This window comes from Hyperolius riggenbachi, chromosome 8 (assembly GCF_040937935.1).
Source record: "Hyperolius riggenbachi isolate aHypRig1 chromosome 8, aHypRig1.pri, whole genome shotgun sequence".
Taxonomy (NCBI): domain Eukaryota; kingdom Metazoa; phylum Chordata; class Amphibia; order Anura; family Hyperoliidae; genus Hyperolius; species Hyperolius riggenbachi.
The window spans coordinates 292943060-293087238 of NC_090653.1; the positions used below are offsets into that span (position 1 = coordinate 292943060).

A 144179-nucleotide genomic window follows, 5' to 3' on the forward strand; every position below is an offset into this window, starting at 1 on the left:
ATGACCCTCCCCCCACCTCCAATATTGTTAGTCAGATGACCCTTCCCCCTCACCTCCAGTATAGGTTTCCAGATAACCCTCCCCCCTCCTCCAGTTTAGATAGCCTGATGACCCCTTCCAGCTAGTATAAGAAGCCAGATGACCCTCCCCCCCTTCGTTATACATAGCCTGATGGCCCTCCTCTCTCCAGTGTAGGTAGCCAGGTGACCCTCCCCCCCAATATAGCTTGCTGCCCACCCGCCCTTGATTCTGTGGTGCCCTAGGCCATGGCCTATGTGGCCTTACCTTAAATCCGGCCCTGTGTGCCATGCAGACATGTGTTAACTTGCCCATTGTCAAACACCACTTTTCCGATGTCCAGTTGGTGCGGGTCAGCCACTGATCGACCTGCGAGTTCAGAGCTGACAGAAGTACTTGTCCAGTACGACTCTTGGTTTTCAGGCAAGTCATCCCCAAGACAGCGTGACAGCATCGTACCTGTGATGTGGAATAGACTCTGAGGAGCTGGGGGTGTACTTATAGTAGTAGAGGACACCTTTTTTGACATGATTGACTTGGCTTCACGATCTTCAGAAAACTGCTGGATTTCATGTATGCTTGCACTAACTCACTGGCTCCAGGCTGCTGATCACCTGACACCTAACGGATAAACAGTAACCAGCACAACTGCCATCTTCGTGTTTACTATTTACCTGCATCGGTGTTTTACTTCAGCTTACATCTGAAAATATGCCTGAAGAAGGGATCTAGATCCCAGAAAGCTTGCATCCTTTAACTCTATCAGTTAAAGTATCAGTTAAAAGGTATTCCTTTTACAAGACTTTGTTTTTTCGGTACTTACGTATTATTGCATCTGGAAAGTTTGGCAGCTTTTTGTTACATTTCTGTTTGCTCACCCAGGAAGATCTGACCACCGAAAGTTACGACTTTCTGTTGCACTGGATCCCGAGTCGGAATGATGCTCAGTTCCCAAGTTATGGGGCTTTGAAGGAGGGGTGAAGGAGCTTTGAAGGAGGGGTGTCCCCTGAACTTGGCTGCAGAAAGTACAATTAAAGAAGTTCGGGACAAACCCAACATGATAATAAGCAGCACACCCGGTAGGTCTTCTTCCCAGCATAAATCTGTGTCTTCAATACTTATGTCAAGTGCCCTAGGCCTCTCATTACAGATGAAGGAGCAGCGCAGCTATGCACCCTCGTCTCCTCTGTGAGGGTTACACTATAGTCCAATCCTGTCCCAGAAGCGGTCACTTGCATACCTGATTTTTAACTATTTTAGACAGAAAGGAACACCGCATAGTTATTTGTGTGCTAGGCACTGTACATACCCATGTCTATCTCATCATGTCACATGCCACCTCTGGTGTCCTTTAAACTGGCACACTCGCCTTGGATTAAACAAGTTAGAACAGCACAATGGTGTCACCTTCCTGCAGTGTTACACAAATGGGTGGGTTTGGTGACTCCTCCACCCATTGTATAAATAGGATCCCTGCTTGCTATCTGCTATCAGTGATCTCTTCTCCTCACATCTTCCCAGGACTTCCTCCTACAATGATTCTCCTCCAGACCGGGGCTTGTGCTTTATTCCTGCTGATCATCCAATGCCAGTCAGCTGCGTGAGTAACTTTTATACTACATACTACAGAGTACCCAGATACCTCCACTAGGAGAGCCTGTAGCTTATAGGCAGGCTCACATCCAGAACCCCTGGTGTATAGCGAGCGTATAGCTTATACATATTACAGCAGGGGTGCCCACACTTTTTCGGCTCGCAAGCTACTTTAAAATTCGCCGAGGCCAGGAGATCTACCAGCGTTTCAAATGCTAAGCTTAGCGCCCCCCCCCGCGCACAGGTTAGCCAGGTATACTGTATGTGCCCGCAGCATAGGGTAGCCAGGTATAGGTGCCCACAGCATAGGGTAGCCAGGTATAGGTGCCCACAGCATAGGGTAGCCGGGTATAGGTGCCCACAGCATAGGGTAGCCAGGTATAGGTGCCCACAGCATAGGGTAGCCGGGTATAGGTGCCCACAGCATAGGGTAGCCAGGTATAGGTGCCCACAGCATGGGGTAGCCCGGGTAGCCGGGTATAGGTGCCCCTAGTATAGGATAGCTGGATATATGTGCCCACAGCATAGGGTACCCGGGTATAGGAGCCCCCAGTATAGGATAGCCGGGTAATTGTGCCCGCAGTATAGGGTAGCCAGGTATAGTTGCCTCCAGTATAGGATAGCTGGATATATGTGCCCACAGCATAGGGTAGCCGGGTATAGGTGCCCACAGCATAGGGTAGCCAGATATAGGTGCCCACAGCATAGGGTAGCCGGGTATAGGTGCCCACAGCATAGGGTAGCCGGGTATAGGTGCCCACAGCATAGGGTAGCCGGATATAGGTGCCCACAGCATAGGGTAGCCGGGTATAGGTGCCCACAGCATAGGGTAGCCGGGTATAGGTGCCCACAGCATAGGGTAGCCGGATATAGGTGCCCACAGCATAGGGTAGCCGGGTATAGGTGCCCACAGCATAGGGTAGCCGGGTATAGGTGCCCACAGCATAGGGTAGCCAGGTATAGGTGCCCACAGCATAGGGTAGCCCGGGTAGCCGGGTATAGGTGCCCCCAGTATAGGATAGCTGGATATATGTGCCCACAGCATAGGGTACCCGGGTATAGGTGCCCACAGCATAGGGTAGCCCGGGTAGCCGGGTATAGGTGCCCCCAGTATAGGATAGCTGGATATAGGTGCCCACAGCATAGGGTACCCGGGTATAGGAGCCCCCAGTATAGGATAGCCGGGTAATTGTGCCCGCAGTATAGGGTAGCCAGGTATAGTTGCCTCCAGTATAGGATAGCTGGATATATGTGCCCACAGCATAGGGTACCCGGGTATAGGAGCCCCCAGTATAGGATAGCCGGGTATATGTGCCCGCAGTATAGGGTAGCCAGGTATATGTGCCTGCAGTATAGGGTAGCCAGGGATAAGTGCCTGCAGTTTACGTGGTAGTACCTCAATCAGGTGGCTGAGGATCCAGGGCAGCGTGCCAGTAAAGTGCCCTCCGGCGACCGCGGGTCCAACAGCGCTCTGGTGGGCTAAGGGGCAGCATGCTAGTTACATGCCTTCCGGCGGCTGTGGTTCCAGGAGTGCTCTCTGTCTCTGCTCTGGCGGGCTAAGGGGCGGCGGGTAGCGCGTGACAAGCGTGAAACGTGCCCGGCGCCGCCCCCAGCCCTGACGTCATAGCTGCGCGGCCTCTCTCCTTCCTGGCTCCTTATTGGCCAGCGGCGGCAGCAAAATGTGATAAAACGCGGCCACATTCTATAGCTAGCTACCGGCCGCAACATTTAATGAGACGCGGCCATGAGGCCGCGATCTACCGAGAAGGCGGTCGCGATCTACCGGTAGATCGCGATCGACCTATTGGGCAGCCCTGTATTACAGGGTCACATCAACCCAACATGCAAACCAGCCTGTTCCGGACTGTTGGTTCTCATCAGTGCATGGCATGGATTGATATGGCTCTATGGGAAAGGGCTTGCACCAATACTTAGGAATACCCAGATAGCTCATCATGACTCAGAACCACTAGTACAGCCCTGTGGCGCAGCTGAGGAGCTGTGGGCCCCAATGCAAGTTTTACATTGCCCCCCAGCACTCTATACATAAAAATTGATACGGTGCAGCAAAACCTGCCAAAGAGAAGGTACAGGAAGGGGATGGGAACAGTTTGTTAATGATTACCACTATTCAAAGCATCTATAGAAGTGATTATTACTGGCACAGGACTAATAAAGAGCTAATACTGCAGTTGAGGGATGGTCACTCGGGCCCTTTTGGTCCAAGGGCCCTGATGCGGTCGTTATCTCTGCACCCCCTATTGCTACGCCACTGGGAGAGCATATAACTTATACATGTTACAGAGCCACATCAACCCAACATGCAGACAGCCTGTTTTGTACTTTTTGGTACTCATCAGTGCATGGCATGGATTTGATATATCACTATGGGATAGGGTTTGGAAAAATACTACAGAATACCCAGAGAACTCATGGTTACCCAGAACCACTAGGAGAGTATAGGGGGGGGGGGGGGGGGGCAAAAGATATTGAAAAGCCCTCCAAGGAAGTGATGTTAAATATAATTTTGCCTTCTGAAAACAGAAGGAATTTGCAATAAATCAGATGTTTATTACATCAAGAGGCCCTGTGGTGGCATATATTAGAATGTAGTAAATTAATCAGAATACCCATTTTTACATTCATTTTCCCGGTTTCAGCACCAGAAACACTTCCTATATCTACAGTGGCTTGCAAAAGTATTTGGCCCCCTTGACGTTTTCCACATTTTGTCACATTACTGCCACAAACATGCATCAATGTTATTGGAATGCCACGTGAAAGACCAATACAAAGTGGTGTACATGTGAGAAGTGGAACAGAAATCATACATGATTCCAAACATTTTTTACAAATCAATAACTGCAAAGTGGGGTGTGCGTAATTATTCAGCCCCCTGGGTCAATACTTTGTAGAACCACCTTTTGCTGCAATTACAGCTGCCAGTCTTTTAGGGTATGTCTCTACCAGCTTTGCACATCTAGAGACTGAAATCCTTGCCCATTCTTCTTTGCAAAACAGCTCCAGCTCAGTCAGATTAGATGGACAGCGTTTGTGAACAGCAGTTTTCAAATCTTGCCACAGATTCTCGATTGGATTTAGATCTGGACTTTGACTGGGCCGTTCTAACACATAGATATGTTTTGTTTTAAACCATTCCATTGTTGCCCTGGCTTTATGTTTATAATGTTTATGTCGTTATCCTGCTGGAAGATGAACCTCCGCCCCAGTCTCAAGCCTTTTGCAGACTCCAAGAGGTTTTCTTCCAAGATTGCCCTGTATATGGCTCCATCCATCTTCCTATCAACTCTGACTGGGGGGGGGGCGTGCGCGGCGAAAATCAGGGGGAATGTGGTGCGCGCAGCGGCGAAGACTGGGGGTGGGGTGTGCGGCGTGCGCAGCGGTGAAAAGTGGGCGTGACCATGACATTGTATGGGCGGAGCTATCGTAATGATGTAACAGCGAGGCATAAGAAAGCAGTGTTTACGCCATGATGTGGTCAAACGAGACTTCGCATCATGGGTGTGCAGAAACTGTGATGCTAATAATATACTGTAACCCCAAAGCAGCAAAGATAGCCAGCTATGACCATTAAATAATAAATGCAGCAACAGTTACCCCAGAATATAAACGCAATATGGGCAACATGTCGGCAGAAAATAAACGCAATGGGCAACATGTCAGCACAAAATAAACGCAATGTGGGCAACATGACAGCACAAAATAAACGCAATGCGGGCAACATGTCAGCACAAAATAAACGCAATGCGGGTAACATGTCAGTACAAAATAAACGCATTGTGAGCAACATGTTAGCACAAAATAAATGCAATGCGGGCAACATGTCAGTACAAAATAAACGCATTGTGAGCAACATGACAGCACAAAATAAATGCAATGCGGGCAACCCATCAGTACAAAATAAACGCATTGTGAGCAACATGACCGCACAAAATAAACGCAATGCGGGCAACATGTCAGTACAAAATAAACCGATTGTGAGCAACATGACAGCACAAAATAAACACAATGCGGGCAACATGTCAGCACAAAATAAATGCATTGTGAGCAACATGTTAGTACAAAATAAACGCAATGCGAGCAGCATGTCAGTACAAAATAAACGCATTGTGAGCAACATATCAGCACAAAATAAACGCATTGTGAGAAAACATGACAGCACAAAATAAACGTAATTTGGACAACTTGACAGCACAAAATAAACGCAATTTGGACAACTTGACAGTACAAAATAAACGCATTGTGAGCAACATGACAGTACAAAATAAACAAAATTTGGGCAGCATTTCACCTGGAAAAAAAACTCACCTGGCAGAAGTCTTCTCTGGCTCCCGGGCGGCCTCTGGCGCGCTGCTCCTCGGACGATCCTCCAGCCTGTCTCTCCCGCGCTGACAGGCAGAGCAGGGCTACGGCAAGATGGCGCCCGAAGCCCTGTACTGGAGACACAAATAGTCTCCAGTACAGGGCTTTGGCAGCCATCTTCCCGTAGCCCTGCTCACCTGCCGGAGACTATGCAGGCTGGAGCGAGGCTGCAGGCTATGAACTGGCGTGGCGTCTATTAGACGCTGCAGCCAATTCATGCGATCGTACGGTGGCCAGCGTCCCGAGGCCGGGACTTCCCGCAGCTAAAAGTGGGACGTTTCCCGGGACCTCATGCAGCCTGGGACAGCGCCCCCCGAAGGCGGGACATGTCCCGGGCAATGCGGGACGTATGGTCACCGCACCACCATATTTGACAGTGGGGATGGTGTGTTCAGAGTGATGTGCAGTGTTAGTTTTCCGCCACACATAGGGTTTTGCATCTTAGCCAAAAAGTTCCATTTTGGTCTCATCTGACCAGAGCACCTTCTTCCACATGGTTGCTTTGTCCCCCACATGGCTTATGGCAAACTGCAAACGGGACTTCTTATGCTTTCTGTTAACAATGCCTTTCTTCTTGCCACTCTTCCATAAAGGCCAACTTTGTGCAGTGCATGACTAATAGTTGTCCTATGGACAGATTCCCCCACCTGAGCTGTAGATCTCTGCAGCTCGTCCAGAGTCACCATGGGCCTCTTGACTGCATTTCTGATCAGCGCTCTCCTTGTTCGGCCTGTAAATTTAGGTGGACGGCCTTGTCTTGGTAGGTTTACAGTTGTGCCATACTCCTTCCATTTCTGAATGATCGCTTGAACAGTGCTCCTTGGGATGTTCAAGGCTTTGGAAATCTTTTTGTAGCCTAAGCCTGCTTTAAATTTCTCAATAACTTGATCCCTGACCTGTCTTGGACCTGTCTTGTGTGTTCTTTGGACTTCATGGTGTTGTTGCTCCCAATATTCTCTTAGACAACCTCTGAGGCCGTCACAGAGCAGCTGTATTTGTACTGACATTAGATTACACACAGGTGCACTCTATTTAGTCATTAGCACTTATCAGGCAATGTCTATGGACAACTGACTGCACTCAGACCAAAGAGGGGCTGAATAATTACGCACACACCACTTTGCAGTTATTAATTTGTAAACAATGTTTGGAATGATGTATGATTTTCGATCCACTTCTCACGTGTACACCACTTTGTATTGCTCTTTCATGTGGAATTCCAATAAAATTGATGCATGTTTGTGGCAGTAATATGACAAAATGTGGAAAAATTCAAGGGGGCCGAATACTTTTGCAAGCCACTGTATATATTGCTGTATATTGGTAGGTAGCTTCACCCTCTCAGTGAAGTCACAGCCTAGGCTGTTTAGCTATATGGAATTTTGCCCAAGGCCCCCCTTCCCATCAAGCATTCTGGGAGACCAGATATTATTTTCACTGGCTTCAAAACACAGAGAAAACAAACATTCCACAGAGCTGAAGCTGACAGGACTAAAGATGTCGCCATCTGAGATAAATGTCAGAATGTAAATCAGGGAGAGGAAAGATTTTACAATGGGCAAACACTGACTTAATTATTTATAAATGAATATTGTAAAAAGTAAGAAATTATTTTCAGTACAGTTCCTGTTTGAGTCCTCTTGTGTTTTGTTTTAATATATATAGTTTTTCTTTATTTGCAGTCTTCCTGTGATGGGGCCCGGACAGCAGGGGGAGCCGAAGGAGCCGGCCAGTGATGAAGGTTATCTGTTGTTTTGCACATACCCATTCACCATCACACATTTGCCAAATCACATTTCTATTTCAAACTGCAGCCGACTAAACAGAAAGTCATCGCAAAGATGCATTAATTTTGTAGCCGGGGATCCAGTTGCATGTCAAAAGCTGCCAAGGACAGCCACAGTGCCAGAGACATGTCTTGAGGGGAGAAGAACAGTCTGTTAATGATTACCACTATTCAATCAAAGCACATATAGAACAGATGATCATTACTAACATAACATCAATGAAGAGCTAATGCAGTGGCTGAAAGAGGGCACCTCTGATCCAGGGGCCCCGGTGCAATTGCAACCTCTGTGCCCCTATACACCACTGGTCCTCACAGGGCTCTTTCACATTAGCCAACGCGTGCAGGAGAATGGCTGGTGGCCTGCGGCGTGTCGGCGGTGCGACGCAATCAGCGGTGGTAGCTATTAATAGCTCAACGGGAAATGCCGGCTCCCGGCGGATTGACGCCATATATACAGTATATATACACCCCATCACCAGCGAAAGATCACCATGGCCAGTCAGAGGGGAAGCTTTGGGATGTGACCAATCAGGTGGGGATGCTGACACCAGACCAGCCAAGCTAGCCAATCACAGCCACCTGCTGCTCCTTTTGCTAACTGGTGTTGATGGTCTTGCGGGCGGGACCTATCAGATGTCACTGCTACTGATAGAGTGCAGTGATTGGCCCGACGATGGTGCCATGGTCCCGCCTGCGAGACCATCCATCAGCACCAGTTGGCAGAAGGAGCAGCGGGCGGCTGCGATTGGCCGTTCTGGTGCCAGGCTGCCAGCACCTCTGCCTCAGTGGTCATGGCAGGTGCCACCAGGATGGGAATTCGGGGATACGTTAATGAGGAGGGGAGTCTGTGTGTCAGGAAGGCGGGAGGGAGCGTGGAGGGGAGGCAGGCGCCAGGTATACTCCTCTCAAACTGTTTGTCTAAATGCCGCCCCCTAGATTTTGCCGCCTGAATTACGTGATTCAAGTGATTTCATGTTAGGTCTGCCCCCGACTATCAATGTAAGATAGCAGAGCATTAGGATTCAAATATACAAAGTATTGTATATACTCGAGTATAAGCCGACCACCCAACTTTTACCTTAAGAAGATAAAAATGGAAAAAATGTTTGAACCGAGTAGAAGCCGGGGATGGCAAAAGCCACAACACCACTAACAGCCATGGCCGGCTACAGCCATATATTAGAAAAGCAGCATAAATTCAGCAGATTGCAATAATAAGCCAGAACATAGGCCTACAATGGAGATGGACATGCAGAGAACTCCTGTTGCAAAGTGTAAGCGGGCATAATGATAAAGCAAGGAATGCAGAGCCACATTGTCATGTATCTAAAGCTTGATATAGGAATGCCAGGATTCTCACCACTCAGTAGACACTGTCCCTGTATGCCTTCCAAGGCTGTAACTGGAAATGAGGGTAGCTGGGACCTCCCATGGAAATGTCAAGGGTGTGGTCTCCCTCAGATGATTCATCACTGTGCATATAGTGGGGCACTGTGGGGGTTTCTCAGAGTAGTGACTCAAGTATATGCCGAGCCTTTTTTTTTTGGCCCAAAAATTAGGCTTATACTGGAGTATATACAGTAATCAATTTGTAATAGCTGCCATGAATCCTATATGTAAAGCTGACATCATAGCTCCCAACTGTCTTTCGGAGGGACAGTCCCTCTTTGAAAAACAAATCCCCTTGTCCCTCTTTCTTCCTCATTTGTCCCTCTTTCAGGACTGATGTACAGATATGTGCAATATATGTATTGTTCTCTTGAAAAATGTGTTTAGCTAACTCTAAATTTTAGTCCCATCCTTTAAATGGATTTTATTTCTCCTTTTCAAACATTAAAGTGAACCTCCGGACTAAAAATCTACTCAGCAGCACTGAAAAGGCTTGGTGTTTCTTTAACAGTTTCACAGCATCAGAACTTTGTTTTTCTTACCAAAGCATCACTTTTAGCTGCCTTTTTATCTAAGCTCCACCCATCAAAGAAAAAAAGCCCGGGCTTTTTTTCCCTGATGCTGTGCAGAGCATGATGAGATTTCCTATGTTGTTATTCACGTTGCCTAGCAACTGGGAGAGGTGCTCAGGACACAGGACAGTTGGAACTGTGTTTCATGCTCCCTGTCACCTCCTTTCAACCAAAAAGATGGCTGCCATCATGAAATCAAACATTTGCCTGTTCTTTTAAAACAGGGTGGGTAAGAGATTATATTACCTATCTATTTTAATTAACATAACTAACGTAACTTAATGACAGTATGTTTGTTTAGGCTGGAGTTCCTCTTTTTAAGGCTGCTTTCACAGTGGGACGTTACAGGCGCACGTTAGTGCAGCCTGTAATGCAGCCCAACTCACAGTAATGAAAAATCAATGGGCTGTTCACAGTGCCCACGTTGCGTTACATTGTAATGTTGGACGGTGAAAGAAAGTGCAGCATACTGTGCATTATAAGCAGTTTTAGCTGTGTTAGACTGCTTGCACATTCTCAGTAATGTTGGAGGAGGAGGGGGGAGTCCACTAGTGCCCCTAGCCACATGGCTAATTAATATTCACTGCACTGTGTGACGTGCAGTGTTTTCTTCCTGGAGTGGCCGCTCTGTGCGGTGATTGGCTGGCGGGACCACGTGATGCGGAGTGTTCCGCTCACGTGGTCTCCACCAGCGCATGCATCAAAAAGTACACATCACGGACGCATCAAGAGCCGCTTAACGCGGCTCTATGTAGCGTCCTCAAACACCACCACCATGCGTTGCGTTAGGGGCACGTTATGCGACCTTAACGTCGCATCTAACGCAACTTCTTAGTGGGAAAGATCCCTAAAATGAAGGGAAAGTACTGATGATGGAAATGACCAGTGTGGTCTGAATGACAAAACTAAAGCTTTGGCTTCTGAATTTTTTTTGTGATATGCATGATGAGGGGTGTGACGGGGGCGTGGTTAGGGTGTGGCAGGGGCATGTCTTAAATTGTCTGTCTTTCTATCTACAAAAGTTGCGAGGTATGCAGACATGAAGGGCTTGAATATTTCTCAGCTAAGGAAGAGCTCCGCACTAACTTTTTAAGATTTTCTGCCTCTTTCTTGATCAGTTGCCGAGCCATAGCAATCGGGGATGCAGAGGGTGTAACTGCACTAGGACGCCCTCCTCCAGTCGGTACTTTGGTTTTGCATTAGTGCTGTGCTGGCAATGATCACGTCTGTATGTGCTATGAATAGTGACAATCATTATTCTGCCCTGTTTACACCTCCGGCTGTGCTTGGCCAGCTGGTTCTGGTTGCCTTTATTATATGACTACCTGATAACCTGGCATTGCCCAGGTACCTGATTTGGCTGTGTCTCCACCCCCTTTTCTGAATTTGAACCCCAGTCACCCAATGACCAACTGTACCAGGTTTGAGGCTTGTGCCATTACCAGTGCAAGAAGGGCAGCAATGACATATTCCCCTTGAAAATCAATGTGAATTTTGATTGGCTGTTGTAGGCTCCACCCACTTTTCTGAATATTAATCCCAGTCACCCAGTGTCCAACTGTGCAAAGTTTGGGAACCCTGCCATTAACAAAGAATGGCTGCTGTTTATATTTGCCAATGAAATTTGTATTTGTCTCCACCCACATTTTGGTTATGGGGATAAAAAGTATCCTACATGTTATTCCAGGTAATGTACTATGTGTGCCAAATTTCATTCACATTGTTCAGCCATTGTTGTGTGATCGAGTAACATCCAAACGTTCACATTTATTAGTGAGATTAGATTATCACACTATGGGCATGATTCACTAAACTGTGATAACTCAAATATCACACCTTATCAAAGATATCACACCTTATCAAAGTCAACACGCCTTATCAGAGTAGTATAGCAAGCGCTACGAACCCGCAGGGGCTCAGGGCAGGACGACTCATGCCATTGCCAATTAGCAGGTATAAGTTCGTAGCGCTTGCTACTCTGATAAGGCATGTTAACTTTGATAAGGTGTGATATCTTTTCATAAGGTGTGATATCTTTGATAAGGTGTGATATCTTTGATAAGGTGTGATATCTTTGATAAGGTGTGATATCTTTGATAAGGTATGTTATCTTTGATAAGGTGCGATATCTTTGATAAGGTGTGATATCTTTGATAAGGTGTGATATCTTTTCATAAGTAGTAGCAGTAGGGTATTGTACCGTGTTAGCCATCAGTAAAAGCAAGAAGTTTTAAATCAGGATGATACCATTTATTGGCTAACTACAAATGAATAAGAATAAACAAGCTTTCGGCCTTGCAGCCTTCGTCAGGTTTACATCCTGTTAGTTTGCAAGCTGGTGGTACAGACAGCTTATATACATGCAACATCAAAAGGGAAAACAGATATTTTTTTCAAGCATAAATACGTCATTAAGATGCCTTAATACAAACAGACCATCTAAATGGGGTAAGATAAGGATCCTTGTTTACTCCATTGCTCACAGACCTTGTCTTTAGGACTGACCCAGAGGTATCGTAAATTCCTAGTTCACAAGCTCAGCTAGAGTGGCTGAGACAGTTCATATATCATCAATCTCATACCAATATAGAAAGTTGTTGTCCTTATTCAAACCCTTCTGCACAGCTTTGAACCAATTTATACATTTTGTTTCTGCTATTAATCGGTCGTTTGACGTTTTGAAGCCGCCCTTCAGGGCAGTGACACGCAGATCATCCATGCTGTGTCCGTTGGACCGTAAGTGTGTAGCAACTGGGAGTCCAGATTTGGTATCATTAATGGTGTGCCTGTGTCCATTCATACGTTTGCGCAGTGTTTGTCCAGTTTCTCCCACGTACATAACATTGGGGCATTTAGCACACATGATCAGATATACCAGATTGGTGGACCCACAGGAAAATTTACCTTGTATTCTGTACTCCTGTTGTGAACCTGGTATCGTTACCCTGTCAGTGGAGTAAATGTGTCTGCAGGTCCCACATATTTTTTGTCGGCAGGGTGATGTTCCGTTTTGTTGAGGCCTATTCAAAGAGCTCCTGACAATCATCTGTTTTAGATTGTGTGGTTGCCGATATGACAAGAGTGGAGGTTTAGGGAATATCGTTCTCAGTCTGTGATCCTTGTGTAAAATGGGATGAAGTTCCTTAGCAATCCTCCTTAAGATTTCCAGGTGTGGGTTGTAGGTGACAACCAAAGGGACACGTTCCTCTTTCTGGTTTTGCTTATATTTCAGGAGTTCAGTCCTGGGGATGTTGCTGGCTTTCCTGATTTGGGCCTCAGCCATGGGAGGACTGTAACCTTGTTTAATGAAAGTGTTCTTAAGGTGATCCAGGTGCTTGTCTCTGTCCATCCTGTCAGAACAAATCCGGTTGTACCTTATTGCTTGGCTGTAAATTATAGAGTTCTTAATGTGCTTGGGATGAAAACTGTCATATCTTAGGTATGTGGGACGGTCTGTAGGTTTGCGATACACAGAGGTTTGTATGTTGTTACCCCTGATGTATATGGTGGTGTCCAGAAAGTTGATCTCTGTGTGAGAGTAGGTAAGTTTCAATTTGATTGTAGGATGGAAGGCATTGAAGTTCCTGTGGAACTGGAGAAGATCATCCTCACTTGCGGACCAGATGATTAAAATATCATCAATGAAGCGGAAGTAGGCCAAGGGTTTTATGCCACATGCATTGAGGTATTCCTCTTCGAGTTTGGCCATGAATAGATTTGCATACTGTGGAGCGAATCGCGAACCCATTGCCACACCCATCTGCTGTAAATAGAGGTCCTGTCCAAAAGTGAAATAATTATGAGTGAGAATTAATTTGATCAGTCCAGTAATAGGCTTTACAGGTATGCCCTGACCCTGAAGATATTTACGGCAGGCCGCAATACCATCATCATGGGGAATGTTCGTGTACAGGGACTCCACGTCCATCGTGGCCAGTATGGTTCCCTCAGGTACTGGGCCGATGGCTGACAGTTTGTTCAGGAGGTGGGTGGTATCCTGTAAGTAGCTGGGTCTTTTACAGACAAGAGGTTTCAAGATGTTTTCCAGCCACCCTGAGATGTTCTCTGTAAGAGTTCCGCTCCCTGAGATTATGGGCCTGCCTGGGTTTCCCTCTTTGTGGATCTTGGGAAGCATGTAAAAGCAGGCTGTTCTAGGCTCTTCAGGGATAAGGGTCCTTACATGTAGTCTGATGTTTGCAGGCAATCTGTTAACCATCCTATTAAGTGCCATCCTGTAGCCTTTTGTGGGGTCCCCCTGTAATTTGGCATAGTGAGCGGTGTTGGATAATTGTCTTTGTGCCTCCTGGATGTAGTCACTGGTGTTCATTATGACTATGGCACCACCTTTATCCGCTGGTTTAATAATAATGTCCTTATTCTCCTTAAGGGATCTGGTGGCCTGTTGCTCCTGTGGTGTTACGTTCTGGGCCAGTGTCTTTCTTTTACTCAGGATCCTGTCAGAGATTCTGCATCTGAATTTGTTGATGTATTTATCCAGGGCCGGGTTTTCTCCTTCTTTGGGGGTCCATCTTTTTTTCTTCTTTTTAGATCTGCTGCGTTTTGGTCCATTATCCATTATATCACAGGCTTCCTTATCATGGTAGTGTTCCTTGTATCACAGGCTTCCTTATCATGGTAGTGTTCCTTGTATCACAGGCTTCCTTATCATGGTAGTGTTCCTTGTATCACAGGCTTCCTTATCATGGTAATGTTCCTTGAGTCGCAGCTTTCTGAAAAATTCCTCCATATCTCCACAGAGTGCAATCCTGTCTATGGGTCTCGCAGGGAAGAATGACAGGCCTTTGGAGAGTACTGACATTTCAGCTTCAGTAGCCAGATAAGAGGAAAGAGAAGAGAAAAGGGAGACCGAGAGCCCAATATAGTGTAGTATGTTGTATAAATAGAGAAAAATGTTAAAAGTAAGTATTATACTTACAAACCTGGGTTGCTCTAAGGCAACCACTGTATACGCAGGTGGGGAGATTAAGCCTGACCCCACTCAGGACTAAGATGTCGCTCTCTGTAGATAGGAAAAGAGGGTATATCACCCTTCCACCAAGGGTGGACAACTTAATATGCAAGGATACAGAGGCGCCAGTAGGATAAAACAAGATAAAAGGTTTAAAACGGTTTAGGTGGCGGTGGTGGACCGTCCACACACAAACAGACAAAAAATCGCTGTTGATTGTAGAAAAAAAATTCACAATTTATTCACATACTCCTACATAAAAGTGCAACGCGTTTCACGGGCAAACATCCCGCTTCATCAGGCAATAAACGAACGGAGTATCTCACAGCTCTGAGTATATTGATAGCTTGGCACCTGCCTGGAACTCATTGATCCGGGCAGCGCAGGGCTCTGGCGGGGGGGGGCCCTCTTCAGCCGCTGCGTGCGGCCGATCGCCGCAGAGCAGCGGCGATCAAGCTGTGCGCGCGGCTAGCAAAGTGCTGGCTGCGCGCACAGCAATTTATAGAATGAAAATCGCCCCACCAGGGGCTGAGATCTCCCCCTGCGCGGCATAGCCCGAGCTGAGCTGACCTCTGTTTACAGAGGTGCCAAGCTATCAATATACTCAGAGCTGTGAGATACTCCGTTCGTTTATTGCCTGATGAAGCGGGATGTTTGCCCGTGAAACGCGTTGCACTTTTATGTAGGAGTATGTGAATAAATTGTGAATTTTTTTTCTACAATCAACAGCGATTTTTTGTCTGTTTGTGTGTGGACGGTCCACCACCGCCACCTAAACCGTTTTAAACCTTTTATCTTGTTTTATCCTACTGGCGCCTCTGTATCCTTGCAGATAAGAGGAAAGATTCATTACACCTGTGGGTTGCTCTTTTTCTGCTGCTTGTGCATCCAGGCGTCCACTCTTAATTCTAAGTCTCTGAAGTTTTTTCTTTTTGTTGTTAATTAGGAATCTCTGTAGTTTCCCATAGAAGGTCTGTAGTTTATCCCATGTATATCCAGTGGGGTCATCATTCAGAGACAGTTTCAGGCTCTGTATCTCATCCTTTGTAATCCTCTTACGGTTATAGCAGACTCTTAACCTCCCTGGCGGTAAGCCCGAGCTGAGCTCGGGCTATGCCGCGCAGGGGGAGATCTCAGCCCCTGGTGGGGCGATTTTCATTCTATAAATTGCTGTGCGCGCAGCCAGCACTTTGCTAGCCGCGCGCACAGCTTGATCGCCGCTGCTCTGCGGCGATCGGCCGCACGCAGCGGCTGAAGAGGGCCCCCGCCAGAGCCCTGCGCTGCCCGGATCAATGAGTTCCAGGCAGCGCTATGGGCTGGATCGGGTGTGCCTGACGTCAGGACGTCGGCTGACGTCCATGACGTCATCCCGATCGTCGCCATGGCGACAGGAGAAGCCAAACAGGGGAACGCGTTATATACGCGTTCCCCTGTTTGCTATAGATGCCGGCGACGATCGGACTAGAGGGCCACATGCGCCCTCTAGTGGTGTTTCATGTAGTTACCACTCTGGTAGCTTTACATGAAACATTAAAAAAAAAATAAAAAAAAAATGGAATTCTGCAATTTTTGCAGAAAAAATTAACCACCAAGGAGGTTAAAAGGTTATTCCGTATTCTCTCCGAGCTCCTCCTGCAGATTTCTTCTGCAAACCTGCTATTGTATGTATGCAGGGTGGGATTCTGTATCCTTAGTCCTTGAGGTATAAGTTTTTCCTTTTTGCATGTAGTCAAGAAAAAGATGTTGCTGTCAAGTTGTGCAAGTTTCTTCAGGTCTTTCTTTAGTTCCAGGAAAGTTCGGTACATTGCGGTATCTTCAAGCATAGTAGTAGCAGTAGGGTATTGTACCGTGTTAGCCATCAGTAAAAGCAAGAAGTTTTAAATCAGGATGATACCATTTATTGGCTAACTACAAATGAATAAGAATAAACAAGCTTTCGGCCTTGCAGCCTTCGTCAGGTTTACATCCTGTTAGTTTGCAAGCTGGTGGTACAGACAGCTTATATACATGCAACATCAAAAGGGAAAACAGATATTTTTTTCAAGCATAAATACGTCATTAAGATGCCTTAATACAAACAGACCATCTAAATGGGGTAAGATAAGGATCCTTGTTTACTCCATTGCTCACAGACCTTGTCTTTAAGACTGACCCAGAGGTATCGTAAATTCCTAGTTCACAAGCTCAGCTAGAGTGGCTGAGACAGCTCATATATCATCAATCTCATACCAATATAGAAAGTTGTTGTCCTTATTCAAACCCTTCTGCACAGCTTTGAACCAATTTATAAATTTTGTTTCTGCTATTAATCGGTCATTTGACGTTTTGAAGCCGCCCTTCAGGGCAGTGACACGCAGATCATCCATGCTGTGTCCGTTGGACCGTAAGTGTGTAGCAACTGGGAGTCCAGATTTGGTATCATTAATAGTGTGCCTGTGTCCATTCATACGTTTGCGTAGAGTTTGTCCAGTTTCTCCCACGTACAGAACATTGGGGCATTTAGCACACATGATCAGATATACCAGATTGGTGGACCCACAAGAAAATGTACCTTGTATTCTGTACTCCTGTTGTGAACCTGGTATCGTTACCCTGTCAGTGGAGTAAATGTGTCTGCAGGTCCCACATATTTTTTGTCGGCAGGGTGATGTTCCGTTTTGTTGAGGTGTGATATCTTTGATAAGGTGTGATATCCTTTCATAAGGTGTGATATTTGAGTTATCATGGTTTAGTGAATCAAGCCCCATACAGTGCTAAGGGATCCAGTGTAAACTTTGCAATGGGGCCCATGGCCCTGTGTATACACCACTGATCAGTTTGGATAATCAGGGAGGTCAGCTGGTGGGCCCCTCAGCCAGCTCTGGGGCCCCAGGGGGACAACTTTACACAATCAGAGGAAGGGATAAAGGATTGGCCAGAGCCCCCTTGTTGCTGGAGCCAGCCTTCACTCTCTCTCTCTCTCTCCTTCATACCAGGTCTACAAAGCGGCCAGACAAGGAATGTGGAGAAGGAAGTAGAGAGTCTGGGTAAGTTATAAAGACAATATTAGCATAAAGCGATTCTTGTACGATATATGCTGTTTGTGTTTGTTTGTTTTTTTATTAAAGCCAGCTTGGGGAAAAATAAATAAATAAAATAAATATTTTTGTATGAAGTCCCAATTTTACCGTAATTTTGGTTGGTGTCACCCCATCTTCCCACACCAAATAAAAACAATAATGTTTTTGTAATTGTTATTTTAAAATTAGTAAATGTAAAGGTCGTAGTAGTGATAAAAAACTACAAACCACAAATAAATGACACCAAATCCATTATCATAAGCACAGGCTCTCATCACAACTACAGGTGCCCATACATCTCTCAACTTGGTGGCCGTTTGAAAGCGGTGCTGACAAGGGCAAAAATTGGTAGCATCTACTGATTGGACATGCTGCAAGATGTCGGCCATTGTGGTCGATCGGGGCTGCAGTGGTAACAGCGAGTGATATTGGGACGAGCAACGAACGTGAGGAAACCTCCAGTGTTTCAATGTGCTCCTTAGCATAATGTACCACCCAAAGAAAGCCGAATTGGTGGTGGGAAGAACAAGGTATAGATCATTTAATTGTGATGAGTAGTGATAAAGTTATTGGGGAATGAAAGGGAGAACCGCTGAAATGTGAAAATTCCTCTCATCCATAAGGTGAAAAATACCCGCAGGCTGAAATGGTTAAACTTTCACATTCAGTTGTAACTGACAGCTGCTGATATATAACTGACAGCATCTGGTATATTTCAGTTCTGACAAAATATTGTCAGAATTGGAAGGGATCACTGTAAGAAGAAAATGCTGAGCTTCTGAGAGGAACTGATGGTGAGGTTAGTATATAATATTCATTTGCAGAATTGCAGCTACGTCATGTGTTTATTTTAAATAATTTTCCTCACTTCAGGTTCCCTTTAACTTTAAGTGGTTAAAGGACCACTACCATGAAACATTTCATTTTTAAACACCTCCACAGTAGTTACACCAAGCATGCAGAACATTCCCTGTGTTATTTATTTCAATTTCTAGTATGGTCCATTAAACATTCATATGTCACTGTATTCTATATGTGTCAGTGTCTGCACTACGGGCCAGTGTAACTATAATCCCTTCATAGGGGAAGCCTCGGATCAGTGACTAATGGCGCACAGCACCTATGCATAAAAATGGCGCCGCATTAAAAAGATACGCTTATCGCTATTTATCGTTAGTACTGCATAATAATGGCGCACAGGGAAAAAAGAAGAAAAACGGCGCACACTAACGTTATTTATCAACAGTGCCGTTCATTTGCCAAACAGCAGACGTTATTGCCCACAGTAACGTTATTTATCAATAGCGCCCTACATAAGCCAAACTGCAGACGTTATTTAACTGCAAAACGGTGAATGGATTTAATGTAACACTGTCAAGGTTAGGGTTAGGCACCACTGGGGGTCTTAGGGTTAGGCACCATCAGGGGGGTCTTAGGGTTAGGCACCACTGGGGGGGGGTCTTAGGGTTAGGCTCCACCGGGGGGGGGGGTCTTACGGTTAGGCACCACCAGGGGGGTCTTAGGGTTAGGCACCATCAGGGGGGTCTTAGGGTTAGGCACCATTAGTGGGGTGGTTAGGGTTAGGCACCACCAGGGGCATCTTAGGGTTAGGCACTACCAGCGGGGGTGGTTAGGGTTAGGCACCACCAGGGGGGTGGTTAGGGTTAGGCACCATCAGGGGCATCTTAGGGTTAGGCACTACTAGCGGGGGTGGTAAGGGTTAGGCACCACCAGGGGGGTAGTTAGGGTTAGGCACCTCCAGGGGGGTCTTAGGGTTAGGCACCATCAGGGGGGTCTTAGGGTTAGGCACCACCAGGGAGGTCTTAGGGTTAGGCACTACCAGCGGGGGTGGTTAGGGTTAGGCACCACCAGGGGGGTGGTTAGGGTTAGGCACCCCCAGGGGGGTCTTAGGGTTAGGCACCATCAGGAGCGTCTTAGGGTTAGGCACTACCAGCGGGGGTGGTAAGGGTTAGGCACCACCAGGGGGGTAGTTAGGGTTAGGCACCTCCAGGGGGGTCTTAGGGTTAGGCACCATCAGGGGGGTCTTAGGGTTAGGCACCACCAGGGAGGTCTTAGGGTTAGGCACCACCAGGGGGTTAGGGTTAGGCACCACCCGGGGGGTCTTAGGATTAGGCACCACCAGGGGGTGGTTAGGGTTAGGCACCACCAGGAGGGGGTCTAGGGGTTAGGGATAGGTACAGAGAGGGTTCTGTGTGTTAACGCTAAATAACAATAAGGCTTTAATGTTAAATAGCCATAAGCGGCAGACAGATTAGTGGCAACACTGTGCGCCATTATTCGCAGATGCCATTTTCAGATGAATCCGGGAAGCCTCGTCAGGTGTTGTAAATAACAGATTGTATAGCCTTTTTTTCCCCCTTGTCCCCAACTGACATATTCCTGCGAAAACTCACACAGCGTATCTGTTATTCCTCTGGCGCCGATAATATAGAAAGGTCCCGGCACTCTCTCTGTGCCCTGCAGGCATTGAGGGAGGCAGCTCTCAGCGGACACTGCTGCACAATGACAAGCTGGAGCCGCTCTTGCCATACATTCAATCGCCGCTACTCTGCCTGCTTGCAATAACACGCAAGTGCAGAGCAGCTTTAGTAGAGCGGCAAAATATGCTCAGTAATAACGTAATGACGTGCTCAGTAATAAATGTGAAGCCTACACTTTTCAATTTGCTTATAATCCTATATAATAAAACCCCTGCGTCTCTGCATCCTGTCCCTGTGTGTGGGTGTCCGTGCTTCCAGACTTGACAGTTTGCTGTCTGAGAACCTCGTTGCATTGTGGGAAATAACAGCTTTTTCCAACTGCCGATCAAGCAACATCTCCTGTGTGCATAGACTTCGGACAGCGGTGGGGGACGGGTGAGCGGGAAGCATCAGTATGCGCTTTGCTGGGGTTTAGCAGCCGTGGCCTAGCGCCCATTTTTTAACGGGCGGGCCTTTTTACTAGTGAAAAATAAATAAATACAGAATTGTGTCTATATATACAGTATAACTACAGTATATGTGTGTGTGTGTGTAGGTACTCTGCATTTATTTTTTTCATTATGAGCAAATACATATTTCATAGCGTCTTAGGGGTTAGGCCACCACCAAGGGGGTCTTAGGGTTAGGCACCACTGTGGAGGTCTTAGGGTTAAGCACCACCAGGGGGGTCTTAGGGATAGGCACCACCAGGGTAGTCTTAAGGTCCGTACACACGCCGGACTTTAGGCAACGACGGGTCCGTCGTTGCCTCCCGCTGGGTGGGCGTGCCAGCGACAGTCCGGCGTGTGTACGCTCTGTCATCAGACTGATACGGCTGTTCCTGAGCGATCCGCCGGGCGGATCGCTCAGAAACAGCCGTATCAGTCTGACGACAGAGCGTACACACGCCGGACTGTCGCTGGCACGCCCACCCAGCGGGAGGCAACGACGGACCCGTCGTTGCCTAAAGTCCGGCGTGTGTACGGACCTTTAGGGTTAGGCACCACCAGGGGGGGTCTTAGGGTTAGGCACCACCTGGGGGGTCTTAGGGTTAGGCACCACCAGGGGGGTCTTAGGGTTAAGCACCACCAGGGGGGTCTTTGGGATAGGCACCACCAGGGGAGTTTCAGGGATAGCCATATCCGGCGCTGTTTTATAACCAAAAAAATTGAAACCTCGGCTATATCAGGTGTCCTTTATAGCCAAAAAAAATCTCAGCTATATCCAGTCCTTTTTTACAGCCCCAAAAAATGTTGGCTATATCCCGCACCTTTTTATAGCCGAAATCTTCGCTATATCAGGTGCCCTTTTTACCAGGCGCCCTTACCAAATGAATGCAGTCACAGACTCTTCCACGCTCAGGGCAGCAGATTACGGTGTCCGTAGTCTCCCTCCCGGGAACAACATACAGGAAGGGGGGTACCCAACCACCAATGGCGGGCTGTATAATACTGCACTGCTAACGGGTGCCAAATTCTAATAAAAAGGTTACAAACAGTTTAAAAGGAGGAAGGGCGGAGGACTTACCACCTTCATTGAAGACCACAGCACAGGTCATAACAAGAAATTAATTGGAGACAACAAACAACAATGCTTCTCAAAGGAAACCCAAAACTTCAAATGTCTGGTGAAAGCAAAGGGTCCCATAAAGTAGACAAGACAAATAATTATATTGCGCTTTTCTCCTGGCGGACTGATTGCGCCTGAGCTGCAGGCACTAGGGCGCCGTCAGTAAGCAGGGAGTCTTGCCCAAGGACTCTTGGCTGAATAGGTGCTGGCTTACTGAACAGGAAGAGCTGAACCCTGGTCTTCTATGTCGTAGGCAGAGCCCTTAACCATTACACTTTGCGGGGAATATTTTTTACCTACCTGGGACTTCTTCCAGCCCCTCGCAGGGTTCCAGGTCACTCTAGTCCTAGTCACATGCCTCCTCGATTGCTCTCCCAAAGTCTACAAGAACTGCGCTCAGAACGCTCCCGCCCGAGGATCGAGGAGGGGTTTGGTCATGCGCAGTAGGCCGCGACTGGCGATCTTTCAGAGGGGACTGTTGTACACTGGAGGGTACCGGGAGGAAACCTGAAGGACCTATAAAGCAATCAGGGGTTACATGGTACAATTTTTTCAATTAGATAATTTTGTTTGATTACACTGTTAGATCGAATATAAAGATTTTTCCAACATGTCCGATAGGATTTTTATCGAAAAAAAACGGGATAATTGTTTAAACCATAGCACAAGAATTGAACTTCATCCCAATCAGTAGCTGATACCCCCTTTCCCATGAGAAATCTATTCCTTTTCTCAAATGGATCATCAGGGGGCGCTGTGATGTCAGGACCATGGTCCTGACAGTTTCCTGTCTGTGAACCTCATTGCATCGTGGGAAATAACAGCTGTTTACAGCTGTTTCCATCTGCCAAAAAGCAAGTAGCATCTCCTTCCACTGACATCACCTGCCAGCAGTAAAAATGTCACCATGTGATAAATGTCAGAATGTAAATCAGGGAAGATCTTTCAATGGGCAGACACTGACTAAATCACTTACCGGTATACATAGGTATTGTAAAAATGAAGCACTTATATTACATTATTTTCACTGTAGTGCCTCTTTAAGTAGAAATTATGCAGCATATTAATACATAAATATATGTATATGTAAACATATAAAAGTATATGTAAATCCACACCTGTGCATGCAAAGCAATATCTGTATAATAAATGTATAAAATCATACATAGATTATCCGCCGATTGGCTTATCTGAGTATACAGGGTAAGAAAATGTAGTTTTTTTTTAACCATTCTAAATCGATTTTAATTTCAGTCATTGCCACAGATTGACGTTGTCTTGTTACTCTCCAATCTGTCCAGCTGGGCGTTTCAGCGAGGAGAAGGTGAAGCAGTGCTGCCGCGATTCTCTTCCCCACTATGAACAAACACAGAATTGCTATGAGAAACCGAGAGGAATGACTGAAGGCGAGAATTCGCCGTGTTTCAAAGCTTTCCAAAAATGCTGCCTCCATGTCAAAGCATATTCCCAAACACCGTCCAGACTCCACAGGTGAGCAAACCAGACACATTACCATCATAACAAACATAGCAATGACTATGGTAGGATTAGAGTGTGAGCTCCTCTGAGGACAGTCAGTGACCTGACTATGTACTCTGTAATGTGCTGCAGGAGATGTCAGTGCTATATAAATACATAATAATAATATGGTAGGACATTAGACTATGACTATGGTAGGATTAGAGTGTGAGCTCCTCTGAGGGACAGTTAGTGACATGACTATGTACTCTGTAATGTGCTGCAGAAGATGTCAGTGCTATATAAATACATACTAATAATATGGTAGGACATTAGACTGACTATGGTAGGATTAGAGTGTGAGCTCCTCTGAGGACAGTCAGTGACCTGACTATGTACTCTGTAAAGTGCTGCAGAAGATGTCAGTGCTATATAAATACATAATAATGATATGGTAGGACATTAGACTATGACTATGGTAGGATTAGAGTGTGAGCCCCTCCGAGGACAGTCAGTGACATGACTATGTACTCTGTAATGTGCTGCAGAAGGTGTCAGTGCTATATAAATACATAATAATAATATGGAAGGACATTAGACTATGACTATGGTAGGATTAGACTGTGAGCTCCCCTGAGGACAGTCAGTGACATGACTATGTACTCTGTACAGTGCTGCAGGAGATGTCAGTGCTATATAAATACATAATAAAAATATGGTAGGACATTAGACTATGACTATGGCAGGATTAGAGTGTGAGCTCCTCTGAGGACAGTCAGTGACATGACTATGTACTCTGTACAGCGCTGCGGAAGATTTTGGCGCTATATAAATACATAATAATTATATGGTAGGACATTAGACTATGACTATGGTAGGATTAGAGTGTGAGCTCCTCTGAGGACAGTCAGTGACATGACTATGTACTCTGTACAGCGCTGCGGAAGATGTTGGCGCTATATAAATACATAATAATAATATGGTAGGACATTAGACTATGACTATGGTAGGATTAGAGTGTGAGCTCCTCTGAGGACAGTCAGTGACATGACTATGTACTCTGTAATGTGCTGCAGGAGATGTCAGTGCTATATAAATACATAATAATAATATGGTAGGAAATTACACTATGACTATGGTAGGATTAGAGTGTGAGCTCCTCTGAGGACAGTCAGTGACATGACTATGTACTCTGTAATGTGCTGTAGAAGATGTCAGTGCTATATAAATACATAATAATAATATGGTAGTACATTACACTATGACTATGGTAGGATTAGATTGTGAGCTCCTCTGAGGACAGTCAGTGACATGACTATGTACTCTGTAATGTGCTGCAGGAGATGTCAGTGCTATATAAATACATAATAATAATATGGTAGTACATTACACTATGACTATGGTAGGATTAGATTGTGAGCTCCTCTGAGGACAGTCAGTGACATGACTATGTACTCTGTAATGTGCTGCAGGAGATGTCAGTGCTATATAAATACATAATAATAATATGGTAGGACATTAGACTATGACTATGGTAGGATTAGAGTGTGAGCTCCTCTGAGGACAGCCAGTGACATGACTATGTACTCTGTAATGTGCTGCAGGAGATGTCAGTGCTATATAAATACATAATAATATTATGGTAGGACATTAGACTATGACTATTGTAGGATTAGATAGTGAGCTCCTCTGAGGACAGTCAGTGACATGACTATGTACTCTGTAATGTGCTGCAGGAGATGTCAGTGCTATATAAATACATAATAATAATAATATGGTAGGACATTACACTATGACTATAGTAGGATTAGATAGTGAGTGTTATAATTTAAGTAGGCCTCAGTTACTTGGCCTGAGTTTTATGTAAAAGGCTTGTCCGCAGTGTATGCCTTTAAAATAGACAGAGGCATCTCAGGGTCTGCGTGTAGCAGAAGATACACGCAGATACTGAGAACATGTTCCTAAGAGAAGGCCATCGGTTTACTCTGACCTCCACTTACAGGACAGGAACAGTAAACATTGGCCATATTTACTAAACATTCACATTCCCGCATCTGGGTCAAGTGCCTCATCGATTATTAATCGAGTAGGTGTGTATGATGACACCACAAGTGAGTCCACCAATAGACTTATTTAGGGGGTGGCGAAGATGATGTCATATTTAACTCTTTCCTAGCCGGTATTAAATCTGGAGCGAGCAATGGAGAACTCACTTCTGCTTCTTCCTTCTGCACTAGCTCGCAAGGCCGACTGGGACCTAAGCATGTTCGTCCTTTCTGTAATCTGATATAATGTATGCTGTACATATGTAGTTTAGTGTAACGTAGTTAGGAAGAAGGTATCTGATTGACTTCAAGAGGGAGTCTAATCATGAGCTTATAACGCAACATGAAGATTGGCATGGCTAGGATATGATGAATGTATCTATCTGTATTCCTGTGACTTGAATAAATGACGGAAACATTGAAAGAAGCCTGAGCAAGTCTATATCCTGTTTGCTGTGTGGAGAGTCAAGTGATCTCACAGTCTGTGAGACGATGGTGTCGAAGCAAGGTGATAAGAACAGTTTATAACAGTGAGCTCCTCTGAGGACAGTCAGTGACATGACTATGTACTCTGTAATGTGCTGCAGGAGATGTCAGTGCTATATAAATACATAATAATAATATGGTAGGACATTAGACTATGACTATGGTAGGTATTAGATTGTGAGCTCCTCTGAGGACAGTCAGTGACATGGCTATGTACTCTGTAATGTGCTGCAGAAGATGTCAGTGCTATATAAATACATAATAATAATATGGTAGGACATTAGACTATGACTATGGTAGGTATTAGATTGTGAGCTCCTCTGAGGACAGTCAGTGACATGACTATGTACTCTGTAATGTGCTGCAGAAGATATCAGTGCTATATAAATACATAATAATAATATGGTAGGACATTAGACTATGACTATGGTAGGATTAGAGTGTGAGCCCCTCCGAGGACAGTCAGTGACATGACTATGTACTCTGTAATGTGCTGCAGGAGATGTCAGTGCTATATAAATACATAATAATAATATGGTAGGACATTAGAGTATGACTATGGTAGGATTAGAGTGTGAGCTCCTCTGAGGACAGTCAGTGACATGACTATGTACTCTGTACAGTGCTGCAGAAGATGTCAGTGCTATATAAATACATAATAATAATATGGTAGGACATTAGACTATGACTATGGTAGGTATTAGATTGTGAGCTCCTCTGAGGACAGTCAGTGACATGGCTATGTACTCTGTAATGTGCTGCAGAAGATGTCAGTGCTATATAAATACATAATAATAATATGGTAGGACATTAGACTATGACTATGGTAGGATTAGAGTGTGAGCCCCTCCGAGGACAGTCAGTGACATGACTATGTACTCTGTAATGTGCTGCAGGAGATGTCAGTGCTATATAAATACATAATAATAATATGGTAGGACATTAGACTATGACTATGGTAGGTATTAGATTGTGAGCTCCTCTGAGGACAGTCAGTGACATGGCTATGTACTCTGTAATGTGCTGCAGAAGATGTCAGTGCTATATAAATACATAATAATAATATGGTAGGACATTAGACTATGACTATGGTAGGTATTAGATTGTGAGCTCCTCTGAGGACAGTCAGTGACATGACTATGTACTCTGTAATGTGCTGCAGAAGATATCAGTGCTATATAAATACATAATAATAATATGGTAGGACATTAGACTATGACTATGGTAGGATTAGAGTGTGAGCCCCTCCGAGGACAGTCAGTGACATGACTATGTACTCTGTAATGTGCTGCAGGAGATGTCAGTGCTATATAAATACATAATAATAATATGGTAGGACATTAGAGTATGACTATGGTAGGATTAGAGTGTGAGCTCCTCTGAGGACAGTCAGTGACATGAATCTGTACTCTGTAATGTGCTGCAGAAGATGTCAGTGCTATATAAATACATAATAATATGGTAGGACATTAGACTATGACTATGGTAGGGATTAGACTGTGAGCTCCTCTGAGGACAGTCAGTGACATGGCTATGTACTCTGTAATGTGCTGCAGGAGATGTCAGTGCTATATAAATACATAATAATAATATGGTAGGACATTAGACTATGGCTATGGTAGGATTAGAGTGTGAGCTCCTCTGAGGACAGTCAGTGACATGAATCTGTACTCTGTAATGTGCTGCAGAAGATGTCAGTGCTATATAAATACATAATAATAATATGGTAGGACATTAGACTATGTAATCAAAAAGAAGGTTGCACACCTGATGCACAAATTTGCATAACTTAGCAATAGACTTATGTGAGGCTTAACATGGGTGCTGGATCGTGGATAAGACCACAACCATAACTTACTAGATCTATATAAAATGATCCGCACACCAATAATGATTTGCTCAAAAATTGTATTGTGTTAAGAAAAGAAGCACAACAGTATTACAAACATTGAGGCTCAGTAAAGCCTGTAAACATCAGCAGCTGTTAACACAATGATCATACAAATACATAGAGAAATTAACAGGTTAACACAAGCAAGGAATGCAGTAAATGTGCACTGAGTCCATGGATTGAAGCAATGATACAAGCTGTGAACATAGACGGACCAGTGATGACAACAATATACTAGTGTAACCTAGCTCATAATTCCAAGAGCCCTACATAATAATGATATGGTAGGACATTACACTATGACTGTGGTAGGATTAGAGTGTGAGCTCCTCTGAGGGACAGTTAGTGACATGGCTATGGAAGCAGGAAATTTGGGCGCATGAGGCAAGACAAGACAAGACAAGACAAATAACATTTATATTGCACTTTTCTCCTTGCGGACTCAAAGCGCCAGAGCAGAGCAGCAACCACTAGGGCACGCTCTATTGGCAGTAGCAGTGTAAGGGAGACTTGCCTAAGGTCTCCTACTGAATTAGTGCTGGCTTACTGAACAGGCAGAGCCGAGATTCGAACCCTGGTCTCCTGTGTCAGAGGCAGAGCCCTTAACCATTACACCATTAGCCAGCTGCCAGAGGCAGGTGGACAAAAAGGGCGCCGCCATTCACTCCCATAATAAATATCGTTTAAATCGGCGCCCAACAGGAAAAAAGGGCGCCGGAGAAAAATAACGTTTTAAAAGCGGCGCCCGGAGACTTTTAATGTTTTATAACTGTTTCTCATGATTACACATTATTTAATGATTTATAATTTTTAAAACATTATTTTTAAACGAAAAACAGTCCAATATTTTTAAAACATTACTTTTAAACGAAAAACCGTACAATTTTTTTTTTTTTTTTTTTTTTTTCATTTTTAAACAAAAAACCGCACCATATTTTTTTAAAACGTTATTAATGCTTATCACAGGGGGGTCTTAGGTTTAGGCACCAACAGGGGGGTCTTAGGTTTAGGCACCAACAGGGGGGTCTTAGGGTTAGGCACTAACAGGGGGGTCTTAGGGTTAGGCACCAACAGGGGGGTCTTAGGGTTAGGCACCAACAGGGGGGTCTTAGGGTTAGGCACCAACAGGGGGGTCTTAGGGTTAGGCACCACCAGGGGGGTCTTAGGGTTAGGCACCAACAGGGGGGTCTTAGGGTTAGGCACCAACAGGGGGGTCTAGGGGTTAGGGATAGGTACAGGGAGGGTTCTGTGTGAGAGTAGGGTTAGGTATAGCTTTAGTAAAATTCTTATTAATGTTTTATAAAACATTATAAATTTCAATTTTTAAACAGGGAAGATTAACGTTTTTAAAATTGCCGATTTTATACACATTATTTAATGATTTATAACTTTATAAAACATTATTTTTAAACGAAATATAACACAATTTTTTTTAAACGTTATTCATGATTATCTTTTAAAACCCTGCGCCCTTTTTTCCCGGCGCCCTTTTTTAACGTACGCTGACTATGTACTCTGTAATGTGCTGCAGGAAATGTCAGTGCTATATAAATACATAATAATAACATAGTAGGACATTAGACTATGACTATGGTAGGATTAGAGTGTGAGCTCCTCTGAGAACAGTCAGTGACAGGACTATGTACTCTGTAATGTGCTGCAGAAGGTGTCAGTGCTATATAAATACATAATGATAATATGGTAGGACATTAGAGTATGACTATGGTAGGATTAGAGTGTGAGCTCCTCTGAGGACAGTCAGTGACATGACTATGTACTCTGTAATGTGCTGCAGAAGATGTCAGTGCTATATAAATACATAATAATAATATGGTAGGACATTAGACTATGACTATGGTAGGATTAGACTGTGAGCTCCCCTGAGGACAGTCAGTGGCATGACTATGTACTCTGTACAGTGCTGCAGGAGATGTCAGTGCTATATAAATACACAATAATAATATGGTAGGACATTACACTATGACTATGGTAGGATTAGAGTGTAAGCTCCTCTGAGGACAGTCAGTGACATGACTATGTACTCTGTACAGTGCTGCAGGAGATGTCAGTGCTATATAAATACATAATAATAATATGGTAGGACATTAGAGTATGACTATGGTAGGATTAGAGTGTGAGCTTCTCTGAGGACAGTCAGTGACATGACTATGTACTCTGTAATGTGCTGCAGGAGATGTCAGTGCTATATAAACACATAATAATAATATGGTAGGACATTAGACTATGACTATGGTAGGATTAGACTGTGAGCTCCTCTGAGGACAGTCAGTGACATGACTATGTACTCTGTAATGTGCTGCAGAAGATGTCAGTGCTATATAAATACATAATAATATGGTAGGACATTAGACTATGACTATGGTAGGATTAGAGTGTGAGCTCCTCTGGGGACAGTCAGTGACATGACTATGCACTCTGTACACCGCTGTAGAAGATGGACCTGAACTTGCACAGGACTGAAGAGAGAAATGCACCCTGTATGTATTTAGAGAGTTTAGCCTGTCTAATGTCGCCTCATCGGTAACTAATCACCACTGTAATTTGATCTCTCAGCTGTGTCAGCTCAGGAATCTCCTCTGCCCCGGCAGAGCAGCTAATTTGTAAACGCAGAATGTTAACAATACGTCTGCCTCCATGAAAGCAGGAAGTAGACACACTGCAGATTTATTGCAGGATTTGTATCATCTGTAACAAAGAAATGTTTTTCTTTAAAGTTGATTATGCTGTTGCGTATTTTTTACAGTTCAGATCCGCTTTAATGGCAAGTCCAAAAAAATATCACAGAAAAATTGCCCTATGTGCAAAACTTTGCATGCGGTTTTCGAAGTCAATTAAGTTCATTTTTATGTAAATTAACATTAAAAAAAAAATCACATTTTGAAAATTCACATATTAAAGTCTTGTTTCCACTAGCCCTACGGGACTCAGATGACTGCTGTGGGAAACTGCAGCATGCCATCCATATTTTTAGCCACATCACAAACAAAAATTTGCATCAATGGAAACAGTTCCATTGACTAATAATAGTGGCAGTTTGGATGCAGAGCAGTGCAATGATTGCACCGTGTGTAGTGGATACGGGCCCTTGTGCACACAAAAATCACAAACACCAGAAAAATCGCAAAACTTACAACCTAATATCAGACAGTATTTATCAAATCTACCAGATCACAGGTGATTTTTAATTGACTTCGGTCTCTTTGTGTTTGGTTTTAAAATATTATTATTGTTTTTTTATTTACTTGCAGATGTTTTGTGATAGAGCTCAGACAGCATACAGAGAGGGAGCCAACAGGGGTGGAGTCAGAAGAGCAAACAGAGGTGGGGTCCGGACAGCAGAGAGAGGCAGAGCCAGAGGAGCAAACAGAGGTGGGGCTCGGACAGCAGAGAGAGACGGAGCCAGAGGAGCAAACAGAGGTGGGGCTCGGACAGCAGAGAGAGGCGGAGCCAAAGGAGAAAACAGAGGAGGGGCTTGGACAGCAAAGAGAGGCGGAGCCAGAGGCGCTGACAGAGGAGGAGCCGGAGGAACAGACAGAGGACAAACTGGAAGAGCAGAGAGAGGAGGAGCCGGAGGAGGAGTTGGAGGAGCAGACAGAGGAGGAGCCAGAGGAACAGTCAGAGGACGAGCTGGAGAAGCAGGTCAGTGCTGAAAGTTAAACATACATATATCCAGGCACATCGCCTCTAGTTAGGACATTAAATAAATTATTAGGGAAAGGGAGGTGCTGAAGGGGGTGTGGCTAGAAACAGCAAAAATCAATTAACCCTTCGCACACTCACATGCAAATGTTCAAACAAATGCATTCACAGATTTACTCATCCAGGCACAACTCTTATCCCTACAGCTAAATTAAAAGCCAGGGTTTTAGTTCACAGAAGAATGCATTCTTATGCTTAGTCACCTATACTGCGTAGAAGTACCCAGGTAAACATAGGTGTCCTAACTATACGCAGTATAGGTGACTAAGCATAAGAATGCATTCTTCTGTGAACTAAAACCCTGGCTTTTAATTCTAGTTACAGATTTACTCATCCAGTTGTGCCTGGATGAGTAAATCTGTGAATGCATTTGTTTGAACATTTGCATGTGAGTGTGCGAAGGGTTAATTGATTTTTGCTGTTTCTAGCCACACCCCCTTCAGCACCTCCCTTTCCCTAATAATTTATTTAATGTCCTAACTAGAGGCGATGTGCCTGGATATATGTATGTTTATTCTTATCATTGACCCCTGTGGCTAGGGTCCAATTCGGTGCACTCCCCCCTTCCCCTGTATGTTTGTCAGCATGCAGACAGCTTATGCTGGTGTATGCGCATGGTGCACATGGACACATAACATTAGCTCCCTTGTGCGATTGGTAAGATGCACTGTCTTTCCCAGGAGAGGAAGTTAGGATGTGTGCTCCTGATCCATTGATAGGTTTGATGCAATGAATGTGTTTACATGTCTGCACTATGCATGTTACAGGGCCAGAGTTAGGACACCTATGTTTACCTGGGTACTTCTACGCAGTATAGGTGACTAAGCATAAGAATGCATTCTTCTGTGAACTAAAACCCTGGCTTTTAATTTAGCTGTAGGGATAACAGTTGTGCCTGGATGAGTAAATCTGTGAATGCATTTGTTTGAACATTTGCATGTGAGTGTGCAAAGGGTTAATTGATTTTTTCAGTGCTGAAAGTTGTCTGTTATTGCACATATAACCATCCACCATCACACCGGGGAAGGGGGAGCTAGGAGCATTCGGGGGGGGGGGGGGGGGAGAGGGGAGCACTGATCGATAGGGTCAACAGATAGATCCAACTGCTCGATTGGGCCAACAGATAGATCCAACCGCTCGTATCCCTTCACACGCTATACAAAGATTTTCAATCAATTTCAGCATGAAATCTTTGAAAATGTGCACACCTGCTCGGTCTCCTAGTTAAACCCCCATCCCTATGGGGGAGGTTAGCGTTAGAAGATAGGTGGGATTTTAGGGTTAGGCACCTACAAGGGGGGTGGCACCAACCGGGGGGGGGGGGGGGGGGGGGAGGTTAGGCACGTCTAGAGAAAGTTAAGGTTAGGATACTTGCCGGGTAGCGCATAATAAAATATCAGTCATTTAAAATGACCAATATTTTACTATTTGTGACACCGCCCAGCGCCCATCTGATAGCAATACATACTCCAGAGATGGGCCTCAATTCACTAAACTTAACTCCTGTCTTTAATAACTCTTCTGAGCTGTTTTACTGTTATCACCATGGTGATATAATTGTGATAACTGTAAAACAGCTCAAAAGAGTTATTAAAGACAGGAGTTAAGCTTAGTGAATTGAGGCCATGGTGTCCTGCAGTGTGGGTCACCCCTTATTCTCCTACATGGGCACAATGATAGCTTACAGGCTTGGCCGGCCTTTGACCTGAGGGACCGGAGCGGTCGCATAGGGTGTCGGCTTCCAGAAGGGGGGCGCATGTGCAGTGGCGTAGCAAAAGAGCCGTGGGCCCCGGTGCAAGTTTTACATGGGGCCCCCCAAGCACTCTATGCATAACAATTGATTCGGCGCATCAAAACCTGCAAAGGACAACCCCAGTGTCAGAGTTGCAAGAAGGGGATGGGGGAACAGTATGTTAAGGATTACTACTATTCAAAGCATCTATAGAAGTGATTATTACCAGCACAGGACCAACAAAAAGCTAATACTGTGATAGCAGGTGGACCCTTCGGGGCCCCTCTGGCCCAAGGGCCCCGATGCGGTCGCTACCTCTGCACCCCCTATTGCTACGCCCCTGCGCATGTGATGTGCATTCAACTGGCCCTGGCCGCATTGCTGGCTGTGGGCTCCAGATCCATCTGTGGCTGCTGCAAGTGGTAGCTCCACCCCCTGAGGGATGATGGGGCGAAGACTCCAGGAACCTGCTGCTGCCTCTTGCTGAGTCTGTGTGAGCCGTGCGTGCCAGTAGCCCCGCCCCTCGCTCACAGGCGATGTCTGCGCTGCGCACTAATCAGAGAGAGACCTGCTTGTCACTCCTGGCCATCTTCTGTCCCCAGCTACAAGCAGAAAAGTAACATTCCCCAACTGCCTCCCGGTTGGGGAAGTGGGGTGGGAGGGGGTGTCTATATACGCTAAAGGGGATCTGCTTGTACACTATACACCAGCCTTTCTCAACCTTTCTACCATGGAGGAACCCTGCAAATAACTTTTGGATCTCAAGGAACCCCCACAAACTATGTTTTGGTCTCGAGGAACCCCTGCATTTATTTTTTAGGAGCCATGGTCTTTAAAAGTATGTGTGGCTGTTTATTTCACTACCCCCATTACACTGCCACTCATTATACCGTCTCCTGATGCCCCAATTTAGTGCTTCTTGTTACAGTACTACCTATTATAATAATACACTGTGGGAGGCGCCCTTATGTTATGTTATGCTCTTATGGTAAGAGTAGAAAATCTTACCTGGTATGAAGACTCATACACATAATGGTAGTAGTAATAAAATTCAGTTTATTAAGCACTAGGGACAACGCGTTTCGCGACCAAGTCGCTTCCTCAGGTCAAATATCGTGCTTTAGAAAAATAAAAAGCAAAGATGGCGCTCAGACTAAAACATCTTTTTCATAAAATAGTATTCAATCAACATAAAATGCTATACTCTTAAAAACTATACAATTATAGAAGGTTACATTTCCACTATATATACACATAAATAATACAGAGGGTGCAATTCTGATCTGTAACATATGAGATGATCAATCAACATAAGATACTATAATCATAAAAACTATATAGTATTAGACAATTACATTTCCAATATATATACATAATTGGTACATGGGGTGCCGTTCTGATCTTTATGATTATAGTATCTTATGTTGATTGATCATTGATGTGTATATATAGTGGAAATGTAACCTTCTATAATTGTATAGTTTTTAAGAGTATAGCATTTTATGTTGATTGAATACTATTTTATGAAAAAGATGTTTCAGTCTGAGCGCCATCTTTGCTTTTTATTTTTCTAAAGCACGATTTTTGACCTGAGGAAGCGACTTGGTCGCGAAACGCGTTGTCCCTAGTGCTTAATAAACTGAATTTTATTACTACTACCATTATGTGTATGAGTCTTCATACCAGGTAAGATTTTCTACTCTTACCTTTGATTGCTTGACGTGCATTGATATACTTTGAAACATAAGGGCGCCTCCCACAGTGTATTATGTTAAATAGCACCTCATAAAGTGAGGTTACACCACCATATTATTATAGTGGTGATTTTCTCCGAGAGCGGCGACGGACAAGGCCGAGTGGAGACGGCACTTCTCCACACGTTTTGATGGTGGTTGCCTTCAAAAGCAACCAAAAAATTGTGAGTATATTTTCACTACAATAGACCAAGTGTCGCATCGTTAATACACGATATCGGGCTCCCGGTGTCCTTGTGTTTTTCTACTCTTACTAGTACTACTACCTATTATATTGTGCTCTATTATCAGGGCCGGCCCTAGACTTTTTGCCGCCTGAGGCAAATTTAGGAGAAAATTGCCCCCCCCCCCCGTCCGTGGGTGCGGGGGGGCCGGCCGCCGAGCCGGAGGGGTAGCTGGCAGGTCAGGGGTATTGGGCCTAGCGGTGGGGAGGGGGGGGGGGGGGGTCGGACTCCCCCCCTCCTTTGCCTGGGTCCCCCGATCTGCGCTCCCCTCCAGCTGTAATTAGGAAGCAGCCGCTTGCAGATCGTAAGAGGCACGGGCGGGGAGGACTCACCTTATCCGCGTTCCATCATGCGCTCCACTGACGTCACTTCCTGCATCGCCGTCCACTTACAATACAGTGTGCGGCGATGCAGGGAGTGACGTCAGTGGAGCGCTCGCTGGAATGCGGAAAAGGCGAGTCCTCCCCGCCCGTTGCCTCTTACGATCTGCAAGCGGCTGCTTCCTAATTACAGCTGGAGGGGAGCGCAGATCGGGGGACCCAGGCGAGGGACCCCCTCCCCTAGGCCCAATACCCCCGACCTGCCCGCTACCCCTCCGGCTCGGCAGCCGGCCCCCCCGGGCGGGTGCCGCCCCTAGAAGTTTGCCGCCTGAGGCAAATGTTTCACCCCGCCTCATGAGCGGGCCGGCCCTGTCTATTATACTTCCCCCACGATGGGGGAAAATGCCAAGGAACCCCTGCAGAGTCCTCAGGGAACCCTGGTTGAGAAAGCCTGCTATACACTATTCATCTGCCTAGCTATATATACAGGATATTAAAAGGGGGGATCTATTTATATGTACTACAAGGGGATCTGCCCATATACACTAAAGGGGGGATCTGCATATATACACTAAAGGGGATCTTGCACATGCGCGTGTGTGCGTGCCTGCGGAGGATGAATGGGGGGGGGGGCACCAAAATCTGGTTACGCTCAGGGCACTGTGGAACCTAAGGCCGGCCCTGCTTACAGGCAGTGGCGTAGCTAAGGAGCTGTAGGCCCCGATGCAAATTTTACAATGGGGCCCCCCAAGCACCCTATACATAACAATTGATACGGTGCACCAAAACCTGCCAATGGCAGCTACAGTGTCAGAGGTGCAAGAAGGGGATGGGGAGCAGCTTGTTAGTGATTACCCCCAAGCACTCTATACATAGCAATCCCTGCCAATGGCAACTACAGTGTCAGAGGTGCAAGAAAGGGATGGGAAATAGCTTGTTACTGATTACCCCCAAGCACTCTATACATAGCAATCCCTGCCAATGGCAACTACAGTGTCAGAGGAGCAAGAAGGGGATGGGGAGCAGCTTGTTACTGATTACCCCCAAGCACTCTATACATAGCAATCCCTGCCAATGGCAACTACAGTGTCAGAGGAGCAAGAAGGGGATGGGGAGCAGCTTGTTACTGATTACCCCCAAGCACTCTATACATAGCAATCCCTGCCAATGGCAACTACAGTGTCAGAGGTGCAAGAAGGGGATGGGGAGGAGTTTGTTAATGATTATCACTATTCAAAGTATCTATAGAAGTCATTATTTTGAGCACAGGACCAATAGATGGGTAATACTGTAGTTGAGGGAGGGCCCTTCGGGGCCCCTTTGGCCCAAGGGCCCCGATGCGGTCACAACCTCTGCAACCCCTATTGCTACGCCCCTGCTTACAGGCCTGGGCGTATGTGGAGGTCAGGAAAGGAGACTGTAGGAAGAAAAGTTCCAAAAATGGCCCAAATCCTCTTAAATGCTAACAAGCTAATATGGTTGTGGTTGTTTTTGTTTTAGATTGAAGCAGAAGATTTCCCTGGAGGAGATAAACAGGGGCAGTCACTGCATCTGTCTCTGCAATTGAAGCTGCAATTGGATAATGGGAGGAATGTGGGTCTGGGGGGTAACCAGAAATCTCCTATAAATCCAGCAGACCAACCGGGTAAGTCCAGACACGAGCCCAAAATTACCCTCCCTCTTTTACTTTAACTATTTACATACCATCAGTCTCTGCTCCCTTAAAATCCCCGAAAATCTTAAAATTTAAAACACATACAAGTAAGAAGTACATTTCTTCCAGAGTAAAATGAGCCATATATTACTTCTCTCCTATGTTGCTGTCACTTACTGTAGGTAGTAGAAATCTGACATTACCGACAGGTTTTGGGCTAGTCCATCTCTTCAGGTGGGATTCTCAGCATGGCCTTTATTCTTTACAAAGACATTCCCTGAAAACTGTCATTCACTAAGTGCTTTTAAAAATAAAGAAAACCCTGAGAACCCCGAATGAGAAGATGGGCTAGTCCAAAATCTGTCGGTAATGTCAGATTTCTACTGCTTACTGTGAGCGCCAGCAACATAGGAGAAAAGTAATTTATGGCTCATTTTACTGTGGAAAAAATGTACTTCTTATTTGTATATGTTTACATGTATTTTAAATTTTAAGATTTTCAAAACAGAGGTCCTATAAAGGACCAGAGACGGCTGGTACTGTAAAGCGCCACTTACCAACGAATACCGATGAATCGCCGCAATAATCCGCTGCTCCAGCCGGTAACACCGCTCTGTCCCTACCGCAGGTCCCTCTCTCCACCGTCTCTATGACGGCAGAGTCATGTGAGCAGGTCAGGAGCCGCTTTCATTGGCTCCTGACGCTGTCATTCAATGTAAGCCAATGAAATCGGCTCCTGCCTGACTCACACAGCTCTGCCATCATGTAGATGGCAGGGCAAGTGATCTCCAGCGGGGAGACAGCGGCGCGATTGGCGGGAGTGATGGAACCGCGTGGTGACGATGTTTGAAATCTACATCCTGTCAGATCCACACAGCCACAAGCAGGATATAGATTTCAACTCCGTCAGTTCGGATCCGGTTAAGGAATAGAGATCTGACCTCTTACCCGTACTCCGCTTGATGCAATCACCCCCTGTGCAGTAGTAAAAAAATAAAGAATTGCGACAGATAATATACAGTACATATGCCTTCTATAAGTCTTCTATAGCTCATGTAGGAACTTTTGGATCAGGATTATACCATTTTTTTGGCTAACTTAAACAAAAATAACAATTACTCCATCTAATTATCTTTTCAGGTCACTTTAGTGTTGCTTTAAAGGATCACTACAGTATAATCTCATAATAATAAACTCTGGTATAGTAAACTACCTCTCCAAGTCCCGGCCAATCTCCATGATAAGCAGGGGAGGACTGGCCAGGGGGGAAGGGGCGAGATTTCCCCCCAGGCTGCCTCTCATTTAATGATTTAGTGCTGGCACTGTGCCTGGTGAATTCAGGTTTTTGTATAAGGCAATGTGAAACACTAGACTGAATGAGGGAAATAAACGCACAATTACAGAGCAATTGCAGGGCGGGCAAGCTAGTAAATATACACAGCATGATACAGAGCAGAGGCTTACCTGCAGGGTCCGTGGGAAAAAATCTGTCTGGTCTCTCACCATTGTTAACTGCATGTGCACAGCTACATAAGATATTGTCTAGGTTGAAAAGTTTTCGACAGTCCCTAGACTCCAGAAGGGCTGCTTGCAGACAGTCCCTAGACTCCAGAAGAGCTGCTTGCAGGACTTGTGTAAGAGATAGCAACCCTGACTGTTGTAACTCAAAATGTATTATGTGCCCCCCGGTGGCAGCACATTTATACTTTACCTGTCACACTGTCCCTCAAGTGTCCTTGCTGTATTTCTCACGTGAATACCGGCATATAGCACGTGGGGCACGTGTGTGATGTCATTTGGGCTGGGGCTGCCGTAAAAACGGGCCTCTACAACAACAACAACAACAAATAACATTTGTAAAGCGCTTTTCTCCCGTGGGACTCAAAGCGCATAAGCATGGCTCCGACCATCGTGGTACAGAGGAAGAATTTTATACATCTGGAAATGCCAGGCTAAACAGGTGGCTTTTCAGTCTGGATTTGAATAGCTCCAGGGATGGTGCTGTCTTTACTGGGTGTGGTAGGGAGTTCCAAAGAGTAGGGGCAGCATGACAGAAGGCTCTGTCTCCAGATTTTTTGAGGTGCACTCTGGGAGTGACCAAGTTTATAGAACTTGCTGATCTGAGGTTGTGAGAGGTGTGGTGCAGCTTCAGCAAGTCCTTCATGTATCCAGGGCCCAGATTGTGCAGGGATTTGAATGTCAGCAGTCCAATCTTGAAGAGTATTCTCCATTCTACTGGTAGCCAGTGCAGTGAGCGAAGGATCGGTGTAATGTGACAGTGGCGAGGCTGGTTGGTTAGCAATCTGGCAGCAGCATTCTGCACTAATTGCAGGCGACGCAGGTCTTTTTTGGGGAGGCCAGCATAAAGGGCATTGCAGTAGTCCAGCCTCTAGTTTGTGTTTTCCCCCCAGGCCAAAAGGTTCCAGTCCTCCCCTGATGATAAGTCTATGAGAGTAACGCCTTCCTCTGGATCAACAGGGATATAGGGAGCAGGCTGGTGTTGTACTTTATACTGGTTGAACTCGATGGACGTATGTCTTTTTTCAACCAAAATAACTATGTAACTATGTAACGCCTGGTATAGTAAACCTGGATATAATAAAACTTCTGTTATAGTAAACATGCTTTTTTGCCCCTACATGACTCTGACTCTTGATATAGTAAACAGTGGGTGGAGCATGCATCATATGTCAGTGGGTGGTGCATGTGTCAGATGTCAGTGGGCGGTGCATGTATCAAAGGGTTTGTAGCGCTCTATGCTATGCTACTCTGATAAGGCGTGTTAACTTTGATAAGGTGTGATATCTTTGATAAGGCATGCTATTTTTACATAAAACTTAAAAAAATGGGCTGGACAAAATTATTAGCACTCTTAACTTAACCACTTTGTGACAAGCTGACTTATAAAAACGTCCTGCTAGAGCCTCTTAATGGTCAGACAGTGTTGCTGCTGCTGTGCGCATGCGCGCTCCCGCACGTTCACATGCATCCCCACGCACGTGCGCGTGAAAATAGCTGGGGGAAAAAACACCAAGAAAAAATACACCTTTATTTCCAAATACTATATTGTCACCATACTTTGTACTAGGGACATAATTAAAATCTTGTGATAACCAGGACAAATAGGCAGATAAAATGTGTGGGTTTTATGTACAGTAGCAGTGTTTATATTAAAACTATGGGGGATGAAATTGGAGAAAGTGTATTTTTTCATTTTTTCCTTGTTTTCCCTTTAAAATGCATAGAAAATAAAGTAATTACTGAAAACAAATATTAACCCCAAAAAGCCCCATTGGTGGTGAGAAAAACAAGATATAGATCATTTCATTGTGATTAGTAGTGATTAACAGGGATGCTCGGATAGTGCTTTTTAAAATCCGAATTGATCCGGATCTGGATACCAAGATATCCCGATCCGATTCGGATATCCGTATCCGGCCTTTTAGATATCCGCGTGAACGCGGATATCCAGTCGCATTATCAGTGGATATCCGGGCTATTTGGATATCTGAATAGAAAAACCGGAAGTGCCCTTTAAATTGCTTTAAAAGGTGTTTTTAGGGTAAATGAGGCATGTATCATCATTATTTTGCAAAGGGGAACACTAATTGATGATGTGGGGACTTCAAATCCCCCCCCCCCCCCCCCCCCCCCAAAAAAAAATGGCTGTCAATTAACATTAGGCCTAGGTTCCAAACAGCGGTCGTGCAGTCCACTATGGCTATCATTCATAAACCTGTTGTCAGTAAAGAGAATCTGTGTGGGAAAAAAACGCTGTCGGTGTTTTAGACTTCTGGCTGCGCATTCATAAAAATGTGTCCAGTTGCGGTAGCAGTGCGGAAATTCCCTAAACTAGGCTATCGGTAGGCAGGCGGTAGGCTTGTGGAAGCACAGGAAGCTGCGGAGTTGATACATTTCTCCGTGTTCCGCTCTACTGCAGCTGCCTGGGAGGTCTGTGTGTCTCCATTCACTTAACATTGTTGTTGCCACATCAGAGGGAGCGGTACTTCCCGACCTCACACCGCTTGCGGTGATCTTTATGAATTAACATTTTGCTACATTTTTTACAGGGCCGGCCCTAGACTTTTTGCCGCCTGAGGCAAATTTTTAAAAAATTGCCACCGCCGCCGCCCCCCCCGCCGTGGCGTAGCTAAGGAGCTGTGGGCCCCGATGCAATTTTTACAATGGGGCCCAGGGCCGGCCCGCTCATGAGGCAGGGTGAAACTTTTGCCTCAGGCGGCAAATTTCCAGGGGCGGCACCCGCCCGTCCGTGGGTGCGGGGAGCCGGCCGCCGAGCTGGAGCGGTAGCTGGCAGGACGGGGGTATTGGGCCTAGCGGCGGGGAGGGGGGTCGGACCCCCCCCCTCCCTCGCCTGGGTCCCCCGTCCTCCGCTCCCCTCCAGCCTTAAATAGAAAGGCCGCTATGTGTTAGAGGAACGGGCGGGGAGGACACTCACCTCTTCCCAACGTGCGCTCCACTGACGTCACTTCCTGCAGGAAGTGACGTCAGTGGAGCGCACGTTGGAACGAGGAAGAGGTGAGTCCTCCCCGCCCGTTCCTCTTACACATAGCGGCTGCTTCTATTTAAGGCTGGAGGGGAGCGGAGGACGGGGGACCCAGGCGAGGGAGGGGGGGGGTCCGACCCCCCTCCCCGCCGCTGGCCCAATACCCCCGTCCTGCCAGCTACCCCTCCAGCTCGGCGGCCGGCTCCCCGCACCCACGGACGGGCGGGTGCCACCCCTGGAAATTTGCCGCCTGAGGCAAAAGTTTCACCCTGCCTCATGAGCGGGCCGGCCCTGATTTTTTACAATAATCACCGCACAAGGCGGGGATTTATCGCTGTGCTCGGTAATGTCAGTTTTTCATGCGGAAGGAGCCTTTATGAATGCAGATTTTGCTACGTGTGCGGTAAAGTCAGCTGTTTTAAGCATTTCCGCATGCGGAAATGCTTTATGAATGATAGCCATTGTGTCTAAAGTCCAACCGCACAACTGGGACATGGCAGTTTTCAGCCAAGACACCTCCCAAAAATTATGCAATTGTGTGTTTGGGTTAAATATAGGTTGTATCCGTGGCCTGTGGCCAGGGCCGGCCCGCCCATGAGGCGGGGTGAGGCGGGTTCCTCAGGCGGCAGGAAGTGGAGGGGCGGCACCAGATGACGTGGCTGTGATAGCGGGGGGAGCCAGAGCCGCGGTGAGGGCAGCCCGACTTTTCCCTCCCTCTCCCCGGGCCGCCCTCCATGCTCCCCCCTCGGACTGCAGGCAGCAGAGTTAGCGCGCAGGGAAGCGCTGCTGTACACAGCTGTTACTCACCTCCCTGGATCCGATCGCCGCTCCCACCCTGCTGGTCTCCTCTCTGCCTAGCCCCTGATACACACGCAGCTGCTTCCTGTGTAAACAGGACGCAGCGTGTGTAATGTATCAGCAGCGGCTACATTGCAGAGAGGAGACCAGCAGGGCGGGAGCGGCGATCGGATCCAGGGAGGTGAGTAACAGCTGTGTACAGCAGCTCTTCCCTGCGCGCTAACTCTGCTGCATGCAGTCCGAGGGGGGAGCATGGAGAGCGGCCCGGGGAGAGGGAGGGAGAGGTCGGGCTGCCCTCCCCGCGGCTCCGGCTCCCCCCTCCGCCATTATTAGGGGGCACCTACCTACTTAACCTATACTGGGCAAACTACCTATCTATCCTATACTGGGGGGCACCTACCTAATCTAACCTGTTTTGGGGGCAGCTACCTATCTATCCTATACTGGGGGGCACCTACCTAATCTAACCTGTACTGGGGGCAGCTACCTATCTATCCTATACTGGGGAGCACCTACCTAATCTAACCTATACTAGGGGCCAGCTACCTATCTATCCTATACTGGGGGGCAGCTACCTATCTAACCTATACTGGGGGGCAGCTACCTATCTAACCTATACTGGGGGGCAGCTACCTATCTAACCTATACTGGGGGGCAGCTACCTATCTAACCTATGCTGGGGGGCAGCTACCTATCTATCCTATACTGGGGGGCAGCTACCTATCTAACCTATACTGGGGGCAGCTACCTATATAACCTACACTGGGGGGCAGCTACCTATCTAACCTATACTGGGGGCAGCTACCTATCTATCCTATACTGGGGGGCACCTACCTAATCTAACCTGTACTGGGGGCAGCTACCTATCTATCCTATACTGGGGGGCACCTACCTAATCTAACCTGTACTGGGGGGCAGCTACCTATCTTACCTATACTGGGGGCAGCTACCTATCTAACCTATACTGGGGGGCAGCTACCTATCTAACCTATGCTGGGGGGCAGCTACCTGTCTAACCTATGCTGGGGGCAGCTACCTATCTAATCTATACTGGGGGCACCTACCTAATCTAACCTGTACTGGGGGCACCTACCTAATCTAACCTATACTGAAGGGCAGCGACCTAATCTAACCTATACTGGGGGGAAGCTACCTATCTAACCTATACTGGGGGCACTTATCTAACCTGTATTGGGGGCACCTACCTACCTAGCTAGCCTATACAGGTGGCAACTATACTGGCTACCTATACTGGGGGCACCTACCTAACTAACCTATACTGGGGGTACCTACCTATCTAACCTATGCTGGGGCAACTATGCTGGCTACTTATATTGGAGGCACCTACCTAGCTAACCTGTACTGGGGGCACCTACTTATCTAACTTATACCGGGGGGGGGGTGCCTGCCTATCTAACGTACTGGGGCAACTATACCGGCTACCTATACTGGAGGCAACTACCCGGCTAACCTATACTGGGGGCAACTTTACTGGCTCACCCATGCCTGGCCACCTATACTCGGGGGGGACCTATAGCTGGCTACCTATACCGGGGGGGGGGGGGGGCGCAATTTTTACACCCTCGCCCTGGGTGCATTTTAGCCTAGAAACTGCACTGTTGCCGCCGGCCTCCGAGTCCGACGACTCCGAGCTCTGCAGCCTCTCCTGTCTCCTCCAAGGCTGCACGCTGGTGACGCTGCCTAGTGCCTAAGCCTGCTGATTTAATGGTGGCGGCTGCCGCCCGCTCTGCTGCCCTGGCTGCGGCTGACTGTCACGGTCAGTCACTGAGCAGCGAGCGCCGCCGACGTGACCGTGACGATGATGATGATGAGGCTGGCTGGCTGCCGCCGGCCGCCGCTCACTGGCCCAGCGCGAGATCCCTCAGATCCGAGATGGAGCATGCCCGCCGCAGACCGCAGCCGTCTGTCCCCTGCCAGTGCAGGATGCATGCTGGATGCGGATGCCCGCCCTTCGCCGCCGCCAGACTCGGAGGGAGACCCAATCCCTGGTGAGTCAGTCACTCACTTTGCTGCGTCACTCAGGCTTTCCTTCACGGACACGGTCGGTTGTGTGGGGGATGTAATGTTATGTAGAAATATTGGGGGGGGGGGCGCCTTTACGATCTTTGCCTCAGGCAGCAGAAAGTCCAGGACCGGCCCTGCCTGTGGCACCCTGGTGGTGGGAGCTGCACAGGCAGCAGGAGCAGGGCAATGCAGCAGCAGCAGGTGTAACATGTGCCAGGAGTAGTGTTGGGCGAACATCTAGATGTTCGGGTTCGAGCCGAACATGGCTGCGATGTTCGGGTGTTCGACCCGAACTCCGAACATAACGGAAGTCAATGGGGACCCGAACTTTTGTGCTTTGTAAAGCCTCCTTACATGCTACATACCCCAAATTTACAGGGTATGTGTACCTTGGGAGTGGGTACAAGAGGAAAAAAATTTAGCAAAAAGAGCTTATAGTTTTTGAGAAAATCGATTTTAATCGACATGTGCCACGTCAGGCATGCTCCTGGCTAGTGTTGGGCGAACAGTGTTCGCCACTGTTCGGGTTCTGCAGAACATCACCCTGTTCGGGTGATGTTCGGGTTCGGCCGAACACCTGATGGTGTTCGGCCAAACTGTTCGGCCATATGGCCGAACTAAGAGCGCATGGCCGAACGTTACCCGAACGCTCAGCTAGCGCTGTGATTGGCCGAACGGGTCACGTGTAGTGTTGGGCGAACATCTAGATGTTCGGGTTCGGGCCGAACATGGCCGAACTCCGAACATAATGGAAGTCAATGGGGACCCGAACTTTTGTGCTTTGTAAAGCCTCCTTACATGCTACATACCCCAAATTTGCAGGGTATGTGCACCTTGGGAGTGGGTACAAGAGGAAAAAAAAAATTAGCTAAAAGAGCTTATAGTTTTTGAGAAAATCGATTTTAAAGTTTCAAAGGGAAAACTGTCTTTTAAATGCGGGAAATGTCTGTTTTCTTTGCACAGGTAACATGCTTTTTGTCGGCATGCAGTCATAAATGTAATACATATAAGAGGTTCCAGGAAAAGGGACCGGTAACGCTAACCCAGCAGCAGCACACGTGATGGAACAGGAGGAGGGTGGCGCAGGAGGAGAAGGCCACGCTTTGAGACACAACAACCCAGGCCTTGCATGAGGACAAGAAGCGTGCGGATAGCAATTTGCATTTTGTCGCCATGCAGTCATAAATGTAATACAGATGAGAGGTTCAATAAACAGGGACCGGAAACGCTAACCCATCACAGATGTTCATTGTTCATGTTACTTGGTTGGGGTCCAGGAGTGTTGCGTAGTCGTTTCCAATCCAGGATTGATTCATTTTAATTTGAGTCAGACGGTCTGCATTTTCTGTGGAGAGGCGGATACGCCGCCGATCTGTGACGATGCCTCCGGCAGCACTGAAACAGCGTTCCGACATAACGCTGGCTGCCGGGTAAGCCAGCACCTCTATTGCGTACATTGCCAGTTTGTGCCAGGTGTCTAGCTTCGATACCCAATAGTTGAAGGGTGCAGATGGATTGTTCAACACAGCTACGCCATCTGACATGTAGTCCTTGACCATCTTCTCCAGGCGATCGGTGTTGGAGGTGGATCTGCACGCTTGCTGTTCTGTGTGCTGCTGCATGGGTGTCAGAAAATGTTCCCACTCCAAGGACACTGCCGATACCATTCCCTTTTGGGCACTAGCTGCGGCTTGTGTTGTTTGCTGCCTTCCTGGTCGTCCTGGGTTTGCGGAAGTCAGTCTGTCGGCGTACAACTGGCTAGAGGAGGGGGAGGATGTCAATCTCCTCTCTAAAGTCTCCACAAGGGCCTGCTGGTATTCTTCCATTTTGACCTGTCTGGCTCTTTCTTCAAGCAGTTTTGGAACATTGTGTTTGTACCGTGGATCCAGAAGGGTATAAACCCAGTAATTGGTGTTGTCCAGAATGCGCACAATGCGTGGGTCGCGTTCAATGCAGTCCTAGGCCGAAGAGGTCATAGCCTAGGGTCACAAAACCTGTTTATTTGGGCAATTTCAATGGTGGCGAGTCTGACGTACATAAATCGCAGCAATGGCCGTTAGCAACGTCTGAATCTCACGAAATGTCTCATGCAGGTAGAAGACATATTGTTAGACTTGGGCTCCAAAGATGGGTTCCCTACATCTCTGCAAACCAGAGTTACAGGGCTCCAAATTTGGTAAAATCACCCATAGGCTTTCATTGGGCCTCCTATTTACAGTTCCAAAATCTCACATCTTTTCAAAGGGCAATTACTCAGCAGTGGCAAATTTTCTAGCATTGTAGGGACCCTTAGGGGGAACATGACTGGTGAGTTTCGGGCCCCTAGGCCAAAGAGGTCATAGCCTAGGGTCACAAAAACCTGTTTATTTGGGCTATTTCAATGGTAGTGATGGTGACGTACATAAATCGCAGCAATGGCCGTTAGCAAAGTCTGAATCTCACGAAATGTCTCATGCAGGTAGAAGACATATTGTTAGACTTGGATTCCAAAGATGGGGTCCCTACATCTCTGCAAACCAGAGTTACAGGGGTCCAAAATTGGTAAAATCCCCCATAGGATTTCATTGCCTCCCTATTTCACTTTCCAAAATCTCACATCTTTTCAAAGGGCAATGGCTCAGCAGTACCAAATTTTCTAGCATTGTAGGGACCCTTAGGCCCGGTTCACATTAGCGGTGGCCGTCCGGAATCGCCGTGCCGGAGCCGCACCGCTTGCAGAACGGACGGAACGGACGCACGGCATAGCAATGAAAGCCTATGCGTCCGTTCACATGCGTCCGTTCTGCCGGACCGGAGCCGGACCGGATCCGGGCCGGATCCGGACTCCGGCCTCCGTTCCAACATGCGCTATTTTTTGATCCGGCTCCTCCGGCAGCCGTATCCGGGGCGGAGCCGGACTGCACCATCCGGCCAATACAAACCAATGGGAACCGGAGAGCGCACAACACACTGGCTGAGAAATCCGGATGTTCTACCCCACTTCCTATGCGGATTGTTGCGGCGATATTGGATGGGGACACATGGGCAAGCATTTTGGAGTGGAGCAGCACAGCTGGATCCGGATCCGGAGATGTTGGCAGCATGTCGCAGGTGGAGGTGAGTGCTAAACAGCAGAGGGCCTGATTCCACAGGTCCCCCTTCTGCTGACCTCCCAGACCCCAACATTTTTTTTGTTTTTTACGTTACTTTTGCCAAACGGATCCGGATCGCATCCTGATGAACACCTGATGCAACCTGACCGGAAACCGGATCGGATCCGGATCAGAACCGTACGGTTCCGATCCGGATCCGGTCCGGATCCGGTCAGGTCATCCGGTCCGTTTGGCAAACAACCGCAAGTGTGAACCGGGCCTTAGGGGGAACATGACTGGTGAGTTTCGGGCCCCTAGGCCGAAGAGGTCATAGCCTAGGGTCACAAAAACCTGTTTATTTGGGCTATTTCAATGGTAGTGATGGTGACGTACATAAATCGCAGCAATGGCCGTTAGCAACGTCTGAATCTCACGAAATGTCTCATGCAGGTAGAAGACATATTGTTAGACTTGGATTCCAAAGATGGGGTCCCTACATCTCTGCAAACCAGAGTTACTGGGGTCCAAAATTGGTAAAATCCCCCATAGGATTTCATTGCCTCCCTATTTCACTTTCCAAAATCTCACATCTTTTCAAAGGGCAATGGCTCAGCAGTACCAAATTTTCTAGCATTGTAGGGACCCTTAGGGGGATCATGACTGGTGAGTTTTGCCACTGCTGAGCCATTGCCCTTTGAAATGGTGTGAGATTTTGGAACGGTAAATAGGAGGCCCAATGAAAGCCTATGGGGGATCTGTGATGGGTTAGCGTTTCCGGTCCCTGTTTATTGAACCTCTCATCTGTATTACATTTATGACTGCATGGCGACAAAATGCAAATTGCTATCCGCACGCTTCTTGTCCTCATGCAAGGCCTGGGTTGTTGTGTCTCAAAGCGTGGCCTTCTCCTCCTGCGCCACCCTCCTCCTGTTCCATCACGTGTGCTGCTGCTGGGTTAGCGTTACCGGTCCCTTTTCCTGGAACCTCTTATATGTATTACATTTATGACTGCATGCCGACAAAAAGCATGTTACCTGTGCAAAGAAAACAGACATTTCCCGCATTTAAAAGACAGTTTTCCCTTTGAAACTTTAAAATCGATTTTCTCAAAAACTATAAGCTCTTTTTGCTAAATTTTTTTTCCTCTTGTACCCACTCCCAAGGTGCACATACCCTGTAAATTTGGGGTATGTAGCATGTAAGGAGGCTTTACAAAGCACAAAAGTTCGGGTCCCCATTGACTTCCATTATGTTCGGAGTTCGGCCATGTTCGGCCCGAACCCGAACATCTAGATGTTCGCCCAACACTACACGTGACCCGTTCGGCCAATCACAGCGCTAGCCGAACGTTCGGGTAACGTTCGGCCATGCACTCTTAGTTCGGCCATATGGCCGAACAGTTTGGCCGAACACCATCAGGTGTTCGGCCGAACCCGAACATCACCCGAACAGGGTGATGTTCTGCAGAACCCGAACAGTGGCGAACACTGTTCGCCCAACACTAGCCAGGAGCATGCCTGACGTGGCACATGTCACTTGTTACATGGCACTTGGCAAGTGCCACGTGACAAGTGTCGAGTGACAGTCAGACAGCAGAGGAGAAGACACTAGTGCACACTAACACATTAATGCTTTAACAATAGTGTAGTGATAGTGAAGGGGTTAATCACTGAGCTTATCACTTTGTAAAGCCCTTGGCCCAGCAGCAGCACTGCAGCTGTACAGCACACACTCTGTCACACTATGAGACATCAATCAAGCTAATTAACGATTACTATAGAGTAGTGAAGGGGTTAATCAATGAACAGCTTTAGGTTTATAACTGTGTACAGGCAGCCCTTGCTAGGCCAGCAGCACTGGAGCATGTCTCTCAGGAAGCATTCAGCAAGCAAGGACGATCTGTCTCATCATGGCAGCCCTCCTTATTATACAAGGGGGGCTGGCCAGTGTTCCTTTCTGTGATTGGGTGCCAGGGCTTAGGCTGGGAGGCCTCTGATTGGCTCAATAAGGTCAGGTGGGGCTGGACAGGGTTCCCCTCTGTGATTGGTTGCTAGGGCTTCTGCTGGGAGCCCTCTGATTGGCTCCAGGACATCATCTCCTTAGCTACAGTATTTTGGATCCGGATATCCGCAGATATCCGGGTCATGCGTCAAACTATCCGCAGATAGCTATCCAGATTTCTATAGCTATCCGGGATCCGGAATCTGATCCGGATAGCATAAAAAAGGTCAGATATCCGGCTACCTGGATATCCAGAATCTGGATGAGCATCCCTGGTGATTAAGCTATTGGCAAATGAAAGGGATGAGCACTGATAGGGGAAAATCGCTCTTGGGGTGAAGTGGTTAAAGAGAAACAGTGACCAAGAATTGAACTTCATCCCAATCAGTAGCTGATACCCCCTTTTAAATGAAATATCTATTCCTTTTCACAAACGGATCATCAGAGGGCTCTGTATGGCTGATATTGTGGTGAAACCCCTCCCACAAGAAACTCTGAGGACCATGGTACTCCTGGCAATTTCCTGTCTGTGAACCTTGTTGCATTGTGGGAAATAGCTGTTTCCAGCTGTTTCCAACTGCCAAAAAAGCAAGCAGCGGCTACATCACCTGCCAGCAGTAAAAATGTCCCCATGTAATAAATGTCCGAATGTAAATCAGGGATTTAGAAGATTTTACAATGGGCAAACACTGACTAAATCATTCATACATAATTATTGTAAAAATTAAGCACTTTTTTATTACATTATCTTCCCTGGAGTTCCTCTTTAATATTTGGTTGCACACCCTTAATATAAATAACTGAAATCAGTCGCTTCCTATAACTATCAATAAGCTTCTCATACTTCTCACCTGGAATTTTGGACCACTCTTCCTTTGCAAACTGCTCCAGGTCTCTCTTATTGAAAGTGCGCCTTTTCCCAACTGCAATTTTAAGATCTCTCCACAGGTGTTCAGTGGGATTTAGATCTGGACTCATTGCTGGCCACTTCAGAACTCTGCAGCGCTTTGTTGCCATCCATTTCTGGGTCCTTTTTGACATACAGTATGTTTGGGGTCATTGTCCATCTGGAAGACCCAAGATCTCGGACGCAAACCCAGCTCTCTGACGCAGGGGAGGTAGAGGTCAATAGTTTATGTATTTTAACTCTGCGTCCTAATAAGCTGCAATTGAGCAGAAACAATAAAACATCTACTTTGTAAATGTTGAAATATAAAATAAAACCATGGGATATCGTGAAATATCTATTTTTAGGAGTAGGAGGATAAATACAATAGTTTATCTCATCAGTTTATTTTTACCTCGGGTTAGACACATTTGACACGTATCAACAGTACTTGATATTAACTTCTTCACACAAACTGGACATACATGCACGTCCAGTTTCTGCCTCTCTGCCGCGATTAGGACATACAGGCATGTCCTGTCATTTCGCGGCGAGGAAGCGCACACATGCGCATGCCTGACACTCGTACCCGGCAGCCATGACAGAGGGAGGATTGATGAAGGGGAACAAGTTCCCCCGAGAAAATTGAAGAGGCGATAATAAATGAACACGCCTCAAATCACGAGGCATGTATATTCATCAAAGTGAAACTAAAAGTCATAGTAAAAAACTTCCTGGTAACTTCCAGGGGAGTGTTTAGCCCCATCTAGTGGCTAAAAAGTATAATTAAAGTAAAACATAAAATAAAATAATTATTAAAACCTTAACACTCCCTACTTACAAAACATAAACACCTAAAAAAGTGACAATTAAAACAAAAAAAAACCCAAATAGTTTCTTTAGAGTCTGAACTTTCTAAATATATGTGTAAAGAGGGTATATTACTGTTATTTTATCAACTGTGTACTTGTAATTATTGATGGGTACAAAAAAAAAACCTACAGAAAATATACACCTTTATTTCCAAATAATATACTGTGGCCATACATTGTACTTGGGACAAAATTAAAATGTTGTAATAACCAAGGGGGTGGAATTGGAGAAATAGTGTATTTTTTTATTTTGTTTCCCTGTTTTCCCTTCAAAATGAAGGGAAAATAATGTAATTACTGAAAACAAGCATCACCCACAAAAAGCCCAATTTGTGTAAAAAAAACCCCAAACAAACAAGATATACATCCTTTATATGTGATATGCAGTGATAAAGATATTGCCAAATGAATGGGAGGAGCTCTGACAGGGAAAAATGGCTCTTGGTGGTAAGGGTAAAATAGCCTGTAGCGTGAAGTACTTAAGGACTATGTGGGCTGATACATGGAGAAAAGACTGCTGCACTCACATATAAAATCCCAAATGGGAGCAGGGAAATCCAAAGCCAGATGATCCAAGAATAATGGTAAAAAATCCCGCTGCACCAGATGGTAGGATAAAGTGGAAAAATCTTTATTCTGTTACTCCATGTCAGTGTTACAAGTAAAAGCTTACGCATATCGGAGCAGAAGATGGCTCCTTAATCAAGCTATGATTAAGGAGCCATCTTCTGCTCCGATACGCGTGAGCTTTTACTTGTAACACTGACATGGAGTAACAGAATAAAGATTTTTCTACTTTACCCTACCATCTTGTGCAGTGGGATTTTTTACCATTATATATGTGGGCTGATATTGTACAGGGGTAGAGTGACCAGACGTCCCGGATTGCCCGGGACGCGTCCCGGATTTGGGGTCCGCTGTCCCAGGCTTAATGAGGTCCCGGGAAACGTCCCGCTTTCAGCAGCGGGACGTCCCGGCCTCGGGACTCTGGCCACTCTCTCCTCATGAACTGGCAGCGGCGTCTATAGACGCCGTGCCAGTTCATTGCCTGCAGCCCCGCTCCAGCCTCCTCTTCCGGTGTCTGTTCCGACACCGGCAGGCGAGCAGGGCTACGGCAAGATGGCTGCCGAAGCCCTGTACTGGAGACCTATTTGTGTCTCTAGTACAGGGCTTCGGGCGCCATCTTGCCGTAGCCCTGCTCTGCCAGGCTGTCAGCGCGGGAGACTTCAGGAGGAAGGTGGTCCCGGGAGCAGCGCGCCAGGGGCCGGAGACTTCTGCCAGGTGAGTAAATCAATGCTTTCTTTTCCAGGTGAAATGTTTGCCCGCATTGTTTCTTTTCTGGTGACATGTTTGCCCGCATTGTTTCTTTTCTGGTGAAATGTTTGCCCGCATTGTTTCTTTTCTAGCGAAATGTTTGCCCGCAGTGCGTTTCCTTTCTGGTGAAATGTTTGCCCGCATTGTTTCTTTTCTAGCGAAATGTTTGCCCGCAGTGCGTTTCTTTTCTGGTGAAATGTTTGCCCGCATTGTTTCTTTTCTGGTGAAATGTTTGCCCGCATTGTTTCTTTTCTGGTGAAATGTTTGCCCGCATTGTTTCTTTTCTAGCGAAATGTTTGCCCGCAGTGCGTTTCTTTTCTGGTGAAATGTTTGCCCGCAGTGCATTTCTTTTCTGGTGAAATGTTTGCCCGCATTGCGTTTATTTTGTACCGACATGTTGCCCGCATTGCCTTTATTTTGTACTGACATGTTTGCCCGCATTGCATTTATTTTATACTGACATGTTGCCCGCATTGCGGTTATTTTGTGCTGACATGTTGCCTATTGCGTTTATTTTCTGGTGTCAGGGGTAACTGTTACTGCATTTATTATTTAATGGTCATAGATGGCTATGTGTTGCTGCTTTGTGGTTACGGTATACTATTAGCATCACACAGTTTCTGCACACTCATGATGCAAAGTCTCTCGTTTGTCCACATCATGGCGTAAACACTGCTTTCTTATGCCTCGCTGTTACATCATTACGTTAGCTCCGCCCATACAATGTCATGGCCACGCCCATTTTTTCGGCGCGGCACGCTGCGCGCGCCGCAGCCCCCCCAGTCTTCGCCACTGCGCGCTCCTCAGTCCTCGCCACTTTTCGCCGCGGCGCGCTGCGCGCTCCGCCCCCCCCCCCCCTCCCCGTCCCAGGTTGGATCCACAAAAATCTGGTCACTCTATACAGGGGGCACACTTGTCCTGGCCATTCATCATATGTGAGCCATGCTTGCGCGAGTAATGTCTGCACATGTGCAGTAGAACGATGCTGCTTGTCCCCTGCTGTTCTCCTCCACCCGTGAGCACTTCATTCTTCTGGGCATATGCAGACCTTGCTGGTTGGGATGCACTTGTCCGCAGCCCAGAGAAGACTTATTCCAATGGTTTGAGTCTAGTTTAGCTGGAGCCAGCACTGGAATGGTGGGGGTGGGGGGATCAGGGACCCCTCTGCACCGTCCACACCTTCCCGCCACTGAGGTAAGTATCTCACTTTTATTTTTAGGATGCTTCAGGTGAAATTCAAACAAAGTTCACGGATTATATTTTATATTCTTCTTTTTCTTACCAGTTCAAAGCGGCCAGACAAGTATAGAAGAGGAAATAGAGAATCTGGGTAAGTTATAATGACAACATTCGGATTCTTGTGATTCTTGTATGATATGTGCTGCTGTTATTTCTTAAAGGGAAGGTCCAAGTAAAATAAAAAATGAGTTTCACTTACCTGGGGCTTCTACCAACTCCCTGCATCCATCTAGTGTTGGGCGGACAGTGTTCGCCACTGTTCGGGTTCTGCAGAACATCACCCTGTTCGGGTGATGTTCGAGTTTGGCCGAACACCTGATGGTGTTTGGCCAAACCGTTCGGCCACATGGCCGAACTAAGAGCGCATGGCCGAACGTTCCCCGAACGTTCGGCTAGCGCTGTGATTGGCCGAACGGGTCACGTGGTTCGGGCCCGAACGCGCTCTGATTGGCCGAACGGTCACGTGGTTCGGGTAAATAAATACCCGAACCACGTCATATCTCCGCCATTTCTCTGTGGGTTTAGCTTTGGGTAGGCAGGCAGGGTAGTTCGCTCTCCAGCCACGCTAGCCAGGGTCCCCCCAGTCATTGTGTCGCTGCTGGGAACAGTAGTACACCGCTCGCTCAGCCACACTATATATATAGCATTGTTTACTGCCACTGTGCACCTCGCTCAGCCACGCTATATATAGCATTGTGTTTTCTGACACTCTGTGTACATGGCTTAGCCTGACTATATAGCATTGTGTGTACTGCCACTGTGCACCTCGCTCAGCCACGCTATATATAGCATTGTGTTTTCTGACACTCTGTGTACACGGCTTAGCCTGACTATATAGCATTGTGTGTACTGCCACTGTGCACCTCGCTCAGCCACGCTATATATAGCATTGTGTTTACTGCCACTCTGTGTACACCGCTCAGCCAGACTATATACCATTGATTACTGACACTCTGTGTACACCGCTCAGCCAGACTATATACCATTGTTTACTGACACTCTGTGTACACCGCTCAGCCAGACTATATACCATTGTTTACTGACACTCTGTGTACACCGCTCAGCCAGACTATATACCATTGTTTACTGACACTCTGTGTACACCGCTCAGCCAGACTATATACCATTGTTTACTGACACTCTGTGTACACCGCTCAGCCAGACTATATACCATTGTTTACTGACACTCTGTGTACACCGCTCAGCCAGACTATATACCATTGTTTACTGACACTCTGTGTACACCGCTCAGCCAGACTATATACCATTGTTTACTGACACTCTGTGTACACCGCTCAGCCAGACTATATACCATTGTTTACTGACACTCTGTGTACACTGCTCAGCCAGACTATATACCATTGTTTACTGCCACTCTGATTCTGCTGGGAACAGTAGTACACCGCTCGCTCAGCCAGACTATATAGCATTGTGTTTACTGCCACTCTGCGTACACCGCTCAGCCACACTATATAGCATTGCGTACTCTGCCAGTCAGTGTGTATATTGCTGGGATCAGTAATACTCCACTCACCGTCAACCACTATATGAGCTCAACATGAGTTCCCCAGAGACCTCCGCTGTGAGCAGCACTCCCAACAACAGCAACAGCCAACGCCCCACGCAAGCTATAACATCCACCCCAGCAGCCAGTGGTCAGCAGCAGCCCTCCCCGGAGGAGAACGTTGTGTCCATCGGTCCGTCGCCAGAGCGATTAATGAGGGCTGCCATTGAGGAGATGATGGGGCCTGATGTGGAGGAGGAGGTCTGGCTCAGGCCAGCATCCCAAGTTAATGTTGAGGACGATGAGGGGTCTGTGTCTGGGGATGTTGGGGTGGCAGAGATGGTGGGTGGGTCAGACTCAGGAGAAGAGTTGTATGATGAGGATGATGATCGGGACCATCTGTATGTGCCTCAGAGTCCGACCCCGGAAAACATGTTGTATCGTGTGTTTAGGTACTAAAATCTGCGTTCCCTCCCAGTAGTGTTGGGCGAACAGTGTTTGCCACTGTTCGGGTTCTGCAGAACATCACCCTGTTCGGGGTGACTATATAGCAGACTATATAGCATTGTGTTTAATGCCACTCTGTGTACACGGCTCAGCCACACTATATAGCATTGTGTTTACTTCCACTCTGTGTCTGCTGGGAACAGTAGTACACCGCTCACCCGCCACTGTATAGCATTGTGCTCTGTGTCGCTGCTGACAATAGTGGTACACCACTCACCCACCACTGTATAGCATTTCTGTACTGCCACTGTACTGCTGCCAGTCAGCGTGTACTTTAAGGATAAGTGAAATGAGGAAGAAATCCGGTGAAAGAGGGAGGGGCAAGGGAAGAGGTGTTTCCCCTGACGGTTTACGTACAGGCCACAGGGGAGCACCCAAGAAAACCCACTCAATACCGCCCATGTTGTCCAGGACAACAACCCTCACAGATCCAAAAGAACAGGAGCAGATATTTACTTGGATGACCTCTCAAGCGTCCAGCAGTGGGTTAAGCAGCACCAGCACATCACGCACGAGGTCCGAGTCCTCAGCCAGTTACAAGGAGCCAGTGGGCACAAAGCTGACACAACCGGCAGCGACACCACGCACACAACTGCCAGATAACCAGACGACGTCGGAGTGAGCTGCGCAGAGGTTGTTCTGGGGAGCTCTACTCCACGGCGGCGGCCCCCCACAATGACATATGACGAGTTTGAGGAGATGGAAGAGGAGGGTATGGACAATGTGGACATAGACCCAGATTTTGTTTGTGAACGAGAACATCGCCGTCGTAGCAGCAGCACAAATGAGTCTGTTGAGGAACCCACTGCTGCACGAGTTCGCCTTGTGCCACAAGGTAGGCGGTGCGCAATTTCAGGCACCGCAAGCATGGAAGTTCAAGTGAGAGGCAAAAGAGGCGCAAACAGAAATCGCCAGCAAGGCAGGTGCTCCAAAGTCTAGGCTTTCTTTGAAGACTGCACTGAGGATGTTACCATGGCGATTTGCAAGGTGTGCAAGACCCGCCTGAGCAGGGGGAAAAGTATTAACAACCTCTCCACCACCAGCATGAGCCGCCACATTCTATCCAAACATCCCACTCTGTAGGCAAACGCGGCAGGACAGGGTACCACCAGCAACACTGCCTCCCTTGGGTTCACCAGACTCACCACCAGACCCGCCTCAGCAGCAGCAGTAGCCCAGCCATTGCGTGGTTCACAACATTCACAAACATCAGACGATGCTGACACTGTCACTTTCCGGACTAGTGCTCTTGAGGTCTCCCAGTGTTCATCAAACACAACAACCAACAGCCCTTCGGTGTGCAGCCCTACGGTTGAGTTGTCTGTCTCTGAGATGTTTGAGCGCAAGAGGAAATTGCCAGCAAATGACCCCCGGGCCGTGGCAGTAACAGCCAGCCAGCATAGCCAAGGTTCTGGCCTGCGAAATGCTGCCATATCGAGTGGTGGAGACAAACAGCTTCAAGGGCATGATGTCAGTGGCCATCCCACGTTACGTGGTTCCCAGCCGCTACCACTTTGCGCGCTCTGCAGTGCCTGAGTTGCATGAGCACGTGGTCAGCAAAATAACCCGAAGCTTGAAGAATGCCTTTGCGTGCAAGGTTCACCTCACCACTGACACCTGGACGAGTGCGTTCGGCCAGGGTCGATACATCTCCCTTACCGCGCACTGGGTGAACCTTGTGGAGCCTGGCAGCGATTCCTCACCTGCTACGGCGCGGGTGTTGCCCACGCCGCAAACAGCTGCACCGCCGTCCCTCCCACTGGATAACAACAGCAGCACCTACCTCTCTGACTCCTTCTCCTCCAACGCATCTCAAAGCTGTACCTCATCCGGAAACGCTAACCCAGCACCAGCAGCAGTAGGATCGTGGAAGCAGTGCAGCACAGCTGTTGGCATGCGTCAGCAAGCGTTGCTGAAGCTGATCTGCCTTGGGGATAAGCAGCACACAGGGGAGGAAATTTGGAGGGGAATAAAGGAACAGACGGATTTGTGGCTGGCACCGCTGGACCTGAAACCGGGCATGAAGCTAGACACCTGGCACAAACTGGCAATGTACGCAATAGAGGTGCTGGCTTGCCCGGCAGCCAGCGTTATGTCGGAACGCTGTTTCAGTGCTGCCGGAGGCATCGTCACAGATCGGCGTATCCGCCTCTCCACAGAAAATGCAGACCGTCTGACTCAAATTAAAATGAATCAATCCTGGATTGGAAACGACTACGCAACACTCCAGGACCCCAACCAAGTAACATGACCAATGAACATCTGGGATGGTTTAGCGTTTCCGGTCCCTGTTTATTGAACCTCTCATCTGTATTACATTTATGACTGCATGGCGGCAAAAAGCATTGCTGCTATATCCGCACGCTTTTTGTCCTCATGCAAGGCCTGGGTTGTTGTGTCTCAAAAAGCATGGCCTTCTTCTCCTCCTGCGCCTGCTCCTGTTCCATCACGTGTGCTGCTGCTGCTGGGTTAGCGTTGCCGCCCGGTCCCTGTTTATTGAACCTCTTATCTTTATTACATTTATGACTGCATGCATGGCGGTAAAAAGCATGCTATCCGCACGCTTTTTGTCCTCATGCAAGACCTGGGTTGTTGTGTCTCACAAAGCGTGGCCTTCTCCTCCTGCGCCTCCTCCTGTTCCATCACGTGTGCTGCTGCTGCTGCTGCTGGGTTAGCGTTGCCAGTCCCTGTTTATGGAACCTCTTATCTTTATTACATTTATGACTGCATGGCGGTACAAAGCATGCTATCCGCACGCTTTTTGTCCTCATGCAAGGCCTGGGTTGTTGTGTCTCACAAAGCGTGGCCTTCTCCTACTGCGCCTCCTCCTGTTCCATCACGTGTGCTGCTGCTGCTGTTGCTGGGTTAGCGTTGCCGGTCCCTGTTTATGGAACCTCTTATTTTTATTACATTTATGACTGCATGGCGGTACAAAGCATGCTATCCGCACGCTTCTTGTCCTCATGCAAGGCCTGGGTTGTTGTGTCTCACAAAGCGTGACCTTCTCCTCCTGCGCCTCCTCCTGTTCCATCACGTCTGCTGCTGCTGGGTTAGCGTTGCCGCGTGGTCCCTGTTTATTGAACCACTTATCTTTATTACATTTATGACTGCATGGCGGTACAAAGCATGCTATCCGCACGCTTCTTGTCCTCATGCAAGGCCTGGGTTGTTGTGTCTCAAAGCGTGGCCTTCTCCTCCTGCGCCACCCTCCTCCTGTTCCATCACGTGTGCTGCTGCTGGGTTAGCGTTACCGGTCCCTTTTCCTGGAACCTCTTATATGTATTACATTTATGACTGCATGCCGACAAAAAGCATGTTACCTGTGCAAAGAAAACAGACATTTCCCGCATTTAAAAGACAGTTTTCCCTTTGAAACTTTAAAATCGATTTTCTCAAAAACTATAAGCTCTTTTTGCTAAATTTTTTTTCCTCTTGTACCCACTCCCAAGGTGCACATACCCTGTAAATTTGGGGTATGTAGCATGTAAGGAGGCTTTACAAAGCACAAAAGTTCGGGTCCCCATTGACTTCCATTATGTTCGGAGTTCGGGTCGAACACCCGAACATCGCGGCCATGTTCGGCCTGTTCGGCCTGTTCGGCCCGAACCCGAACATCTAGATGTTCGCCCAACACTACAGCCATCCTGTGCCCTCCTAGTCACTCACTGCTGCTCCAGTCCCCCGCCACCAGCTAGTTCTGCTTCTACCAGCCCCATGCAGCCATCCTGTGCCCTCGCAGTCACTCACTGCTGCTCCAGTCCCCAACTGGCAGCATGCCGACCTCGGAGGTCGGCGGGCCGCATTGCGTACATTTTTACGCATTCCAGCTAGTAAATTTTTACGCATAGATCCACTAACGCGTAAAAAATGTATGTGTTAATGTTCCTGCACTAACTGGAATGTGTAAAAATGTACGCAATGCGGCCCGCCGACCTCCGAGGTCGGCAAGCTGCCAGTGGGGGACTGGAGCAGCAGTGAGTGACTACGAGGCAGGGCCGGTGCTACCATAGAGGCAAAGGGGGCAATTGCTCCAGGGCCCCAGAGCTTGTAGGGGCCCCCAGTGGCTACAAGAGGAAAAAAAATTCAAATCGACCTTATAGTTTTTGAGAAAATCGATTTTAAAGTTTCAAAGGAAAAAAAATACACATTTAAAAAGCCGCCGACTTTAATGGTTAATTGCAAATCCACCTTAAATGCTAGAAACCCTAAATGTGCAGGATATGTTAAGGAGATCATTGGGAATAAAAGGAAACAACAATTTTTCAAAAAGACCTTATAGTTTTTGAGAAAATCGATTTTAAAGTTTCGAAGGAAAAAAGTATACTTTAAATGCGGTAAATGTCACTTTTAGTAGCAAACGGTAGTCTAATTTTACATGTATCAAAAGAAAGAGCAATACATTTCCTGACGGGGTTTCCAGGGGGTCCATACGCAGCTGCAGCGCTTTGGCCAGGGATCGCTATACAGCTGCAATATGGCTGCATGAAGATCCCTGGCATTTTTTCCTATTTTCCCAATTGTTTTTTTATGTTTAGAGTGTGGGAGTTTTTTTTTTTTTAAAATTATGTGGGGTCCCCCCTCCTGAAACTTTTTAACCCCTTGTCCCCCATGCAGGCTGGGGTAGCCAGAATGTAGAGCTCCGACCGATTGGGACTATACCAGCTGCAAAAAAGGTCCCTTAATGCTAATTTTTGTTCAGGGGTATATGTTGGGGGCCCCCCCCAGGTTTATTTTGCCCTGGGTACCCCATTGTTGCTTAAACCGGCCCTGCTACGAGGGCACAGGATGACTGCATGGGGCTGGTAGAAGCCCCAGGTAAGTGAAACTCATTTTTTTATTTTGCTTGGACCTTCCCTTTAAAGTAAAAAAAAAAAGTTTGCGGGAGGGAGGGGCGGGTAATATTTTGTATGAATTCCTAATTTTACCTGCCCTGATTGTGGTGCCCCCATCCCCCTTACCACACCAAACAAAATCAACAATGTTTTTGTAATAATATTACTTGTAAATGACCAATAATAAATATAACAAGCGACAAATAAATCACACCAGTTCCATTATCATATGCACAGGCCCTCTAAGTAACATTACTGGCCTGTCCTCTCAAAATAACATCAGAAGATATAGTGTTGCCCATAATTATTCATAAACCTGGCAAACTTTGACTTAAAGTTACTTTTATTAAACCAGCAAGTCATTTTCTGACGGGAAATGACATAGGGGTCTCCCAATAGATAATCGAACCCCGTCACTTAAAGGGAGCCTAAACTGAGGAGGACATGTATTTTCCTTTTAAAATAATACCAGTTGCCTGACTCTCCTGCTGATCCTTCTAATACTTTTAGCCACAGCCCCTGAACAAGCATGCAGCAGATCAGGTGCTCTGACTGAAGTCAGACTGGATTAGCTGCATGCTTGTTTCAGGTGTGTCTTTCAGCCACTACTGCAGCCAGAGAGATCAGCAGGACACCAGGAAACTGGTATTGTTTAAAAGGAAACATCCATCTACCTCTCAGTTTAGGTTCCCTTTAAGGTAACTTAACTGTCCTCAGAGGAGCTCACAATCTAATTCCAATTATAGTCATTTGTATATATCGTATAGTGTATGTATCATAGTCTAAGGCCAATTTAGGGAGAAGTAAATTCGCTTTTACCTCCTCCTCTGGGGCCTTTCAAGTTGTGGGGGGGAGGGGTCATGCTATTTTTTTTTATTTTTTTTTGAGGAGGGGTGCCTTAATTGCAGGTCGGTTTATCCGTATATACAGTATATACTGTAAGAATAAGTATTTTAACCATATTCAGTTCAGTCGTTCCCACAGATTGACATTGTCTTGTTTCTCTCCAATCCCTTCAGCTAACGACCGGTTTCGCAAGGAGAAAGTGAAGCGGTGTTGCCGCGATTCTATTCAGCATTATGAATTAACACGGAATTGCTTTGAAAAGCCGAGTGAGATGACTGAAGACGAGAATACGCCATGTTTCAAAGCTTTCCAATATTGCTGCCTCCATGTCAAAGACTACTATGAGAAAATAATTCGAATTGGATGTGGAATTCCTCCTGGTTCCCTTTACAATGCGACAACCAAATCTAAACCGACTAACAGCTTCCCAGGGCTGCGTGCAAATTAGGACATTACCAAGAAACGGTTAGGTGTGAATTTCGCAACCTTCGCTGGGGGTTTCGTCCAGAGACCGATTCAACTCCTCCCAACTCTACCTGCAGACTCCTCCCACCTCCACCTGCGGACTCCTCCCACCTCCACCTTAGGACTGAACGACGCCTCCCTGGAGCTGCTGAAAAACTTTGTGTTCATTTACTGCTTGCTGGGATTCTATATGTTAGTTAGCATATAAGATTAAAGCCTCACCCACTGTCACAGGATTTTTTTCTTTACTTTATAAGAACAGGTTTCAGTTAAAAAACAAACACAGTAGACCTTGGTTTGGGAGGTGCATCTTTAACTAGAGACCGGTACACACACTAGACCAATAACGACTGCCTCTGCCAATAGTCTGTAGTGTGTACAGCAGCCTGGCCAGTGATCCGACCGCCAGATCAATTCACTCAACACCTCCCCGCCCCCCGCATGACAACATAACACAACAATAGCCTGCAGGCTACCTAGGCATCTGTACAGACATGACCCCGATCCGATCTGGAGCCATGTCCATCCATGGTACAGGAAGTAGTAAGAAGCTAATAAAATGTGTAAACCAAAAAGTGAACACTTCCTGGTGATTAGGATAGTGTTTGTAGCGCCATCCTGTGGTGACAAAGTAAAATTACACACACACAGACCATACAATATTAAAAATTAATCAAATGAATACCTTTTACTTCCAAAGCCCACCTCAACACCCCCCCCCCCCCAAAAAAAAATCACTTCAAGAGAACCCGAGGTGGCATACTGAAATCAGAATAAGACCCAGAGGCATATCATGTGCACAAAGACATGCCTCTAGTTCACTGTATCACTGCTGCCAGCCCCCTGTGCTGCGCTGTACCCCCATAAAAGATCGCCAGCGACAATATGCTTGTCACTAGCCTGCTTTATTTATGTGAGGCTGTCAGTAAGCCTCGTAGCATCTCCCCCCTCGATAACGCGCTCCCCTCGCCGCTCTCCCCCTCTGTCAGTTTCCTCCAATAGGAAGGCAAGCAGCTACTTCCATAACTACTTCCTGTGGCAATGCTTTCCACATTTTGATCACTCTTACTGTAAAGAACCCTTTCCTAAATAAATGGCTAAAACTTTTTTCCTCCATGCACAGATCATGTCCCCTAGTTCTTTCTAAAAGCCTAGGGACAAAAAGCTCATCTGCCAAGCTTTTATATTGCCCTCTGACATATTTATATATGTTAATTAGATCCCCTCTAAGTGTTATGCACATGTATTTTAAATTTACATTTTTTTTCACAATAGTAGTCCTTTAACCACTAAGTTTTAAGGCAGTATATCTATGCCCCGGGGAAGGACTGTTCCTGTTCCAGGGGTGGAGATATACTTACCGCATCGCTGCTGTGTGCACTCCCCGCTGTCTCTCGCACACGTTCTCGTTGCCGCTGGTTAGTAGGGAGATCAGTGAATAGAAACAGAGTTCCCATTCATTGATCTAAGTCCCCGTGTCAATGATCGCCAGCATCAATGAGATGCCTGCGGTCATTGTAAAAAACAAAGTAATACATACATGCGTTATTTCCTGTTAGCGTACTAACAGTACGCGCAGGAAGAAAAAAATGTGGGGACATCTTGTGGCCAAATAGTAACATTACACCTACATACATTTTATTTAATAAAAATACATACATGTACCATTAAAATTAATCCATTACCTTCCTCACTCTCCCCCAGTTACACAAATAAAACATTTGCATATTAAAAAAAAAATGACCTCAGGGACTAAACTTTTTTTTTTTTTAAAATATTCATGCCTTGAGGGTATATTACTGTTATTTTTGCATATATGGGTTTGTAATTAGTGATGGACGCAAAACAGAAAAAAATACTTTATTTCCAAATAAAATGTTGTCGTCATACATTGTACTAGCAACAAATGGGCAAATAAAATGTGTGGGTTTTATGCACACTAGTATGTTTTATTTTAAAACTATCATGGCCGAAACCTGAGAAATAATGAATTTTTCCATTTTTTTCTTATTATTCCCCTTAAAATGCATTTAGAATAAAATAATTCTTAGCACAATGTACCACCCAAAGAAAATCTAATTGGTGGCGGAAAAAAAACAAAATATAGATCAATTTGTTGTGATAAGGAGTGATATAGTTATTGGCGAATGAATGGGAGGAGTGATGACAGGTGAAAATTGCTCTGGTCTGCAAGGGGAAAAACCCCACAGTGGTGAAGTGGTTAAGAGATTGGGTCATAATCTCAATCGGGCTACAATCATCTAGAGTGTATATGTGGGCTTTTTTCCACACTAAATAGTAAATGTGGTGACCTCCTCCGTCATACACACGTCAACACAGACTGTAGAGAAGCCTTTCAGATTCTGCAAACAATTATTTCTCGAAGTGCAAAGAGGTACTGAGTAGGTGGGGATGTGAGTTACCCGTGTACAGTCTCTTTGGACTGTAGCAATAACTACACAGTAGCAATATATAATACAATATACACACAAACCACAAGATGGCGCTGCTCTTCTCCAGTGACTGTTCACTAAACTTTTGCTGTGCAAAAAGTGCTCTTTGTAAACACCAGCAATGTCACCAGATGGTTGTACAGTCACACAGCCCTAAATAAAAATGACTAATTAGAAATTAATAGTAATTATTTGTTTATGAACTCTATAAGTGAACCAGTTTAATAATAATCTCATGCAGCAAATGGTCACAACCGATCAGTATTCTGTTCACTGATATAAATTAACGGATCTATGAGTTCCAAAGTCTGATTCGTAATTGCTAATATTAGCGCCTTTCTCCTCAGTCTGTACACCGGCCCCTGTGTAACTCATTCTTAACTACCTAATGACCGCCTAATGCCCATGGGCGTGATCAAGGCGGCAGCCCCAGGACTGCCTAACGCCAATTGGTGACAAGTCCTGGGGCGGGGATTTGCAGGAGATCACGCGCCTCCCAGCGGTGATCCCCGTCTATTTACTACGTACAGCGCTGCGATCTAAGGCAGCACTGTACAGGGGACAGCCATGTCACCCGGCTGTCCCCTCTAGAGGCACAGACGCGATCCGCTGTCATAGGCTGATGCCTATTACAGGTGATCGTGCTGATAGGCTGACTGGGGGAGGGAAGGAGGGAGGGGGGAAGAGAAAATGAAAAAAAAATACACAAATTTAATAGGAAATAAAACAAATATTTATAATAAAATAAACAAACATGCTGGGAGCGAGCTGAACTCACCAACAGAAAGCTCTGTTGGTGGGGAGAAAGGGGGGGAATCACTTGTGTGCTGTGTTGTGCGGCCATGCAGCGAGCCCTTAAAGGGAAGGTTCAGGGAGGGTGGGTAAAAAATAAAAATCAATTTCCACTTACCTGGGGCTTCCTCCAGCCCGTGGCAGGCAGGAGGTGCCCTCGCCGCCGCTCCGCAGGCTCCCGGTGGTCTCCGGTGGCCGACCCGACCTGGCCAGGCCGGCTGCCAGGTCGGGCTCTTCTGCGCTCCAAGTCCTGGTACTTCTGCGTCCCACGCCGGCGCTCTGACGTCATCGGACGTCCTCCGGGCTTTACTGCGCAGGGGTAGTAGTTCTGCGCCTGCGCAGTAGAGCCCGGAGGACGTCCGATGACGTCAGAGCGCCGGCGTGGGACGCAGAAGTTCCGGGCCTTGGAGCGCAGAAGAGCCCGACCTGGCAGCCGGCCTGGCCAGGTCGGGCGCACCACCGGAGACCACCGGGAGCCTGCGGAGCGGCGGCGAGGGCACCTCCTGCCTGCCATGGGCTGGAGGAAGCCCCAGGTAAGTGGAAATTGATTTTTATTTTTTACCCACCCTCCCTGAACCTTCCCTTTAAAGGGATACTGTAGGGGGGTCGGGGGAAAATAAATTGAACTTACCCGCGGCTTCTAATGGTCCCCTGCAGACATCCTGTGCCCGCGCAGCCACTCACCGATGCTCCGGCTCCGCCTCCGATTCATTTCTGGAATTTCAGACTTTAAAGTCTGAAAACCACTGTGCCTGCATTGCCGTGTCCTCGCTTCCACTGACGTCACCAGGAGTGTATAGCACAAGCCTAGTATGGTCTGTGCCTGTGCCGTGCGCTCCTGGTGACATCAGCAGGAGCGAGGACACGGCAACGCAGGCGCAGTGGTTTTCAGACTTTAAAGTCTAAAATTCCAGAAGTGAACCGGAGGCGGGGCCGGAGCATTGGGGAGTGGCTGCGCAGGCACAGGATGTCTGCGGGGGACCATTAGAAGCCCCGGCTAAGTTCAACTCATTTTCCCCCGACCCCCCTACAGTATTCCTTTAAAGCTGCAGTCTATTTGTTGAAAAATGGCCCGGTCTTTATGGCGGTTTAACACTGTGGTCGTCAAGAGGTTAAATATCTGCGCCCACTTGCCTCTGGGTTCACCATAGCATTGAAGCTTTGTTCATATCTAAAATCGCAATCTCTGAAGCCATCGTTTTGAAATTTTGTGAGTGTTTTTTAGCGCCTCCCTTTTGCTTACCTGCGTGCTACGATTATTTGTAAAGCGCTTTTCTAAGCGCTTTTGCAGAGCGATTTGTTTGGTCACTTCCTGACTCAAGTCAGGGAGTGAACTCTTTGACCCGGAAAAGAATAAATACAATGTATTTATTCTTAAAAGCGCTGGGGAAATCGCTATACACAACGCCTTTTCAAGTGCTTTGCGATTTCCCTATACCTTCCCTTGAGGCAAATCGCCCCAAAACTGGTACAGGCAGCGCTTTGGTGATCGGATCAGAATCAAACCGCTCAGATGTGAACACTAATAGAGAATCATTGCACAAGCGCTTTTAGGGCGATTTTGAAAATTGCCAGCGCTTAAAAAAAAAAGAAAACACCCCACGTGTAAACTAGCTCTTATAGAGGCTTCTATGGGGCCCGGAGCCAAGGAGGGCCCACTCACAGCAGCCAGGAGCATATAGGGCCGTCGGCAATTGTAGTGTAGTTGGTGTCGCTTTCCAGGGTCTCAACACATGGAGCTAGTACCCCAGTGGGTAGCTTAGTAGGCCTCAGGCACACGCTCCCATCGTGCTCCTGTGTCTGGGAGCGTTCTGTACCTGCGCAGCACTACTACACAGATGCAGAACTCTCCCGACATGCACAGAAGATCGCGGCCGGCCAGACAACGGAGTGGCCGGAGAGTACGGCGAGGGAACCCACTCCTCATGGTGTTGGAGGAAGCCCAGGTAAGGATAAGTACACACATATATTAGATCTCAGGTTTCTTTTAAAAATCCGTAAGTTATAAACACATAAATCGGTATAGATATTAATTGTCAGTTAAAAGCATCAAGGAATAGTTTGAAAATCATTTACTCATGTTTCCCCTAAAGTAAGACATCCCCTGAGAATAAGCCCTATCAGGAATTCCTAGCATGCTTGATATATAAGACATCCCCTGAATGTAAGCCCTAGCAGCAGCCCACATGACACCAGCAAGCCCCGCTCAATACAAAGCCTGGATACAGGAGAGCAGCAGTATAATGTGAGTTCTACAGTCCTGTATATGTGTGTCAGGCAATGTGTGTTTTTGTTGGAGCCAGCCCTCCTGATCTGTACTGATAAGCATCAGCAGCACTTCCCCTCTTCCCAGGACACACAGCTTATCCTATCATAGCTCTCAGAGCCTGACAGAGTTCTCTGCCTGCAAGAAATAGACTCACCCGCATGATCAGCAGAATCAGTTTCTTGTAAGTGAGAGCCAATATCTGCAAACCACAAGCTCTGTGCATGCTGCTTGTGTTTCAGCATGGCATGCAGTATATACATTTTGTATAGGAAAACTACCAGTGTTTCCCCCCAAAATAAAACATCCTCTGAAAATAAGCCCTAGCACATCTTTTGGAGCAAAAATTAATATAAGACAGTGTCTTATTTTCGGGGAAACATGGTATACACAGTTATGGATTACTCCTAACAAATATATATGCATCAAGAGGTACAAAGGTAGGAGGTAACCCAGAGATGAAAATAAGTAAAGATTTGATACTTACCCGGGGCTTCCTCCAGCCCCATAAGCTCAGTCGCGTCCGGTCTTGGTCTTCTACGCATGCGCGGACCTCCCATGCATGCGCAGTAGACCCGGACTGGCGCGACTGAGCTGTTACTGGGGCCGATCGCGGCTGAATGGCAGACCGCGGGAGCACGGCGTGGAACTCAGACAAGCTTATAGGGCTGGAGGAAGCCCCGGGTAAGTATCAATTCTTTACTTATTTTCTTCTCTGGTACACTTTAAAGCAACGTTACCTTTAGTAGGGGTACTTGCCCAACAGTCAATAACGGACGGGGTTTATAAGGGTATATGCTACAAAAATGCTGAAAAATGCTAGTTTAGTTGTCAGTAATGAATATTCTGCTCATTGAGTTGGTATTTGAGGTCTTCTGGACCCTTTTCAATCAATCTGCTCCATTCATCCTATAGACAGGGTTAGGGCTCAGCCACACGATCGCGCATATACAAAAAAATTGCAGCAATTTTAATGAAAGTGAATGGGAGCGATTTTTATAAAAGTGCTCATAAAGCGCTAATCAATCACAAGCGCTCAGAAAAACACTTATAATGTGCCTAAGCCCTAAAAGTTCAGACTGGAAGCCCTGGGCTCGCTACAAGATTTAAAAAAAAATAAACTGCTGCGGTGCCCCTGGCGGTTTTTAATAGACCGCCAGGAGGGTTAATTAAGTAAACCTGAGATTGGGGGGGGGGAATTGTACATACCTAGGACTTCCTCCATCCCGAGGGAAGCCTTTGGATTATTCAGATGATTGTGTCCGCTGTACTGCGTAGGCGCGAGTTGCCTGCGCAGTGGAGCTGACCTGATTAGGCTCAGCTCTTTCCTCCTGAGCCCGATCGTAAAGCTTCTACTGCATCTGTGCAAGATCGGCGTAGGAACATATTTACCTCGCCGGTGTTCGAGGGCTGCCATCACTGGATCCCGGAGAGTTAAGAGGACAGGGGGAAGCGTCATTGGGATCCAGAGGATTCCCCCTCCTGAGGAAAGTATCTCCGCTGTTTTCTTTGCTACAGGTTTTCTTTAAACTGTACCCGAGGCGGTGTGGTGAGGAGGCAGATGGGATGCAAGTTCCCTGCCACATGACATGCCTCTGTGTCCTCCCCACGCCGCTTTCAGCTCCCCCCCCCCCCACCGTGCTATCACCCCCAGAAATTGGCAGCAATTATTGTCGCTAATCTCAAGGGGAAAGGAGGAGAAGGATTCCTGGCTCAAAATGCCCAGTGGGAGCGGTCTTGCAGGCTTTCCCCAGCTGTCATTGGGCAGCTGTCTCACCCTAGCCGCGCCCCCTGCCGCTCCCCCGCCTCACTGCACCCTGAGAGAGCAGCTCGCTCTCCTTCCAGCATCGTGACCCTAGAGGTCAGGAAAGTGAAACTAAGGAGGTGCGGGCCACAGAAGCGGCAGAGAGCGGCGGAGATGGCGGCTACCTGATCCGCCCAGCCCCCTGGATCAGGTACAAAAAATGTAATTTCTCATTAAACCATACCTGATGTGAGAGGGACATGGAGGTTACCATATTTCCTTTTATACAATGCACATTTCCTGGCTGCCCTGCTGATCCTCTGCCTATGATACTTTTAGCCATAGACCCTGAACAAGCATGCAGCAGATCAGGTGCTAATCTGACTGGATTAGCTGCATACTTGTTTCAGGTGTGTGATTCAGACACTACTGCAGCCAAAGAGATCAGCAGGACTGCCAGGCAACTGCTATTACTTAAAAGGAAATGAATATGGCAGGCTCCATGTACTCTTTGCTTCGCGTTCCCTTTCATTTGAATATCTACAATCTTGTTATGTAAGTTAAGGAATACACTTTCTGCTTTCAGCTCAATTACAACTGGAAATACTGGCTTAACTCCTACATCACATTTCCCTTGGGACGACACCACTTGTAGAAACCAGTTCTTCAACCCAAGTGGGGAGATTATCAGCCCACATTTCTCACTTCTCAGAGTGAAGCGGGCAGGTTGCCATACACCGCAGTTTCTTGGGCAAGCTTGGACAGTCACACCCTGGGGAGTATATTGAATGAATGCAGAAGACTTGTAGCTTTTACAGAAGTTCTCCTCCCAACAAACTGATGGTCAGAAAGCCAGAAATCTAGCAATCTAATGCCTAGTACACACAATGAGATTTTCAGGCAGCATGGGCGGCGCCAAGGGGGTGCTGAAGCACCCCCAAAAATAGTTTAGGCACCCCCTGAGCACCGGCAGCCGCTCACCGCAACGCTCTCTCTCCCTGCTCAGTCTGTAAATCATTATTATTATTTATATAGCGCCAACATATTGAGCAGCGCTTTTAGAGCAGTGCTACAAGAAAATGGCCATCGATGTCCGCAAATGCGGACAACGACAGCCATTTTCCTACAGCTACATAATCTAACTACAGAGGGAGAGGAGGTGGGTGAGAAGCAGCCTGACGCAGGAGAGGAGGTGGCATCGGCGTCGGCGGGAACGGTCGGGCATAGAGGAAGCGGCCGCCAGCTCAGAAGGGATACACAAGCGGCTGCGGTGGGAAAGGAGGGGGGTGGAGGCTGGGGCAGCTATACTACCTATACTGGGGGCAGCTATACTCCCTATACTGGTGGCAGCATACTAGCTATACTGGGGCAGCTATACTACCTATACTGGGGCAGCTATACTACCTATACTAGGGCAGCTATACTACCTACACTGGGGCAGCTATACTCCCTATACTGGGGGCAGCATACTACCCATACTGGGGGAAGCTATACTACCCATACTGGGGGAAGCTATACTACCCATACTGGGGCAGCTATACTACCCATACTGGGGCAGCTACACTACCTATATTGGGGGCAGCATACTACCTATACTGGGGCAGCTATACTACCTATACTGGGGCAGCTATACTACCTATACTAGGGCAGCTATACTACCTACACTGGGGCAGCTATACTCCCTATACTGGGGGCAGCATACTACCCATACTGGGGGAAGCTATACTACCCATACTGGGGGAAGCTATACTACCCATACTGGGGCAGCTATACTACCCATACTGGGGCAGCTACACTACCTATACTGGGGGCAGCTATACTACCTATACTGGGGGCAGCATACTACCTATACTGGGGGCAGCATACTACCTATACTGGGGCAGCTACACTACCTACACTGGGGCAGCTATACTACCTACACTGGGGCAGCTATTTTACCCATACTGGGGCAGCTATACTACCCATACTGGGGCAGCTATACTACCTATACTGGGGCAGCTACACTACCTATATTGGGGCATCTAAAGTGCCCATACTGGGGCAGCTACACTACCTATACTGGGGAACTATACTACCTATACTGTAGCAGCTGAACCGGGGCATCTATACCACCCATACTGGGGCAACTATATTACTTATACTGGGGCAGCTATACTACCTACCTATACGGGGGCAACTATATTAACTATACACGCCCACTTTCCAGTGTATAGATATGCCCCATTTTGACCATGCCCCGGTTTTGGCCAAACCCTTTTTTTGTGGTGGCACAAGTTCGAAGCTACCCCTAGAAAAGATCCAGCACCTGCATAGCGATATTGTGGATAAAAAAACATTTCTCAGCTTTTATTTACATTTGAGCAAAAAGTGTCCAGTCCAAAATTATTCACCCTTCACAAACTGGCACAGTCTGTGCCAAAATCCAAAGTCAAATACCATTCCAAATAGTCCAAGCTGTTCTAAAGCATCCTAAGTACCCTGATTATGTGGAAACAGCAGTTTTAATCAACTCAACAGGTGAAATACAGCAGCTCTTTGCAGTTGGTTTGTGGACAGTCATGGCTAAGACAAAGGAGCCCAGTGAGCACCTGCGTCTGCGCATTGTGGCTGCTCACAAGTCAGGAAAGGGCTACAAGGCAATTTCTAAATGTTTTCAAGTTCCAGTGGCTACCATGCGAAGTATTATTACAAAAATGTTTTGCACTGTGGAAAATCTCAGAGGACGTGGTCAGAAGCCAAAAGTGACACCTGTGCTGGCCAGGAGGATAGTGAGAGAGGTGAAAAAAAATTCCAAGGATCACCACCAAGGCCATCCTGGTGAATCTGGGCTCTGCTGGTGACAATGTCTCAAGGCAGACAATGCAACGGACACTGCACACTGCTGGGTTCCACTGATGCAGAACAAGGAGGACACCACTTCTCCAGATAAGGCACACACAAGCTCGCTTAGGCTTTCCAAATGCTCATCTTGACAAAGAAGAAAGAAGACTTCTGGTCTTCTGTGTTATGGTCAGATGAAACAAAAATTGAATTGCTTGGTCACAATGATGTTTCCTTCATTTGGTGTAAAAAAGGAGACGCCTTCAGCTCAAAGAACACCATCCCCACTGTCATATATGGTGGTGGGAACCTAATGCTTTGGGGGTGTTTTTCAGCCAATGGACCAGGGAACCTAATCACAGTAAACGGGACCATGAAAAAAGAGCAATACATGAGGATTCTCAATGGCAACATCAGGTAGTCTGCAGAGAAACTTGGCCTGGCGCAGCAGTGGACATTTCAGCATGACAATGATCCAAAACACACAGCAAAAGTGGTGAAGAAATGGTTAACAGACAACAACATTAATGTTTCGGAGTGGCCCATCCAGAGTCCTGACTTGAATCCAATTGAAAATCTGTGGAGGGAGCTAAAGATCAGGGTGATGGAAAGAAAACCCTCCAACCTGAGCTCATTGGAGCTTATTGCTAAAGATAAATGGGCAAAAATACCTGTACAGACATGCAAAAAGCTGGTCTGCAATTATAGGAAGTTTTAGATTACTGTAATAGCCAATAAAGGCTTTTCTATTGATTATTGAGAAGGGTATGAATAATTCTGGACTGGAAACTTTTTGCTCAAATGTAAATAAAAGCTGATAAATTGTTTTTTTCCGCAATAATACCTCTTGTACATCGTTTTATTATCTTTTGGCCTTTATGAATACACATTTTGCTTAGTGGTCGGTAAAGTCGGCTGTTTTTAGCATTTCCGCATGCGGGAACGCTTTATGAATGATAGCCAACAATGTCCTTGCAATCTACAATAAATTGGACAAACTAAGCAACCCTTCCATAAGAGACTAAATAAACATAGGGAAAATGTCAGGAAAGGTTGCCAAAAACACAGTGTTTGGGAACATTTTGATTTAGTTCATAACAGACAATTTGAATTGATACAAGCAATTTTAATCGAACAGGTCATGGACGCAAATAAATATAGTCGATTTAAAACTCTATGCAATAGAGAAACCTATTGGATTCTTCAGATGGAAATGCTGACACCAAATGGCCTGAATATTGCCCTTGAAAATATGAATCACTAATTGTAGCAGATATGTGGACAGCATTTTATGCAATACACAAGTTTTTTTTTAAATGTGGGACAATATTCTATCTATTATTGCTTTTATAATTTTATCCATTCATTTATGTCTGCACAATATTTAATATAGCTGTGTCTTTTATATTACATTATTTTTAATTTTATATTCTATTTACTTGGTAAATTTTAACCACTTGAGGACCACAGTCTTTTCGCCCCTTAAAGAGAATCTGTAACGTCAAAACGTCCCCTGGGGGGTACTCACCTCGGGTGGGGGAAGCCTCAGGATCCTAATGAGGCTTCCCATGCCGTCCTCCGTCCCTCAGGGGTCTCGCTGCGGCCCTCCGTACAAGATGACATCATTATTTACCTTCCCGGCTCCTGCGCAGGCGCTCTGACGGCTGTCGGCTCCGAAGTAGGCGGAAATACCTGATCGCCGTCGGGTCTGCTCTACTGCGCAGGCGCAAGTTTCCGGCACCTGCGCAGTAGAGCGGACCCGACTGAGATCGGGTATTTCCGTGTAGTCCGGAGCCGAAAGCAGCCACAGCGCCCCTGCTGGAGCCAGCAAATGTAAATATTGAATTGGATAGTCGGGTCTGTCGCCGGCTGTTCGGAGGGCTGCAGCGAGACCCCCGTGGGACCGAGGACGGCGTGGGAAGCCTCATTAGGATCCGGAGGCTTCCCCCACCCGAGGTGAGTACCCCCCAGGGGATGTTTTTGATGTTACAGAGTCTCTTTAAGGACCAGAGCCTTTTTTTCCATTCAGACCACTACAGCTTTCACGGTTTATTGCTCGGTCATACAACCTACCACCTAAATGAATGATTTTTTTTTTTTACACACAATTGTCCATTTACAGAGAGATTTCTCCCACCCAGCATGGGTATCTATAAAAATACACCTCAAAACACATTATACTACTTCTTCTGAGTACGGCGATACCACATGTGTGACACTTTTTTGCAACCTAGGTGCGCTAAGGGGCCTAACGTCCTATTCACAGGTAATTTTGAGGCATTTGGATTCTAGACTACTCATTACGGTTTAGGGCCCCTAAAATGCCAGGGCAGTATAGGAACCCCACAAGTGACCCCATTTTAGAAAGAAGACACCCCAAGGTATTCTGTTAGGAGTATGGTGAGTTCATAGAAGATTTTTTTATCGGAAAATGACACTTTGTGAAACAAAAAAAAAAAACAATACAAATCAATTTCCGCTAACTTGTGACAAAAAATAAAATCTTCTATGAACTCATCATATACCTAACAGAATACCTTGGGGTGTCTTCTTTCTAAAATGGGGTCACTTGTGGGGTTCCTATACTGCCCTGGCATTTTAGGGGCCCTAAACCGTGAGGAGTAGTCTTGAACCCAAATGTCTCGAAATGACCTGTGAAATCCTAAAGGTACTCATTGGACTTTGGGCGCCTTAGCACAGTTAGGCTGCAAAAAAGTGTCACACGTGGTATCGCCGTACACAGGAGAAGTAGTTTAATGTGTTTTGTGGTGTATTTTTACATATAACCATGCTGGGTGGGAGAAATATCTCTGTAAATGACACATTTTTGATTTTTTTTTACACACAATTGTCCATTTACAGAGAGATTTCTCCCACCCAGCATGGGTATGTGTAAAAATACACCACAAAACACATTATACTACTTCTCCTGAGTACGGTGATACCACATGTGTGACACTTTTTTGCAGCCTAGGTGCGCTAAGGGGCCCAACGTCCTATTCACAGGTAATTTTGAGGCATTTGTTTTCTAGACTACTCCTCATGGTTTAGGGCCCCTAAAATGCCAGGGCAGTATAGGAACCCCACAAGTGACCCCATTTTGAAAAGAAGACACCCCAAGGTATTCTGTTAGGTGTATGGTGAGTTCATAGAAGATTTTATTTTTTGTCACAAGTTAGTGAAAAATGACACTTTGTGAAAAAAACAATAAAAATCAATTTCCGCTAACTTTTGACAAAAAATAAAATCTTCTGTGAACTCGTCATACACCTAACAGAATACCTTGGGGTGTCTTCTTTCTAAAATGGGGTCACTTGTGGGGTTCCTATACTGCCCTGGCATTTTACGGGCCCTAAACCGTGAGTAGTCTGGAAACCAAATTTCTCAAAATGACTGTTCAGGGGTATAAGCATCTGCAAATTTTGATGACAGGTGGTCTATGAAGGGGCAAATTTTGTGGAACCGGTCATAAGCAGGGTGGCTTCTTAGATGACAGGTTGTATTGGGCCTGATCTGATGGATAGGAGTGCTAGGGGGGGTGACAGGAGGTGATCGGAAGGGGGTCTGAGGGGGATCTGAGGGTTTGGCCGAGTGATCAGGAGCCCACACGGGGCAAATTAGGGCCTGATCTGATGGGTAAGTGTGCTAGGGGGTGACAGGAAGTGATTGATGGGTGTCTCAAGGTGTGATTAGAGGGGAGAAATAGATGCAAGCAATGCACTGGCGAGGTGATCAGGGCTGGGGTCTGAGGGCGTTCTGAGGGTGTTGGCGGGTGATTTGGTGCCCTAGGGGCAGATTAGGTTCTAATTTGATGGGTAACAGTGACAGGTGGTGATAGGCGGTGATTGATGGGTGATTGATGGGTAATTAGTGGGTGTTTAGAGGAGAGAATAGATGTAAACACTGCACTTGGGAGGTGATCTGATGTCGGATCTGCGGGCGATCTATTGGTGTGGGTGGGTGATCAGATTGCCCGCAAGGGGCAGGTTAGGGGCTGATTGATGGGTGGCAGTGACAGGGGGTGATTGATGGGTGGCAGTGACAGGGGGTGATTGATGGGTGATTGATAGGTGATTGACAGGTGATCAGTGGGTTATTACAGGGAAGAACAGATATAAATAATGCACTGGCGAATTGATAAGGGGGGTCTGAGGGCAATCTGAGCATGTGGGCGGGTGACTGGGTGCCCGCAAGGGGCAGATTAGGGTCTAATCTGATGGGTAAAAGTGACAGGTGGTGATAGGGGGTGATTGATGGGTAATTAGTGGGTGTTTAGAGGAGAGAACAGATGTAAACACTGCACTTGGGAGGGGATCTGATGTCGGATCTGCAGGCGATCTATTGGTGTGGGTGGGTGATCAGATTGCCCGCAAGGGGCAGGTTAGGGGCTGATTGATGGGTGGCAGTGACAGGGGGTGATTGATGGGTGGCAGTGACAGGGGGTGATAGGGGGTGATTGATGGGTAATTAGTGGGTGTTTAGAGGAGAGAACAGATGTAAACACTGCACTTGGGAGGTGATCTGATGTCGGATCTGCAGGCGATCTATTGGTGTGGGTGATCAGATTTCCCGCAAGGGGCAGGTTAGGGGCTGATTGATGGGTGGCAGTGACAGGGGGTGATTGAAGGGTAATTGACAGGTGATGGACAGGTGATCAGTGGGTTATTACAGGGGGGATAGAGACATACAGTACACAGGGGGGTGGTCTGGGGGGGGGGGGGTGATCAGGAGGGAGCAGGGGGCAGTTTAGGGTTAAAAAAAATAGCGTTGACAGATAGTGACAGGGAGTGATTGATGGGTGATTAGGGGGGTGACTGGGTGCAAACAGTGGTCTGGGGGGTGGGCAGTAGTGATGGGCGAACATCCAGATGTTCGGGTTCGGGGGGGTTCGGCCGAACATGCCCCCGATATTCGGCATGTTCGGGCCGAACCCCGAACCCAACCCGAACATGTCCCTTTGGGGCCCCTATAGGGTCCCAGCATAAAGGGAGAGCATGCCCCGAGCGCGGGGGGGGGGGGTCAGAAATGCCCCCCACCCCTCCCCGCTAAACTCTTCCTTCTGCTGGACCCTGTAAAATTAAATAGAAGTCCCCCAAAGTACCTGTAGCAGGCTGGCAGGAAGAGGACAGCAAGCCGGCAGCCGGAAAGCATAGGCGCTAGTACCATCTGGTACTTCCGCCCTCTCTCTGATGCACTTCCTGTTTACTTTTGTAAGTCGCGTCAAGAGAGAACAGAAGTACCGCGATGACGCGTACGAGGGTACGTGTCATCATGTAGATGACGCGTACCCTCGTACGCGTCATCGCGGTACTTCTGTTCTCTCTTGACGCGACTTACAAATGTAAACGGGAAGTGCGTCAGAGAGAGGGCGGAAGTACCAGATGGTACTAGCGCCTGTGATCGCCGGCTGCCGGCTTCCTGTCCTCTTCTTGCCAGCCTGCTACAGGTACTTTGGGGGACTTCTATTTAATTTTACAGGGTCCAGCAGAAAGGAGAGGTTAGCGGGGAGGGGTGGGGGGCATTTCCGACCCCCCCCCCGCGCTCGGGGCATGCTCTCCCTTTATGCTGGGACTCTATAGGGGGCTTTGTTCGGCCGGACACGGCTGTGTTCGGCCGAACACAGAAGGCCTGATCGGGTTCGGGCAGCGTGGCCGAGCACCCTCCCGAACACCATGAGGTGTTCGGGGGGTGCCGAACCGAACCCGAACAGGCCAAAATCCGGGCGAACCCGAACAGTGGCGAACACTGTTCGCCCATCACTAGTGGGCAGGGGGGGGGGGTCTGATGGGTGCTGCGGGCGATCAGGGGGGCAGGGGGCGGGATGGGAAATCAGTGTGCTTGGGTGCAGACTAGGGTGGCTGCAGCCTGCCCTGGTGGTCCCTCAGACACTGGGACCGCCAGGGCAGGAGGCAGCCTGTATGATAGGCTTTGTATACATTACAAAGCCTATTATACATAGGGGCAGCGGCGATCTGGGTGCTAGTAACCCGCCGGAGCTTCCGAACGGCCGGCGGGTTACAGCGCGAGTGGGGCAGAGCCAGTCGCTGGCGGCTGATCGCGTCACGAATGACGCGATCGCCGCATAACCACGCCCGCAGCCGCCCCCGCCAATGGGCGTATTGCGGTCGTTTAAGTCCGGTCTTTGCCGCCGCCCATCAGCAGGGGGCGGTCCTCAAGTGGTTAAAATGCAATATTTTTATCACAACTATATATTTTTATTGATACATATGTTTATCATCACCTATTGATGTGGGCAGTTTACCCATGCCAACTGGTACATCAGAGACCACGATATATCACAATCAAGCTTCTCCCTTGTTCTCCTGGATACCCCAATTTTAAAATATGTACTTATCTTATGGTGATGTTTAAAGTACTTTAAACCACCCCTGTACTGTTTAATCTAATGATTTTAAATGGACTTTTAAATGAGACTGATACATTTATTACACTCATATTGCTATTAAAAATGTATTTACTCCATTTTTATATATAGAGCAGAGGATCACGGTCCTCACCTTATTTGCATACTTTTGTCTGATAGGATACAGAGCAGAGGATCATGGTCCACACCCTATTTGCATACTTTTGTCTGATAGGATACAGAGCAGAGAATCGTGGTCCTCACCCTATTTGCATACTTCATTCTGATAGGATTTTTTAAATGATGCAGCAACCTATTGGTTAAATCACCTAGCATGTGACCTCCATCGTTAAGCCAATAGACTCTGTATTTAAGAAATGTCTCATTATATGTTCAAACATTTGTCTGAAGAAGAAGGGGCAGCTTTATCCTTTTGAATCACGTTACAATAAACAGATCTTTACATGACACGGCTTCCCAGTGTATTGTTGTTTGCACAGACTTGCACCTCACCCCTGCCAGCTCCATTATACACTACCAGCTAACAAGCGCCAGCAGAGTGCAGGTAACGCTTGTGCTGGAAGGTGGAAGACAGCTTGCACACCGATCCCTCTACAAAAGGGAATATACTCCTACAATTGGCGCCCGCCATGGCCACTGAGCACCTGCATAGTGCAGAACACTGGTGACTGCAAGGCGAGTGGTGCTATCCATAGCTGCGAGAGGAGAGGAACAAAGGAATCCCGGTTGCCAGGAGCCTGGTCCCTGGCTCAAAGGGACAAAGCCTGCAAGCTGGTACACCCATATTGGCTAACCAGCACTACACTGAGGTGAGATCATTCTACGGTCGGCTGGCCACTTTTCATAATTTGCACACCGAGTGCGCTTTCTCCCACTTTGGTGATCATTCATGAAAGTGCTGTCTGTATGGAGAATCAGTGCGGGAAAACACAGCTGGCGGTGTTTTAGACTTCTGACTGCTGATTCATACAAAAGTATCCAGTTGCGGTAGCAGTGCGGAGATTCCCTGAACTAGGCTGGCAGTAGGCAGGCAGTAGGCTTGTGGAAGCACAGGAAGCTGCCAAGTTGATACATTTCTCCGTGTTCCGCTCTACTGCAGCTGCCTGGGAGGTCTGTGTGTCTCCATTCACTTACATTGGTATCGCCACATCAGAGGGAGCGGTACTTCCCGACCTCACACCGCTTGCGGTGATCTTCATGAATGAACATTTTGCTACATTTTTTTACAATAATCACCGCACAAGGCTGTGATTTATCGTTCTGCTCAGTAAGTTCAGCTTTTCATGCGGAAGGAGCCTTTATGAATGCTGAATTTTCTACGTGGGCGGTAAAGTCAGCTGTTTTAAGCATTTCCGCATGCGGAAATGCTTTATGAATGATAACCAATGGCTATCATTCATAAAGCACATTGGCTATCATTCATAAAGCATTTCTGCATGCGGAAATGCTTAAAACAGCTGACTTTACCGAACACTCGGAAAGTATTGCATTCATAAAGCCTCTTTCCCAGGGGCGTAGCAATAGGGGGTGCAGAGGTAGCGACCGCATCGGGGCCCTTGGGCCAGAGGGGCCCCGAAGGGCCCTCCCTCAACTACAGTATTAGTTCTCTATTGGTCCTGTGCTCATAATAATCACTTCTATATATACATTGAGTAGTGGTAAACATTAACAAGCTCTTCCCCATCCCCTTCTTGCACCTCTGACACTGTAGTTGCCATTGGCAGGGATTGCTATGTATAGAGTGCTTGGGGGTAATCAGTAACAAGCTGCTCCCCATCCCCTTCTTGCACCTCTGACACTGTAGTTGCCATTGGCAGGGATTGCTATGTATAGAGTGCTTGGGGGGTAATCAGTAACAAGCTGCTCCCCATCCCCTTCTTGCACCTCTGACACTGTAGTTGCCATTGGCAGGGATTGCTATGTATAGAGTGCTTGGGGGTAATCAGTAACAAGCTGCTCCCCATCCCCTTCTTGCACCTCTGACACTGTAGTTGCCATTGGCAGGGATTGCTATGTATAGAGTGCTTGGGGGTAATCAGTAACAAGCTGCTCCCCATCCCCTTCTTGCACCTCTGACACTGTAGTTGCCATTGGCAGGGATTGCTATGTATAGAGTGCTTGGGGGTAATCAGTAACAAGCTGCTCCCCATCCCCTTCTTGCACCTCTGACACTGTAGTTGCCATTGGCAGGGATTGCTATGTATAGAGTGCGTGGGGGTAATCAGTAACAAGCTGCTCCCCATCCCCTTCTTGCACCTCTGACACTGTAGTTGCCATTGGCAGGGATTGCTATGTATAGAGTGCTTGGGGGTAATCAGTAACAAGCTGCTCCCCATCCCCTTCTTGCACCTCTGACACTGTAGTTGCCATTGGCAGGGATTGCTATGTATAGAGTGCTTGGGGGGTAATCAGTAACAAGCTGCTCCCCATCCCCTTCTTGCACCTCTGACACTGTAGTTGCCATTGGCAGGGATTGCTATGTATAGAGTGCTTGGGGGTAATCAGTAACAAGCTGCTCCCCATCCCCTTCTTGCTCCTCTGACACTGTAGTTGCCATTGGCAGGGATTGCTATGTATAGAGTGCTTGGGGGTAATCAGTAACAAGCTGCTCCCCATCCCCTTCTTGCACCTCTGACACTGTAGTTGCCATTGGCAGAGATTGCTATGTATAGAGTGCTTGGGGGTAATCAGTAACAAGCTGTTCCCCATCCCCTTCTTGCACCTCTGACACTGTAGTTGCCATTGGCAGGGATTGCTATGTATAGAGTGCTTGGGGGTAATCAGTAACAAGCTGTTCCCCATCCCCTTCTTGCACCTCTGACACTGTAGTTGCCATTGGCAGGGATTGCTATGTATAGAGTGCTTGGGGGTAATCAGTAACAAGCTGCTCCCCATCCCCTTCTTGCAGCTCTGACACTGTAGTTGCCATTGGCAGGGATTGCTATGTATAGAGTGCTTGGGGGTAATCAGTAACAAGCTGCTCCCCATCCCCTTCTTGCACCTCTGACACTGTAGTTGCCATTGGCAGGGATTGCTATGTATAGAGTGCTTGGGGGTAATCAGTAACAAGCTGTTCCCCATCCCCTTCTTGTACCTCTGACACTGTAGTTACCATTGGCAGGGATTGCTATGTATAGAGTGCTTGGGGGTAATCAGTAACAAGCTGCTCCCCATCCCCTTCTTGTACCTCTGACACTGTAGTTGCCATTGGCAGGGATTGCTATGTATAGAGTGCTTGGGGGTAATCAGTAACAAGCTGTTCCCCATCCCCTTCTTGCACCTCTGACACTGTAGTTGCCATTGGCAGGGATTGCTATGTATAGAGTGCTTGGGGGTAATCAGTAACAAGCTGCTCCCCATCCCCTTCTTGCACCTCTGACACTGTAGTTGCCATTGGCAGAGATTGCTATGTATAGAGTGCTTGGGGGTAATCAGTAACAAGCTGTTCCCCATCCCCTTCTTGCACCTCTGACACTGTAGCTGCCATTGGCAGGGATTGCTATGTATAGAGTGCTTGGGGGTAATCAGTAACAAGCTGCCCCCCATCCCCTTCTTGTACCTCTGACACTGTAGTTGCCATTGGCAGGGATTGCTATGTATAGAGTGCTTGGGGGTAATCAGTAACAAGCTGTTCCCCATCCCCTTCTTGCACCTCTGACACTGTAGTTGCCATTGGCAGGTTTTGGTGCGCCGTATCAATTGTTATGTATAGAGTGCCTGGGGGGCCCCATTGTAAAACTCGCATCGGGGCCCACAGCTCCTTAGCTACGCCACTGCTCTTTCCGCATGAAAAAATGAAACTACCGAGCAGAGTGATAAATCACCGCCTTGTGCGGTGATTATCGGAACAAATGTAACAAAATGTTAATTCATAAAGAACACTGCAAGCGGTGAGAGGTCGGGAAGTACCGCTCCCTTGCATGTGGCGATAACAATGTTAAGTGAATGGAGACACAGACCTCCCAGGCAGCTGCAGCAGATCGGAACACGGAGAAATGTATCAACTTCCTGTGCTTCCACAAGCCTACCGACAGCCTAGTTCAGGGAATCTCCGCACTGCTACTGCACCTGAATACATTTTTATGAATGCGCAGCCAGAAGTCTAAAATACCGACAGCTGTGTTTTCCCTCATTGATTTTCCTTACCGACAGCTCCTTTTTGAATGATAGCCAATGTCTCCATAAATTCTAGCCGTCCTGAACGGAAATTGAGAGCTGCACCAACTATACACAGCACAACTCTGATCGCTCCTCTGGAAGTTCAACGCTTTCTCCCACATTGGGCTCTATTCACAATGCCTTACCGCATGTGGTAAAATAGTATGTGCAAAATATCACCCAAAAGTTTGCCATTGTGTAATTCTCAAATATTTATCTCCTTAATTTCCCGCATGCAGTAAATGTTCAGTAAATGTGTGGTAAATGTTCAGTAAATGTGCGGTAAATGTGCGGTAAATGTTCAGTAAATGTGCGGTAAATGTGCGGTAAATGTTCAGTAAATGTGCGGTAAATGTTCAGTAAATGTTCAGTAAATGTGTGGTAAATGTTCAGTAAATGTGTGGTAAATGTTCAGTAAATGTGTGGTAAATGTTCAGTAAATGTGCGGTAAATGTTCAGTAAATGTGTGGTAAATGTTCAGTAAATGTGTGGTAAATGTTCAGTAAATGTGCGGTAAATGTTCAGTAAATGTGTGGTAAATGTTCAGTAAATGTGCGGTAAATGTTCAGTAAATGTGTGGTAAATGTTCAGTAAATGTTCAGTAAATGTGTGGTAAATGTTCAGTAAATGTTCAGTAAATGTGTGGTAAATGTGCGGTAAATGTTCAGTAAATGTGCGGTAAATGTGCGGTAAATGTTCAGTAAATGTGCGGTAAATGTTCAGTAAATGTGCGGTAAATGTGCGGTAAATGTTCAGTAAATGTGTGGTAAATGTGCGGTAAATGTTCAGTAAATGTGCGGTAAATGTGCGGTAAATGTTCAGTAAATGTGCGGTAAATGTGCGGTAAATGTTCAGTAAATGTGCGGTAAATGTTCAGTAAATGTGCGGTAAATGTTCAGTAAATGTGTGGTAAATGTTCAGTAAATGTGCGGTAAATGTTCAGTAAATGTGTGCTAAATGTTCAGTAAATGTGTGGTAAATGTTCAGTAAATGTGCGGTAAATGTTCAGTAAATGTGCGGTAAATGTTCAGTAAATGTGCGGTAAATGTTCAGTAAATGTGCGGTAAATGTTCAGTAAATGTTCAGTAAATGTTCAGTAAATGTTCAGTAAATGTGCGGAAAATGTGCGGTAAATGTTCGGTAAATGTGCGGTAAATGTTCAGTAAATGTGCGGTAAATGTTCAGTAAATGTGCGGTAAATGTTCAGTAAATGTGCGGTAAATGTTCGGTAAATGTGCAGTAAATGTGCGGTAAATGTTCAGTAAAAGTTCAGTAAATGTTCAGTAAGTGTGCGGTAAATGTGCGGTAAATGTTCAGTAAATGTGCGGTAAATGTTCAGTAAATGTTCGGTAAATGTGTGGTAAATGTTCAGTAAATGTGTGGTAAATGTTCAGTAAATGTGCGGTAAATGTTCAGTAAATGTGCGGTAAATGTTCAGTAAATGTTCGGTAAATGTTCAGTAAATGTTCAGTAAATGTGCGGAAAATGTTCAGTAAATGTTCAGTAAATGTGCGGTAAATGTTCAGTAAATGTGCGGTAAATGTGCGGTAAATGTGCGGTAAATGTTCAGTAAATGTGCGGTAAATGTTCAGTAAATGTGCGGTAAATGTTCAGTAAATGTGCGGTAAATGTTCAGTAAATGTTCAGTAAATGTGCGGTAAATGTTCAGTAAATGTGCGGTAAATGTTCAGTAAATGTTCAGTAAATGTGCGGTAAATGTGCGGTAAATGTTCAGTAAATGTGCGGTAAATGTTCAGTAAATGTGCGGTAAATGTTCAGTAAATGTGCGGTAAATGTTCAGTAAATGTGCGGTAAATGTTCAGTAAATGTTCGGTAAATGTTCAGTAAATGTGTGGTAAATGTTCAGTAAATGTGTGGTAAATGTGCGGTAAATGTTCAGTAAATGTGCGGTAAATGTTCAGTAAATGTGTGGTAAATGTTCAGTAAATGTTCAGTAAATGTGCGGTAAATGTTCAGTAAATGTTCAGTAAATGTTCAGTAAATGTGTGGTAAATGTGCGGTAAATGTGCGGTAAATGTTCAGTAAATGTTCAGTAAATGTGTGGTAAATGTTCAGTAAATGTGTGGTAAATGTTCAGTAAATGTTCAGTAAATGTTCAGTAAATGTGTGGTAAATGTTCAGTAAATGTGCGGTAAATGTGCGGTAAATGTTCAGTAAATGTGCGGTAAATGTGCGGTAAATGTTCAGTAAATGTGTGGTAAATGTTCAGTAAATGTGTGGTAAATGTTCAGTAAATGTGCGGTAAATGTTCAGTAAATGTGCGGTAAATGTGCTGTAAATGTTCAGTAAATGTTCAGTATATGTGCGGTAAATGTTCAGTAAATGTGCGGTAAATGTTCAGTAAATGTGCGGTAAATGTTCAGTAAATGTGCGGTAAATGTTCAGTAAATGTGCGGTAAATGTTCAGTAAATGTGCGGTAAATGTTCAGTAAATGTTCGGTAAATGTGCGGTAAATGTGCGGTAAATGTGCGGTAAATGTTCAGTAAATGTGCGGTAAATGTTCAGTAAATGTGTGGTAAATGTTCAGTAAATGTGCGGTAAATGTGCTGTAAATGTTCAGTAAATGTGCGGTAAATGTTCAGTAAATGTTCAGTAAATGTGCGGTAAATGTTCAGTAAATGTGCGGTAAATGTTCAGTAAATGTTCAGTAAATGTGCTGTAAATGTTCAGTAAATGTTCGGTAAATGTTCGGTAAATGTTCGGTAAATGTGCGGTAAATGTTCAGTAAATGTGCGGTAAATGTTCAGTAAATGTGCGGTAAATGTTCAGTAAATGTGCGGTAAATGTTCAGTAAATGTTCGGTAAATGTTCAGTAAATGTTCAGTAAAATGTGCGGTAAATGTGCGGTAAATGTTCAGTAAATGTGCGGTAAATGTGCGGTAAATGTGCGGTAAATGTTCAGTAAATGTGCGGTAAATGTTCAGTAAATGTTCAGTAAATGTGTAGTAAATGTGCGGTAAATGTTCAGTAAATGTGCAGTAAATGTGCGGTAAATGTTCGGTAAATGTGCGGTAAATGTTCAGTAAATGTGCGGTAAATGTTCAGTAAATGTTCGGTAAATGTTCAGTAAATGTTCAGTAAATGTGCGGAAAATGTTCAGTAAATGTTCAGTAAATGTGCGGTAAATGTTCAGTAAATGTGCGGTAAATGTGCGGTAAATGTGCGGTAAATGTTCAGTAAATGTGCGGTAAATGTTCAGTAAATGTGCGGTAAATGTTCAGTAAATGTGCGGTAAATGTTCAGTAAATGTTCAGTAAATGTGCGGTAAATGTTCAGTAAATGTGCGGTAAATGTTCAGTAAATGTTCAGTAAATGTGCGGTAAATGTGCGGTAAATGTTCAGTAAATGTGCGGTAAATGTTCAGTAAATGTGCGGTAAATGTTCAGTAAATGTGCGGTAAATGTTCAGTAAATGTGCGGTAAATGTTCAGTAAATGTTCGGTAAATGTTCAGTAAATGTGTGGTAAATGTTCAGTAAATGTGTGGTAAATGTGCGGTAAATGTTCAGTAAATGTGCGGTAAATGTTCAGTAAATGTGTGGTAAATGTTCAGTAAATGTTCAGTAAATGTGCGGTAAATGTTCAGTAAATGTTCAGTAAATGTGTGGTAAATGTGCGGTAAATGTGCGGTAAATGTTCAGTAAATGTTCAGTAAATGTGTGGTAAATGTTCAGTAAATGTGTGGTAAATGTTCAGTAAATGTTCAGTAAATGTTCAGTAAATGTGTGGTAAATGTTCAGTAAATGTGCGGTAAATGTGCGGTAAATGTTCAGTAAATGTGCGGTAAATGTGCGGTAAATGTTCAGTAAATGTGTGGTAAATGTTCAGTAAATGTGTGGTAAATGTTCAGTAAATGTGCGGTAAATGTGCGGTAAATGTTCAGTAAATGTGTGGTAAATGTTCAGTAAATGTGTGGTAAATGTTCAGTAAATGTGCGGTAAATGTGCTGTAAATGTTCAGTAAATGTTCAGTATATGTGCGGTAAATGTTCAGTAAATGTGCGGTAAATGTTCAGTAAATGTGTGGTAAATGTTCAGTAAATGTGCGGTAAATGTTCAGTAAATGTGCGGTAAATGTTCAGTAAATGTGCGGTAAATGTTCAGTAAATGTGCGGTAAATGTTCAGTAAATGTGCGGTAAATGTTCAGTAAATGTTCGGTAAATGTGCGGTAAATGTGCGGTAAATGTGCGGTAAATGTTCAGTAAATGTGCGGTAAATGTTCAGTAAATGTGTGGTAAATGTTCAGTAAATGTGCGGTAAATGTGCTGTAAATGTTCAGTAAATGTGCGGTAAATGTTCAGTAAATGTTCAGTAAATGTGCGGTAAATGTTCAGTAAATGTTCGGTAAATGTTCGGTAAATGTTCGGTAAATGTTCGGTAAATGTGCGGTAAATGTTCAGTAAATGTGCGGTAAATGTTCAGTAAATGTGCGGTAAATGTTCAGTAAATGTGCGGTAAATGTTCAGTAAATGTTCGGTAAATGTTCAGTAAATGTTCAGTAAAATGTGCGGTAAATGTGCGGTAAATGTTCAGTAAATGTGCGGTAAATGTGCGGTAAATGTGCGGTAAATGTTCAGTAAATGTGCGGTAAATGTTCAGTAAATGTGTGGTAAATGTGCGGTAAATGTTCAGTAAATGTGCAGTAAATGTGCGGTAAATGTTCGGTAAATGTGCGGTAAATGTTCAGTAAATGTGCGGTAAATGTTCAGTAAATGTGCGGTAAATGTTCAGTAAATGTGTGGTAAATGTTCAGTAAATGTTCAGTAAATGTGCGGTAAATGTTCAGTAAATGTTCAGTAAATGTGTGGTAAATGTGTGTGGTAAATGTTCAGTAAATGTGTGGTAACTGTTCAGTAAATGTTCAGTAAATGTGCGGTAAATGTTCAGTAAATGTGCGGTAAATGTTCAGTAAATGTGCGGTAAATGTTCAGTAAATGTTCGGTAAATGTTCAGTAAATGTGCGGTAAATGTTCAGTAAATGTTCGGTAAATGTTCAGTAAATGTTCAGTAAATGTGCGGTGTGCGGTAAATGTGCGGTAAATGTTCAGTAAATGTTCAGTAAATGTGCGGTAAATGTTCAGTAAATGTTCAGTAAATGTGCGGTAAATGTTCAGTAAATGTGCGGTAAATGTTCGGTAAATGTGCGGTAAATGTTCAGTAAATGTGCGGTAAATGTTCAGTAAATGTTCAGTAAGTGTGCGGTAAATGTTCAGTAAATGTTCAGTAAATGTTCAGTAAATGTGCGGTAAATGTTCAGTAAATGTGCGGTAAATGTTCAGTAAATGTGTGGTAAATGTTCAGTAAATAATCAGTAAATGTGCGGTAAATGTTCAGTAAATGTTCAGTAAATGTGCGGTAAATGTTCAGTAAATGTTCGGTAAATGTGCGGTAAATGTGCGGTAAATGTTCAGTAAATGTGCGGTAAATGTGCGGTAAATGTTCAGTAAATGTGCGGTAAATGTTCAGTAAATGTGCGGTAAATGTTCAGTAAATGTGCGGTAAATGTTCAGTAAATGTGTGGTAAATGTGTGTGGTAAATGTTCAGTAAATGTGTGGTAACTGTTCAGTAAATGTTCAGTAAATGTGCGGTAAATGTTCAGTAAATGTGCGGTAAATGTTCAGTAAATGTGCGGTAAATGTTCAGTAAATGTGCGGTAAATGTGCGGTAAATGTTCAGTAAATGTTCAGTAAATGTGCGGTAAATGTTCAGTAAATGTGCGGTAAATGTTCGGTAAATGTTCGGTAAATGTGCGGTAAATGTTCAGTAAATGTGCGGTAAATGTTCAGTAAATGTTCAGTAAATGTTCAGTAAATGTGCGGTGTGCGGTAAATGTGCGGTAAATGTTCAGTAAATGTGCGGTAAATGTGCGGTAAATGTGCGGTAAATGTTCAGTTAGGCTGCTTGCACACCAAGACGTTACAGGCGCACGTTAGTGCGCCTGTAACGCTCCCCCAACGCACAGCAATGTAACACAAGTGGGCTGTTCACACAGCCCACGTTGCGTTACATGTAACGCTGCACGTTCTGTGCAAAGTGCAGCATGCTACGGCGTTGGAGCGGCTATAGCCGCGTTAGACTGTTTGCACATGCGCAGTGGGGGGCGGAGGAGGCGGGGAGAGCCAGCTACAGTAGCCGCGCACATGGCTACTTAATATTCACTGCACTGGCGGGCGCTGATTGGCCGGCGGGACCACGTGATGCGGAGTGTCTCGCTCCGCATCACGTGGTCCCGCTGGCCAATCAGCGCCACTCTGGGAGATATTATGGGCATCGAGCAGCCTAACGCGGCTCACTCTACCGTCGGCTTTTGCAGCACCATACGTTGTGTTAGGTGCACGTTATGCGACCTTAACGTGCCACCTAACACAACGTCTTGGTGTGCAAGAAGCCTAAATGTTCAGTAAATGTGCGGTAAATGTTCGGTAAATGTTCAGTAAATGTTCAGTAAATGTGCTGTAAATGTTCAGTAAATGTGCGGTAAATGTTCAGTAAATGTTCAGTAAATGTTCGGTAATTGTTCAGTAAATGTTCAGTAAAATGTGCGGTAAATGTGCGGTAAATGTTCAGTAAATGTGCGGTAAATGTGCGGTAAATGTTCAGTAAATGTGCGGTAAATGTTCAGTAAATGTGCGGTAAATGTGCGGTAAATGTTCAGTAAATGTGCGGTAAATGTTCAGTAAATGTGCGGTAAATGTTCAGTAAATGTGCGGTAAATGTGCGGTAAATGTGCGGTAAATGTGCGGTAAATGTTCAGTAAATGTGCGGTAAATGTGCGGTAAATGTTCAGTAAATGTGCGGTAAATGTTCAGTAAATGTGCGGTAAATGTGCGGTAAATGTTCAGTAAATGTGCGGTAAATGTTCAGTAAATGTGCGGTAAATGTTCAGTAAATGTGCGGTAAATGTTTCAGTAAATGTGCGGTGTGCGGTAAATGTGCGGTTAATTTTCAGTAAATGTGCGGTAAATGTTCAGTAAGTGTGCGGTAAATGTGCGGTAAATGTTCAGTAAATGTTCAGTAAATGTGCGGTAAATGTTCAGTAAATGTGCGGTAAATGTTCAGTAAATGTTCGGTAAATGTTCGGTAAATGTGTGGTAAATGTTCAGTAAATGTTCAGTAAATGTGCGGTAAATGTGCGGTAAATGTTCAGTAAATGTGCGGTAAATGTTCAGTAAATGTGCGGTAAATGTTCAGTAAATGTGCGGTAAATGTTCAGTAAATGTGCGGTAAATGTGCGGTAAATGTTCAGTAAACGTGCGGTAAATGTTCAGTAAATGTGCGGTAAATGTTCAGTAAATGTGCGGTAAATGTTCAGTAAATGTGTGGTAAATGTTCGGTAAATGTTCAGTAAATGTTCTGTAAGTGTGCGGTAAATGTGCGGTAAATGTGCGGTAAATGTGCGGTAAATGTTCAGTAAATGTGTGGTAAATGTTCGGTAAATGTTCAGTAAATGTTCAGTAAATGTTCAGTAAATGTTCAGTAAATGTGTGGTAAATGTTCAGTAAATGTGTGGTAAATGTTCAGTAAATGTGCGGTAAATGTTCAGTAAATGTTCGGTAAATGTTCGGTAAATGTTCAGTAAATGTGCGGTAAATGTGCGGTAAATGTTCAGTAAATGTGCGGTAAAAAGTGACTACATTTTCTCCACTTTGAAATTCTTAACTGAATACCGTAAATGTGTGGATAATTGGAGATAAGGATTTTTTATCACCTATAGAGGGCAGGTGATAATTATCACTTCTCTGCTGTAGGCCTTCAGGATGGAGCCTTTTGAGCTTTGTTTGCTTGATTTATGTAAATTTTACATGAGAGGCAGAGAAGACGAGTGTCTAATCTCAAGGCGCGCTTTCAGACCTCGTACTGTCTTTTAAATGATATTATAGATGCCGAGGAGGAAATTCCGCTCTGCTCTAAAAGGTAAGCAACAGCATAACCTTTAAAGAAAAACATTTCTTTGTTACAGCTGATACAAATCCAGCAATAAATCTCCAGTGTGTCCACTTCCTGCTTTTATGGAAGCAGACATATTGTTAACAGCCTGTGTTTAAAAATTATGCTCTGCTGAGGCACCCAGATGGCACAGATGAGAGATCAAACTACAGTTGTGATTAGTCCCAGATGAGGGGGAATTAGACAGGCTAAACTCTCTAAATACACACAGGGTGAATTTCTATATGTTTTCCTTCTGTCCTGTGCAAGAGTTCAGCTCCACTGTTAATGTGACATGCTATCCTGGGTCGTCTCTGTGTAATGGGTGGCAAGCACATGGGCTGCTCTACAGTGGTCAAAAAAGCTTTATTTCTGCACATATTACCAACCAATTACCGCAAAGTTACCGAACACTTAACACATTTACCGCAACATTACCGAATGATTACCGACCTTTTAACCACACTTTTATCGAACATTTATCACACTCGGAAATGTTTTAGTGAATACTAAAAAAAGTCAGTAATCATCACTGGAGGTAATTGTACGCGCTGTCTGCAGACTGATAAGGCTGTTTCTGAGCGATCTGCTGTGCGGATCGTTCAGAAACAGCCTTATCAGTGTGCCTGACAGACTACACACGCCGAACTGTCGCTGGAAACGCCCGCCCAGCGGGAGAGTCTGACGGACCCGTCGTTCCAGCCTGTCTAGCGTGTGTACGGGCCTTAAGAGACGTAGGATCAGCAGGCAAGTCAGGCAACTGGTATTATTTTAAAAGGAAAAATCCACATCCTTCTCAGTTTAGGTTCCCTTTAAGGCCCGGTTCACATTAGCGTTCGCTGTCCGAATTCGCTGGCCCGGATCCGGACCGTATGCTGTACAAACGGAACGGACGTTCGGCATAGCAATGCAAAGTCTATGCGACCGTACACATGCGTCCGTTCCGTACGGAATGGAGCCGGATCGGATCTGGGCTTAGGACACTTTTCCAACATGCGCTATTTTTAAAGTCCGGATCATCCGGCCGACGCACCCGGAGCGGAGCCTGACTGCACCGTCCGGCAATAGAAACCAATGGGAAATGGAAAGCACAGAACGCACTGGCTATAAAAACCTGACGTTCTACCCCACTTCCTATGTGTTTTCTAGTGGCCATTTTGGATGGGGACACATGGGCCCAGCATTTCTGGAGTGGAGCAGCAGTGACTTTGTGCTGAAGCTGTTTGGCAGTATGTGGGACATGGAAGTGAAGCCTACAGCGCTACAGGTGCAGCTTCTGCTGACCTCCCAGACCCCAGGAATTTATATAGTGTTATCTCTTTAAAAAACGGATCCGGATCGCAGCCGTATTCATACCTGATTGAAAACGTATACAAACGGACCGGATCTGGATAGGAACAGTACGGGTCCGGTACGGTCGGGATCCGGTCCGTTTTTCCCAAAAACGCAAGTGTGAACCGGGCCTAATAGTTCATCTGTGGTAAAACAAACAATTGTACACACCAGATTAACCAGTTTGTGTGACATCTCCAAACCTAGTGTGGATTACCCTCTTTTGAAGTCTGATCCCGGGGCTACTCACCCAGCTGGGCATCAGCTCAATCACCAGTAGAAGGTTTGAGGGCTGGTATATTATTGTTCTCAGATGCTTATTCATTTACATGCAGATCAAGTGATTCCCTGAGAATTGCTTTGTAACACGGAAATGTCCATACTTGCTTATCCACGAAGGCACGCCCAATATAATGGAGTTTATATTTGATAAGGAGGTTTAAACTCCAACACCAGATTAACAAAAAGATATTTTGAGTCTGTGTCAGATATCACTGCGAAAACATTACGTATGAGTGATTTAATCATCTCAGTTCTTGAGCAGATCTTCATTCTCATGGGTTGTTTAGGGGTACTTTCTTTGGGCTCCTCAGTTGTACATTTGCCATCATTTCTCTATCAACATAACCTAAAAATACTGATCAGCCGCTGCGCCGTCACTTTACCGATTCTGGAGGGGAGAGCCAGGAAGGGGGGGAACTTCCCCCCTTCTCCGCTGCTCTGCCCATCGCCCTCCTTTGCTGGCTGTCTCCCCTCGTGCTCAGGGCTCTCTGGCGGGCCCCCCCTGACCACGGGCCCTGGGTCCGTGCCCGAGTGCCCTAATGGTCAGTCCGCCCGGACAGCTGCAGGTGACTATTGGAAGCCCCAGGTGAGTAAAACTTTTTTTTTTTTTTTTTGACTTAAGTGTCCCTTTAAGTCTCATTTTAATTCCAAATTTGAACGGCTTTCTACTCGGGAAGCCCATCGCTGTGCCAAAATTAAAAGAAGAAAATAATCAGCAGAATCAGAGATTGCAACTTTGCAGGGGGCCTAATCAGATCTGTGGACAGTCAGTTAATCAAAAACTGGATTACACTGATTAAACTAAATGGGCTCTGATTATAATTCCAGGTCACACTAAATAGTAGTGGGGGACAAAGCATATGAAAATAAAGGGGCTAATGTATGTAGCAGTAAGACTCCTGTCATATAATGATGAAGGCAGCAGGGGGCAGGGACTGAGCTGGAAGGCCACAGGACAGGCAGTAGGTTGCAGGGATAGGGCTGGAGAGATCCCTAGACTGCAGCAGCTTGCATGGATAGGGCTTGAGGGCCCTGGAGACAGCAGAGTGTGGAAAGCCCCAGAGCAGGCAGCAAGGTGTGGAGATAGGGATGAGTGCTAGCATGGTTAAGGTGAGTCAGCAAGAATGCCCACTGAAAACCAGGGATAGGGCTGGAAGACCCCAGGGTAGGGTGAGGGCCCAGAGACAGGCAGCAGGGTGTGGGAATAGACCTGAAAAAGTCAGGGTAAGCAGCAGATGGGTCCCAAGGCAGGGTGCAGAAATAGGGCTGGTATGGGAAACCTTTACCCTACGTTTCGGCAAAGACAACTGCTGTAGCGTCATCGAACATTTCAGAGCGGTACTCTGGCCAGGTCGCCGCTGCTATCACAGGCAGACTCTGTCTCTTCTTACTCTCCTCTCTCTCTTTCCTTCCTGAAGATGCAGCACAGGGAATTTGAATCATTGCAGAGCAGTTGAGCACCGCAAAAGTGTGGCAACTCCGCCCACATAGCACTCAGATGTCCTCTCTGTTCCTTCTCCGCTATACTCTATGCGTTGTGTATACTCTACTGTATGTTTATTTCTACTGTGTATGAGTGTGTATATATATATATATATATATATATATATATATATATATATATATATATATATATATATATATATATATATTGTGTGTGTTCTATGCATGGTGTATATGCCTTTAACCACTTACAGTATGTGGTTTCAGACGGCATACCTACGTCTTGCAGGACTTCAGTTCCTGCTCAGGGACATAGATAATCATCTATTGGCCACCGCGCACGCCTACACTCGCTCCCATGCACGTTCTCGATGCCGCCCATTATTAGGGACATCAGTGAATGGAAATGCAGTTCCCATTCATTGATCTAAGTCCCCATGTCAATGATTGCCGGAATCAGTGGGATGCCTGCGGTCATTGTAATACCGAAAGTAACACGGTCGCTCATTATTTCCTGTTAGCGTACTGATAGTACACTCAGGAAGATAATGTGCGAGGACATCTTGTGGCCAAATAGTAAAATTACACCTGCATACATTTATTTTAATAATAAGACCCACACATGCATTTAAAATTAAAAACTTACCCCCCACACTATCCCATTATTACCTAAATAAAACTTTTGCATAAAAAAAATGACGATAAAAAAATACATAAATAGTTACCTTAGGGATTAAACTTTTTAATTTTAATGTATGTCAAGAGGGTATATTACCGTTAATTTTGAAAATATGGGCTTTTAATTGGTAACGGACGCAAAACTGAAAAAATGCACCTTTATTACCAAATAAAATATTGGCACCATACATTGTACTAGGGAAATTTTTACAGGTTGCAAAAACCGGGACAAATGGGCAAATAAAACGAGTGGGTTTTAATCATGGCGGCATGTATTATTTAAAAACTAAAATGGCCGAAAACTGAGAAATTATTTTGTTCCCATTTTATTTCTTAATTTTCCCATTAAAATGCATTTAGAATAAAATAATTCTTAGCACAATGTTCCACCCAAAGAAAGCCTAATTAGTGGCAAAAAACAACAACAAGATATAGATTGTTTCGTTGTGATAAGTAGTAATAAAGTTATAGGTGAATGAATGGAAGGAGCACTGACAGGTGGTTAAGTATATGCTAGTGTATGTTTATTTCCATTGTAGTTATTTTACTTTATTATTTTTATATTGCACCATCACCAACCCTGTATGTGCCAAAAATAATTCCGGGTACAAACCCCATTGTTCTTGGCGAAATAAATTAAAATTCTGAATTCTGATCTTATTTTTTTTACATTGGCCGCAGGGCCGAGTCGAGGCAGAGGCGAGAGAGGCTCCAGCCTCAGGGAGCAGTGTAGGAGGGGGCGCACAATTCATTCAGCTGTCATTCCCCTATTGTGTTTGAAGCAGAGAGAAATAAGAAAAGGGGATACATGGCAGTGACTGCAAGCCAGATAACTAGAGATTCAGGTGTTGGGGGTCCTGGGGAGCCTCTTAGTGTAATAGCAATCAGTGTGTGACGGGTGGGAGGGATGGGTGAGGGGCCTCTTAGTGTAATAGCAATCAGTGTGTGACAGCTGGGGTGGGAGGAATGGGGAGGGGCCTCTTAGTGTAATAGCAATCAGTGTGTGACGGCTGGGGTGGGAGGGATGGAGGGGCCTCTTGGTGTAATAGCAATCAGTGTGTGACGGCTGGGGTGGGAGGGATGGGGAGGAGCTTCTTAGTGTAATAGCAATCAGTGTGTGATGGCTGGGGTGGGAGGGATGGAGGAGGGGCCTCTTAGTCTAATAGCAATCAGTGTGTGACGGCTGGGGTGGGAGGGATGGGGAGGAGCCTCTTAGTGTAATAGCAATCAGTGTGTGACGGCTGGGGTGGGAGGGATGGGGGAGGGGCCTCTTAGTGTAATAGCAATCAGTGTGTGACGGCTGGGGTGGGAGGGATGGGGAGGGGCCTCTTAGTCTAATAGCAATCAGTGTGTGACAGCTGGGGTGGGAGGGATGGAGGGGCCTCTTAGTGTAATAGCAATCAGTGTGTGACTGCTGGGGTGGGAGGGATGGGGGAGGAGCCTCTTAGTGTAATAGCAATCAGTGTGTGACGGCTGGGGTGGGAGGGATGGGGGAGAGGCCTCTTAGTGTAATAGCAATCAGTGTGTGACGGCTGGGGCGGGAGGGATGGGGAGGGGCCTCTTAGTCTAATAGCAATCAGTGTGTGACAGCTGGGGTGGGAGGGATGGAGGGGCCTCTTAGTCTAATAGCAATCAGTGTGTGATGGCTGGGGTGGGAGGGATGGAGGGGCCTCTTAGTCTAATAGCAATCAGTGTGTGATGGCTGGGGTGGGAGGGATGGAGGGGCCTCTTAGTCTAATAGCAATCAGTGTGTGATGGCTGGGGTGGGAGGGATGGAGGGGCCTCTTAGTGTAATAGCAATCAGTGTGTGCTGGCTGGGGTGGGAGGGATGGGGAGGGGCCTCTTAGTGTAATAGCAATCAGTGTGTGACGGCTGGGGTGGGAGGGATGGGGGAGGGGCCTCTTAGTGTAATAGCAATCAGTGTGTGATGGCTGGGGTGGGAGGGATGGAGGGGCCTCTTAGTCTAATAGCAATCAGTGTGTGATGGCTGGGGTGGGAGGGATGGAGGGGCCTCTTAGTCTAATAGCAATCAGTGTGTGATGGCTGGGGTGGGAGGGATGGAGGGGCCTCTTAGTGTAATAGCAATCAGTGTGTGACGGCTGGGGTGGGAGGGATGGGGAGGGGCCTCTTAGTGTAATAGCAATCAGTGTGTGACGGCTGGGGTGGGAGGGATGGAGGAGGGGCCTCTTAGTGTAATAGCAATCAGTGTGTGACGGCTGGGGTGGGAGGGATGGAGGGGCGCACTTTGGTGTCTCAGCCTTGGGTGCTGGAGGACCTTGTCCCAGCTCTGATTGGCCAGGCCCTTATTTGTATTTTTGCACCAATATTCAGGCAATTGATCTGTATCGTTTGTATTAAACATACCATATTTTGTACGCTTTCTTTTGCATCACGTTGCATTGGTCTCTTTTACTTACTGGTCTGCATGACATCCTCATGCCCTTTAAAGGAAACCAGAGATGAACGCTTTAGCACAAAATAAACATATCCCCTGATAGATTTTACAAAATAAATACTGTACCTGGTATTGTCGCCGCTCTGGTGTGCCTTTTATTGTGGGTATTAAAACTCCAAACAAAACACAGTTCATCAGAAAAGAATATTATTTAGTGGGCTGTGTGCAAAATTAAGTCAACATTTCTAAAAAAAAAAACTCTTATTACTAACAAATATAGACTAAAAAAAAAACACGTTTTTCAATATACCTTACATTAGCAGCTCCTCCCATCTCATCACAGCGATGCTGCAGTATACAGAACAGGAAAGCAGAGCCAGCAGGGGGCAGGCTTGGGCTTGAAAAGACATCAGAGAAGACAGACTCAACTATAATGATTCCTGAGCAAAGCCAGACTGAATGCTCAGTCAGGGATTTTATCAGAGCTGGTAACAAGCAGGCTGAGCAGTGAAGGATAAAACAGAGAGCAGGGTAGGTGTTGTCTCTAGTGATATATATGGTAAATACATGAAGGTGCTTTGTCTCTGGTACACTTTAACCTCCCTGGCGGTGCATTTCTGACTGGATTTATGGGTCTAAAAGCAGTACATTTTTTCAAGAATTTTAGGCCTCCAATTCTTAAGTCATAACTCACCAAAATATTTCAGAATAAAGGTCTTGTAGACATCCCGCATATAACAAAAGACTAGAACACAAAATTGTTAAAATAATTAATTTTATGAATAAACTTAAAAAATTGTGAAACTGTGCAAATAAGGCACCAGACTATACAGTATGTACGTATATACCCAATACACCTCCCGCGTGTGGTATATTTTGAAACAGAGAATGGCACAGAGGGCGACATCACAATCGGGGCAGTCAAAGTGTCATTGCTTTTGGACTTTTTTCCCTTTGCAATCAGTCTTAGGTGGCAGGCAGAAAGTAGTCAAATCCCAGGCAGAGGTTGGTGCAGGCGGCCGGCAGAGAGTAGTCAAAATCCAGGCAGAGGTCGGTGCAGGCGGCCAGCAGAGAGTAGTCAAATCCCAGGCAGAGGTCGGTGCAGGTGGCAGGCAGAGAGTAGTCAAAATCCAGGCAGAGGTCGGTGCAGGCGGCCAGCAGAGAGTAGTCAAAATCCAGGCAGAGGTTGGTACAGGTGGCAGGCAGAGAGTAGTCAGATTCCAGGCAGAGGTCGGTGCAGTTGGCAGGCAGAGATTAGTCAAAATCCAGGCAAAAATTGGTAACAGTATAGGCAGATCAGCAGAAGCACTTAGCTCAGAAGCAGTTGGGAACCAAATGGCTATATTGTTAACATCCTGTGCTTTCAAATGGGATTATCTGCTATATCTGCCATGGCAGTCATGTGACACAGGAGAGATCAAATTATAACTTGTGATTAGAGACAAATGAGGAGGAATTAGACAGGCTAAATAAACTCTCTACATATATACTGGGTGCATTTCTCTATGTTTACCTTTGTGCTGTGCAAGAGATCGGGGTCCGGAGGTGGGATCAGACAGGCTAAATTCTCTACATACATGTCAGTACCAGTTCTCTTTTTCCCTGTCTTGTGGGAGAGATTGGGTCCACTTTAAAAATTTGGCACCGCCCCGATGACGTCACGCCACCGCGACGTCACGCTTTACCACCGCTCTGCCATCCTGATCGGCCGCCGAGATTCCGGAACAAGACCGGAGGTAAATGGGGTCCCGGTGGCTGGGGAAAGAAGCCTGGAGTCCTGCTGGCCAGATGACGCGTGGGACCCAGAGAAACAATAGGAGCAGCGGTTTGAGCTAGCCCAAGCTGAGCTCGGGCTTACCGCTTTCAGCGCCTGAGTCCTTGCCCGAGCTCAGCTTGGGATCACCATCAAAGGGGTTAACTACTTTCCGCCAGCCTTTAGGCAGTGGAAGGTGGCCGCGGCTGTGCACATGCGTTACCTTGCCTTCCCTCCCCCCCTGCGGCAACCGTGGCTGCAGCTCGATCCTCTACCCTACAAAACAGATCATTTTAAAATGTGTGTTTTGCACTAAAAAGTGCTAAAAAATGGACGTTTTAAAACGTGTTTTGCAGTAAGAGGTTAATTTCACATTATGCTGCTATACGGTCATTTGTATGCTGTGAGTTGTTAGTTATTCACCTCACCCTGTTTTTATTACTGCATGAATTAGAATCATTACACATGACACATTCATATTTATGAATTCATTTTCGCTTAATGCCCTGCCATGCTGCCAACACCCATCTCTTGTTTATAATAGTTTTTTATGCCTAGATTGAATAATAAAGGAGACCATTGTCTGCCTAGACAAAATGCCCTTACTAATTATTCAACATCATTTTGTTGCTTTGGTGCTCCTCTTGTAATGAATAAAATAAGTATCTGATCCTCTATCAAACGATAACTTTGTACTTGGTGGCAAAACCTTTGTTGGCAATCACAGAGGTCAAATGTTTCTTGTAGCTGGCCACCAGTTTTCACACAACTTGGGGGGTCGGTTACCTCATTAGTTGAGAACTCTGGACTCTGAATTCACTGCAATGAATATCATAATCAGAAGGGTTCACTTACTTCAACCACACACATGGGCATTGCTAGGATCCTGGTAGATCTGGGCTAGCCCTAGGCACCAGGTTAGTATGCACGCTGCAGCAAAAATGGGTGTGGTCATAGTAGGGGGTGTGGCCAGGGTTGGGGCCAAATGTACATGAACCAAGCAAGCAGCAGTTTAACTTAGGCCGGGTTTCCACTGCTGAGAATCCAGGCCGATTCCCCGCCCACGATTTCGGATGGATTTCAGCAGCCTATAGAAGTCTATGAGAGCCATCCAAATTCGTGGCCGAGGAAAAATCTGAGGCCCTGCAGCATAATTTTGTGCGTAGCTGTCCGAATCCCATAGCCGCGCATAGCACGGCTAGAGGGATTCGGCTGCGAGAGGCAACAGCTGTGCCGGCATCGCGTCTCGCAAGACGCATGCCGCCGCACAAATGGAAACCTAGCCTTAAAGGATTTCCAAGGCAACAAAAGAAATGTAGTTTTAGTTACCTGGGGTTTTTCCCAGCTCCTTGAAGTCATTTTTGTCCCTCGCTGCAGCTCCAGTTTTCTGCAGGGTCCTGCTGGCAGCCTCTGAGGATCGCCGCCCCTCCAGTGGGGGCGTGACGTGGGCGCATTCTCGCACGGGGCATTGTGCGATGTCCCTGTGTAGCGCACACTGATAGCAGCTGCATTTCCTCCCTACAAGATCCATAATCAGACAGAGTGACATAGAATTTTGCATTACGTTACATAGAAATATAAAAAGGCAGAATCTGTATATATATAATAGAGTAAGTGCCTCAACCTTCAAGCAAGAAGAAGATGTAGCGCCCTGCCCCCAGGGCCGGTCCAAGCAAAAAGGGGCCGATCCAAGCAAGAAGTAGCGTCCTGCCCCCAGGGCCGGTCCAAGCAAGAAGGAGAAGTAGCAGGAGGGAGGAGGGGACCACTAGACACCAAGCAAGTTGTATGGGGAGAGGAGGGGACCACGAGACACCAGGGATGCTGTATGGTAGGGGGGCACTAGACACCAGGGATGCCTGTATGAAGGAGGGAGGAGGGGACCACAAGACACCAGGGATGCTGTATGGAGGGAGGAGGGGACCACGAGACACCAAGCAAGTTGTATGGGGAGAGGAGGGGACCACGAGACACCAGGATGCTTTATGGTAAGGGGGGCACTAGACACCAGGCATGCAGTATGGAGGAGGGAGGATGGGACCACTAGACACCAGGCATGCTGTATGGGGGAGGGGACCACTAGACACCAGGGATGCTGTATGGGGGAGGGAGGAGGGGATCGCTAGACACCAGGGGTGCTGTATAGGGGATGGAGGAAGGAACCACTAGAGACCAGGGATGCTGTATGAGGGAGGGAGGAGGGGACCATTAGACACCAGGGATGCTGTATGGGGGAGGGAGGAGGGGGCCACTAGACACCAGGTATGCTGTATGAGGAGGGAGGACGGGACCATTACACACCAAGCAAGTTGTATGGGGGGAGGAGGGGATCACGAGACACCAGGGATGCTGTATGGTAGGGGGGAGGGGGGGCACTAGACACCAGGGATGCTGTATGGGGAGGGAGGAGGGTACCACTAGACACCAAGCAAGTTGTATGGGGAGGGAGGAGGGAGGAGGGGACCACGAGACACCAGGGATGCTGTATGGGGAGGGAGGGGGGGCACTAAACATCAGGTATGCTGTATAGGGGAGGGAGGAGGGGACCACTAGACACCAGGGATGCTGTTTGGTAAGGGGGGGGGGGGCACTACACACCAGGGATGCTGGAGGTGGGGGGGCACTAAACATCAGGTATGCTGTATGGGGAGGGAGGAGGAGACCGCTAGACACCAGGTAAGGGGGGGGGGGGGGGCACTAGACACCAGGTATGCTGTATGAAGGAAGGAGCAGGGGATCGCTAGACACCAGGGATGAAAACAATGGTGCTCGCGGGTCAGAGCTTCTGGCCCATTAGAGTGTGGCTCTGGCCATTACAGGCAGAATCTGGGTCACGTCTGGTTTTCAGAAATCCATAACAATAAACTGGCACACTCACATTGGCTTAAAACATGTTAGAACAGCCTAATGGTGTCACCTTGCTGCAGTGTTACACACATGGGTGGGTTTGGTGACTCCTCCACCCATTGTATAAATAGGATCCCTGCCTGCTATCTGCTATCAGTGATCTCTTCTCCTCACATCTTCCCAGGACTTCCTCCTACAATGATTCTCCTCCAGACCGGGGCTTGTGCTTTATTCCTGCTGATCATCCAATGCCAGTCAGCTGCGTGAGTAACTTTTATACTACATACTACAGAGTACCCAGATACCTCCACTAGGAGAGCCCATAGCTTATAGGCAGGCTCACATCCAGAACCCCTGGTGTATAGTGAGCGTATAGCTTATACATGTTACAGAGCCGCTGGTGTATAGCGAGCTTATAGCTGATACATGTTACAGAGCTGCTGGTGTATAGCGAGCCTATAGCTTATACATGTTACAGTGCCGCTGGTGTATAGTGAGCCTATAGATTATACATGTTACAGAGCCGCTGGTGTATAGTGAGCCTATAGCTTATACATGTTACAGTGCCACTGGTGTACAGTGATCCTATAGCTTATACATGTTACAGAGCCTCTGGTGTATAGCGAGCCTATAGCTTATACATGTTACAGAGCTGCTGGTGTATAGTGAGCCTATAGCTTATACATGTTACAGAACTGCTGGTGTATAGTGATCCTATAGCTTATACATGTTACAGAGCCGCTGGTGTATAGCGAGCTTATAGCTGATACATGTTACAGAGCTGCTGGTGTATAGCGAGCCTATAGCTTATACATGTTACAGTGCCGCTGGTGTATAGTGAGCCTATAGCTTATACATGTTACAGAACTGCTGGTGTATAGTGAGCATATAGCTTATACATGTTACAGAGCAGCTGGTGTACAGTGATCCTATAGCTTATACATGTTACAGAGCCTCTGGTGTATAGCGAGCCTATAGCTTATACATGTTACAGAGCTGCTGGTGTATAGTGAGCCTATAGCTTATACATGTTACAGAGCCGCTCGTGTATAGCGAGCCTATAGTTCATACATGTTACAGAGCTGCTGGTGTATAGTGAGCCTATAGTTTATACATGTTACAGAGCTGCTGGTGTATAGTGAACCTATAGCTTATACATGTTACAGAGCTGCTGGTGTATAGCAAGCCTATAGCTTATACATGTTACAGAGCTGCTGGTGTATAGTGAGCCTATAGCTTATACATGTTACAGAGCTGCTGGTGTATAGTGACCCTATAGCTTATACATGTTACAGAGCCGCTGGTGTATAGTGAACCTATAGCTTATACATGTTACAGTGCCACTGGTGTATACCTAGCCTATAGCTTATACATGTTACAGAGCTGCTGGTGTATAGTGAGCCTATAGCTTATACATATTACAGAGCCGCTGGTGTATAGTGAGCCTATAGCTTATACATGTTACAGTGCCACTGGTGTATACCTAGCCTATAGCTTATACATGTTACAGAGCTGCTGGTGTATAGTGATCCTATAGCTTATACATATTACAGAGCCGCTGGTGTATAGTGAGCCTATAGCTTATACATGTTACAGAGCCGCTGATGTATAGTGAGCCTATAGCTTATACAGGTTACAGAGCCGCTGGTGTAAAGTGAGCCTATAGCTTATACATGTTACAGAGCTGCTGGTGTATAGTGAGCCTATAGCTTATACAGGTTACAGAGCCGCTGGTGTATAGTGAGCCTATAGCTTATACATGTTACAGAGTCGCTGATGTATAGTGAGCCTATAGCTTATACAGGTTACAGAGCCGCTGGTGTAAAGTGAGCCTATAGCTAATACATGTTACAGAGCTGCTGGTGTATAGTGATCCTATAGCTTATACATATTACAGAGCCGCTGGTGTATAGCGAGCCTATAGCTTATACATGTTACAGAGCCGCTGATGTATAGTGAGCCTATAGCTTATACAGGTTACAGAGCCGCTGGTGTAAAGTGAGCCTATAGCTTATACATGTTACAGAGCTGCTGGTGTATAGTGAGCCTATAGCTTATACATGTTACAGAGCCGCTGATGTATAGTGAGCCTATAGCTTATACAGGTTACAGAGCCGCTGGTGTAAAGTGAGCCTATAGCTTATACATGTTACAGAGCTGCTGGTGTATAGTGAGCCTATAGCTTATACATGTTACAGAGCCGCTGGTGTATAGTGAGCCTATAGCTAATACATGTTACAGAGCTGCTGGTGTATAGTGAGCCTATAGCTTATATATGTTACAGAGACGCTTGGGTATAGCAAGCCTATAGCTTATACATGTTACAGAGCCGCTGGTGTATAGTGAGCCTATAGCTTATACAGGTTACAGAGCTGCTGGTGTATACTGAGCCTATAGCTTATACATGTTACAGAGCCGCTGGTGTATAGTGAGCCTATAGCTTATACATGTTACAGAACTGCTGGTGTATAGTGAGCCTATAGCTTATACATGTTACAGAGCTGCTGGTGTATAGTGAGCCTATAGCTTATACATGTTACAGAGCTGCTGGTGTATAGTGAGCCTATAGCTTATATATGTTACAGAGCCGCTGGTGTATAGTGAGCCTATAGCTTATACATGTTACAGAGCTGCTGGTGTATAGTGAGCCTATAGCTGATACATGTTACAGAGCCGCTGGTGTATAGTGATCCTATAGCTTATACATGTTACAGTGCCGCTGGTGTATACTGAGCCTATAGCTTATACATGTTACAGAACTGCTGGTGTATAGTGAGCCTATAGCTTATACATGTTACAGAGCTGCTGGTGTATAGTGAGCCTATAGCTTATACATGTTACAGAGCTGCTGGTGTATAGTGAGCCTATAGCTTATACATGTTACAGAGCCGCTGATGTATAGTGAGCCTATAGTTTATACATGTTACAGTGCTGCTGGTGTACAGTGATCCTATAGCTTATACAGGTTACAGAGCAGCTGGTGTAAAGTGAGCCTATAGCTTATACATGTTACAGAGCTGCTGGTGTATAGTGAACCTATAGCTTATACATGTTACAGAGCTGCTGGTGTATAGCAAGCCTATAGCTTATACATGTTACAGAGCTGCTGGTGTATAGTGAGCCTATAGCTTATACATGTTACAGAGCTGCTGGTGTATAGTGACCCTATAGCTTATACATGTTACAGAGCCGCTGGTGTATAGTGAACCTATAGCTTATACATGTTACAGTGCCACTGGTGTATACCTAGCCTATAGCTTATACATGTTACAGAGCTGCTGGTGTATAGTGAGCCTATAGCTTATACATATTACAGAGCCGCTGGTGTATAGTGAGCCTATAGCTTATACATGTTACAGTGCCACTGGTGTATACCTAGCCTATAGCTTATACATGTTACAGAGCTGCTGGTGTATAGTGATCCTATAGCTTATACATATTACAGAGCCGCTGGTGTATAGTGAGCCTATAGCTTATACATGTTACAGAGCCGCTGATGTATAGTGAGCCTATAGCTTATACAGGTTACAGAGCCGCTGGTGTAAAGTGAGCCTATAGCTTATACATGTTACAGAGCTGCTGGTGTATAGTGAGCCTATAGCTTATACAGGTTACAGAGCCGCTGGTGTATAGTGAGCCTATAGCTTATACATGTTACAGAGTCGCTGATGTATAGTGAGCCTATAGCTTATACAGGTTACAGAGCCGCTGGTGTAAAGTGAGCCTATAGCTAATACATGTTACAGAGCTGCTGGTGTATAGTGATCCTATAGCTTATACATATTACAGAGCCGCTGGTGTATAGCGAGCCTATAGCTTATACATGTTACAGAGCCGCTGATGTATAGTGAGCCTATAGCTTATACAGGTTACAGAGCCGCTGGTGTAAAGTGAGCCTATAGCTTATACATGTTACAGAGCTGCTGGTGTATAGTGAGCCTATAGCTTATACATGTTACAGAGCCGCTGATGTATAGTGAGCCTATAGCTTATACAGGTTACAGAGCCGCTGGTGTAAAGTGAGCCTATAGCTTATACATGTTACAGAGCTGCTGGTGTATAGTGAGCCTATAGCTTATACATGTTACAGAGCCGCTGGTGTATAGTGAGCCTATAGCTAATACATGTTACAGAGCTGCTGGTGTATAGTGAGCCTATAGCTTATATATGTTACAGAGACGCTTGGGTATAGCAAGCCTATAGCTTATACATGTTACAGAGCCGCTGGTGTATAGTGAGCCTATAGCTTATACAGGTTACAGAGCTGCTGGTGTATACTGAGCCTATAGCTTATACATGTTACAGAGCCGCTGGTGTATAGTGAGCCTATAGCTTATACATGTTACAGAACTGCTGGTGTATAGTGAGCCTATAGCTTATACATGTTACAGAGCTGCTGGTGTATAGTGAGCCTATAGCTTATATATGTTACAGAGCCGCTGGTGTATAGTGAGCCTATAGCTAATACATGTTACAGAGCTGCTGGTGTATAGTGATCCTATAGCTTATACATATTACAGAGCCGCTGGTGTATAGCGAGCCTATAGCTTATACATGTTACAGAGCCACTGGTGTATAGCGAGCCTATAGCTTATACATGTTACAGAGCTGCTGGTGTATAGTGAGCCTATAGCTTATACATGTTACAGAGCTGCTGGTGTATAGTGAGCCTATAGCTGATACATGTTACAGAGCCGCTGGTGTATAGTGATCCTATAGCTTATACATGTTACAGTGCCGCTGGTGTATACTGAGCCTATAGCTTATACATGTTACAGAACTGCTGGTGTATAGTGAGCCTATAGCTTATACATGTTACAGAGCTGCTGGTGTATAGTGAGCCTATAGCTTATACATGTTACAGAGCTGCTGGTGTATAGTGAGCCTATAGCTTATACATGTTACAGAGCTGCTGGTGTATAGTGAGCCTATAGCTTATACATGTTACAGAGCCGCTGATGTATAGTGAGCCTATAGCTTATACATGTTACAGTGCTGCTGGTGTACAGTGATCCTATAGCTTATACAGGTTACAGAGCAGCTGGTGTAAAGTGAGCCTATAGCTTATACATGTTACAGAGCTGCTGGTGTATAGAGAGCCTATAGCTTATACATGTTACAGTGCAGCTGGTGTATACTGAGCCTATAGCTTATACATGTTACAGAGCCGCTGATGTATAGTGAGCCTATAGCTTATACATGTTACAGAGCTGCTGGTGTATAGTGAACCTATAGCTTATACATGTTACAGTGCCGCTGGTGTATACTGAGCCTATAGCTTATACATGTTACAGAGCCGCTGGTGTATAGAGAGCCTATAGCTTATATATGTTACAGTGCCGCTGGTGTATAGAGAGCCTATAACTTATACATGTTACAGTGCCACTGGTATATAGTGAGCCTATAGCTTATGCATGTTACAGTGCTGCTGGTGTATACTGAGCCTATAGCTTATACATGTTACAGAGCCGCTGGTGTATAGCGAGCCTATAGCTTATACATGTTACAGTGCTGCTGGTGTACAGTGAGCCTATAGCTTATTTAAAAAACTAAAGAATTTCAAATGCTTTTGTAAAGTGTACATTTGCGCCAGGGTAAAATACACTACAAGTTTATTTTCTCCTATGTTCCTGTCACTTGCAGTAGATAGTAAACATCTAGATTTGGACTAGTCTATCTCTTAATGGGGGATTCTCAGAGTTTTTCTTTAATTTCAAAACCACTAATTGTACAGCAGTTGTTCAGTCCAGCTGACAAAATAGTGTGAGTAGGGAGGCTGTCTGGTATCTTTGTATAGATTCTTTCGATAGGTTTTTTTTGTAAAAAAATAAAGAAAATCCTGAGGATCCCCCATGAGTAGATGTACTAGTCCAAACCCTATCAGATTTTTACTGCCTACTGTAAGTGAAAGGAACAGAGGAAAACGTCATGTATAGTGCATTTTACCCTTGTACAAATATACATCATATGTATGTATTTTACATTTCAAAATTTTCCTTGATAGTGGTCCTTTAAGTGAGCGACTGGGGTTTTGCGTGATGCATCACTCATGTCAATCAAAGAGAAAACACTGCAGATTGCATGCAGTCAAAGGAGTTCTAAGGAGCTTCCCATGCAGGTAAAAAAGCCATCCTTAAGCTGCAAAAAAAAAAAACAGAAAAAAAAAAAAGAGAAATTGCTAAAATTTTACAAGTGGCAAAATCTACAGTTTATACAACCTGAGAAAGAAAACAAGCACTGGTGAACTTAGCAGCAACGCAAAAAGACCTGGACGTCCACGGAAGACAGCAGTGGTGGATGATCGTAGAATCATATCCATGGTGAAGAGAAACCCCTTCACAACAGCCAACCAAGTGATCAACACTCTCCATTGGGTAGGCGTATCGATATCCAAGCCTAGCCTACCATAAAGAGAAGACTCCATGAAAGTAAATACAGAGGGCGCACTGCAAGGTGCAAGCCACTCCTAAGCCTCAGAAAGAACAGAAAGGCTAGATTGGGCATCTAAAAAAGCCAGCACAGTTCTGAAAGACATTCTTTGGACAGATGAAACCAAGATCAACCTCTACCAGAATAATGGGCAGAAAAAAGTATGGAGAAGGCGTGGAACAGCTCATTATCTAAAGCATACCACATCATCTGTAAAACACGGTGGAGGCAGTGTGATGGCTTGGGCATGCATGGCTGCCAGTGGCACTGGGACACTAGTGTTTATTGATGAAGGAACATGGCACAGAAGCATCCAAATGAATTCTGAGGCGTTCAGAGACATACTGTCTGCTCAAATCCAGCCAAATGCAGTTAAATTGATTGGGCGGCGTTTCATGATACAGATGGACAATGACCCTAAACATACAGCCAAAGCAACTCAGGAGTAAATTAAAGCAAAGAAGTGGAAAATTCTTGAATGGCCAAATCAATCACCTGATCTTAACCCAATTGGGCAGCATTTCACTGGTTAACAACTAAACTTTGGACAGAAAGGCCCACAAACAGCAACTGTAAGCCGCTGCAGTAAAGGCCTGGCAGAGCATTATAAAGCAGGAAACCCCTGAGCTCAAGACTGAAGTCTTGAGCTCAGGGGTTTCCTGCTTTATAATCACTCAAGTCATTGCCAATTTGCCAGCAAAGGAGGAATGCCAGCATCTGGTGATGTCCATGGGCTCAAGACTTCAGGCTGTCATTGCCAACAAAAGAGTAAACCCAGCATCTGGTGATGTCCATGAGTTCAAGACTTCAGGCTGTCATTGTCAGCAAAGGAGGAAACCCAGCATCTGGTGATGTCCATGAGTTCAGGACTGCAGGCTGTCATTGTCAGCAAAGGAGGAAACCCAGCATCTGGTGATGTCCATGAGCACAAGACTTCAGGCTGTCATTGTCAGCAAAGGAGGAAACCCAGCATCTGGTGATGTCCATGAGTTCAGGACTGCAGGCTGTCATTGTCAGCAAAGGAGGAAACCCAGCATCTGGTGATGTCCATGAGTTCAAGACTTCAGGCTGTCATTGCCAGCAAAGGATGAAATCCAGCATCAGGTGATGTCCATGAGTTCAAGACTTCAGGTTGTCATTGCCAGCAAAGGGGGAAACCCGGCATCTGGTGATGTCCATGAGCGCAAGACTTCAGGCTGTCATTGCCAGCAAAGGGGGAAACCCGGCATCTGGTGATGGCCATGAGTGCAAGGCTTCAGGCTGTCATTGCCAGCAATGGAGGAAACCCGGCATCTGGTGATGTCCATGAGCGCAAGACTTCAGGCTGTCATTGCCAGCAAAGGGGGAAACCCAGCATCCGGTGATGTCCATGAGCGCAAGACTTCAGGCTGTCATTGCTAGCAAAGGGGGAAACCCAGCATCTGGTGATGTCCATGAGTGCAAGGCTTCAGGCTGTCACTGCCAGCAAAGGAGGAAACTCGGCATCTGGTGATGTCCATGAGCTCAGGACTTCAGGCTGTCATTGCCAGCAAAGGGGGAAACCCAGCATCTGGTGATGTCCATGAGCGCAAGACTTCAGGCTGTCATTGCCAGCAAAGGGGGAAACCCAGAATCTGGTCATGTCCATGAGTGCAAGGCTTCAGGCTGTCATTGCCAGCAAAGGAGGAAACCCGGCATCTGGTGATGTCCATGAGTGCAAGGCTTCAGGCTGTCATTGCCAGGAAAGGAGGAAACCCAGCATCTGGTGATGTCCATGAGCTCAAGGCTTCAGGCCGTCATTGCCAGCAAAGGAGGAAACCCAGCATCTGGTGATGTCCATGAGCACAAGACTTCAGGCTGTCATTGCCAGCAAAGGAGGAAACCCAGCATCTGGTGATGTCCATGAGTTCTGGACTGCAGGCCGTCATTGCCAGCAAAGGAGGAAACCCAACATCTGGTGATGTCCATGAGTTCAGGACTGCAGGCCGTCATTGCCAGCAAAGGAAGAAACCCAGCATCTGGTGATGTCCATGAGTTCAGGTCTGCAGGCTGTCATTGCCAGCAAAGGAGGAAACCCGGCATCTGGTGATGTCCATGAGTTCAGGACTGCAGGCTGTCATTGCCAGCAAAGGAGGAAACCCAGCATCTGGTGATGTCCATGAGCTCAAGACTTCAGGCTGTCATTTCCAACAAAGGAGGAAACCATTGACATACATACTGTCTGCTCAAATCCAGCCAAATGCAGTTAAATTGATTGGGCGGCGTTTCATGATACAGATGGACAATGACCCTAAACATACAGCCAAAGCAACTCAGGAGTAAATTAAAGCAAAGAAGTGGAAAATTCTTGAATGGCCAAATCAATCACCTGATCTTAACCCAATTGGGCAGCATTTCACTGGTTAACAACTAAACTTTGGACAGAAAGGCCCACAAACAGCAACTGTAAGCCGCTGCAGTAAAGGCCTGGCAGAGCATTATAAAGCAGGAAACCCCTGAGCTCAAGACTGAAGTCTTGAGCTCAGGGGTTTCCTGCTTTATAATCACTCATGTCATTGCCAATTTGCCAGCAAAGGAGGAATGCCAGCATCTGGTGATGTCCATGGGCTCAAGACTTCAGGCTGTCATTGCCAACAAAAGAGTAAACCCAGCATCTGGTGATGTCCATGAGTTCAAGACTTCAGGCTGTCATTGTCAGCAAAGGAGGAAACCCAGCATCTGGTGATGTCCATGAGTTCAGGACTGCAGGCTGTCATTGCCAGCAAAGGAGGAAACCCAACATCTGGTGATGTCCATGAGCTCAGGACTTCAGGCTGTCATTGCCAGCAAAGGAGGAAACCCAACATCTGGTGATGTCCATGAGCTCAGGACTTCAGGCTGTCATTGCCAGCAAAGGAGGAAACCCAGCATCTGGTGATGTCCATGAGCACAAGACTTCAGGCTGTCATTGCCAGCAAAGGAGGAAACCCAGCATTTGGTGATGTCCATGAGTTCAGGACTGCAGGCTGTCATTGCCAACAAAGGAGGAAACCCAGCATCTGGTGATGTCCAGGAGTTCAGGACTTCAGGTTGTCATTGCCAGCAAAGGGGGAAACCCAGCATCTGGTGATGTCCATGAGTTCAGGACTGCAGGCTGTCATTGCCAGCAAAGGAGGAAACCCAGCATCTGGTGATGTCCAGGAGTTCAGGACTTCAGGTTGTCATTGCCAGCAAAGGAGGAAACCCAGCATCTGGTGATGTCCATGAGCACAAGACTTCAGGTTGTCATTGCCAGAAAAGGAGGAAACCCAGCATCTGGTGATGTCCATGAGTACAGGACTTCAGGCTGTCATTGTCAGCAAAGGAGGAAACCCAACATCTGGTGATGTCCATGAGCTCAAGACCGCATGCTGTCATTGCCAGCAAAGGAGGAAACCCAGCATCTGGTGATGTCCATGAGTTCAGGACTGCAGGCTGTCATTGCCAACAAAGGAGGAAACCCAGCATCTGGTGATGTCCATGAGTTCAGGACTGCAGGCTGTCATTGCCAGCAAAGGAGGAAACCCAGCATCTGGTGATGTCCAGGAGTTCAGGACTTCAGGTTGTCATTGCCAGCAAAGGGGGAAACCCAGCATCTGGTGATGTCCATGAGTTCAGGACTGCAGGCTGTCATTGCCAGCAAAGGAGGAAACCCAGCATCTGGTGATGTCCAGGAGTTCAGGACTTCAGGTTGTCATTGCCAGCAAAGGAGGAAACCCAGCATCTGGTGATGTCCATGAGCACAAGACTTCAGGTTGTCATTGCCAGAAAAGGAGGAAACCCAGCATCTGGTGATGTCCATGAGTTCAGGACTTCAGGCTGTCATTGCCAGCAAAGGAGGAAACCCAACATCTGGTGATGTCCATGAGCTCAAGACTGCAGGCTGTCATTGCCAGCAAAGGAGGAAACCCAGCATCTGATGATGTCCATGAGTTCAGGACTGCAGGCTGTCATTGTCAGCAAAGGAGGAAACCCGGCATCTGGTGATGTCCATGAGTTCAGGACTGCAGGCTGTCATTGCCAGCAAAGGAGGAAACCCAGCATCTGGTGATGTCCATGAGTTCAGGACTGCAGGCTGTCATTGTCAGCAAAGGGGGAAACCCGGCATCCGGTGATGACCATGAGTTCAGGACTGCAGGCTGTCATTGCCAGCAAAGGAGGAAACCCGGCATCTGGTGATGTCCATGAGTTCAAGACTTCAGGCTGTCACTGCCAGCAAAGGAGGAAACCCAGCATCTGGTGATGACCATGAGTTCAGGACTGCAGGCTGTCATTGCCAGCAAAGGAGGAAACCCAGCATCTGGTGATGTCCATGAGCTCAAGGCTTCAGGCTGTCACTGCCAGCAAAGGGGGAAACCCAGCATCTGGTGATGTCCATGAGCTCAAGGCTTCAGGCTGTCATTGCCAACAAAGGAGGAAACCCAGCATCTGGTGATGTCCATGAGCTCAAGACTTCAGGCTGTCACTGCCAGCAAAGGAGGAAACCCAGCATCTGGTGATGTCCATGAGCTCAAGACTTCAGGCTGTCACTGCCAGCAAAGGAGGAAACCCAGCATCTGGTGATGTCCATGAGTTCAGGACTGCAGGCTGTCATTGTCAGCAAAGGAGGAAACCCAGCATCTGGTGATGTCCATGAGCTCAAGACTTCAGGCTGTCACTGCCAGCAAAGGAGGAAACCCAGCATCTGGTGATGTCCATGAGTTCAGGACTGCAGGCTGTCATTGTCAGCAAAGGAGGAAACCCAGCATCTGGTGATGTCCATGAGCTCAAGGCTTCAGGCTGTCATTGCCAACAAAGGAGGAAACCCAGCATCTGGTGATGTCCATGAGCTCAAGACTTCAGGCTGTCACTGCCAGCAAAGGAGGAAACCCAGCATCTGGTGATGTCCATGAGTTCAGGACTGCAGGCTGTCATTGTCAGCAAAGGAGGAAACCCAGCATCTGGTGATGTCCATGAGCTCAAGACTTCAGGCTGTCATTGTCAGCAAAGGGGGAAACCCAGCATCTGGTGATGACCATGAGTTCAAGACTTCAGGCTGTCATTGCCAGCAAAGGAGGAAACCCAGCATCTGGTGATGTCCATGAGCTCAAGACTTCAGGCAATCATTGCCAGCAAAGGGGGAAACCCAGCATCTGGTGATGACCATGAGTTCAAGACTTCAGGCTGTCACTGCCAACAAAGGGGGAAACCCAGCATCTGGTGATGTCCATGAGCTCAAGACTTCAGGCTGTCACTGCCAGCAAAGGGGTTTCAACCAGTATTAGAAATGAACATTTTATTTTCAGTTTTTTCATTTTATCCAATTAATTTTAAGTCCCTTAAATGAAGGAATTGGGTTAAATTAAAAATGCTTTAGTTGCCTCACATCTTTATGCAATTGTTTCCCCCCCACTGAATGAAAGCTGAAAGTCTTCACTGCAACTGCATATGAGTTGTTTCATTTACAATTCACTGTGGTAATGTACAGAAGCAAAGCTAGAAAAAAGTTGTCTCTGCCTAAATATTTTTATGGCCCTTCAGCCCCCTACACACGTTCAACAGCCGTCTTTTATGCAGCACAATTGTCAAACCACTTTTGTTGTGAAACAAGTTGAAACACCTAAAAAAAAGTATTTTGCTATTGTTCAAAAAGCTAAAAAAAATACTTTTTTTCAACTTGTTTCACAACAAAAACTGTGAAAGCATAAAAGACGGCTGTTGAGCACGTGTGTGGGGCTTAAAGAGAAACTCCGACCAAGAATTGAACTTTATCCCAATCAGTAGCTGATACCCCCTTTTACATGAGAAATCTATTCCTTTTCACAAACACACCATCAGGGAGCGCTGTATGGCTGATATTGTGGTGAAACCCCTCCCACAAGAAACTCTGAGGACCGTGTTACTCCTGGCAGTTTCCTGTCTGTGAACCTTGCTGCATTGTGGGAAATGGCTGTTTACAGCTGTTTCCAACTGCCAAAAAAGCAAGCAGCAGCTACATCACCTGCCAGCAGTAAAAATGTCACCATGTAATGTCAGAATGTAAATCGGGTATTTTAAAGCTTTTACAATGGGCAAACACCGACTAAATCATTTATACACAATTATTGTAAAAATGAAGCACTTTTTTTATTGCATTATTTTCACTGGAGTTCCTCTTTAACTGTGTATATACTGTATTGCTGTACATTCGTATGTAGATACTCTGCCAGTAATGCTTAACCTAGGCTGATTAGATATGCAGAATTCTCTCCCCCCCCCCCCCACCTGTGATAAATGTCAGAATGTAAATCAGGGAGAGGAAAGATTCTACAATGACTGAATGAATACACTGACTAAATCATAAGAAATGTAAAAAAATCCTTTTTAAGTTCCTTTTGTTTCACTTTAAAATATCTTATTTCCTTTATTTACAGAGTTCCTGTGATGGTGCCTGGACAGCAGGGGGAGCCGGGGGAGCAGGCCAGTAATGAAGGTTATCTATTATTCCTATACCTGTTTGCCATCAGTCATTTGGCAAATTACTTTTCTATTTCAAACTGCAGCCAACTACTGATTTAAAAAAAAAAAAAAGCAAAGGTAGCCCAAAAAATGAGTTGCTTTTCTAGCCAGGGATTTAGGTGCATGTGCTTTCAGTGCAGAGAGCCCAGGATGTTTTCTCTTCCTGCAGGAGTAAGTAGCCAGTGGCAGATGTTGCTTAATTACCACAGCTGCTCAGACTGAGTGGCTAGCAGAAAGCTATGACGCTCTCAGTCCTCACAAAGCCTGTTACTATCAGTGTGGGGCAGCAGAGCATTAGGATTGAAACATACAAAGTAATCGATCTGTAATAGATGCCATGAATCCTATATGTAAAGCTCACGTTTCTCAGGAAAGGTAGATTTCCACTTTAACTCAGATTTTCTGCCTCTTTCTTAATCAGTTGCGGTGCCTAGCAGTTGGCGATGCAAAGATTGTGACTACTCTAGGGTCCAGGAGCGTAACAACCACCCCCGCAAAGGCTGCAACTACTCTAGGGTCCAGGAACGTAACAACCACCCCGCAAAGGCTGCAACTACTCTAGGGTCCAGGAACGTAACAACCACCCCGCAAAGGCTGCAACTGCACGGGGGGCTACCCTGGGCCCTTTTTAGGAGTGGGCGGGCCACAGATCAGTAGGGGGTGCAACTAAAACACACCAGGCACAAGGAGCCGGACTCCCCCCTCCCTCACGTCGGACCCCCTTTTAGCACTCCCAGGGCCATTTCTAGACTTTTTGCTGCCTGAGACAAACTTGTGAGGATGCCCCCCCCCCCCCATTTGGAATGATTGCACAGCACCCGACAATTTACTCTGCTTCATTTAATGTTCTCACATGACATGCTGCAGCTCATCACAATAGCACACTGGCTGGCTGTGAGTCTGTGACAAACACACTGCTCACCATCAGCCACTCCATTCCTCCTCAGTCAGGACAGCAGTGCCACCTCCTCCCTTCTGCTGTGCAAGTCAAATGAAACACTGCTGCTCTCCTGCCTCCTCCCTCCTCACTCACTGTCAGACTCCTCACACAGCACAACAAGCTGCTTTTTCCAATGATGCTCTCCTGCCTCCCCCTCCTCACTCACTGTCACACTCCTCACACAGCACAACAAGCTGCTTTTTAAAATGATGCTCTCCTGCCTCCCCCCTCCTCACTCACAGTCAGACTCCTCACACAGCACAACTAGCTGCTTTTTAAAATGATGCTCTCCTGCCTCCCCCCTCCTCACTCACTGTCACACTCCTCACACAGCACAACAAGCTGCTTTTTAAAATGATGCTCTCCTGCCTCCCCCCTCCTCACTCACAGTCAGACTCCTCACACAGCACAACAAGCTGCTTTTTCCAATGATGCTCTCCTGCCTCCCCCTCCTCACTCACAGTCAGACTCCTCACACAGCACAACTAGCTGCTTTTTAAAATGATGCTCTCCTGCCTCCCCCCTCCTCACTCACTGTCAGACTCCTCACACAGCACAACAAGCTGCTTTTTCCAATGATGCTCTCCTGCCTCCCCCCTCCTCACTCACTGTCAGACTCCACACGCAGCACAACAAGCTGCTTTCACCAATGCTGCTCTCCTGCCTCCCCCTCCCCACTCACTGTCAGACTCCTCACACAGCACAACAAGCTGCGTTTCCCCAATGATGCTCTCCTGCCTCCCCCTCCCCTCACTCACTGTCAGACTCCTCACACAGCACAACAAGCTGCTTTCCCCAATGCTGCTCTCCTGCCTCCCCCTCCTCACTCACTGTCAGACTCCACACACAGCACAACAAGCTGCTTTCCACCACTGATGCTCTCCTGCCTCCCCCTCCTCACTCACTGTCAGACTCCTCACACAGCACAACAAGCTGCTTTCCCCAATGCTGCTCTCCTGCCTCCCCCTCCTCACTCACTGTCAGACTCCTCACACAGCACAACAAGCTGCTTTTCCCCAATGATGCTATCCTGCCTCCCCCTCCTCACTCACTGTCAGACTCCACACACAGCACAACAAGCTGCTTTCCACCACTGATGCTCTCCTGCATCCCCCTCCTCACTCACTGTCCGACTCCACACACAGCACAACAAGCTGCTTTTCCCCAATGATGCTTTCCTGCCTCCCCCTCCTCACTCACTGTCACACTCCTCACACAGCACAACAAGCTTTTTCCCCAATGATGACCTCTTCCCCTCGCTCTCCTCTCGCTTCTCCTCCTACTCTGACCGCATGCTGTTAGTGTAAACACAGTACAAACATGCTGCCCCTGTAATCTCTACGCCTGATGCAAGTGTTTCACCTTGCTTCATGAGAGAACCGGCCCTGAGTGCTCCCCCCTCCAGAAATTAGAGCAGCGGGCAGGGCACACAGACTCACCTCTTCTGGGTTCCATACGATGGAGCTCCACGTGCCGCCTTCTTCTCTATCACTTTATTTCCTGATTAGCGGAGCCACTGTATGCACCACTGGGTGTACCTATTTCAGACTACCTATACTAGGGCACCTACACCTGGCTATCTATACTGGGGGAACCTACACCTGGCTACCTATACTGGGGGCACCTACGCCTGGCTATCTATACTGGGGGAACCTATACCTGGACACCTATATTGGGGGCACCTATATTGGGCTACCTATACAAGGGGCACCTAACCCTAGCTAACTATACGGGGGGCCCATATACCTGGCTACCTATACTGGGGGCACCTATACCAGGCTACCTATACTGGGGGAATTTATACCTGGCTACCTATACTGAGGCACCTATCACTGGCTACCTATACTGGGGGCACCTATACCTGCCTACCTATACTGGGGCACCAATACCTGAATACCTATACTGGGGGCACCTATACCTGCTTACCTATACTGGGGGCACCTATACCTGCTTACCTATACTGGGGCACCAATACCTGAATACCTATACTGGGGGCACCTATACCTGCTTACCTATACTGGGGGCACCTATACCTGCTTACCTATACTGGGGCACCTATACCTGCTTACCTATACTGGGGCACCTATACCTGCTTACCTATACTGGGGGCACCTATACCTGCTTACCTATACTGGGGGCACCTATACCTGCCTACCTATACTGGGGGCACCTATACCAGGCTACCTATATACAAAGTTTTGCAGGTGGACCCAGTGATTTCTAGTTACTCCCCTGCTAGGACCCCCTCCTCCAGTCTGCACATTCGTTTTGCATTAGTGCTGTGCTGGGAATGATCATTTCTGTATGTGCTATGAATGGTGACAATCATTATTCTGCCCTGCTTACACCTCTGGCTGTGCTTGGCCAGATGGTTCTGGTCACCTTTATGATATGATTATCACACATACAGTGCTAGGGGACCCGGTGTATACTTTGCAATGGGACCCATGGCTCTATGGGTACCACCACTGATCAGATGGAATAATCAGGGAGGCCAGCTGGTGGGCCCATCATCCAGCTCTGGGGACTGGGGGGGGTGGAGGAAAAGGGGGGAGGGATTGGACAGCGCCCCACAGTTGCTGGAGCAAACCTTCACTCTCTCTCTGTTTTTCATACCAGTTCTACAAAGCGGACAGACAAGTATAGAAGAGGAAGTAGAGAACATGGGTAAGTTATGAAGACACTATTTACATTATTTCTTGTAAGTGATTCTTGTACGATATATGCTTTTTTAATTGTTATTATTTTTAGCTACTTCAGATTCCCTGTACGCATATCTAGGCCCCTGTATACTTCATGTGCGGATCAGGGGCGTAGATATGCATACTATTAACTTACCGCCGTGTTTACGATCCCCACTCCATTTTCATTCGACTCACCATCGCAATCCCCTCCATCTGTGATTGGGGTATGGGAATCAGCTATTCTCAACCCCAATCACCATGCCTGTGACTTCCGAGAGCTTGCAGCAAGAAGAAGCAAGCTCTCATTCAAAACAAACCCTATTAATAGAACAGTCTCCGGAGCACCATCTTGTGGTCAAAAAGTAAAAATACACCCAACTACATCATTATACTATTTTTACATAGAAATCAGGGCTGCACAACTCAGCACCTAAGTGATTTCCCCCTCCCCCCCCCTTCTTTTTGCTCCCTGCTGGGATGTTTATTTATTTTTATACAAATATTTATTTCCTTTATTTTTAAATAAATGTTGCTATATTTTTTTTTATTTTTTTTATACCCTGCCTCCCTCCCCTCACCAGCCAATCAGCACAATCAGCTGTCATAGTCCCCAGTACAGCACTATGTAGGTGGAACTCCGCTCACAAACTCCATCCACCGACAGTGCAGGAAAGACAGGCTGCTTAGACCTTGAATCCAGTAATGTAGAAAGTGAATTCCGCACAATGTCGGTAGAGTCGAAATGGCTTTATTTAATCAACACATGACAAGCTAAAATCCAACACCACATGCTGACATGTTTCGGACGTTACACGCCCTTAATCATAGCAAGTTACTATGATTAAGGGCGTGTAACGTCCAAAACATGTCAGCATGTGGTGTTGGATTTTAGCTTGTCATTGTGAGGAAACGCGGAAAAGCCACCGCAAGTACTCAGAGTGAGGCGGCTGTTTCTGCGTCCAACATGGCGGCACAACACAGAGAAACCGCTGCATGGGCAGAGCGGTGGAGTCCGCGTTGGATGCGGCAGATTGCGCGCATGACAATGTTAATGACAGTGTGGTTGGACGCGGGGAGGCCGCCGCTTACTTGGAGAGCCCGAGTCAGCAGATACATTGCAAAACATGTCTGGTGTGGCTGGGACTGATAGTCCACATAGGTTCAGAAGGACGCGCACGCGCGCTGAGAGGCAGAGCTTATATGACAGCCAGAGGAGAGTCAGCTGACCAAGCTGGTCAGCTGACATTTTCACCAGTTCTCATTGGTCCAGCACTTAAGGGTGGCGCTGGAGAGCGCTATAGTATATATACTGAGTGCTGGTTATTCTCTGGTTGTCTGCCATTGCGATCATTACGTGGTAGCACTCAGACCTTGTCTGTATCTGTGTTCTAGATCAATTTCCAAAGGTGTCGATGATCACGGAGTTCACACCTTAGCTTAGAAATATTGTATTGTATTATTGTTATGACCTTCTGCCTGCCTGACCATTCCTCTGATCTCTGATTCTGGATCTTGCTATTCTGATATCCTGTTGCCAAACTCTGCTCGTTCCTGGACTCTGTATCTGCCTCCCAATTCTGTACCTTGCTATTCTGATACTCCGTTGCCAAACTCTGCCTGTCCATTGGATTACGTATCTGTCTCCTGAATCAGTACCTTATCTGTCTGTGTGTTAACGACCTGGCTTGCCCGACCTCGAGAACTATCTCTCCTGTTAAGAGATAGTTCACAGATCTGTTAGTGACACTGCCCATTGGTGTCACTCACATTCTGTCCTTCCCTCTGTCTCAGCCTGGCTCCGCCCCTTGGGGAGCATCAGACCTGTGGAAGGAATCTGATCCATATCAGTAGCTCTTACTGTCTAGCACCCATCTTACGAGTGCTTTCCTCAAAGTATTACTGTTGCACCAAACACTCTCATATCTCAGGTGTCCAGAGGTTAGTATATCTGATTATCGGTGATACTGCAGATCATCAATAATCGGGTATATTCTGCATTCTCGGTGATACTGCAGATCACCGGTAATCAGACCCTCTCTGTTACACCGATCGTTACAGTCATGTGTTGATTAAATAAAGCCATTTCGACTCTACCGACATCGTGCGGAATTCACTTTCTACATTACCAGTACAGCACTGCTGTAGATCGCAGGGCTGTACAGACTGTTTCGCCATCTAACAGTCACTTAGCGGCAATCGGGGGATGCGTGGGATCCGAAACTTTGAGCAACCTTGTTAATCATCTTGATTTTTCCTGTATAAATTGTTGGTTGTTATGATAAAAAATGTCAGTAAAATATATCATATAGGAGACACACACAGTGATATTTGAGAAGTGAAATGAAGTTTATTGGATTTACAGAAAGTGTGCAATAATTGTTTAAATAAAACAATTATCTTTTTTTTTATCGTAACAACCAACAATTTATACAGGAAAATCATACACAGGTTATCCATCGATTGGCTTATCTGTGAGTATATAGGGTAAGAAAATGTGTTTATTAACCATTGTAATTTCAGTCATTGCCACAGATTGACGTTGTCTTGTTACTCTCCAATCTCTCCAGCTGGGCGTTTCGGCGAGGAGAAGGAGAAGCAGTGCTGCCGCAATTCTCTTCCCCACTATGAACAAACACAAAATTGCTTTGAAAAACCGAGAGGAATGACTGAAGACGAGAATTCGCCGTGTTTCAAAGCTTTCCAAAAATGCTGCCTCCAAGTCAAAGCATATTCCCAAACACCGTCCTATATCAGTAGGTGAGCAAACCAGACAAAACTCATCGCCATCATAACAAGCATGGCAACTATATGCCACGCCCCAAATTACTGAGCCCCACCCCCATTCACAATCTTACTATTAGAATCGGAATCATTTATTTAGCCAAGTACAACAGAAGCTGTACCTGGAATTGTTTCTGGCACATACTGGGTTGGTGATGGTACAGATCAATAAGAAAAACATACAGCTTCATGTACAGTATGTATATACAAAGTGTTCATAAGCATAACACATGGAAGGTAGCTGAGGAGGACCAGAGGGATGGCCTGAGTGCTATGTTGAGCGGAGCTGCCACTCTATCGGTGGCACTCTACTGCTCTGGGTGCTGGCTGGGATGGGAGTTAGCATGTAGGTGCTGGCTGGGGTGGGTGGGAGGTATCATCTAGATGCCGGGGTGAGTGAGAGCATCTAGACACTAGCTGGGGTGGGAGGGTAGGAGTCAGCATCTAGGTGCTGGCTGAGGTGGGATGGAGCATCTAGGTGCTGGCTGAGGTGGGTGGGAACATCTAGGCACTGGCTGGGGTCGGAGGGAGCATCTAGTTGCTGGCTGAGTTGGGAGGGAGCATCTAGGCACTGGCTGGGGTGGGCGTTCAGCAACTAGGTGCTGGCTGAGGTGGGATGGAGCATCTAGGTGCTGGCTGAGGTGGGTGGGAACATCTAGGCACTGGCTGGGGTCGGAGGGAGCATCTAGTTGCTGGCTGAGGTGGGAGGGAGCATCTATAGGCACTGGCTGGGGTGGGCGTTCAGAAACTAGGTGCTGGCTGAGGTGGGTGGGTGTAAGGGAGCATCTAGGTGCTGGGCGAAGTGGGAGGGAATATTTAGCCCCCCTGTGCTGCAGCCGCCTAAGGCCTGGCCCTTTCGGCCTTTCCAGAAATATGGCCCAGGCTCCATTGTACCAAGACCTTCCCACCAGTCCTGGCTGGCCATGGCTGCTTATATGAGGGGGGCACATAATTGAATGAGCATTCGGCTGCCGCCCGTTGTAGAGGAAGCCATCACAATAACGCCCAGTGCAGAGAGAGGAGATCCGGAACCTGATGATCCTCCGCCACCTGCCTTTTAAATGTAGCCTGCGCTGCCAGTGAAAGGCAGGATGCACAATTTACAGGGGGGGCGGAGCTTTTCATTTGGTAGAATTGGTGACAGGGGTTGAGAAGTCTAGACACATGGAGTCCATGGACACTACGTCCGCACAGCACACCCCGGTCACCATGACAACCCGATAGCAAAAGCCTGCTGTCAATCACTGAGGAGGCCACAGCGGGGAGACGTTACTTAGCGAAGAGAAGATGCTTGGAGGGGAGGGCGGGCAGCGCAGGCTGACGGGCTGGCTTTCTTGATATGGCGGCCATGGCACATATGCAAGGGGGAGGAGGCGGCCCAGAGGGAGATCTCCCCCTATCCCCCCGGGCCAGTCTGGGCCAGATGGGACCGAAGTATTAGTACTGGAAACACACTGTTGTCCTCATGCCCGTTACTAGATGATGCAGAGCATTTTTTCCAGAGCAGAGAAAGGCCTCATTCACACATACCAGAATTAGCATGCATTGTACGGAATTCCACATTCGCAGCTATAATGTATTTCAATGATGACGCATTGGCATGGTGTTTTCATTCAGTTTTTCAGATTTGAATTTTCTGCATGAGAAATTTATCCAATAGGTTTGTTTGTTTTTCTGTGTGAGATGTGTGATTTCTGCTGAACCAGTTCAGAACCGGAAGGCTATGGCCCCTTTAAGAGCAAAGCCATACGTACCCTCTTAAAGGGAAGATCATAGGTGAATAAAAAACAAAAATCTACCTACCTCGGGCTTCCTCCAGCCCCTTGCAGCCATCCTATGCCCTTGCGGCAGCTCTGCTCCCCACCAGTGGCCCTGGGTCCCCTCCGGTACAAAATGCCTCCTGCGCTCCAGCGTGCAGCTCACTGATGTCAACTGGACTGTACTGCGTAGCCAGAGTAGTTCTGTGCCTGTGCAGTACAGTCCGGATGGCGTCAGTGAGGCGCACACTGAATCGCTAAAAGGTCGAGGCGCTGGCGAGGTCGGCATCTGCACCGTAGGGGACCGAGAGCCACCGGAGCTGTGACAAGGGCACAGGACGGCTGCCAGGGGCTGGAGGAAGTCCCAGATAAGTACATTTTTTTTTTTTTTTTTTTACTTTCAAAGGTGTTTATTGAAATATTAAATCATACATATCTGATCATATAACACCAACATAGAACTTGCAGTATTTACAGCATATAACCAATATTCTGAAAGACTAACAAACCTACAAACAAAGATATGTTTATTGTTATAAACATATTGTATATCCGTGAGGCTTCTCTCACATGGGTGTTAACAGTCCATCAGTTCAAAAGTAGTAACCTGTTAGGGGAAAAAGTCAGTTCCTTTTATACCTTTGTTAGTTTAATTTAAATACGAGGGTTAGTATATTGATCTAGCTTATGGGGGGGGGGGTACCTTGATCTTACTCCTTATTATTTATCTTAATAGTATGATCTGTAGTATTTTTCCTTCTAGTATCTCTCTAGCTTATTGTTATTCCCTGTCCATGCTTTCCAGATTAACACATAGGTGCTTCCCATATTTGGATATCAACCATGGGTTCCAGGTGGAAAAGAATGGGGAAGAGTCCCCTGTTGTCAGAGCCATTATATATTCATTCATACATATATAGTTAATTTTTTGTATTACCTTTTCCCAGTTTAATTCGTTAGTAAGCCAGGACTGAGCTATATGGGATCTAGTGGCTACTAGGATCTTGGTGAGTAGGTTACTTTCTTCTTTCCTTAGGTTGGTGGGTTTTATGTTTAGTAAAGCTACCATTGGGGTGGCTGGGATGTTTTTGCCCCATATTTCATCTATTAGCCCGAATGCTTTGTTCCATAGCTTCCGAACAATGGGACATGTCCACCAAGTATGGAAATAGTCTCCCATATTGGAACAACCTCTAAAGCATGTTTTTGGGATGGAGGGTTTATATTTATTTATCCTCAGTGGAGTTAGATATGAGTGAAACATAATTTTAACCGAGGTTTCTGTCAAAGAGACGTTGCTAGAACATTTTGAAGTGTTTCTCCATATCAAATCCCACTGGGGGTCCTCTATTACATGTCCTAAGTCTTTCTCCCATTTTATCTGATACATTTTTTCTCTGTGTTCATTGGCTGCATTATTAATTTATAAAGTAGAGATATTGGTTTACTTATTTCACCTTAAGAGGTTATTTCCTTCTCTAGATTGGTCAGTGAAGGGAGATTTGTTTTCCATTGCTTTGAGATGTAATGCTGAATCTGAGCATTCCTGAAGAATTCGGTAGGAGGGGGAGACAACCTACTATTATAATTCCTGTCTCTCCTCATTATATCATAGAAATTATATAGTTGATTGTCTGTCCACCACCTAAAGGTTCCTGGTTGTTGTAGACCTGGGGGGAAGTCTGGGTTTCTTGTTATAGGGGCTAATGGGGAGTTCTTAGTTATAAGCTTATATTTGAAGCGCAAGAGATTCCAGAGTTTAAATGCTGATGAAATGATAGGATTCTCACTGTTTTTAACCTCTTTGGGTATTTCTTTGGACCAGATTATGTCTTGTGTCCTAAAGGGGAAAATGAAGTGGTTCTCCACTTCTCTCCATTGGGAGGTGTGGCCTCTAAAGGTCGTGCTTATAAGTTGGGATATTCTTGCCGCTTGATAAAACTTTAAGATGTTTGGTACTCCTAGTCCTCCTTCTAGTCTATGTCTATGCATGATTGAGGTTGCAATACGAGGTTTCTTTTTCCCCCAAATAAATTTAAATATGTCTTTCTGTAAAGACTGTAGGTGATTAGTAGGAACATCTATAGGGAGAGCTCCAAATAAATAGAGTAATTTGGGAAGTATGATCATTTTTATAGATGTTATCCTCCCTATCCATGACATTTTCAGTCTTTCCCAAGCGGTGAGTTTTTGCCTGAGTTTTTTAAAAAGAGAGGGGTAATTGAAATCATATAATTCCTTAAACTTTGAAGATATTTGTACTCCTAAGTATTTAAGGCTTTTATTTTGCCAAATAAATTGGAAATTCTCTTTAATTTGTTTATCTAACTGAGGAGGGAAATTTATAGCTAATGCCTCTGTTTTCTCCTGATTGCCCCTCAGTCCAGACGCCAATCCAAATAGTCTTAATGTTTGAATTGCATTAGGCAGAGTTATTATTGGATCAGTCAAGGTCAATAAAAGATCGTCTGCAAATGCATTGCATTTATACATATTGTCTTTAATTTGTACTCCTTTTATATCCGGATTTGACCTTATTGCCTCTAATAGTGTTTCGAAGGCTAAAACAAAAAGAGCAGGCGATAAGGGGCAACCCTGTCTGGTTCCTCTTTTGATTAGAAAGGGTTTTGAGAAACAACCTGAGGACAGAACAGAGGCAGAAGGATTAGAGTAAATATTATTAAGTATTGTGAGGAAGGGGCCATTAAATCCATATTTAGTTAGAACTGCAAACAAGAAGTCCCAGTTTAGTGAGTCAAAGGCCTTCTCTATGTCCACTGCCAGCAGTAGCATAGGAAGGCTCTTTTGACTCACCGCGTAAATGATATTATTGATTTTCCTTATATTGTCCGGACCTTGCCTGCCTCTAACGAACCCTACCTGATCAGACTTGACCAAGAGCGGTAGAAAAAGTCTATCCGCCAGCAGCTTTGTCAGAATTTTGTGGTCCACATTTATGAGGGAAATTGGCCTGTAGTTCTTGCAAAGTGACTGATCTCTACCCTCTTTGGGAATTACTGTTATGGTTGCATTGTTGGAAATTTGTGAGATCTGTTTCCCTTCTCTGATTGAACATTTTTTATTTTTATTCACCTCGGACTTACCCTTTAAGAAATGACTGCTGTGATTGGCTCACAGCAATCACAAGGTCATTGGCTCCTGGCTCTGCTGGAAGCTCTGCTGTTAACTTGACTGCAGAGCGAGCGGGGGCAGGGACAGCGGTGGGACAGGCGAGAACAGATGGATGGCGGGGCGGCAATGATTGAAATCTACGCCCTGGCAGGAATAAGCAGCTACAAAGAGAGCATAGACTTCAATCACCGCCGTCCAGAAGCAGTTAATGCAAATCAATAGCAAGTCCAAAATAAAATAACAGAAAAAATTGCGCTCTGTGCAAAAACTTCATTGGCACCCATGGAAAAAAAAATCACAACTGGAATATTCAAATATGAATGCTCGCAAAAATCACAAAACATACAGCCTAATATCAGATAGTATTTATCAGATCTACCGGATTGTTGGCAATATCAACAGAATTACCTAAGCTGCAATATAGTAAAGCAACCACCAGATGTCACTGTAAAATGTAACCTGCTGCAATGATCTCTATGGTATTGTGATTTCCTGTATATTTTCTGTCATCCTCTCTGTTCAAAGTATGTTTATCTCTGCATGTTTTTCTTCAGTAAAGAGTTCCAACTCGTGATTTTTATTGATCTCCAGCCCAGGAGATGTTTATGACTTCAGTGTTTAGTTTTGAAATATTATTATTTTTTAACTTGCAGTCCTTCTATGATGGAGCCCAGAGAGCAAACAGAGGGGGAGTCTGGACAGCAGACAGAGGCGGAGCCCAGACAGCAAACAGAGGGGGAGCTGGAGGAACTGACAGAGGGGGGCCTGGATGAACTGACAGAGGAGGAGGCAGAGGAGCTGACAGAGGAGGAACCGGAGCAGCAGACAGAGGAGAAACCGGAGCAGCAGACAGAGGAGGGCCTGGATGAACTGACAGAGGAGGAGGCGGAGGAGCTGACAGAGGAGGAGCCACAGGAGCTGACAGAGGAGGAACCGGAGCAGCAGACAGAGGGCCTGGATGAACTGACAGAGGAGGAACCGGAGCTGCAGACAGAGGAGGGCCTGGATGAGCTAACAGATGGGGACCTGGATGAGCTAACAGATGAGGACCTGGAGGAACAGGTCTGTGATGAAGGTTGTCTGTTATTGCACACATACCCATTCATCATCACACCGGGTAAAGGGGGGCTGGATGCATCGGGAGGGCACTAATCGATATGACCAGTAGATAGATCCAATTGCTCGAATTCCTCCACACACTATACACAGATTTTCAATCAATTTCAGCATGAAATCTTTGTTAATGAGCACGCCTGCTCGGTCTCCTAGTAACATCCATTCCCTCCCCCCCTCTTCCCAGGCCATACAGTGTAGCTCACCTGTCCGCCACACGGTACCAGTCTCTGCTCTCCCTGCTGGCTGTTTCTTCTTCACTCCTGGGGCGAATGTGTGACGTAATGCAGAGGACAGACACTAGGGGCACTGTGGCACATACTTCACGGGACTACTAGAGGCCTCTAGTGTTTGGATGCCACACACAGGCGCCCCAGGACTCCAGAGGGAAGGGAGGAAGAGGGAGCCAGCACAGATGAATAAAAAAGACTGGAACCATGCCTCGGGCAGGTGAGAGTAGATTCTTCAGTTGTTGAATCGAACGCCGCTAGCAATGTGCTTCCGACCTGCTGCCATAAACTGAAATTTTCCATCTTGTGCAAATCGGGAATCGGTTCGGTTGCGCCATCAATTTCTAGCAGGCTGGATCAAAGGAAATCCTTCTGTCCGCCTGTCCCTCCTTATGTCCCCTTGTGCCACTATCTGTCCCCATCCCCTTTCCTACACTCCCCAGCCCAGTATGTAAATGCAGAGTATCGCACAGCAGAAGCTGTGCTCTCACCTCCCTGCCAGAGTCCAGTGCTGTGCCTGTGCGACCATCCTGTCCCCATCCCCCTCCTGCGCTCCCCCAGCCCAGTGTGTAAATGCAGAGTATCGCGCAGCAGAAGCTGTGCTCTCACCTCCCTGCCAGAGTCCAGTGCTGTGCCTGTGCGACCATCCTGTCACTATCCCCCTCCTGCGTTCCCCCAGCCCAGTGTGTAAATGCAGAGTATCGCGCAGCAGAAGCTGTGCTCTCACCTCCCTTCCAGAGTCCAGTGCTGTGCCTGTGCGACCATCCTGTCTGTCTCCTGCACCTCACTCTCCTCATGTAGCATGCCATCACGCTACATGCGGTAGGAGATTAGGAGATGCTGGCCACTAGGGTGAGCGGTGAGCAGACAGGCAGAAGCACGGCACTGGACTCCAGCAGGGAGGTGAGAGTACAGCTTCTGCTTCTGCTTTGAGACTCTGTATTTACATACTGGGCTGGGGGAATGCAGGAAGGGGGTGTGCAATGAAATTGCAGGATTGGCAGGTGGTTTGTATCTTGGGGACTCCCTTTATTATGAATCCACTTTATACGGCACGTAGTATATGTATATATATACTAGTGCATTTGTTTTTATGGGGGGGAGGGGGGTCGACACAGAACTTTTTGAATGGGGTGCCAAAACAGCTAGAAACGGCCCTGGTTCGAGGGCCCAATTTCTAGGCATCCAGGCTCTTATCTGGGCGTAAGATTATGCATTAGGTGAGGTGGGGGGAGGGGGGGAGGAAGGGGAGAGAATGAAGGTTTGGCACGTACATGGGGTGGTTAGGCATTAGGTAGGGGGTCTTCTTTTTAGGCACTTATGGGGAGGTTAGGGTTAGGTGATGGGGGGTTAGGGACCTAGGCAGAGGGGTTAGGCACTTTTAAAGAAGGTTAAGGTTAGGATAGTTGTCAAGTAGTGCATAATAAAATATCAGTAATTTAAATTACCAATATTTTACTATTTGTGGCACCGCCCAGCAGAGCCGGGATAAGGTCCTCCCACCCCAGCCGGCACACACTGATTACTATTAGACTAAGAGGCTACCCAGGGCCCCCAATACCTTAATCTCTAGTTATCTGGCTTGCAGGCACTGCCATGTATCCCCTTTTCTTATTTCTCTCTGCTTCAAACACAATAGGGGAATGATAGCTGAGTGAGTTGTGCGCCCCCTCCTACACTGCGCCCTGAGACTGGAGCCTCTCTCGCCTCTGCCCTGCACTTTCTCCTACACTGCGCCCTGAGGCTGGAACCTCTCTCGCCTCACCCCCACCCTGCTCCCCCTCCTACACTGTGCCCTGAGACTGGAGCCTCTCTCGCCTCTGCCCCCGCACCCCCTCCTACACTGTGCCCTGAGGCTGGAACCTCCCTCGCCTCAGCCCCACCCTGCTTCCCCTCCTACACTGTGCCCTGAGGCTGGAGACTCTCTCATCTCTGCCTCAGCCCGGCCCTGCTGCCCAGTGCCCAACCTTTAGGGCAGCATTGCACTATGTACTCCAGAGATGTTGCCCTGCAGTGTGGGCCACCCCTATTCTCGTACAGGGGCACAATGATAGCTTACAGGCCTGTGTGTTTGTGGATGTCAAGAAAGGAGACTGATCTTCCAGCAGTCCAAAAAATTACCCAAATCCCAAACTTCTCTTAAATGCTATTGAGCTAATATTACTCTGTGGCTGTTTTTTTAGCTTGAACAAGAAGATTTCCCTGGAGGAGAGGGTGAGCCTCTACTGTCTCTGCAATTGTCGATGCAAGTGTCTAAGCCCTCGGATAACGGGGTGAAAACGGGTCTGCAGGGTGACCAGAAATCTCCGATAAATCCAGCAAACCAACTAGGTAAGGCCAGACCAGAGCCCAATATTATCCTTCCTCCAGTGACATTGCAAAAGGGGGTGCAGAGGTAGCGACCGCACCAGGGCCCCTGGCCCAGAGAGGCCCACTGGGCCCTCCTTCATTCATCTTATTAGCTATTTATTGGTGCTTTGCTGGTAATGATCACCTCTATACAATATGTGCATTGCATAGTGATAATCCTTAAAGGGGCTTAAATATGTGCGAACATATACAAATAAGAAGTACGTTTCTCCCAGGGTAAAATGAGCCATAAATTACTTTTCTCCTATGTTGCTGTCACTTACAGTAGGTAGTAGAAATCTGACAGAAGTGACAGGTTTTGGACTAGTGCATCTCTTCATAGGGGATTCTCAGGGATGTATTTATTTTGAAAAGCACTTAGTGAATTTCAGTTGCTCTGTCCAACTGCCAAAAAACTGTGTAGCGAGCAGGGAAGCTGGCCAGCATCATTGTTTAAATCCTTTTTAGGGAATACCCTTATAAAGAATAAAAGCCTTGCTGAGAATCCCCTATGAAGAGATGGACTAGTCCAAAACCTGTCGCTTCTGTCAGATTTCTACTACCTACTGTGAGTGACAGCAACATAGGAGAAAAGTAATTTATGGCTCATTTTACTCTGGAAAAAATGTACTTTTTATTTTGTCTGTTTGCACATATATTACATTTTAAATTTTTTCGCCATACTGCCCCTTTAACAAATTGTTTCCTTACTCTGATTACACCTTTCTGACACTACAGGTGTCCTTGTAGGTTTTGGGGCTCTATATTAACTTCTGTGCGACTGCTCCACGCCGATTGGTGTGAGCAGCGCGGCAGCCCCAGGACCACTCCATGCTTGGCGTGAATGACTAGGGGCGGTTATTGCACGGGATCACATGCGCCGATGCAGGCGCATCTCTGCTTGAATGACAGAGCTCCACCATCAGCCTCCCAGCGGCCGATCGGAGCCCGTTAGAGCCGTCTAATAAGACTGTACAGCATTGTGATATAAGACAGCGCCATGTGCCACGGCTGTCCCCCTGGTAGGCTCAGGGGTTATCCGCTCTCATAGCCTGAAGCCTATGACAGACGATCAGTGATTGGCTGATGGGGGGAGGGACGGAGGGGCGGGGGGAATGGCCAAATGTATTTAAAAAAATAATAATCCTGGGAGTGATCATAGCCCACCAACAGAGAGCTCTGTTGGTGGGCAGAAAAGGGGGGAATCACTTGTGTGCTGAGTTGTGTGGCCCTGCAGCGAGGCCTTAAAGCTGCAGTGGTCTATTTAGTAAAAAATGGCCTGGTCCCTAGGGGGGTTTAATACTGCGGTCCTTAAGTGGTAAATATAGTGCTTGGGCCCCCATATAAAACTCCCACCAATAGGGATATGTCCTCTCAGCCGTATTCCGTTTGGCAGATAAAATACTTACGTCTTAGTCCATGTAGGAAGTATTGAATCAGAATGATACCATATTTCTGGCCAACTCAGAAAAAGAGGAAGCTTTTGGCTACTGGCTCTTCTTCAGACTTCTTTAGCCTGATAGGTGGTCGCTGAGCTGAAGGCATGGCTGTGCAGACTGGTGCCTCCATTTGGGCATGTCTGTGTATCTATGGAGGTTGAATCATTTTAATCGGGGTACAGTGGTGAAATCATGGCATGGAGGGAAGGTTCCATGGCAGTGATGTAGCTTAAGAGCTCAGGGCCCTGGTGCGAGTTTTACATCAGTACTCTATACCTAACAATTGATATGGAGCACCAATGCCTGTTTAAGACAGCTCCAGTGTCAGAGAGGTGTAGGCTATGGAGGAGAACAGTACATTAACCACTTCACCACAAAGGGTTTTTCCCCTTATGGACCACAGCAATTTTCACATTTCAGCGCTCCTCCCATTCATTTTTCCAATAACTTTATTATTACTTATCACATCAAAATTATCTACACATTTTTTTTTTCGACACCAATTAGGCTTTCTTTGGGTGGTACAGTTGGCTAACAATTATTTTATTTTATATGCATTTTAGTGGTAAAAGAAAAACATTGAAAAAAATTAATTTTCTCAGATTTCAGCCATTATAATTTTAAAATAAAACGTGTGACTGTACATAAAAACCCGCACATTTTATTTGCCCATTTGTCCCAGTTATTACAAGGTTTTAATGATGTCCCTAGTACAATGTATGGTGACAATATTTTATTTGGAAATAGATGTATTTTATTTTTTTTGCTGTTTCAATGTACCCAATCAATAATTACAAGCTTTTATTTACAAAAGAAAAAAGTGACATACCTTCGTGGCATACATATATTGTCATTAGGGAACCCTCTGGAACGTCCAGACCTTCCCACCTCTCACATTTTATTTTTAGGATGCTTCACGTGTGATTTAAACCAAGTTTACAGATTATATAATTTTTCTTCATACCAGATTTGGAAGAATTACAAAGCGGACAGACAAGTTTACAAAAGAAATAGTCTGGGTAAGATATGAAGACAATATCCTGATTATTTAAAGTGATTCTTGTATGGTATATGCTGTTATTTCTTAAAGAAAACCTAAACTGAAAATGAAAAGTCAAAATAAGCATACACAAGTCATACTTGCCTTCCATGTAATCTACTCCTCAGTGTCTTTCTCCTCTCCCGCGTCCTGTTTGTTCACTGTGATCAAGGGAATTTTCCGTCCTCCATTTTGAAAATGGCCATTACCCCATAACAGCTTTCTGGTCAGCACACAGTTAAACTGTAACATCGCCCACTTGAGCCATAGGGAAACATGGACATTACCTGTACATAAGTTTTCCTCTCAGCTATAACTGACAGCAACTGATATTTTACGGACAGCAACTGATATATTTCAGATCTGACAAAATATTGTCAGAACTGGAAGGGATTATTGTCAGAAGAAAATGGTGAGCTTCTGAGAGGAACTGATGGCAAGGTAACTATGGAATGTTCATTTGAAGTTACCTCATGTGTTTATTTAAAATATTTTTACTCAGTACAGGTTCTCTTTAAAGTCAATAAAAATATTGACTTTAATATTGACTCTAATATTACCTGCTGTGATTTTGATTGGTGTCCCCCCCCCCCTCCCCCCCTTTACCATGCCAAACAAAATCAAAGTTTTTGTAATAATACTACACCGACTCTTCCACACTCAGGGCGGCAGAATACAGTGACCGCAGTCTCTCTCCAGGAACAACATACGGAAAGGGGGGAACCCAACCACACACCAAAGGTGGCCTATATAATACCGCACTGCTAAGGGGCACCAAATTCTGATAAAAAGGTTAAAAACTGTTTACCTAGTTAAACACTGAGGGTTTTAATGTGGCTGAAAGTCAGCATTTCTACTTTGCTCTAAAAGATTCCTCACAGCTTGAAAGCTACTAACCCAGATTTTTTTTTCTAGCAGAAATGGTTAAACAAAGCACTTTGTCCTGCTATTCAGCTTCAAATCCGCATCCACACTGGAGATAACAGTATCTTTGTTTGCATTCCAATGTTGATACATGTGTGTAAACACAGTGTAACTAGAGATGGGCCGAACGGTTCGCCGGCGAATGGTTCCTGGCAAACTTCAGTGGTTCGCGTTCGCCTACCAAAGGCGAACTTTCTCGGAAGTTCGATTCGCCCCATAATGCTCTATGGAGCAGAACTTTTACCCTCTACATCACAGTCAGCAGGCACATTATTGCCAATCAGACTACACTCACGCCTGGACCCCCACCCCTACTTATAAAAGGCAAGGTCCTTGAGCCTTTTTACTCACTCGTCTGCCTACACTAATTAGTTAAGGGACAGCTGCTACACACTCTGCTAGGGAGAGTTTAATTAGGCTCTTGTATATTACTCACTACCTCCACCCTGCTACCTTCCTACCTCTTACCGGAGGGAGGAGGGTCTCATCTGCCAGAGAATTATAGTATTTCAAAAGCCAGTTTACATACCGTGGCTGGGAATTGAACCCAGGTCTCACTGTGTGGTGGGCAAGTACCTTAACTGCTGTACCACAACAGTACTAACTGAAGCTGGCCTAGCATTTACCATTTATGCTCAATCCAAGAGAAAAATTAGACAAGACAAATAACATTTATATCACGCTTTTCTCCTGGCGGACTCAAAGCACCAGAACTGCAGCCACTAGGGCACGCTCTATAGGCAGTAGCAGTGTTAGGAAGACTTGCCTAAGGTCTCCTACTGAATAGGTGCTGGCTTACTGAACAGACCGAGCTGAGATTCAAACCCTGGTCTCCTGTGTCAGAGGCAGAGCCCTTAACCATTACACCATCCAGACACTGCTTAAGGATTAGTAGCCATGTACCATTTATGCTCAAAAATACGAGAGAGAGAGAGAGAGAGAGAGAGAGAGAGAGAGAGAGAGAGAGAGAGAGAGAGAGAGAGAGAGATGAATCTACCTGGCTATCTGGGGTTCTCTTTGGACAACTGTTGAACACAAAAGGCAAGGCCATGCCTGGCTACAAATCCTTAAGGAGTGCCTGGATGGTGTAATGGTTAAAGAAAACCTGAACTGAAATTAAAAGTCAAATTCCACATACACAGGTCATACTTACCTCATGTGTAGACTACTCCTCAATCTATTTTTCCTCTCCTGCGTCCTGTTTGTCCACTGTGATCAATGGAATTCTCCGTCCTCCATTTTGAAAATAGCCATTACACCATAACAACTTCCTGGTCAGCACACAGTTAAACTGTAACATCGCCCACTTGAGCCATAGGGAAACATGGACACATCAGTTCTCCTCTCAGCTGTAACTGACAGTAACTGATATATTTCAGTTCTAACAAAATGTTGTCAGAACTGGAAGGGATCACTGTAAGAAGAAAATGGTGAGCTTCTGAGTGGAACTGATGGCAAGGTAACTATGTAATGTTCATTTGAAGTTACCTCATGTGTTTATTTTAAATAATTTTACTCAGTACAGGTTCTCTTTAAGGGCTCTGCCTCTGACACAGGAGACCAGGGTTCGAATCTTGGCTCTGTCTGTTCAGTAAGCCAGCACTTATTCAGTAGGAGACCTTAGGCAAGTCTTCCTAACACTGCTACTGCCTATAGAGCGTGCCCTAGTGGCTGCAGCTCTGGCGCTTTGAGTCCGCCAGGAGAAAAGCGTGATATAAATGTTATTTGTCTTGTCTAATTTTCTCTTGGATTGAGCATAAATGGTAAATGCTAGGCCAGCTTCAGTTAGTACTGTTGTGGTACAGCAGTTAAGGTACTTACCCACCACACAGTGAGACCCGGGTTCAATTCCCAGCCAATGTGAGTTGGCATTTATGCTACAAATCCTTAAAGGGAACCTAAACTGAGAAGGATATGAATTTTTCCTTTTAAAATAGTACCAGTTGCCTGAATCACCTGCTGATCCTGTGTCTCTAATACTTTTAGCCACAGCCCCTGAACAAGCATGCAGAGCAGGTGCTCTGACTGAAGTCAGACTGGATTAGCTGCATGCTTGTTTCAGGGTGTGATTCAGCCACTATTGCAGTCACAGAGATCAGCTGGACTGCCAGGCAACTGGTATTGTTTACAGGAAACATCCATATCACTCTCAGTTAAGGTTCCCTTTAAGCAACCTAATGTTTCTATTGGATTGAGCATAAATGGTAAATACTAGGCCAGCTTCAGTTAGTACTGTTGTGGTACAGCAGTTAAGGTACTTGCCCACCACACAGTGAGACCTGGGTCCCAGCCACGGTATGTAAGCTGGCTTTTGAAATAGTATAATTCCCTGGCAGATGAGACCCTCCTCCCTCTGGGAGGAAGGAGGGAGAAGGAAGCCTAAAATTGACCTTAAAATAGGGGTTTATGTGAAATCTAGATTTTTGCCTGGGACTTTTGATGTGTATTTCACTCAATCATGTCTGCCTCCAGGTATTAGAGCCCTTGAAACATGTTTTCTATCATTTTTCCAGCCGGCAGAATTATTTCTATTTTTCAAAGTTCGCCTCCCCATTGAAGTCTATTGCGGTTCGCAAACTTTTTCGTGAACCGAACCTTTCGCAGAGGTTCGCGAACCGAAAATCAGAGGTTCGCAACATCTCTAAGTGTAACAAGTGAAAAGGAGTTCTCTGTGAAGCTCTCTGTGCTTCAGACACACACACACCATTCAGAACAGCTAATTAGAAGATGTTAATCCTATATAATAAAACCCATGTGTCTCTACATCCTGCTGTGTCCCTGTGTGTGTGTGTGTGTGTGTGTCCCTGCTTCCAGACTTGACTGTTTGCTATACGTGAACCTCATTGCATTGTGGGAAATAACAGCTTTTTCCAACTGCCAAGCAAGTAACACCTACTTGTGTGCATATATTGCAGACATCGGTGGAGGACAGGCGAGCGGGACGCATCTGTGCTCGCGTTGCTGGGGGGGGGAGGGGGAGCGCCCATAGCCTGGCGCCCATTTTTTAATGTGCGGGCTTTTTTACTAGAGATGTAGCGAACGGTTCGCCGGCGAACGGTTCCAGGCGAACGTTGGGGGTTCGCGTTCACCTGCACCAGGCGAACTTTTTTGGAAGCTCGATTCGTCCCATAATGCACTATGAGGGTCAACTTTGACCCTCTGCATCACAGTCAGCAGGCACATTGTAGCCATTCAGGCTACACTAAGCCCTGGAGCCCCCCCCCCCCCTTTATATAAGGCAGGCTCGCTGGCCATTACACTCACTCGTGTGCCTGCTGCAAATAGACAGACTAGGGACAGCTGCTGCAGATTTTTTCTCCTAGGGAAAGATTAGTTAGGCTCTTGGCTTGCTCCTGGCTGATTGTTATTGCTAAAATAGCACCCCTCAACAGCTCTTTTGAGAGCTAATGTTTTCCTGATGTGTTTTTTTGTGTGTGTTGCTCACTGACATTATACAGCCCTATCTGATGCAGCTGGACCTTGGTAATTGTTATTACTGTGCCAGCCAGGCCCTGCATAACTATCTATACTGGGACACCTACCTATGCCTACCTAACTACTGGGGCACCTACTTACCTATACTATGGGACCTACCTACCTACCTATACTAGGGGACCTACCTATGCCTACCTACCTATAGTGGGTCTCCTACCTATGCCTAGCTAACTACTGAGGCACCTACCTACCTATACTGGGTCTCCTACCTTTGCCTAGCTAACTACTGAGGCACCTACCTACCTATACGGGGACTCCTACCTATGCCTACCTACCTATACTGGGTCTCCTACCTATGCTTAGCTAACTACTGGGACACCTACCTATGCCTACCTACCTATACTGGGTCTCCTACCTATGCCTAGCTAACTACTGGGACACCTACCTACCTATACTGGGTCTCCTACCTTTGCCTAGCTAACTACTGAGGCACCTACCTACCTATACTAGGTCTCCTACCTATGCCTAGCTAACTACTGGGACACCTACCTACCTATACTGGGTCTCCTACCTTTGCCTAGCTAACTACTGAGCCACCTACCTACCTATACTGGGTCTCCCACCTATGCCTAGCTAACTACTGAGGCACCGACCTACCTATACTGGGTCTCCTACCTTTGCCTAGCTAACTACTGAGGCACCTACCTACCTATACTGGGTCTCCTACCTTTGCCTAGCTAACTACTGAGGCACCTACCTACCTATACTGGGTCTCCTACCTTTGCCTAGCTAACTACTGAGGCACCTACCTACCTATACGGGGACTCCTACCTATGCCTACCTACCTATACTGGGTCTCCTACCTATGCTTAGCTAACTACTGTGACACCTACCTATGCCTACCTACCTATACTGGGTCTCCTACCTATGCTTAGCTAACTACTGGGACACCTACCTATGCCTACCTACCTATACTGGGTCTCCTACCTATGCCTGGCTAACTACTGAGGCACCTACCTATGCCTACCTATACTGGGACTCCTACCTATGCCTACCTACATACAAGAAGATAAGGTCGTTGGTTCATTGTGGACAGACCAAATTTGATCAGCTGGACAGTCACTGTTCTATCATTGAGCTACCACAGCCCGGGGACCATATGGGCTGGAAAACTGCCACGGCCTGCACTCTGGCCATGTTGCGCATCAGTCCAGCACGGCCGTCACTACGCAAACAGCTGTTTGCGGTGCGTTACACAGTGAGTTTGGTGTGTCAGTGTGAAGCAGAACTCTAATTACACTCCCTGATTGATGTATACCCATGCAAGATGTTTGAAAGCACTTTAGGCCTGCAATTTAGCATTCAATGTGATTTCTGCCCTTAAAACGCTGCTTTGCGTCAAATCCAGATTTTTCCCCGGGACTTTGGGCATGCATCCCACTCTGCCGTGCCCCCCTCCAGGTGTTAGACCCCTTGAAACATCTTTTCCATCACTTTTGTGGCCAGCATAATTTTTTCTATTTTTCAAAGTTCGCATCCCCATTGAAGTCTATTGCGGTTCGCGAACTTTTCCGCGAACCGAACCTTCCGCAAGGGTTCGCGAATCGGGTTCGCGAACCGAAAATCGAAGGTTTGCGACATCTCTATTTTTTACTAGTATATAATAAAAAGCAGTTTGAATAAAATGCAATGGCAGGTGTCAGGGCAAGATAAACTACACTTTGGAAACTTGTAATTTGGAAACCGACAATATTACTTATGCACAAAAGCAAATATAACTGTATGAGTAATAAAAAGTAGGAAAGCACATTTTATTGAATGTTATGTTGGAGTTTCAGACCACTTTAAGGACCAGAGCAATTTTCACATATCAGAGCTCCTTCCATTCATTTGCCAATAACTTTATCACTAGTTATCACAACAAAATGATTGAAATCTTGATATTTTTTTTTTACAGCAATTAGGCTTTCCTTCAGTGGTACATTTTGCTAAGAATTATTTTATTCTACATGCATTTTAACAGGAATAATAAGAAATGAAAATGAAGAAAAATATTATTTCTCAGTTTTCAGCCATAACATAGTTTGTAGTATTAAAATAAAACGTTCTACTGTGGATAAAACCCATACATTTTATTTGCCCATTTGTCCTAGTTATTACGTTTAAAATATTTCCCTAGTACAATGTATGGCAACAATATGTTACTTGGAAATAAAGGTGTATTTTTTCCGTTTTGCGTCCATCACTAATTACAAGCCCATATTTGCAAAAATAACAGTAATGTACCCTTAGGACATACATATTAACCACTTGCCGACCGCCCACAGCCCATGGGTGGCGGCAAAGTGGAGGCCGCAATGACCGCAATATGCCGATCTAGCTGGCCGGGGATCGTGCACTGGATGCGCGCGCATCGGCCGGCAATAGGCCCCGCCCACCCTCTACATCAACCTGTACGAGTTGAGGGAGGCCGGGCAGCGGGCGGTTCAGCGGAAGTACCCTTGTGGTACTTCCGCCCTTTCTCTGACCTCACGCCCGCTGCCCGGCCTCCCTCAACTCGTCACTCTCCGGACTCCTCCTCCTCACTCCACAGTGCCGCCCACTGCCAGGCCATCCACTACAGGTACTTTGCTTAAACTTTTGAATGGGGAAGCGGGCAGAGGGGGGAGCGCTAGCGGAGGGGGTGGGGGGAATTTCCGACCCCCCCCGCGATCGGGGCATGCTCCCCCCTTATGCCTGCGACCCCATAGGGGGGCAGTATTCGGCCGAACAGGGCCCTGTTCGGCCGAACAGGGGCCCTGTTCGGCCCTGTTCGGCGGCCATTAGAAGTTCGGGGCGAACCCGAACTTAAAAGGCCGAACACCATCAGGTGTTCGGCCGAACGCGAACATCACCCGAACAGGGTGATGTTCTGCAGAACCCGAACAGTGGCGAACACTGTTCGCCCAACACTAACTGCTACCCATCAGATCAGACCCTAATCTGCCCCTTGGGCACCCAATCACCCGCCCACACCCTCAAATAGCCCCCCAGACCCCCTCTGATCAACTCGCCAGTGCATTGCTCGCATATATTCTCCCCTCTAATCACACCCTGATCACCTATCAATCACCCCATCACCACCTGTCACTGCTACCCATCAGATCAGACATTAAAAACTGCCCACTGCGGGAACCCAAACACCCGCCCACACCCTCAGATCGCCCTCAGACCCCGCCTGAACACCTCTCCAGTGCATTATTTACATCTGTTCTCCCCTCTAATCACCCACTGATCACCCATCAATCACCCCCTGTTACTCTGCTACCCATCATACCCATCAGATCAGACCCTCATCTGCCCCTTTGCAGGCACTCAATCACATGCCCACACCCTCAGACCCCCCTCCCCCCGATCACCTCCCCAGTGCATTGCTTGCATCTATTCCCCCCTCTAATCACATCTTGAAACACCCATCAATCACCTCCTGTCACCACCTGTCACCCCCTAGCACACCTACCCATCAGATCAGGCCCTAATTTGCCCTGTGTGGGCTCCTGATCACTCGGCCAAACCCTCAGATCCCCCTCAGACCCCTTTCCGATCACCTCCCCAGTGCATTGATTGCATCTATTCTCCCCTCTAATCACCCCCTGAGACATCCATCAATCACCTCCTGTCACCCCCTAGTACTCCTATCCATCAGATCAGGCCCTAATCTGCCCCCTGCGGGCTTCTGATCACCCGGCCAAACCCTCACCCGCCCCACCGCAGTGACAGAATTTTTTTTAATTTTCTGATCACTGCTGGTCTTTTTTCAACTTAATTGTGGCCGAGACCAACCGTTATCAGTTGGTATGCGTTAGTGTGCGATAGTATGCGTTAGTGTGCTTTGGTATACATTTTTTCCATAGCAGTGCATTGGGAAGAAGATTTTAGTTAAAACGCGTTAGAGAAACCAGGTCCAAGAATTGAACTTCATCCCAATCAGTAGCTGATACCCCCTTTCCCATGAGAAATCTATTTCTTTTCTCAAACGGATCATTGAGGGCTCTGTATGGCTGATATTGTGTGGAAACTCCTTCCACAGGAAACTGTGAGGGCCATGGTCCTGGCAGTTTCCTGTCTGTGAACCTTGTTGCATTGTGGGAAATAACAGCTGTTTTACTATTTACAGCTGTTTCCAACTGCCAAATAAGCAGCAACTACTTCCAGTGAAATCACCTGCCAGCAGTAAAAATGTTACCATGTTGTAAATGTCAGAATGTAAGTCAGGAAGAGGAAAGATTTTACCTGTTCTAATGTGGTCTGTCTTAATGCAGCATTTCCTAGCTGCACAGTGGCTGTATTACCTCTGTTGTATAATCTAATCTTCTTTCCTCTGATGGCTTTGTCGGGCTCAGGCACTCAGGCAGGAATGTGCTGCTCTGCTGTGATAGACTAGGAGCTATACGCACCCTCTCCACACCCCCTACAGGCTCTGTATGAGTCACACACTGAGCTCCTCTCAGCCTATCACAAGCTGGTTAGCAGCCATGTCTTTTGTTTGTAAACACTGCCTAAAACTGGCAATTACAAGCCAGGATTGCAGCAGGGAGTGGCAGAAACAGCACAGAGGGGCCCAGGAGAACATAATGAATAGAATGGTATGCTTTTTATTGTAAGAATTTTAGAGTACAGATTCTCTTTAAGTGTGAACTGTGCCATAGGAAACCATTGGCAATACTGATTAAAGAGAATCTCTGACCAAGAATTGAACTTTATCCCAATCAGTAGCTGATACCCCATTTTACATGAGAAATCTATTCATTTTCACAAACAGACCATCAGGGGGCACTGCATGACTGATATTGTGGTGAAACCCCTCCCACAAGAAACTCTGAGGACCATGGTACTCCTGGCAGTTTCCTGTCTGGGAACCTTGCTGCATTGTGGGAATTAGCTGTTTACAGCTGTTTCCAACTGCCAAAAAACCATGCAGCAGCTACATCACCCGCCAACAGTAAAAATGTCACCATGTAATAAATGTTAGAATGTAAATCAGGGATTTAAAAGATTTTACAATGGGCAAACACTGACTAAATCATGTAGGCCTCTTGCACACTGCAAGCAAATCAGATTCAGATTCAGATTTTTAATCTGTTTTTACATCCGATTCCGATTCAGATTTTTAATCTTAACTGCATGCTGCGTTTTTTGATCCGTTTTTCTGTTGAATGTATTCAAGGAAAATCGGAAACGGAATCGGAATCGGAAACGGAATCGGAATCGGAAAACGGATTTGCAGTGTGCAGGGAGACTTATACATAATTATTGTAAAAAATTAAGCACTTTTTTTATTACATTATTTTCACTGGAGTTCCTCTAAGTGTGAAAGAGGCCTAAAGGTGGCAATACATGGTACCATTTTTTCATTTTTTTGTTAGATTAGGTAAATTTGTTCGATTATTGAAAACATTGCATAGTTGTTTTCGAGGTACCATACACAAACATTCGAATAGGCTGAAAATGATCAAATATGCCAAAAAATCAAATTGAGAAAAAAAATCAAGATAAAAAATAAAGTATTCGATCCAATGGTTTATTCGAGCGGAAGTGTCATTTTTTCAACCGGAATCTTTTTTTTTTCAGGTCGAGCTGTATTCTACATCAGATAGTTAACAGACAGCAGTCGTAGCTCAAAGCGTCTATTGAGCTGTATTTTTCCTCTATTTTTCATTTATTGTGAAGTTAATATTACCTCAGAGCAACGATATAGGTGTATTTTATCTCACAGTGTTTGTTTTTCGTGCTGAGGGAATTCTTACCACAGAGCAATTACAAATGGCTCTAGTAACTAACAGAAAGAAGGCCAAAATTGTATTTGCATTGTACCTGTGGACTCTCCTTGATGAGGACAAACTTACTTTCCTTTAGTAAAAACAAATATAATTATAATAAAATAATAATTATACACATACTTCAATACTTACTCTTTAATCTTGTTATGAAGACAATGGAAATAAAGATTACAGTCTTTGAAACAATTCTTACAATTAGGATAGAAAAGATCTTTTTTTACAATGTAACATACATGATACAATTACAACACACAATCATCAACATTTTTCCAGCATGTCCGATCAGATTTTTCATGAAAAAACGGGATAATCAAATTTCTTGATAAAAAAAAAACAAGTATTCTTTTCAACTTTCAATTGATTCGATTGTTTAGATCAAATAAACAGGCAAATGGAACGTTTTTATAGGCACCATAAGTCTCACCAGCTGTGGAGTGTCTAACAGGAAGTTGAGAGTCTGGTGTGCATGAGCCATTTCTTTTTCTGTCCAGTGCCTTCCCGGCTTCCCTTTAGATGTGCTGCAGCCTCTAGAGGGAGCCCTTCTGTGTATCAGTACACAGATATGCACATCTAAAGGGATACAGAAAAGCCTTTTTAAATGTCTCCTTTTCCTGCTCTGCTATTCTGAAGTCCAGACCATAGCTCCCAACTGTCAGTCTTTTGGAGGGACAGTCCCTCTTTGGGGACCAAATCCCTCTGGCCCTCTTTCTTCCTCACTTGACTCTCTTTCAGAACTGATGTAAAGATCTATGTGAATATGTTTTTCTACTTAAAATGTAATTGATTGTAAACGTTACTCCCATCCATTAAATTGATGTATTTCTTATTTTTAAATGTTAATATCAAGGCAAGCTAATGATGATCGAATGGACCAGTGTGGTACGAATTATAAACTACGTCTTTTGCTTATGGATTCTTTGTGGTATGCCTGGCTAGAGGTGTGACAGGGGCATGTCTGGAGGTGTTGAAATGGGCATGTCTTAAGGTGTCCCTCTTTTTTATCTTAAGCCTGATACACACTTTCAATTGTTGTTGGCCAATCACTGGCCAATTTTACCACCTCCATGTAGTATGAAAGTTTACCTACACAGTCTGGTCATAGTATTCAGACAAATGACAGCAGTCAAGGCTGCACCTGCTATGTAAACCAACAGAGGCAAGGCAGAGCCCCCCTGGGGCTAAATACATGCCTTGAATGCAAAACAGATGCAAATGATGTACTTATTCTAATCTAAAAATCTTGATGTAGATTTGAAGCAATGAATGCTAGTATAATTACGTTCAATTTGTACAACGGGAGACATGGCAGCACTTTCAAACAGAAGTTATACCTGAATGATTAATCTGCATGGATGTGCAGAGCTCCAGGAAATGTACAATATTACACACCTAGCACTCACTACAGGCAAAGGTGGGTGTTAGCTTCAGTAAATAATATGTGCCTTGAGCGCTGTCATTTGTCTGTCTGTCTGCTTGATGTAATGTGTATACCATTTATGATTAGCAGCACAAGGAATATTATGTTTTTGTTAGACTAGTGTTAGGCCTTCCCCGAGGGGGTCCGTCCTCGCCATGGGGAAGTCTATTAGGTAATAATCTGTGCACACATTATTTACTGAAGCTAACATCCTCCTTTGCCTGTAGTGAGTGCTAGGTGTGTAATATTGTCCAGTTACTGGAGCTCTGCACATCCATGCAGATTGATCATTCAGGTATAACTTCTGTTTGAAAGCGTTCCATGTCTCCCGCTGGTCATAGTATTCAACTTCTGTTGGTCCTCATACTACATAGATGTGGTAAAATTGGCCAAGCCTTGGCCAATCAAAATTGAAGGTGTGTACTAGGCTTTAGAAAGTTGGGAGGTATGGCATTGGATCAAATGGGGTGAGAAGCAGGCCTGTGTGGCTCTCTATATTGGCTGTCTGGCTCTCCCCTTTGGCTGTCTGCCACATCTGTCAAATTTTACCGCATGGAGATTGAGTTACCGGCTGGTCAGAGCTGCAGGTAAATACCGAACACTTTAACTGGATTTACCGAATGCTTTAGGGCCCGTTTCCACTACACACAGTGCAATGCAGCTACATAGCTGGATTGCACCGCGGCTGAACTGAAACCAAAGCATGGTAATTGAACAATTGTTTCCATTGCATGCCGGTTATTTAGAGCGGTGCGGAGCGATCAGAGAATCTGCAGCAAGTTGCACGCTCGCATTCCGCCTGCATCCGCCCCCATCTCCTCCATTCGGGGGATGCGGAAGTGACACGAATGGGAGCGGAAGTGATGTGTAGCTGCATCGCATCCCTTCGGCTTCCATGGAAATGGGCCCTTACTCTTTGTGAACTGCAGTTTCTTGACGTTTCTTGTGGTAATTAC

General features: G+C 46.2%; 2 protein-coding genes across 2 annotated transcripts in view; both read left to right on the forward strand.

Moving 5' to 3' along the window:
• Positions 1 to 716: 716 nt before the first annotated feature.
• Positions 717 to 62200, forward strand: LOC137527986 (involucrin-like). The gene is made up of 10 exons (XM_068249151.1): positions 717 to 803; positions 901 to 1097; positions 1540 to 1618; positions 7677 to 7735; positions 17689 to 17739; positions 23123 to 23312; positions 30971 to 31361; positions 36952 to 37096; positions 53862 to 53906; positions 61678 to 62200. The coding sequence occupies exons 2-10, from the start codon at positions 1076 to 1078 to the stop codon at positions 61950 to 61952; spliced, it is 1257 nt and encodes a 418-aa protein (XP_068105252.1). The 5' UTR covers positions 717 to 803; positions 901 to 1075; the 3' UTR covers positions 61953 to 62200.
• Positions 62201 to 101403: 39203 nt separating this feature from the next.
• The window catches only part of LOC137527987 (cilia- and flagella-associated protein 251-like), a 47113-nt gene continuing 4337 nt past the window's right edge, over positions 101404 to 144179 (forward strand). The window contains exons 1-7 of the mRNA XM_068249152.1: positions 101404 to 101524; positions 114080 to 114138; positions 117724 to 117771; positions 120356 to 120545; positions 126112 to 126520; positions 128985 to 129132; positions 131557 to 131608. Coding sequence (XP_068105253.1) covers positions 101460 to 101524; positions 114080 to 114138; positions 117724 to 117771; positions 120356 to 120545; positions 126112 to 126520; positions 128985 to 129132; positions 131557 to 131603 — 966 coding nt within the window. The 5' untranslated portion in view covers positions 101404 to 101459 and the 3' untranslated portion in view covers positions 131604 to 131608. The remainder of the gene's footprint in view (positions 101525 to 114079; positions 114139 to 117723; positions 117772 to 120355; positions 120546 to 126111; positions 126521 to 128984; positions 129133 to 131556; positions 131609 to 144179) is intronic.

What these genes read in the sequence shown, in the direction of transcription:
- LOC137527986 (XM_068249151.1), top strand. Translation starts at nt 1,076, where the DNA reads ATGATAATAAGCAGCACACCCG. An exon ending in ATCCAATGCCAGTCAGCTGC is followed by an intron (nt 1,619 to 7,676) that starts GTGAGTAACTTT and finishes CTTTATTTGCAG; the next exon opens with TCTTCCTGTGATGGGGCCCG. An exon ending in GAAGGAAGTAGAGAGTCTGG is followed by an intron (nt 17,740 to 23,122) that starts GTAAGTTATAAA and finishes CAATCTGTCCAG; the next exon opens with CTGGGCGTTTCAGCGAGGAG.